This window comes from Ranitomeya imitator, chromosome 4 (genome assembly GCF_032444005.1).
Source record: "Ranitomeya imitator isolate aRanImi1 chromosome 4, aRanImi1.pri, whole genome shotgun sequence".
NCBI classification, from domain to species: Eukaryota; Metazoa; Chordata; class Amphibia; order Anura; family Dendrobatidae; genus Ranitomeya; species Ranitomeya imitator.
In genome coordinates, this window is record NC_091285.1 from 680,848,315 (window position 1) to 680,992,493 (window position 144,179).

General features: G+C 44.6%; 1 protein-coding gene and 1 long non-coding RNA gene across 2 annotated transcripts; both read right to left on the reverse strand.

The window, feature by feature from the left end:
* Positions 1-3,367: 3,367 nt before the first annotated feature.
* Positions 3,368-53,642, reverse strand: LOC138674688 (NXPE family member 3-like). Its single transcript, XM_069762504.1, has 5 exons — positions 53,148-53,642; positions 39,461-39,681; positions 38,932-39,002; positions 21,510-21,725; positions 3,368-4,177 (listed from the first exon to the last, which is right to left on the reverse strand). The coding sequence occupies exons 1-5, from the start codon at positions 53,640-53,642 to the stop codon at positions 3,645-3,647; spliced, it is 1,536 nt and encodes a 511-aa protein (XP_069618605.1). The 3' UTR covers positions 3,368-3,644.
* A 37,827-nt stretch (positions 53,643-91,469) lies between these two features.
* LOC138674354 (uncharacterized) lies at positions 91,470-92,285 on the reverse strand. Its single transcript, XR_011320603.1, has 3 exons — positions 92,096-92,285; positions 91,781-91,973; positions 91,470-91,620 (listed from the first exon to the last, which is right to left on the reverse strand). It is a non-coding gene; the product is annotated as an uncharacterized lncRNA (long non-coding RNA).
* Positions 92,286-144,179: the final 51,894 nt, after the last annotated feature.

Sequence of the window (144,179 nt, forward strand, 5' to 3'; positions counted from 1 at the left end):
AAATCTGCATTAGGAACAGCCTTTTTTTTTTATGAACGTGTGCAAAACTCACTGTCTCCTGACTCATCAGTTCTATGCAGGCTAATACTGACATCAATTACCCCTTTTCTGAATCCTGAGGCAGAAAGGGTGGCTGGATTCAGAACATTACATCTTTTGAGAGTGACATATTCACAAATTAGTATTAGAGCACATTCAAGTCTGAGCTGTCTGGCCATAGACAGGTGTTTTGGTTGAACTTGTACGAGTATGGCATGGATGTCATGTGGGGGGTAAATTGTCACCAAAGTTGTAGAACAGCATGTCACCCCCACTGATCATCTGATCACCTCCACCAACAGACAACCAACCACATCAGAACCAAGGAGGGTGAGTAGAGTAAGACAGATACAGGAGTATTATCCCTGGAGACCCTCTGACCAGCTAGCTACCCTAAAACAGTTGCCTGACCTTGAGAACCAAGCTTTCTCATTTTACAGACAAATAAAGACAACGGGCATATAAGTGCAACTGGGCAGACCTAGAGAGGTTGGTGAGAGAGCAAAGGCAGGTGACATATTAGGACGCATAATTAAGACTTTTACAGATGTCGCAAAAGGACACTAAGTAGACTGATTTTGATTGACACTGGGGCAGCCGGCACTGTGATACATGAAGACTTGATAATGCCAGACCTGATTACCAATGAGATTGTGGAAAGGTTGGTTCTCAGGGTCAGGCAACTGTTTTAGCATAGGTAGCTGGTCAGAGGGGCTCCAGGGATAATATTCCTGTTTCTGTCTTACCCTACTCACCCTTCTTGGTCCTGATGTGATTGGTTGTCTGGTGGTGGAGTTGACCGGATGATCAGTGGGGGTGACATACTGTTCTACAACTTCCTCCCTCTCTGGATTGCTGTCAGTTTCCTCCCCAAAAGTCAGTGTCTCCAGTACCCACACTACAGTGTCAGCTTATGTCACTACATGTGATCTTGTCCGGACAGGATTTAGCGTAATTGGGTTAGGTCGGGTTGGAGCACAGGTCATGCAAGTATCTCTACAGTCTGGGTTTGTCTGACCACAGTGTTTACAAGTCAAGACAAGAGGTGGGGCGCCAGCAGTCATAGTCACAGATTTTTGTGCATCAAAACAGTCATAATACACCTTATGTCCTACTGTAGTTTCTTTACTTCCATACTGTTGTGTTTCCTCTGCCACACGACACCATGTATTCACGTGTTGCTCTCTTCCCTTGTCTTTTATCCAGCCTCTATTATCTTCTCTGAAACTGTGCCACTTCTGTACATCCAAACATCCACACTCCGGCATGTTCGCCTTTTTAAATATTGGTCAAACAATTTTCACTGCTTCCTTTCCTTCTCTGTCCTTTACAATCTGTATAGCTGTTTTGGATCCCATTGGGGGCCCTGACTGCAAACAGAGCAAGTTGCTCATGGCTTCAACTTTTTCTCCAGACAGCTCACCCTTCTGCCAATGCCTTTTCAGTGTGCCTGGACCTTGTCCACGGGCCACACGTAGCAAGTCAGTATGAGCCTGTAAAGGTGTAGCGGGAAGGCTCCTTTCCTCTCACCCAGTAGACCTACAAGATGTAATGAGAAGGCTCTTTGCCTATCACCCATTAGATCAGCTGACTAAGGTAGGAAGGTCCAGGTGTGATAGGCCTCTAACCTACTAGACCAGCTCCATGGATCGTGGGAAGGCTCAGTGCCTCTGACCACAAAAAAACCTCGCTGACTAAAGTAGAAAGGCCCAGGTGTGATAAGCCTCTAACCTACTAGATCAGCCGTGCAGTTGGCTACCTCCTTTTGCTGATCCTCAATTAGCTAGGCATAAATCACACAACTAGAAGAAGGTGACAACACACACTGATGACCAAACAATCTCTCACAAATTTCTTCTAAAACAGGCACAGTTCTTTTTCTTTCTTTTAGTATAGTACTGTTACTTTAAACACAAATCTCCCAGCGCATACTACACCAAGGACAGAATATATAGAGAACTTTCACAGCGTTTTTCATCCACCCCTCCCATCAGGCACTCAGCAGAGATAAGAACTTACTGAATCCCTCCACACAGAAAGGAGAACCTCACAAGCAATTGTGCAGCGGCTTCATTCACCCCTGCCATCAGAATTTTAGAAATTAAGTGTTTTTCGCACAGAAACAGGATGCAGCAGTTCTTAGACTTAATCAATTTCTACAAAACCTTCATCCTCCACTAGACCCCAAGGGACTTCACTATAAGGGCAAAAAACTGTATAATTTGAGTAACTGCTGAACCCTGACTGCGACTGGCCAAATGCATCCAGGAAACTATCCAATGTCAAACCATATATAACACGGATTTCATTGAATCTCAGATGTAGATTAAAAATATCCACAACTGATTCATCCTGGACCCCCAGCAACCATTGGATAAGTAATGATACTTATGTGATGATTCATTCATACATGCTCATTCAGGGATTTTTATTATTTTTTTTCTTGCAATCAGTTGATTTTTACAAAAAGAAGAGAACAAAATCCCTTATCTCAATCACTCCGCCTGATTCAGCTCAAAGTGAGTTGACTAATGTCCTCTGTCATATACAGAGGACCACACCTAATGGAACCCCTCATCAATCAGGGATTTATTTACTTATCCCTTATACTCAGTTACTCATCACTCATATCACTCATGTCATTCAGAGGTTCTCATACACATGTGTACAAGGATTTGCACAGCCTGCCTACTGTACCTTGGAATTAACGCAACTTATGAAAACTACAGCAGTGTTCACTAACACTGCAAAAACGCCAAAGCCAACTACATAAACATAATCCACAGAAATTCAACCCTATACAAGTACTGACAATCCAAGATGACCAAAAGACCAAAACAACAAAACTGCACAGAGTCTGTCCCAGGGCTGCACTATACAACCAGTTAATATCATAATATAGATAACCATGATCGTCTTATTACTCTATTATTCAACTCTCATACGGACATAAACAGACAAACCACAAAATTCACTGGTGATGTAGGTTCTTTGAACCGTATTTGCAGCCTTTACCCAGAGATATGGAGAGATCCAGAGAGATTGCAAGAGCAAAATAAAGCGTAAGAATCAAATTTCTCACCTTGTGACAGCTGGATTTGCATGTCCAATCTCCCAGGAAGCTCCCACATACGGATTCCAAATAGGCTGGTTACCACGGTCCCGTGTTCGGGAGCCAAAAACTGTTGTAGCTGTTTTCATTCTGACCCAATGTCAGATATGCCAGATCACCAGTGAGGCCAAGTCAGGAGGTTACGCCCTTCATTGACAAGCACACTTGGAGAAAAAGGAAACTGCACACAGGTTGTGAGCAAGTCACTTTATTTGATATAATGAAACACGAGGCAGTATTTTTTACCATTTACAACAAATGTAACTCAATGTAACTCGTGTAGCCCCCCTGTTACCCCGGGTCATGCTAACCTTTATTTGTCATATACCCAGAACATGTTGTTTGCTGACTAGTGAAAATATATAAGATAAGAAGTATAAAATCCGTGGATCGGAGACTACAAGACTACTGCATCATAAGAACAAATTCTAGGAATTAAAGGCTAAAGGCAAATTAAAGGCAAAACAATAACCCTTGTATATCAGGCATCTCATCATTTTGGACATATGTGAGACAACATGAGGTCCACCTCATTCTTGATTACTGGGGGTCCTGGGTGGATGTTGATGGGAAGATAGTGGCAGGATGTCATGTCCCAGACATCCAGGATTATCACACCCATTCCCTTGAAGACCGCCCTCATTATAATGTCCAGCTGAAGAGACAACCAATCACTGGTACATAACTTCTCAAAACCAGTATTAGCGGATTTAATTATCACAGTAGTTTCAGGGCTCCGAAAAAGCAAAGATGCAACTGCCTGTTGGACCTTTTCCAATCTTTCTAAGTAAACCCTCAGTGGAAAAGATGCAAAATGGGGGCAAAAAGTCATCACTACAACAGTGTTAGGGCCACCATCGATCCCGGCCAGTTGAGCGGATTCATATTGAAGGTTAGAAACTAATGTCTTCGTGGTCTTTAAGGGCAGTCCATGGGACCTATATCTGATGACCAGACCAGCGTCAGCATCTACTGCTAAGAGAGGTCCCGAAAGGTAATGAACGTGTAGGTCTATCTTCTTAAGACCTAAAATAGGAAATGACTTGTATTACTTCACACATATGTCTACTACAATTGTCCTTTCATACATGATCTCTACCATTCAGATTATGGAAATCCATGTGGAAATTTACAAAGTAGTTTACAATATACAATATTTAGAAAATGTAAGGAGATTGTCACATGAACAAATTACATGTTAATCAATAGATCTTTGGATAAAAATAAGTTCCACATTTGGATGTGTTAAAAAAATGTCCCTGTGCTGACATAATGTTATAAATGTGCCCCTGCTAATTACTGTGTAATGACTGTGTCTCAGTGTGTAGGGATTTGGTCTGCACATACCACATCTCCTGGCTGGTGAAGGAAACAAGAGATTGGCATAACTCCACCACTCACAGTGTCCTAAGGACGCTCTGAGTGACCACTCAACCACCTTATAGGATCAAGTGTATGCTGAATGGTCAGGATTGTGAGTGACATCTCAGTCACCCAATCTGAGGCAGTGGAGTGCCGAGCTGTCAGTACAATGAATGACAGCTGTCCACTCTGGCTGCCCCTGTAGGGTTTCCTCCAGGTGCCATCCTTTCTAGATGATTACCTGGCTATTTAGCTGTCTGGCAATTATTAGAATATTGCCAGTTGTAGCTTAGCTTAAGTGGTGTGTGTTTGTTCTATGCTCTAAGTTCTTATATTTTGATCTTGGATTTGCCTTTGACCATTCGTTTGCCTAGCCACTTTGTCTTGATCCCAAACCTTGGAATTCTGATCTAAGACTATACCTGACTATGTCTTTGTTTCACCCCTCTGTTTATGATGTTCCCTCCTGGCTAATAACCTTGAACTCCTTGACTTTCTCGACTCGCAGCTTGTCCGTGAAGAGTTAGTCAGTGTCACATTACAACTGGCATACAGTTATGGCCGAAAGTGTTGGCACCTTTGAAATAGTTCCTGAAAATGAAGTATTTTATTATTATTATTTATTTATTTATTTATTTATATATCACCATTGGTTCAATGGTGCTGTACATGAGAAGGGGTTACATACAAATTACAGATTTCACTTACAGTAAGCAAACTAACAATTACAGACTGATACAGAGGGGCGAGGACCCTGCCCGGGCTTACATTCTACAGGTTGGTGGGGAAGGAGACAATAGGTTGAGGGTTCTCCGGTGTTGGTGAGGCGGTAGCTTCGGTAGTGGTGAGGAGGCAGCAGGATCAGTGCAGGCTGTAGGCTTTCCTGAAGAGGTGGGTTTTCAGGTTCCGTCTGAAGGATCCGAATGTGGTTGATAGTCGGATGTGTGAATTCCAGAGGATGGGGGATATTCTGGAGAAGTCTTGGAGGCAGTTGGGTGAGGAGCGGATAAGAGTGGAGGAGAGAAGGAGGTCTTGGGAGGACTGGAGATTACGTGAGGGAAGATATCAGGAGATTAGTTCAGAGATATATGGAGGAGACAGGTTATGGATGGCTTTGTAGGACAGTATTAGTAATTTGAACTGGATAAGCTGAGGGAATGGTCGCCAGTGAAGAGATTTGCAGAGAGGGGAAGCAGAGGAGTAGCGAGGAGAGAGATGAATTAGTTGGGCAGCAGAGTTAAGGATGGACTGGAGAGGTGCAAGGGTGTTAGCAGAGAGGCCACAGAAAAGGATGTTGCAATAGTCAAGGCGGGAGATGATGAGGGCATGCACAAGCATTTTAGTAGATTGACGGTTGAGGAAAGGATGGATTCTGGAGATATTTTTGAGCTGGAGGAGACAGGAGGTGGAAAGAGCTTGGATATGCGGTTTGAAGGACAGAGCAGAGTCAAGGGTTATTCCGAGGCAGCGGACTTCTGGTACGGGGAAAGCGTGATGTCGTTAATTACGATAGATAGGTCAGGTATGGAAGATCTATAAGATGGAGAAAAGGTGATGAGTTCAGATTTGTCCACTTTGAGTTTGAGGAAGCGAGAGGAGAAGGAGGATATGGCTGATAGACACTGAAGGATTCTGGACAGCAGAGAGGCAGAGAGGTAACGTCTGGGCCGGAAAGTTAGATCTGAGTGTCATCAGAATAAATGTAGTACTGGAATCCATGGGACTTTATGAGTTGTCCCAGGCCAAGTGTATAGATTGAGAAGAGTAGGGGTCCTAGAACAGAGCCTTGGGGGACTCCAACAGAGAGAGGGTGGGATGAGGAGGTAGTGTGGGAGTGGGAGACACTGAATGTGCGGTTGGAAAGGTATGAGGAGATCCAGGATAGGGTGAGGTCTTTGATGCCAAAGGAGGAGAGGATCTGTAGTAAGAGGCAGTGGTCAACTGTGTCAAAAGCAGAGGACAGGTCTATAAGGAGGAATACAGAGTATTGTCCGTTAGCTTTGGCGGTAAGTAGGTCGTTAGTGATTTTGGTCAGGGCGGTCTCAGTTGAGTGATAGGGGTGGAAACCAGATTGTAGATTGTCAAAGAGCAAGTTAGATGAGAGGTGGGAGGAAAGTTCAGCGTGGACATGCTGCTCCAGGAGTTTGTAAGCGAATGGGAGCAGTGATATTGGGCGATAGCTGGACATAGCTGTTGGGTCGAGGGTTGGCTTTTTAAGGTTAGGCGTGATTGTGCCATGTTTAAAAGCAGAAGGGTAGGTGCCAGAAGTTAGTGATAAGTTGAAGAGGTAGGTTAGGAATGGGATAGGTGTGGTGGTGAGGTTGGGGAGGAGGTGGGATGGGATGGGGTCAAGCACACAGGTGGTGAGGTGCAATTTGGAGAGGAGACAATTAAGCCCCCCTTCAGTGATCTTGGAGAGGGAGGTTATGGGGTTTAGTCATTGGTCTGGTATACAAAGGGGTTGTGATGGTTGAACAATGACGATTTGCCTCGTTTGGTCGATCTTATTTTTAAAGTGTGTGGCAAAGTCCTCAGCAGAGATGAGGGAGGTTGGAGGGGGCAGTGGGGGGCGGAGGAGGGAGTTAAAGGTTTTGAATAACTGTTTGGGGTTGTAGGATAGTGAAGATACGAGGGTTGTGAAATAGGCCTCTTTAGCAGAGGTGAGGGCAGATTTAAAAGGGAGTGTTGCCTGTTTGAATGCAGGGAAGTCGTCTTGCGAATGTGTTTTATTCCAATGCCGCTCTGCAACCCTGGACAGTTGCCGGAGCTTTTTAGTGATGTTATTGTGAACACCTGTGGAGAGATCTTAAAATTGCTGCTGGGAGAAGGCACCTGTCACGGCTCGGATGTTGGGTGACCCAGGAACTAGGGCTCCTTTCCTGTCCCTAACACTAGGGGGAACCCTAGCTCAGTTTGTTCCCCTGGTTAATTTTGAAGGTGAAGATCTTACGTACCTTGCCTTATCTCCTGCATCCACCGTCCGTCTGTACCCTTCCCCCACCCAGGGAACAGTAGTTGTGCACCATAATACACAAACCAGATGAACAGGGACAACGGAAAATACCAGGCATACAAATATTCACTCACATGTAACAGAGGAATGCAGCGGGAAGTGGAGCATGGGGAAAAACTAAAGTAGGAGAAGGAAAGGGAATTATCACACTTACAAACCCAAGCAACAGTCACTGATAAACCCATCAAATGCCATCTCATATAACCACCAAACAACTATCCCAGCCATGCAGCATAAGCTACTCTGACTTTGTGTTTTAGTCAGGACCCAGATTATACTGTATAAAGAATAGGAGTGGCTAACCGTGCTCAGAGTTCTCAACATGATCGATTAACCCCTGTTCTGCCAAAAGAAATTTACACTGTTTAAAAAGAAGGTGAAATGCTTCTTTTCGGCACAGTAGTAGCAATCAGACTCTGCGGTCTTCTTCTCTGGCACGGTAACCCTGTAACAACACCCTTCAAGTATGAGAGACAGGTTTCAAAAGAAGAGTGGTCCAAAATTCCAGTTTTAAGGTGAAAGAAGCTTGTTGATGGTTATAGTAAGTGATTGATTGTGTCACGCTCACGCCCTGACTGGTGGGCATGAGCTCGGGGGGTTTGTGGCCCCACTGTGCCACAAACCAGACAACCCTGGAAGGGGCGTGACTATGACAGCTGCCTGGGTTTTCACTGGAGCCTCTGATGGTGATGGGTGTAGCTGCACTAAATACTGGAGGCCTCTTGGTAATTGGTCAGGAACAGATTAGACAGGTGCACCTGATTCCTATAAGAACCAGAGAGTTCAGGCGCCGCCCCCTATACACACAGCCAGGAAGCATGCAGAGGGCAGAGGCACAGAATATGGAGCTGGCAAGAAATAGAAACCGCATCATGACCTGGAGCAGTGGGTAAGATACTTTGACAGATGAGAGGCCATGCCTTGATGCCAGCAGAGTTGTTAAAGTACCCCCCTTTACGGCCCCTTTTCTTCAAGCCCACCAGAATAACTTATAGAAGAAGGATAGGAGCACACATAGTCAGAGCCATCACAACATTCCTCTGGTAGAATGAGGTAGATGAGACATTAGAGGTCTCAGGATGCCCAGTCTCTTTGAGTCCAGCAAGATCAGCTTCCCACACTGAAGATACAAGGGCCAGGACTTCTTTCACCTGGTTGACTGAAAGCAGGGACTTGGAAGCTTCTGATTTGACCTCAACATAATCCGATTCTTTGGAAACTGAAGACACCTTCACTGGATCCAACTTAAGCCCATAATCACAAGAAATGTGAACCTCCCCGTTTAGACTGGTGGGAAGCAGAGATGAGAACACTTCTGTCTCGGGATCTTCACCCAATAGCCAGATGGAAGCTGGAGGCATACATACAGTAAACATCTTCAGCCTGGTACCCTGAAAAAGCTGAACCTCCTCTTTCAGATTAGAGGATGAATAAGTCTCTGTCTTAGTATCAAGTAGCCACTTGGAAGCAGAAGACATACATTCAGGAAGCCCCATCAGCCTGTTACTCTGAGAAAACTGGACCATCTCTTCCTCTGGATTGGTGAAGAACAGAGATACAAGAGCTTCTGCTTCAACTTCTTCATCCACCTGCCACATGGAGTCTGAAGGCGTCTTTACAGGAAGCATCTTCTGCCCATAGTTCAGAGAAAAAATTTTAAGCGACAGGGATGTTCCTGGGAACTGGTCACTGGTATTGTCACTGGAGGTGTGCAGAGAGGGCGCCACTGCTTCCTTTTTTTCAGTGGCGTCAGCACACCATGACTTAACCAGCAGATAAGGTGAAGTTGACAACACTGTAGACTTACCTTGCATTATAGGAACTAGAGACCTCAGGAGACTAGGTAGTTCAAAATGCAGCAGCATGCTGGGTCCTCGGACCGGACTGGGCAGTAGAGTACCCGGCTCAGAAGGACCAATGGGCAAACTGGTGAGCAAGTGAAAAACAAATTTCTTTGAATATAATGCTCCGATTTGGAGCTGTAGTAGTCCCTTCGACACTGGACTGTTCATAAGTGGGACTCAGCATTCACCAAACACCTTCACAGGATTCTGGAGCTGTGGAACAGGAACCACACTTAGACTCCGTCTGGATTGCAGCTTGAATACATCTGCAGGACCGAAGCTCCCACAAGGCACCGGAACAGACACAGACTTTAGCGGAAGGGAGTTATTCTCACCAAGGGCAGTCTCTCCTACTGGCCCGAGGTTTTGGAGCTTTAGATCCCCTGGACAGAGGCCATCCAGGTGTTCCTCAAAACAGCAGCAACATTGTATGCCCTTCTTATGGCTGATTTCACGCTGTTGCTTTGCCAGCCCACTCTCATCAACCTCCTTAGGCTTCACATGGGTAGCTGCTTTAACGAGTAGAGGAACTGGAGGATCACAGACGATCATGGCTTGGCGTGGAGGTTTCTTCACGGGTTTCACCCATCTGGAGCACCTCTCAGATCTAGATGGGGAAGACTTCACAAGAGCAGCAGGACGTGGTATGTCAAAGACTCTACGGAAGGCCACCAGGAAGGCCCCTAGGTTCATGACGATAGGATCCCCTGCTTCCCAGAGGCGAGTTATTCATATTAGAGCATCTTTGGCCAGGTAGGACATGATGTAACCCACCTTGACCCGGTCAGAGGGGAAACAAGCTGCATTCTGCAGGATGTAGCGCAAGCACTATTTCAGGAACCCCTGGCATTCTTCAGGATTCCCATAGAACATAGGTGGGTCAGCTGGGTCGTGCTCCTCCTCATAGGTCTGAAGTTGCATGAATAGTGCATTAGAGACTATAATTGGGTCAGAAGTCTCTTCAATCTGAACCACCCTTGGTGGAGCAAATTTTTCAGGTTGCTCATACGGGCAGAGAGAAAGTTCATCATGCTCTGCGACCGGTAGGACATGGGATACAGTGTTGGCCATGGCCTGTGCAAACTGTCACGCTCATGCCCTGACTGGTGGGTGTGAGCTCAGGGGTTTGTGACCCCTCTGTGCCACAAACCAGACTACCCTGGAAGGGGTGTGACTATGACAGCTGCCTGGGCTTTCACTGGAGCCTCTGATGGTGAGGTCAGGCTTGTGCAGCAGGCAGCTGCCAGGTGCTACTCCAGGGTGGTGTCCGGCTGTCGCTGCTGATCCCACTTGGAGAACAGGAACACTAGGACAGGTGCGGGCATCAGGCAGGAAAGGCCGAAGAGCACGGCTGAAACTCAGACGAGTAGGCTGGCACGGCTGAGACACAGGGCTGGCAGAGACACAGCAGAGAACACAGGGCTGGCAGGCACGGCAGAGAACACAGGGCTGTCAGGCACAGCAGAGAACACAGGGCTGGCAGGCACGGCAGAGAACACAGGGCTGGCAGAGAACACAGGGCTGGCAGAAACACAGCACTGGCAGGGATGGCAGGAACACAGGACTGGTTAATGTGGTGTATGAAGGAACAGGTAGGGACCTGTTCACACAGGAGGTGCAGGTATGGATATGTAGTATGAAGAAACAGGTAGGGACCTGTTCACACTGGAGGTACAGGTAAGAAAACAAGCAGAAAGAAATGAAGTATGAAGGAACAGATTGGGACCTGTTCACACAGGAGATGCAGGTACAGAAACAAGCCAGAAGGAAAGGAGAATGAAGGAACAGGTTGGGACCTGTTCACACAGGAGATGAGGGTACGGAAACAAGCCAGAAGGAAAGGAGAATGAAGGAACAGGTTAGGACCTGTTCACACAGAAGAGAAGTGCAAGGCTGCAGATAGGAGCGGAAGAGCAGCAAGAGATAGTGTAGCAACAAAAGCTAAGCAGAGCAGAACCGCAAGGAATGCAGAGAGGAGCTGCAGCAAGAGATTTCTGCAGAAGCTAAGCAGAGCGGAGCCACAAGGAATGTGGAGAGGAGCTGCAGCAAGAGATTACTGCAGCAATGGGAGCAGAGCAGAGTAGAATGGAGCAGAACCGCAGGAGTGCAGAGCAGAGGTAAAGCCACAAAGGTACAGAGCAGGAAGAGCCGCAAGAGTGCGGAGTGTAAGCAGACTGAGAACACAAGGAAAGACACAGCAGGGAAGGAAGCCACAGACAAGGAGACAGAGGTAGGACAAAGTACAGACAAGGCAATGGAACAAGACACAAGGACAAAGACACAGGGACCAGGATATTCTGCCTCCTGGAGGGCGGACAACAAGATCAAGGCAAAAACACAGAGAAAAACCTCTAGAGTGGGAGTAACACAGTGCAAGGCCTGGCAAACTCAGAAGCAAGACACAAACTGAGCTAACACATTGCACAGGCCCAGTCCTCTGGGTGGAGCTGCACTAAATACTGGAGGCCTCTTGGTAATTGGTTAGGAACAGATTAGACAGGTGCACCTGATTCCTATAAGAACCAGAGAGTTCTGGCGCCACCCACTATACACACAGCGAGGGAGCATGCAGAGGGCAGAGGCACAGAATATGGAGCTGGCAAGAAATAGAAACCGCATCATGACCTGGAGCAGTGGGTAAGATACTGTGAGAGGTGAGAGGCCATGCCGTGATGCCAGCAGAGTTGTTACAGATTGCATTTGATTATTTCGAAAGGTGTGAAACCAAATATTAAGTTGAGGGTGCGAAGAATTTTGCCCTGCCGATTTATCAAATTTTTTCTCAGCTCTTTTTGTGTTGTTATAATAGAAAAAAAAAATAAACATGTGTAATTGTAATATTTTTCTGGGACAAATACTTCAAAGGTGCCAACACTTTAGGCACATTTTTTAACCTGCAGTCTCGGTCCTCAGAGAATGAGTTTCAGAGGGTGGGAATAATCGTGTCCCTTATGCGAGTGGGCCCTCAAACCTTGGCATTTTCTTTGTGCCCACAAACCCCACAACGGGCTTCAGTTGATACCTTTTTTGATGCATTAGGTTTAATCTATGATGAACCAGACAGGAATAGGGGTGCCCCAGGGGTGGATTAAGGGTAGCCAGGGCCCCGGGCTGTTCAGACACTGTGGGCCCCCCGGATCATGTGACGGGGGTCATGTGACGGGGGTCATGTGACGGGGCCCGGGGGTCATGTGACGGGGGTCATGTGACATACCCGAGCCAGATTATTCCAGAAAAATGGCCGGGTCCTACTCTACTGTAACCTATTAAATATTTGTTAAAATCTGCAATACAATTTAGGTATATTTTGACCAATAATATCACATACAAGGAACAAATAGCACCGCACCATGACCAGACCACAAATTACAACCCCAGTGATCGAATAATATCACATACAAGGAACAAATAGCACCGCACCATGACCAGACACCATATTACCACCACAGTGATCAAATTATATCACACACAAGGAACAAATGCCAGACCACATATTACCACCAGTGACCGAATAATATCACATACAAGGAACAAATACCGCTACACCATGTCAAGAGCACATATTACCACCACTTGGTGACCAAATAGCACACACAAGGGACAAATACCACAACACCATTTCCAGACCACATATTACCACCACATAGTGACTGAATACTACAATCCTGACAGTAATAAATAAATAAAAAAACAAAATACTGTCACCATAACTGCCAGTATTCACAGGAGATCTGTAATTGGTATGCAGTGTCTGTGTAGAGGTTATACAGCGATCACTGGCGACATTATACACAGGAGCTCTGTATATGGTTTACAGCAGGGGTGTCAAACTGCATTCCTCGAGGGCCGCAAACAGGTCATGTTTTCAGGATTTCCTTGTATTGCACAGGTGATAATTTAATCACCTGCACAGAATGATCCCAGCGCCTTGTGTAACGCAAAGGAAATCTTGAAAACACGCACGGTCTGAGCTGAGGCCCTCGACGAATGCAGTTTGACACCCCTGGTTTACAGTGTATAGTGTCAGTGTATAGATAACACTGACTCACCAGTGACGTCTCTAGCGGTGAAGTCCTTCATCTGTCATGAAGCACAGACTGCCATCATTTATTCCAGCCAGGGCTTGTTTGTTGTTTCTGCAGGAAATAACACAGTTATCTCGAGCTCCGCTTGCAGAACACATTACTTAAATTTTCACAATTTCAACATTACACCACATGAAGAAAAAAAGGCAATATAGTGTCACTCTGCACAGTAACAGGACCGCCCCCCCATTTAAAAAAAGTATACGCAAAAAATAAAATAAATACATCACTGCAGTAATAATATCCCTTAATTAGCCCCTACGGAAATAATATTTCCCACCCTGGCCCCGTTTATCTCATTCCTGGCTCCTGCAATATATTCTCGCATCCTGCACTCATGAGTATCCATCCTGCCCCATATGATTTACCCATCCTGCCCCATCTGTCTCCATCCTGTCCCATGACAGTATGTTCAACAATCTGCCCCAGTGTGGCCAGCATATTACCCCCAGTGTGTCCAGCATATTACCTCCACACAGTGTATCCAGCAATCTGCCCCAGTATGTCCAGCATTGCCCCCAGTGTGTCCTGTCCAGCAATATGCCCCAGTATGTCCAGCAATCATCTGCCCCAGCCAGACTGTGTCCTCAGGCTCCAGCATTGCCCCAGTCAGTGTCTCCAGCAATCATCTGCCCCAGACTGTGTCCTCCTCCAGCATTGCCCCAGTATGTCCAGCAATCATCTGCCCAGCCAGTCCCCAGACTGTGTCCTCCAGCATTTCCCCCCCAGTGTCTCCTGCATTGCCCCCCCCCCAGTGTCCAGCAATAGCAATGCAATCATTTGAGGCCCCCAGTCCCGACTGTGTCCTCCTCCTCCAGCATCATTGCACCAGTATGTCCAGCAATCATCTGCCCAGCCAGTCCCCAGACTGTGTCCTTCAGCATTTCCCCCCCAGTGTCTCCTGCATTGCCCCCCCCAGTGTGTCCAGCAATAGCAATGCAATCATTTGAGGCCCCAGGCCCCAGTCCCGACTGTGTCCTCCTCCTCCAGCATCATTGCACCGTGACCAGTATGTCCAGCAATCATCTGCCCACAGCTCAGCCAGTCCCCAGACTGTGTCCTCCAGCATTCCCCCCCCCCAGTGTCTCCTGCATTGCCCCCCACCAGGCCCCAGTGTCCAGAAATAGCAATCATTTGAGGCCCCCCCAGTCCCGACTGTGTCCTCCTCCTCCAGCATCATTGCACCGTGACCAGTATGTCCAGCAATCATCTGCCCACAGCTCAGCCAGTCCCCAGACTGTGTCCTCCAGCATTCCCCCCCCCCAGTGTCTCCTGCATTGCCCCCCACCAGGCCCCAGTGTCCAGAAATAGCAATCATTTGAGGCCCCCCCAGTCCCGACTGTGTCCCCTCCTCCTCCAGCATCATTGCCCCCCCAGACCCAGTGTGTCCAGATATCAGACTGCCCCAGTCCCAGACTGTGTCCTCCTGCTCCCAGCATTCTGCACCTGCCACCCCCCCCCCCAATCACACACCCCCAATCACACACCCCCATCACCCCCACTCCCGACTTCTCCACCGTTATATTTATTATATCTCCACTCAGATTATTAAAAAAAAAAAAATTCTCCAGTCCTCACCTTACCAACGATCCAGGCGGTGAGCTCCCTCCCCTCCAGCAGCGCGCACTCGCCGGCGACTGACAATGACGTCAGACGCCGGCGACGTGTGCGCTGCGCCTGCGGCCGACGTTAACTATTGCCGTGCGGGCGCGCCCGCACGGCAATAGGAAACTAACCGACGCAGGCAGCGCCGCTAGGGGCCCGGTGAGCAGATGAGACGGGGCCCGATGCGGGCCCCCTCTCTCTGCCCACCGGGTCCGGGGGGGCTCCCGGCACGGCATGGGCAGTGTCCTCAGTGATCGAGAGTGACGGCACGGCAGGGGCACGGCGGCCGGCCGCACGGGCCCGGCACTCGCGCCGGCGGCGGCGGCAACACATACAAACAAACCAGTCTTCTGACAGGGGCAGCAGGCGGGCGGCTGGGTGGGTGGGTCACGGCCGGGGGTGCCACTGCACTGTGTCAGTGAGACAGTGACTCACTGTGTGCACTGTGCTGAGTCACTGTCATATGATGATGAGACTTGCTGCGAGTGCCCTGATGATGGCGGCGGCCAGCGGGCAATCTGTGTGCGGTAGCCCAGGGCCCCCCCACACCACTGGGCCCTGGGCTACCGCCCAGATTGACCCTCTTATAATCCGCCCCTGGGTGCCGCACCATTGAGGACTACTGCACCGAGTACCCCCAATGGCCCACTGCAATTCCGTGGAATGACACAGCTCTCAGGAGCTAGACTTGCTACTGCTAGATCTTACGAGACTCTGAAGGATGCTCTGGTTCTTCATTATTCGCCTTGTTCGTTGGTGGACAATCCATGAGAGATGTGGTGAACAGCATGGTGCTCATTATACTCTCCCGGAGCATGTCCTGTTACCAACAGTGAAGCCATTGGAGGTTGGAGTTGCCAGTTTTTGTGTTGTGGAGAATAAGATTTAGACAAGATCTTGGACTCCATCTATGCTGTAGTCTTGCAGGACATTTTTTAAAGGACTGTAGAACTCACTGTCAATTTGAAAAGCCACCTAGGAAACGCCAAAACCTGAGTGACTGTCGAGGGGGGTCACCCAGACTTCCAGGTACCGTTTTTCTGCAAATATAAAGTACAGTTTAATATGGTTGTGTCCTTCAAGAACCAGGTGTTGCCAGCATTGGCTTTCATTGACTGGTTCTGAAATTAGGATTAGGGAAAGTTAGTCTGGAAAAAAATTACAATTTTTGTTATTGACAAAACACCTCTACTTCAGTGCTTTGTTAACCAATAACGATGGAATTCACGCTTCAAGTGGGAACACTTCACTCTGAATCCATTTTCTGTTTAGTCTTAGATAATTTACCTGCTGGGGTGGTACTGGGACTTCCATGACTGCATTTTCACAATCCTGTTATTGATTGCTGTCAGAAGGACTTTCATTCATAGGGTTCATTTTATCTGCTGATGGGTCCTGGGAAGGTGCAGGCCATATTAGATTGAGTACAACCAGGTCATTCAAAGCATTACAATGTTTTGTAGGATTCACCAACTAATAAAGGAAATTCATTTTTCTCAGATTGCTAAATCTCTTATTGACCTCACATTTACGGGGGGTGGATCTCAAGGTTTGGCCACTGAATGCTATTAGGGCTTTTGAAAAATGGAAAGAGTTTTATGTCTGTTCGTGTTCTAATCCAACCCGATCTCCAAGAAATATTCATTGTGCAGGTGGATGCTTTGGAGGTCGGGGTAGAGGTTGTTATATCTTAGCATTCCAAAACGCTGACCAATTTGCGGCCATGTGGTTTTTTCTATAAAAAATTTTGGTCGGCTGAAAGAAATCATGATGTTAGAAGTTGTGAGTCACTGACTTTTAAACTGTCATTGACCATCAGAAGTTAACGCATATTGAATTAGCTAAATGACTAACTCCTAGACAGGCCAGACGGTCTTTATTTTTTTCTAGATTCATTTTCTCTATCATATTGAGGCCAGAGTCCAAGAATGGGAAGTCTAACACACTATCATACAGTCTTAGTTCTGTTTCTCCTCCAGTTGTGGTTTTTGTGGTATCTTCGGAGTGGGAAACTGAGATCAATAAAGTCCCGTCGTTGGCTCTTTCCACCACTTCTGAGTGCAAATTATTTGTGCCTGTGTACCAAGGATTGTGTCTGTTGCAGAAGTTTTATGATTTTGTCTTGAGTGGTCATCCTGGGATGCGGAAAGCTATTACTAGGCTTTTTGGTGCCTGTCTATGAATAATGATATAAAAGATTTTACATCTGCTTGTGAGGTCTGGGCACTCTCTAAAGTCAGTCATAACTGGCCGGCCAAGCAATTGGCTTAATTACCAATTCCATAAAGACCGTGGACTCATTGGTCCATGGATTTCATTAAAGATTTGCCTTCGGTGGTAAAACTGTTATTTGGCTGGTGGTTGACCAATTCAGCAGTCTCACTTTGTTCCTTTGTCAGGGTTATCTAATGCAGAGACTCACCCTTTCATTTATTACGTACCCTACTGGTTTATGACCTTAAATTCTCCCACTCACGACTTGTCCATGAAATGTGACTCAGCGTCACAGAGAGTGTAGTAGTCTTTCTGTGAGGTAACACATTTCCTTTCCTGATTTATCACAGGAGTATTTCTGCCTCGTCTTCAGTCCTCATCACAAATAAAGTCAGTGACATATGATTTTAGTGGCAGCTGCAGCCGGAGCTCTTACATCACTGACTTGATTTATGATGAGTTCAGGGAACTGGGGATACAATAGAAACACTCTCTTTTGTGATAAAACAGGGGAAGGAAGTGTTTACCTCACAGAAAGCAGGAGCTACAAGCCACTGTTATATCTTCTGCATAATTACTTATTCTTCCTCACCCATCAGAGAGTTGTGTTATGTGCCAAATCAAGAACTGGAGCAGCTCTGCATGGTCAGACACAGCCATTACACAGTACATAGCAGGGGCATTTTTATAAAATTATCTAAGCACAGGAACATTATTTTAACACACCCAATTGTTTTTATTCTAAAAATCTATTGATGAAAATGTACTTTGTTAGCCGGACAACTCTTTTAAAGTGTTTTGTCACCACACACAAGGCTATCTGGTATAGCATAAAGTGTACAAGTGAGCATGCAGCGTACGAAATAACTGGAAACTGTAAATGTTCTGAACGGGACTAACCTTGCCCACCCATCAGAGTTTTTGGGGTGTATAAACTCTGCAACTGCATCTTGAACCTTGAATCTGATCCTGTATCTGTTTACCGTTGAGGTAATAATAATTAATAATAATTTTATTTATATAGCGCCAACATATTCCGTAAGGCTGCAAAAGCTTTTGTTTTACCCAAAGTTAAAAATATGAGATTACACACTCAGCGTTTTTGTCCTTCCCATATGTCCAGAACCCTTAATTCTGACTGTGTAATCTGTTCCCTGTAGCTTATGGTTTTACCTGAAGTTCCAAACATGAGCCAGTTGAGACCCTGCTACTAAACAAAAGCCCTAGATATCCCTTTTAACCATATAGGATGATGAAAAATACCATTAAAGACCCAATATATACTGTATATATATGTACAGAGGATACGGAAAGTATTCAGATCCCTTTAAATTTTTCACTCTTTCTTTCATTGCAGTCATTTGGTAAAATTCAAAAAAGTTCATTTTTCCCATTAATGTACACTCTGCACCCCATCTTGACTGAAAAAAACAGAAATGTAGAAAGTTTTGATATTTAATAAAAAAGAAAAACTGAAATATCACATGGTCATAAGTATTCAGACCCTTTGCTCAGACACTCATATTTATATCACATGCTGTCCATTTCCTTGTGATCCTCCTTGAGATGGCTCTACTTCTTCATTGGAGTCCGGCTGTGTTAAATTAAACTGTTAGGACTTGATTTGGAAAGGCGCACACCTGTCTATATAAGACCTCACAGCTCACAGTGCATGTGAGACCAAATGAGGATCATGAGGTCAAAGGAACTAGCCAAGGAGCTCAGAGACAGAATTGTGGCAAGGCACAGATCTGGCCAAGGTTACAACAGAATTTCTGCAGTACTCAATAGGGTTGAGCGAAACGGGTCGGCAATTTTCAGAAGTCGCTGACTTTTGGCAAAGTCGGGTTTCATGAAACCCGACCCGACCCCTGTGTGGGGTCGGCCATGAAGTCGGCGATCTTCTGAATCTGGAATCGGAATTCCAATACCGATTCCCGATATGTTTAAGATATCGAGAATTGGTATCGGAATTCAGATTTAAGTGTAAAATAAAGAATTAAAATAAAAAATATCGTCATACTTACCCTCTGACGCACCCTGGTACTAACCGGGAACCTTCCTTCCTTCGAATCAGCCTTCCAGGACCTTGCGGTGATGTCGCGGTGATGTCGCGGCTTGTGATTGGTCACGCGGCCACCCATGTGACCGCTCGCGCGACCAATCACAAGCCGCGACGTCACAGCGACGTCACCGAAGGTCCTGGAAGAGTATATTCCTATTAGGTATATACTCACCCTCGGATGCGCCCTGCTTCTTTCCGGCAGCCTTCCTTCCTAAGAATCAGCCCTTCCAGGACCTTCGGTGACGTCGCGGTGACGTCGCGGCTTGTGATTGGTCGCGCGAGTGGTCACATGGGCGGCCGCGTGACCAATCACAAGCCGCGACATCACCGCGACGTCACCGCAAGGTCCTGGAAGGCTGATTCGAAGGAAGGAAGGTTCCCGGTTAGTACCAGGCCGCGTCAGAGGGTAAGTATGGCGATATTTTTTATTTTAATTCTTTATTTTACACTTAAATATGGATCCCAGAGCCTGAAGGAGAGTTTCCGCTCCTTCAGACCCTGGGAACCATTGGAAACCCAATGCACTGCATTGGGTTTCGAGTTTCGGCCGACCCCGACTTTTTTATAGGATCGGCCGATTTCACTCGACCCGACTTTTGAAAAAGTCAGGTTTCGTGAAACCCGACCCGATCCTATAAAAGTAAAGGTTGCTCATCCCTAGTACTCAAGGTTCCTAAGAACACAGTGGCCTCCATAATCCTTAAATGGAAGAAATTTTGGGCCACCAGAAGTCTTCCTAGACCTGGCTGTCCAGCCAACCTGAGCAACCGTGGGAGAAGAGCCTTGGTGAGAGAGGTAAAGAAGAACCCCAAGATCACTGTGGCTGAGCTCCAGAGATGCAGTAGGGAGATGGGAGAAAGTTCCACAAAGTCCAACTATCAATGCAGCGCTCCACCAGTTGGGCCTTTATGGCAGAGTGGCTCAATGGAAGCCTCTCCACAGTGCAATACGTATGAAAGCCCGCATGGAGTTAGCTAAAAAAAGCACATAAACTTCTCCCAGACTATGAGAAATAAGATTCTCTGGTCTGATTACACGAATGTAGACCTTTTTGGTGATAATTCTACGCAGTATGTGTGGAGAAAACCAGGCACTGCTCATCACCTGCCCAATACAATCCCAACAGTCAAGCATGGTGGTGGCAGCATCATGCTATGGGGGTGTTTTTCAGCTGCAGGGACAAGACGACTGGTTGTCATTGAAGGAAACATGAATGTAGTCAAGTACAGAGATATCCTGGATGAAAACCCCTTCCAGAGTGCTTTGGACCTCAGATTTGGCCGAAGGTTCACCTTCCAACAAGACAATGACCTTAAGAGCACAGCTAAAATAACAAAGGAGTGGCTTCAGAACAACTCTGTGACCATTCTTGACTGGCCCAGCCAGAGCACTGACCTAAACCCAATTGAGCATTTCTGGAGAGACCTGAAAATGGCTGTCCATCAACGTTCACCATCCAACCTGATGGAACTGGAGAGGATCTGCAAGGAAGAATGGCCGAGGATCCCCAAATCCAGGGGTGAAAAACATGTTGCATCATCCCCAAGAAGACTCATGTCTGTACTAGCTCAAAAGGGGCTTCTACTCAATACTGAGCATAGGTGCTGAATACTTATGACCATGTGATATTTCAATTTTTCTTTTTTAATAAATTTGCAAAAATTTCTACATTTCTGTTTTTTTTTTCAGTCAAGATGGGGTGCAGAGTGCACTTTAATGAGAAAAATAATGAACTTGTTTTTGCAGAAACAAGTTTTTGCAGAAACTTGTTTTTGCAGAACAATATTGTATCATACAATTATTAGGTTCTGTAGAAGGACGTAGATCTGGGGATTTATTATGATGGAATATAGGCTGAACTGGATGGACAAATGTCTTTTTTCGGCCTTACTAACTATGTTACTATGTTACTATGTTTGAATTTACCAAATGGCTGCAATGAAAAAGAGAGTGAAAAATTTCAAGGGGTCTGAATACTTTCCGTACCCACTGTATATTGCTATTCTGTCTATAGTGGCGGCCCGTGAAATCCTCTGGGTTTTCTGAAAAAAAAAACTCTTGGGGTATAAATCTGAATTATGTGCCTATAGCTTATACCTTATATTTGAAATATGGACTCAGTAGATCAGAAAACTAATTTAAGCCTGAAGGAGACAGAAAGTGATCTTACTTGGAATGAATCCCTCAAGATATTCAAACCACTGACGTAGAGTTGAGTCTCCCACCATGTAGATGTCTTTTCCTTTCAAGCAGGTGAGAGCATCTGAGGGCTGAGGAAAATGATGGTTCAAGCAAGATAGTGATGTCCATCTATCAGCGTAATAGAACCCAGAGGGCTGCGGAGAGTCTTGACCACGTCGGCATACAGGGAGGTTGGAGGTGAGTCCTACAAGACAATTGGATGGTATGATGGATGGACTCTGAAATCATCTCTAAAAGACAGATTTCTACTACATTTTAGGCAATATATATATATATATATATATATATTTTTGTAATCTTTTACATTTTAAAAATAACAAAAAGGAAAATTGTTATGACCTGGTGGTCAGGACAACAATGGACCTGGAGGTTAAGAGCACACGGAATGACCTGATAGTTACTGATAATAAGGATGAGCTCTGGGACGTGGGAACTCTGCTGACCGCAATCCCTAATCCTAGCACACACACTAGAAATAGCTGTGGATTGCGCCTAACGCTCCCTATGCAACTCGGCACAGCCTAAGGAACTAGCTAGCCCTAAAGATAGAAAAATAAAGCCTACCTTGCCTCAGAGAAATTCCCCAAAGGAATAGGCAGCCCCCCACATAATGACTGTGAGTAAAGATGAAAATACAAACACAGAGATTAAATAGATTTAGCAAAGTGAGGCCCGACTAACTGAACAGACCGAGGATAGGAAAGGTTGCTGTGCGGTCAGCACAAAAACCTACAAAAAGACCACGCAGAGGGCGCAAAAAGCCCCTCCGCACCGACTCACGGTGCGGAGGCGCTCCCTCTGCGTCCCAGAACTTCCAGCAAGCAAGACAGCAATAAAAATAGCAAGCTGGACAGAAAAATAGCAAACCAAAGAAAAACAAACAGGAACTTAGCTTCTGTTGGGAAGACAGGTCACAAGAACGATCCAGGAGTGAACTAGACCAATACTGGAACATTGACAGGTGGCATGGAGCAAAGATCTAAGTGGAGTTAAATAGAGCAGCCAGCTAACGAATTAACCTCGTCACCTGAGGAAGGAAACTCAGAAACACCCACCAGAGGAAGTCCATGGAACCAGCCGAAGTACCATTCATGACCACAGGAGGGAGCCTGACAACAGAATTCACAACAGAAAATAGGCTGATGCAAAAGTTTGGGCACCCTGCATGTTTAGTACCTTGTAGCACCGTCTTTTGAAAGTATCACAGTTTGTAAAAGCGTTTTGAAGCCAGACAAGAGTCTTTCAATTCTTGTTTGAGGGATTTTCATCCATTCTTCCTTGGAAAGTTCTTCCAGTTCTGTGAGATTCCTGGCTCGTCTTGCTTCCTCTGCTATTTTGAGGTCTAGCCACGAATATTCAATGATGTTCAGATCAGGGGACTGTGAGGGTCACTGTAAATCTTTCAGCTTGCGCCTTTTGTGGTAGTCTATTGTGGACTTTGACGTGTGTTTAGGTTCATTATCCATTTGTAGGAGCCATCCTGTTTAGCTTTTTTTTACAGATAGTGTTTTGTTTGCTTCATGAATTTGTTAAAATTTTATTGAATCTGTTCTTCCCTCTCCCCGTGAAATGTGCTATTGGCCACAGCACAACCCCAAAGCATGAATGATCCACCCCCATGCTTAATGGTTGTTGATAAGTTCTTTTCCTGAAATTCTGTGCTCTTTTTTCCCCACACATACCTTTGATCATTGTGGCCAAAGAGTTCTATTTTAACCCCATCGGTCCACAGGATTTGTTTTCAAGTTACTTGTTCAGATGTTCTTTTGCATATTTCTGATGCTGAATTTTATGGTGAGGATGCCGGAGAGGTTTTCTTCTGATGACTCTTCCATGAAGGCCATATTTGTGAAGGTGTCTCTGAACAGTAGAACAACGTATCACAACTCCAGTGTCTAATAAATCTTTCTGAAGATCTTTTGCAGTCAAGCAGTGGTTCTGACTTGCCTCTATAGTAATCCTATGAGCAGCACTAACTGAAGTTTTGCTTGGTCTCCAAGACCTTATCTTGACCTCCACTGTTCCTGGTGACTACCATTTCTTAATTACATTTCTAAATGAGGAAAGAGCAACTTGAAAACGCTTTGCTATGTTCTTATTGCCTTCTCCTGCTTTGTGGAACTCCACTATTTTCATTTTCAAACTACAGTAGGCAGCTGCTTAGAAGAACCCATGGCTGCTATTTTTGGCACAAGGTTAGAGGAGGCTGGGTTTTTATAAAGCTGGGAAATTTGCATCACCTGGCCTTTCCTAATGATGATAGTGAACAAGCCATAACCCTAACAGGCTAAATAAGGTCTGAAACCTTGGTCCAAGTTGTCTGAACACACAAATCTCCAGGGTGCTAAAACTTTTTCAGCAGTTCATTTTTCTATTTGTAATTTTTAAAATGTAAAAAAATGACATTTTTTCCCCCTAAAATACAAAGGAAATGCGTCATCTTTAACTGTAGGCCTTTTAGAGATCATTGCATCTTCAACTTGCTTAACTGTTCACAATAACAGTAATTTTAACCAGCGGTGCCCAAACGTTTGCGTAGTGAAGAGAGAAGATTCTCCAGCGTAGATTTTCATTAAAACACCAATTTATTGGAGACATACAGTGCTTTGCGAAAGTATTCGGCCCCCTGTTACTTTTCAACCTTTTCCCACATATCAGGCTTCAAACATAAAGATACCAAATGTAAATTTTTGGTGAAGAATCAACAACAAGTGGAACACAATTGTGAAGCTGAACGAAATTGATTGGTTTATTTTACATTTTTGTGGGAATTTCAAAAACTGAAAAGTGAGTCAGTTTCTTTGTAGCGGTTGATGGTTTTTGCCACTGCACTTGGGGACACTTTCAAAGTTTTCCCAATTTTTCGGACTGACTGACCTTCATTTCTTAAAGTAATGATGGCCACTCGTTTTTCTTTACTTAGCTGCTTTTTTTCTTGCCATAATACAAATTCTAACAGTCTATTCAGTAGGACTATCAGCTGTGTATCCACCAGACTTCTGCTCAACACAACTGAGGGTCCCAACCCCATTTATAAGGCAAGAAATCCCACATATTAAACCAGACAGGGCACACCTGTGAAGTGAAAACCATTCCCGGTGACTGCCTCTTGAAACTCATCAAGAGAATGCCAAGAGTGTGCAAAGCAGTCATCAAAGCAAAAGGTGGCGACTTTGAAGAACCTAGAATATAAGATATATTTTTCAGTTGTTTCACACTTTTTTGTTAAGTCTATAATTCCACATGTGTTAATTCATAGTTTTGATGCCTTCAGTGTGAATTTACAATTTTCATAGTCATGAAAATACAGAAAAATCTTTAAATGAGAAGGTGTGTACCATTTTTTGATCTGTACTTTATAACATGCATACAGTACAGACAACACATACATATAGACATACAGTACATATAACACAGAGTACATACTCATCATCACCTTGTCACCTTGATCCCCGAAGCCGTTGTCACCTGTAAAAAATATTAAAATAATAAACAAACACTATACTCCCTGATCCACAGATATCCAATTAAAACGAGTGTCCCACGACGATCTTCTGTGGAGAGCAGCAGCATTGTCTGATGTGACCGCTCTCCAGGGGCTCCAGGAATACAATGACGGAAGGTATCCTCCCGCACTGTATTCCTCCGCCCCTGTGAGAAATAGTCCCTAGTCTCACTTCTGGCACTGCTGTGTGGGAAAATTCCCACGCAGCTTTGCCATAAAGTGAGACCCTGAACTGAGGTAACCTCTTCAGTTATACACTGCAGGAGCCATTGTCTCCTGTCAGTGTGTCACTGAAGGCCCTATTGAGCAGTGACATCACCTGATGTCACTGTTCTATAGGGGAGATCGTCGTGGGAGACTCGTAATTAATTGGACTATGGCGGACAGGTAGTATACGGTTGGGTTTTTTTTTTTTTGCAGGCGATCGAGTATGGTAAGTATGGTTAAATTAAGAATATTAAAATACATTTTTCTGGCTGTGTCTTTTTCTTTTTTAACCCTTTCACTACTATAGGATTAGTAATGGATAGGCGTATTAATGACGCCTTTCCATTATTATCCAGCCTTAATGTTAACTTACAAATAGCAAGGTGACATTAACCCCTTATTACCCCATATCCCACTGCTACAGGGGACTGGGAAGAGAGGGGCTAAGTGCCGGAATTGGCGCATCTTAATGATGCGCCATTTAATGGGGCGGTTGCGGGCTGGGATTTGTAGCCGGGGGGGCAAATGTCCATGGCCCCTCTCTAGGCTATGAATATCAGCCCGCAGTTGTCTGCATAGCCTTTCTGGCTATAAAATATAGGGGGACCCCATGTCATTTTTTGGGGGGTCCCCCTATTTTAATAGCCAGTAAAGGCTAAATATACAGCTGCGGGCTGATATTCATAGCCTGGGAAGATCCATGAGTATTAACCCCTTCCCAGGCTACAAATATTGGCCCCCAGCTGTCAGCTTTCCCTCTCTGGTGCAGAAAATTGCGCGGGAGCCCACGCCATTTTTTTCCATTTTTTTATGTTCATTAATCAACATTGGCCTTGCTATTATATATCTATGGATAAATCTATATATCTATACATGGATATCCATGGATCTATATATAGATATATCTATAGATATAACTATGGATATATCTATAGATATATCTATGGCTATAACTATGGCTATATCTAACTATAGATATATTTATAGATAGATATATCTATAGATAGATATATCTATAGACACGTAGATATATCTATCCATAGATCTATCTGGCTACTTTCACACATCAGGTTTTTGCCGTCAGGCACAATCTGGCGAGTATTGAAAAAAACGGATCCGGTTTTTTTTTTGCCAGATCTGTTTTTTCTCATTTATATTGATTGATGTTTCATCCGGTTTTTGCAGAGGAACGTTTTTTTCTGTCCGGCGAAAAAAACGCACAGCGACGGATCCGGCGAAAAACGTATGAAACTGAGATGCAAAATGATGAATCCGGCCTCCGAATCCGGTTTTTCATGCATGTTTCATCCAAATCATGCACATTTTACATTTGCTCTATCTTTTTTAAAAAACGGATCAGTTGCATCAGTTTTTCACTATTTGCAAAGGATCCGTTTTTTCAAAAGTTCGCCGGATCCTGCCTGACGGAAACAAACGGATGTGTGACAGTCGCCTAACTATCCATATATCTATCTACATCTATCCATCTCATTCCTTCTATCTATCATCTAACTATCTCAGGCTGGCGTCACACTTGGCATAGGAAAATACGGTCCGTTTTTTACTGGCGCAAAATGCAGAAATGTTCCCAAAACAGTGCTCCGTATGTAATCCGTTGGCAAGGTTGACAAGACTTTTATTGGTGGATTTTTTGCGCAATACGCTGACAAACGCAGCATGCTGCGATTTTTTACGCCTGTAAAATACGGCTGCGAAATATACGGCAGATAGGAGCCGCTCCATAGACAAACATTGGTCCGTGTGCAATGCGTTGTTTTTGAGCCTCTCATACGTCCGTAAAACTCTCTAGTGTGACGTCGGCCTCATTCCTTCTATCTATCTATCTATCTATCTATCTATCTATCTATCTATCTATCTATCTATCTATCTATCTACCTATCTATCTCATTCCTTCTATCTATCATCTATCTATCTATCTATCATTCATCTATCTATCTATCTATCTATCTATCTATCTATCTATCTATCTATCATCTATCTCTCTCATTCCTTCTATCTATCTATCTATCTATTATCTATCTATCTATCTATCTACAGTATCTATCTATCTATCTATCTATCTACCTATCTATCTCTCTCATTCCTTCTATCTATCTACAGTATCTATCATCTATCTATTATCTATCTATCTGTTATCTATCTATTATCTATCTATCATCTATCTATCTATCTATCTATCTATCTATCTATCTATCTATCTATCTATTATCTATCTATCTATTATCTATCTATCTATCTATCTATCTATCTATTATCTATCTATCTATCTATCTATCTATCTATATATTATCTATCTATCTATCTATCTATCTATCTATCATCTATCTATCTATTATCTATATATCTATTATCTATCTATCTATCTATCTATCTATTATCTATCTATCTATCTACATATATTATATATCTATCTATCTATCTATCAAATTCAAATTCAAATTCAAATGAGCTTTATTGGCAGGACTAAGTACATGTTAGCATTGCCAAAGCATATGGTAAAAATACGGGGGTGGGGGAGGGGAGGCATATAGAGGTCCAGGGAATATCAGATTCCTTTTAGAGGATAGGGGATGTTTCCAGGGTGGGGTATAGGAGTCCATGACATATCAGGCTCTTTAGTGGGGGGATAGGGACATGTCCAGGGTGGGGTATAGGAGTCCATGACATATCAGGCTCTATAGTCGGGGGATAGGGATATGTCCAGTGTTGGGGTACAGGAGTCCATGACACATCAGGCTCTTTAGTCGGGGGATGGGGACGTTTCCAGGGTGGGGTATAGGAGTCCATGACATATCAGGCTCTTTAGTCGGGGGATAGGGACATGTCCAGGGTGGGGTATAGGAGTCCATGACATATCGGGCTCTTTAGTCGGGGGATAGGGATATGTCCAGTGTTGGGGTACGGGAGTCCATGACATATCAGGCTCCTCTTAATCTGTGGCAGGCACTGACATATTCCGCTGCTACGGCCGCTGCACTTTCCTCTTCCTCAGTATTATCGGCAGTTTCTCTTCCTCCTCCTTGGAGGTGAAGTCTGGGAGGAGATCAGTCTCTTGAAGTGAGTGTCCCTCACTGCGGAGTATTTGGGGCACCTCAGCAGGAAGTGGGCCTCTTCCTCCACGGCCTCCTGGTCTCACTGCTGGCAGAGTCTGCTCTCTCGGGGCTTGTAGTTCTGTCGGTGCCACCCGGATTCGATGAGTAGGCTGTGGGCGCTTAGTCTGTACCGGCTCAGGATCTGTCGATCTTTGGGGTTTTCTAGTTTCTCTAGATATGGGGCCAGTTTGTACTCCCTCTGTAGATTCCGGTATATTGTCAGTTTCTGGGATTTGTTTATGTCGTTCCTCCAGATGCTGAGATATTCCTCTTTGACTTTGTGTACCATCTTCTGGATTTCACCTTTTGTCAGGCCATGGAGGTTGATGGCTTGGTCAGACTGGCTTTGGGTACTTTTCCTTGGGAGGCTTCCTGAGGCTTCCTGGTGTAGGAAGGCTTTGTGATGGTAGGAGCTGGGACTGCTACTTTGTAGATGAGCCTTGAATGACAGCGCCTTCTTCTTTATTGCGATGTGTAGTGGGAATCTGCCCAGCTCTGCTCGGCAGGCGTTATTTGATGTGCTCCGATGGACTTGGAGAAGATGCTTGCAGAACTCTAGGTGGAATATTTCTGTCGGCCCAGCGTCCCACTTTGACCAGTTTGGGTATGAGACTGATATCTATCTATCTATCTATCTATCTATCTATCTATCTATCTATCTATCTATCGATCTATCTATCTATCTATCTATCTATCTATCTATCTATCTATCTATCTATCTATCTATCATCTATCTATTATCTATCTATCTATCTATCTATCTATCTATCTATCATCTATCTATTATCTATCTATCTATATATCTATCTATCTATCTATCTATCATCTATCTATTTATTATCTATCTATCTATCTATCTATCTATCTATCTATCTATCTATTTCCTTCTATCTATCTATTATCTATCTATCTACCTATCTATCTATCTATCTATCTATCTATCTATCTATCTATCTATTATCTATCTATCTATCTATCTATCTATATATCTATCTATCATCTATCTATCTATTATCTATCTATCTATCTATCTATCTATCTATATATCTATCTATCATCTATCTATCTATTATCTATCTATCTATCTATCTATCTATCATCTATCTATCTATCTATCATCTATCTATCTATTTCCTTCTATCTATCTATTATCTATCTATCTATCTATCTATCTATCATCTATCTATCTATTATCTATCTATATATCTATCTATTATCTATCTATTATCTATCTATCTATCATCTATCTATTATCTATCTATTATCTATTATCTATCTATTATCTATCTATCTATCTATTATCTATCTATCATCTATCTATCTATTATCTATCTATCATCTATCTATTATCTATCTATCTATCTATCTATCTATTTATCATCTATCTATCTATCTATCTATCTATCATCTATCTATTTCCTTCTATCTATCTATTATCTATCTATCTATCTATCTATCATCTATCTATCTATTATCTATCTATCTATATATCTATCTATCATCTATCTATTATCTATCTATCTATCATCTGTCTATCTATCTATCTATCTATCTATTATCTATCTATCATCTATCTATTATCTATCTATCATCTATCTATTATCTATCTATCATCTATCTATTATCTATCTATCATCTGTCTATCTATCTATCTATCTATCTATCTATCTATCTATCTATCTATCTATCTATTATCTATCTATCTATCATCTATCTATTATCTATCTATCTATCTATCTATCTATCTATCTATCTATCTATCTATCTATCTATCTATCTATCTATTATCTATCTATCATCTATCTATTATCTATCTATTATCTATCTATTATCTATCTATATCTATGCATCTATCTATATCTATCTATCTATCTATCTATCTATCTATCATCTATCTATTATCTATCATCTATGTATGTGTAATGGAGTGTGGGTTGGACAAGAAGTGACATCACAAACCTTTTTTTTATTCAATAATAGATCTTTATTTAGCTTTCAAAAACGCATACAAACCCCGCATGGAAAAAATGGATCAAAAACGCACCAAATCCGCACCTGCGTTTCTGGCAAGAGAGGGAAGAATCTGCACAGGAAATTCCACAGAAAAATCTGCAATGTGTGCACGTACCCTAAACCTTCTTTTTGGATCTATGGAGCATCCCACATACTGAAGTCTGCAGGTAACACATTCCACCAGATAAACGACTCCCTCGGAATCACAATTCATATATGTTTGAATGGGATATGTAATGCCCGTCACCCTGGAAGTAAAACTATTCGTTTTTTTTAACACATTTTGCAAGGATGATGTCCACATCCTTTACATCCTTTATACGTTAACCACATTTTATTTTTTGTTGCTGTCAAGTTACTGCTAAAAAAAAAGACTTGCAGATAAAACGTCTCGTAAAGAAGGAGCTCTTTTAGCTAAATAACGAACGCGGCATTATTTAGAATATGTGCAAGTTGAGGATCATTCTGCAAGAGAGGAACATATTTCTTAATAATTTTAATCATTTCATCATATTGGGAACTAAAATTAGAAGACAAATGTATCATAAATGAGGCACATATAGTATCCTGGGAATTAGAACTGCTGAATTGACTCTTCTTATTTTTATTACTATTTTTACTTTTTTTATTATTATTATTCTTAACAACTTTTTTTAGAGGAAAAATCTGGATCAATATCATTATTAGACAAGAGTGTATCTCTATCAATTTTATTAACGGCTTTTTTTTGCTTTAGATAAGATCCAGTCCGCATATCCTCTTTCTTTATGCCTATATGTTGCTAGGTCAGCTTCTCTGAGCTGCAATTTCTTTTCAGCCTAATCAATTCACCCAATGGTATGTTTTTAATGACGTGTTTAGGGTGAGCCTCCAAAATGGAGTTTGCTATCAGTGGATATTACTAAAAGTGGAAATTACTACCTTATTCGGAGTATTGTCCACCGAAAGAGAAATGTCTAAATAATTAATAGAAATTTTTGATGAAGTAAAAGTGAAAGACAGGTTAAATTTATTATTATTTATGTAGCTGATGAAATCGGTGACCACTGAAATGTCACCTTTCCAAATCAGTACCAGATCGTCAATATATTGGCCAAAGCAAACTATATTATCAATGAAAGGATTATTATCATTGAAGATGTATCTTTCCTCCCACACCGCTACCGTGATATTTGCTAATGAAGGGGAACGCTTGCCTCCCATACTGACACCCTGTTTTTGAATAAAAAAATGAACCATCAAAAGAAAAATAGTTATGAGTAAGTAAAAAAGAAACCACATCCAAAAGGAATGATTGGATCTCCTCCTTAGGCTTGTCCCACACGTCCAGATAATTCCGGTACCGGAAAAATCGGTACCGGAGTTATCTGTGTCCGTGTGGTCACGTGGCACATCAGTGTGGCACACGTGCGGCAGCCGTGTGCCGTCCGTGTGCCGACTGGGTACCACATGGACCATGTAGGAGACAGAGCTAGAGTTAAGCGCTGTCCCCTGCTTTGGGTGCTGAATCCAGAATTCATTCCTTCTTCCGTTCGCTGGAGAGAAAGAATGAAAAATCAGGGTTTTTTTTTGTGTGTGTGTGTTTAAAATAAAGTTCCCGGTCATCTCCCGCCTCCCTTCCCCTGTGCGCCCGCCCGCTGGCATTAAAATACTTACCCAGCTCCCTCGATGCTTCCTATCAGCGTCGCTGCTTGTCCTGTATGCGCGGTCACGTGGTGCCGCACATTACAGTGATGAATATGCGGCTCCACCTCTATGGGCCGGCCTTATAGGAACTATATTTATTCTGAAAATATGACAAGCTGGATAAAATAGTGTTATGCGGGATGGAGGGGTAGAGACCCACCACGTCACAAGTTACCCAAGAATATCGGGAAAACCACTGAAAACCGTCTAATGTAGAAATGATCATTTTTGTATCTCTGATATATCCAGGAAGATTAATAACTTGTTCTTGTAAATAATGATCGACCCATTCCCCCAGATTTTCAGTAAGTGAACCTATACCAGAAATGATAGCCCTGAAAGGAGGAAAAATGTTTTTTTTATGAATCTTGGGAAATGCATGATAAATGGGAGTAACTGGGTTAGGGTTACTGCCATCCCATGATTCAATAATTTGCCAAGATGATCATGAAATTCCACTGTAGGGTCGCAGGGGAGTTGGGTGTAAGTTATAGAATCATTAAGAAGGCAAAGATTTTCGGAATAATAAAGTCCTGCGTTAAGGATGACCACTGCTCCACCCTTGTCAGCCTGTCTCGCCAATAAATCGTTATTAGCACATAAATCATTCACAGCTTGTCTTTCTAAAGCAGTTAAATTGTCCTAAATATTGTCAGAATTATTGTCCAATTTCATTAAATCTCTTTCTACCAGTTCCTGAAAAGTATCTAAGACTGATGGTCTACATCGTATAGGGTACAACAATGTATTCGACATATGAAAATTGCTATTCATAATACAGTCTTTTCCCAAAGAATATGATTGAAGATCACGTAGTGTAGAATAATTCATTAGTTCCTGAAAAGAAAAATTTCCTTGTGGAAAAATGTTCTGAGTGGATTTTTCCAAATAATTAGAACACTGCGCTATTTCAGTAGAGGCAAAATTATTATCAAAATGGGATTTCAAAGTCAAATTCCTCGCGAATCTAAGTGTTCTAAAAATATTTTTTTTACCGGACAAAAACAGAGTCCTTTCCCCAATAAAGTCAATTGAGCTTCGGAGAGACTGTAACTTGAAAGGTTCCAGACAGGATATTTTAAAATTTCCTCCTGTTCCTGAGAGGATATCCTCTTGGGTTTATGCTTCCTCCCCGCTCTCCTCCATCGTTTTTTGGCTTATAAGTAGCACTAGACGCTGGCCTATCTTTGTGTGTCTCACTGTGCCTATTGGAGCCAAAAGACCAGTGGCGTAGGTAGGGGGGTGCGGGGGGGGCGGTCCGCCCCGGGCGGCACAATGCGGGGGGCGGCCGGCGCTGCAGGAGCAAAGAAAAAAAAAAAAAAGACGACCCTTTAAATCTTCGGGCGGCGCCGTCCGCCGCCACGACCAGGCTCCCCCCGCCCCCCGCTCTATACTCACCTCTCCTGGTTCCTGCGGCGCCGGCAGCTACAGTGTCCTCTGACTCTGCGACGTCTCAGAGCAGAGGGCGCGATGACGTCACTACTGTGCGCGCCGCTCTGCCTCTCTGTCCTGAGCGTCGCAGAGCCGGAGAGACGCTGACTGCACCGGACCTGCGCTAGGAACGGGAGAGGTGAGGATTTTACTTTTTTTTTTTTCTTTATGTCTGACTCTGGGGGCAATGCTGGAGACCATTGGGCAGATTGCTGGACACACCGGGGCAATACTGGAGACCATGGGGCAGATTGCTGGACACACTGGGGCAATACTGGAGACCATGGGGCAGATTGCTGGACACACTGGGGCAATACTGGAGACCATGGGGCAGATTGCTGGACACACTGGGGCAATACTGGAGACCATGGGGCAGATTGCTGGACACACTGGGGCAATACTGGAGACCATGGGGCAGATTGCTGGACACACTGGGGCAATACTGGAGACCATGGGGCAGATTGCTGGACACACTGGGGCAATACTGGAGACCATGGGGCAGATTGCTGGACACACTGGGGCAATACTGGAGACCATGGGGCAGATTGCTGGACACACTGGGGCAATACTGGAGACCATGGGGCAGATTGCTGGACACACTGGGGCAATACTGGAGACCATGGGGCAGAATGCTGGACACATTGGGGCAATACTGGAGACCATGGGGCAGAATGCTGGACACACCGGGGCAATACTGGAGACCATGGGGCAGATTGCTGGACACACTGGGGCAATACTGGAGACCATGGGGCAGAATGCTGGACACACCGGGGCAATACTGGAGACCATGGGGCAGATTGCTGGACACACTGGGGCAATACTGAAGACCATGGGGCAGAATGCTGGACACACTGGGGCAATACTGGAGACCATGGGGCAGAATGCTGGACACACTGGGGCAGATTGCTGGACACACTGGGGGTAATATGCTGGACACACTGGGGGTAATATGCTGGACACAATGGGGGTAATATGCTGGACACACTGGGGCAGATTGCTGGACAACATGGGGGTAATATGCTGGACACACTGGGGCAGATTGCTGGACACACTGGGGGCAGGACTTGGGGCATGATTGGAGACATGGGGCATGATTGGAGACACGGGGCAGAATTGGATCATGGGGCAGGACGGATACGATCGAGGCTGGTGGGGCAGGATGGGGAGATCATATGGGGCAGGATGGGGAGATCATATGGTGTAGAATGGATAGTCATGAGGGCAGGATACGAGAACATATGGCTGGAGCCAGGAATGAGATAAATGGGGCCAGGGTGGGGAATAGTGTTACCATAGGGGCTAATTAAGGGATATTATTACTGCAGTGATGTATTTATTTTATTTTTTGAGTATACTGTTTTAAATGGGGGGGCGGTACTGTTATTGTGCAGAGTGACACTATATCGCCTTTTTGTCTTCATGTGGTGTAATGTAGAAGTTGTGAAAAATTAAGTAATGTGTTCTGCAAGCGGAGCTCGAGATAACTGTGTTATTTCCTGCAGAAACGAGTCCTGGCTGGAAGGAATGATGGCTGTCTGTGCTGGATGAAAGATGAAGGACTTCACCTAGAGACGTCACTGGTGAGTGAGTGTTACCTATACACTGACACTATACACTGTATACTATATACAGAGGTCCTGTGTACAATGTCACCAGTGATCTCTGTATTACCTCTACACAGACACTGCATACTAAGTACAGATCTCCTGTGAATACTGGCACTTATGGTGATAGTATTGTGTTGTTTTTTTTTTATTACTGATCAGTATTGTACTATTCAGTCACTATGTGGTGGTAATATGTGGTCTGGAAATGGTGTTGTGGTATTTGTCCCTTGTATGTAGTATTATTCGGTCACTATGTGGTCTGGTCACTGTGTGGTGGTATTAAGTCACAGGTTTGGCATGTGGGGGTGACACCATTAGGCCCAGTTTAAGTTCTACAAAACAGGAAAACCATTTTTGGTAACCTTTGTGTGTATTGAGCCGGGGGAGGGGGGGGGGGGGGGCGCCAAACTCGGGAACAGCCCCGGGCGGCAAAAGCTCTAGCTACGCCTCTGCAAAAGACGTATCCGAAAAATCTTCTGAGGTATTAAAATTAGAGCTTGAGGAGCCCATAGACTCATGAGACTTGGTGAAGCTGACTCTCCGACCTTTATGATGGAAATTGGAGAAGCCATGCTGAGTGCGTTTATTGCCTCCTCTCCATGAACGGAATGTCTATACCTGGTTAAGTTCATAGCCCCGTTTATCTCTTTCAAACTTGTCACGTTTGATGTCAGCAACATATTCCTCTAATTTGAGTAAATTCTTTTCCATTTTCTGATTAAATGTATTAAAGTCCTCCAAGTTATTATATTTATTCAGTGAACTATGGATTTTAGTGATATTATCCTTAACTAGATTAGTCATTAGTTCCATTAACTTAAGTGAACATTGTGATAATATTTGTTCCCATTCTAGTGTAAACTTATCAGTGTAAGAAAATGTAGGTTTCTTATTGATCCTCAACCCTCTGGGTATAAGGCTCTTAGCCAAGAAAGATTTAAGGGAGGTCATGTCCCATCAAAACCTGGTCTCTTTACTCTTGCGGTTTTCCAAATTTGTAAAAAGGTCCTCTACGGACTCAACTGAGGAAACGCCATTGCTTCGAAGATTGTCAGCTCACCAGTCTCAAACGAAGTCCAGTGTGTGTCCACTCACGGAGCCGCCCAGATCAGAGACATAGTCCAAAGCCAATAGTGAAGAGAGAAGATTCTCCAGCTCAGATTTTCATTAAAACATCAATTTATTGGAGACATATTTAAAACCAAAATTAGATTATATGCAACATAGAAATGGGGTCCCTGGTGGTCCAAACAGACGCGTTTCGACCATTCAGGTCTTATTCATGGTTTAAAGACAGACCCATATCGCTGGTATTAAATACAAAAAGGACATACAAAAGCAGGTGCATTAATTAAAAATATCAGGGGAGCAATCAAAGACTCTCCAAACAATTAACCATAATGAAACCACATGAGTAAAGATTCAAACTTTTGAAATAGTGAAACGGTAACTGAGCAAAAACCGCAATAATAAAACCTGTGGGCATCATAACAATGGTGGTAAATTAATTAGTAAGAAAACCTTCTGGGAATACTGGAATTAATTAGGACTAACGAAAAAAATCACAAAAAATTAATTCTTGCAGAATACATATCTTTAGAAAAATTAGTTCATCAAGCTGCAATATAAGATCCAGCCGTTTATTTAAACCTAGCGGCACTCTTGACTGTAGTCTAAATATCCAGAAGGATCCACGGTTTAACAGGGTCAGTGGAGGGCTTCATCTCTGCTTCTTCGGTAGTCTACGGTAGTGGAGGGCTTCATCTCTGCTTCTTCGGTAGTCTATGGTAGTGGAGGGCTTCATCTCTGCTTCTTCGGTAGTTTATGGTAGTGGAAGGCTTCACGTCTGCTTCTTCGGTAGTTTATGGTAGTGGAGGGCTTCATGTCTGCTTCTTCGGTAGTCTATGGTAGTGGAGGGCTTCACGTCTGCTTCTTCGGTAGTCTATGGTAGTGGAGGGCTTCATGTCTGCTTCTTCGGTAGTCTATGGTAGTGGAGGGCTTCACGTCTGCTTCTTCGGTAGTCTACGGTAGTGGAGGGCTTCATCTCTGCTTCTTCGGTAGTCTATGGTAGTGGAGGGCTTCACGTCTGCTTCTTCGGTAGTCTATGGTAGTGAAGGGCTTCATGTCTGCATCTTCGGTAGTCTATGGTAGTGGAGGGCTTCATGTCTGCTTCTTCGGAAGTTTATGGTAGTGGAGGGCTTCATGTCTGCTTCTTTGGTAGTCTATGGTAGTGGAGGGCTTCATGTCTGCTTCTTCGGTAGTCTATGGTAGTGGAGGGCTTCACGTCTGCTTCTTCGGTAGTCTATGGTAGTGAAGGGCTTCATGTCCACTTCTTCGGTAGTCTATGGTCGTGGAGGGCTTTATGCAAGCTTTCTTAGCAGACTATGATAGTGGGACTTCATGCATGCTACCTTAGTGGACTGTAGTAGTGGAGGACTTCATGCAAGTTTCCTGTGGACTGTGGTAATGGAGGGCTTTATCTAAGTTTCCTTGGTGGACAGTGGTAGTGGAGTGCTTCATGCATGCTTCCTTAGTGGACTGTGGTAGTGGAGGGCTTCATGCATGAATCTATGGTGGTCTTTAATAGAGAAAGGCTTTATGCATGCTACCATGCTGGTCTAGGATATTAGAAAGGTTAACACTTGCATAACTGGTGCTCTATGATTATATAGAGCAGAGGTCCCCAACTCCAGTCCTCAAGGCCCACCAACATGTCATGTTTTCAGGATTTCCTTAGTCTTGCCCAGGTAATAATTGCATCACCTGTGCAATGCAAAGGAAATCCTGAAAACATGACCTGTTGGTGGGCCTTGAGGACTGGAGTTGGGGACCTCTGATATAGAGGATAGTGTCAGCTTCTTTATGGTCAAAGGTGTAAAGGGGTTAATGCCTACTTTCCCAAGAATCTAGGTTAATGAATTGTTGAATTACTGCTTTACTAATGGCCTTATTACGGATCAATCCCTTCTCCCACACTTTAAGGGAACCTGTCACCCCCCTCAGGCGTTTCTAACTAAAAGAGCCACCTTGTGCAGCACTAATGCTGCATTCTGACAAGGTGGCTTTTAGTTACAAACGCCTGCACACGCTGAAATAAACACTTATAAAATGTGCCCCCACATACCCTGAAATCGTCCCAGGGGTGGGATTTTCCTTCCTAATTAGACGCAGCACAGCCGTCACTCCGGAGCTGTGCGCGCCGGGCGCCGCCTCCTCTTGCTGCATTATCGTCCCGGCGCCTGCGCTGTAAGTACGAAGGGCAGCACAACTGTGCATGCCCAGAAAAAACTTTACAGCGCAGGTGCCGGGGACGATAATGCAGCAAGAGGAGGCGGCGCCCGGCGTGCACAGCTCCGGAGTGACGGCTGTGCTGAGTCTAATTGGGAAGGAAAGTCCCGCCACGGGACGATTTCAGGGTATGTGGGGGCACATTTTATAAGTGTTTATTTCTGCGTGTGTGGGCATAATAACTAAAAGAGCCACCTTGTCAGAATGCAGCATTAGTGCTGCACAAGGTGGCTCTTTTAGTTACAAACGCCTGAGGGGGGTGACAGGTTCCCTTTAATGGGACTGTGCCTTAAACAATGGCCTCCTGCACCCCTAGATATGGCTCTGAGTTTCAGGATGAATTAAATTCAGCAAGGAAAAAGGGAAAGGCCTCAAAGCAGGAAATATTGCATAGCTTTATTTGATAGAGTGGAAACATTGCTTAGCAAATGTAGACTGACAATGTGGGGAAAACCAGAAAATAGAGGGAGGAGGGGGATGCAGCTGCAACTTTTCCCTTAGCTTGTATTCTGTATCTACATAAACCTGCATGGATCTTACCCACTGAGCTGTTTCCAGTCGTGACATTAATCAGAGACACTGAGCCAGGGATAATTTTGTCAGTGACTGAGCTGGAAGGAGGCAATAGGGACAATAAGGTGAATTGACTTAATTACAATCTAAATCTCTAATTGCGTATTCATAAATCATGGAAATCAATTGTGGATTTCATGAAAACTTGGAAACACCTTTATTCCCCCCAATTGGTGAAATATTGGTCAATCAAGTAATTTTGTTTTAGTGTGATTACATCACGATTGCGATGACATAACTCACCTATGATGTCACAGATTGCTTTGTTTTACATAGGTGATAAATATTAGATCTCTAAAGCAGGAACATCCGAGTTCAAGTTTAATGATCTTGAATGTTCATCTCCTTAAAGGCCATTCATTTGCTACCACATCATAGATTTGATGCCTTAACATCATAAATGTGCTGATGTCACTTAATCTGTGAATTAAAATCTGCTCTCTTGACATCACAGATGTGATGAAGCTGCTACAGGTTTGTAGATGACCTCACTCACCCACTCAGTATAGAGTCCTCCAGCTGGTTTGTCACTTTGTGGAATCCACCCGTGGAGTGATAGACCCAGGAGTCACACGGCAGCTTCCGTGGTCGCACACACTGCCAGATGTTGCCTGTGGCGGGGTCCTTATAGGTGCACACTTGTTTTCCTGACACCTCCAGGTTGCACTCCATTACCTCGCTGGTGTCATTTAGTTTAAAATAGCCATAAAAAAAGATCTGAGAAAAAGAATTGTGGTCACACGACGACATTATATCTTATCCAAAAGGAGAACATTCTTTGCCCCCATGTAGTGTGCTAAACAGAGCTGCTTGGTGGTCTGGTACATATGGCCATAGCAGGAGCTGTGAACAACTGATAGGTGGTGGAGGTGTTGGATATCAGACCACCACCCATCCTTGGGAGAGGTTATCAATATCTAAGTCCAACGAATCTATTTAAGAATAATATTCTGGCTAAAAAAGTCTCCAAGTAAGAAGGGGGTAGGGTGCATGGTCTACGGACCATGGAATAGGCAAAATGTTATGATCTGGTGGTTTAGGAGCAACATGGGACGAGCTCTGAAGGAAGTGGTAACAAGTAATGACTGTGAGTGGAGAGGGAAAAGACATACACAGCTGCTGACTGCTAAATCCAAGGAGCAGCCATTCCACTTAAAACCACCGGAGGGAGCCCAAGAGCAGAACTCACAAAAGTGCCACTTACAACCACCGGAGGGAGCCTAAGAGCGGAATTCACAACAGCAAAACTCTCCAGAATCATGTAATGTTTAAGGTTCTTCTAAAACCAGAAGGTTTCAAACCCAGCGGCCTCATTTATCAAAACTATCCAAAAGGAAAAAACTTATACAAAAAAAGGTTGCACTCTATCGTGCCAAAACACGTCAAATATGAAATACATGAAATATGAATAGCAAAACTGCTTTTTGAACATAAGGAAAACATTTTTTGAGACGCTTAGCACAGAATTTGGCCAAAAGTGTGAGCCCATCAACCATCGTCAAGGTGGTCTCATTAAAAAACTGATGGGTACCTGACCTCCCTGTCCAAATGTGAACACTTACCGAAGGCTAATGTCTGCATGCTTGGGTGAATATGGACACCTCTCTCAGCAAAGCCTACATATGGGTTGGCCGGAACCAAGTGTGAATGGATATAATTAAAAACCAGATGGTGAAGGAAGGAGTGCGCAGTCAATAAGCTAACATAGAAATGACAAAGAAAAGACTGGCACATCCAAACTAGTGTGAATAGGTGCATACCAGGAGCAGCTACCTCCATATATAATATACAAAAAAGGAGGTAGCTGCTCCTGGTATGCACCTATTCACACTAGTTTGGATGTGCCAGTCTTTTCTCTGTCATTTTTACAAAAGGAAAAAACTGTCATTATTGCCTCTAGTACCCTGTGGTAGATCGACTCACCTGGTTGATTAAAGAGGTAGTCACTGGAACACTTTCCGTTTAAGATTTTTGCTGGTTTATTAAAAATGTACTGCATAAACTAATAAAAAATTAGGTAAAAAGCATGTCCCTTCTGGCATCATGAGAAAAACAATTATAGCATACAGTAAAGTCTGTGTGGCTGCGGGGTTTGACCGATCAAGGAAACAAAAACAAGGTTCTGTGCTCTGTACCACAAGCAAAGCTCTGGAGACATTATCTCCAGACACACTGAACACTGAATGAGTCCAAATGGCTCCACATTTACCTTCTGGACCACATCCTGGGGTGGAGATATAGTGAACAGCCTCCCACTACATGCATGTTGATTACATGGTATACAAAAATGTGGAAGCCGATGGATATATTTACAGTTAAGTCCATATATATTTGGACAGAGACCACATTTTTCTAATTTTGGTTATAGACATTACCACAATGAATTTTAAACAAAACAATTCTGGTGCAGTTGAAGTTCAGATTTTCAGCTTTCATTTGAGGGTATCCACATTAAAATCGGATGAAGGGTTTAGGAGTTTCAGCTCCTTAACATGTGCCACCTTGTTTTTAAAGGGACCAAATGTAATTGGACAGATTCAATAGTTTTAAATAAAATGTTCATTTTTAGTACTTGGTTGAAAACCCTTTGTTGGCAATGACTGCCTGAAGTCTTGAACTCATGGACATCACTAGACTCTGTGTTTCCTCCTTTTTGATGCTCTGCCAGGCCTTTACTGCGGTGGTTTGCAGTTGCTGTTTGTTTGTGGGCCTTTCTGTCTGAAGTTTAGTCTTTAACAAGTGAAATGCTGCTCAGTTGGGTTGAGATCAGGTGACTGACTTGGCCATTCAAGAATATTCCACTTCTTTGCTTTAATAAACTCCTGGGTTGCTTTGGCTTTATGTTTTGGGTCATTGTCCATCTGTAGCATAAAACGACGACCAATCAGTTTGGCTGCATTTGGCTGGATCTGAGCACACAGTATGGCTCTGAATACCTCAGAATTCATTCGGCTGCTTCTGTCCTGTGTCTCATCATCAATAAACACTAGTGACCCAGTGCCATTGGCAGCCATGCAGATGATGTGGTATGCATAGGATCATGAGCTGTACCACGCCTTCGCCATACCTTTCTCTTTCCATCATTCTGGTAGAGGATGACTCACCACTGTGCCTCCGACTTCTCTCCTCCAGCAGCGGCCGACTTCTGGTACCTGGAGCCTCCTGCTCCCGTGACCTGACTGTGACCACCACTTCCTTTAAGGGGGCCTCTGCCCTCTGGCTTTCTGTAGGGGCCGTGTGTCATCTGGCCGGACATAGTTCCTCCGCCGGGGCGTTGCTGCTCCTTTAAAATTCGGCGATCCCGCCGTTTCTTCTGTTCAATCACTCCCGCTACCCACTGGGCCTCTTCTGCCATGGGATCCCGGAGTTCATCCAGATAGATGCCGCTGGGAGATTCAGAGGCTGGGGAAGGTGACATGACAGGAGTCAGTGCGGGAGCTGAGGTGAGTGTAGATAATGCACTCACCATGACTGCAGCCAGCTGCGACGGTCCTCCTCTGCGGCCGAGCAAACTCAGGATCGTGGCCGCGACGGTCCCTTTTTCCACGACTTCTGGTTTCTTTATTACTTCTTCCAGCTCCAGTTTCTCTGCTGTGTCCTCGTTCTCGGCAATCTTCATCTGCACAGGTATCTCACTTAGCAATGGCGTCTCTCTTCCGGGCACGCCATCTTGCTCTTCTGGGCTCCACCCATTTGTAGTTGGAGTTACTTCCGGCTGCCTCACCCGTTCCTCAATACTCTGCTGTAGGGTTCGGGGCGTCTTCTTCTCCCGAGCCAATCTTGGGCGGGCTCCAGTTACAATGGGACGAGGCTCATCTCAGGCCAGTGCTTCTGCCCTTTTCTTCTTGGACGCCAACGGTGGACGACATCGCTCTCAGTTTTTGCACCACTGACCGCCATCTTCTTGTCAGTGTTCAGCACCATCTTTAAGTCACCAACGGCCACCATCTTTGCCATCTTGAATGCTCCTCCACTCTCAATATGCAAGGCATCACAATCCTGCCGACTACGCTTATTCTGTAAGGCAGCCAGGGTGGTAGTCGTGGCAACTGTCTGTTCTGTTCCCACACCCTGGCACCCTACAGATGATATACAGTGTCCCTTCTGCTGCATGTGCAGCTTACTTGAACAGTGTGAAAATGGATCCAGCTCACACACCAGGGTGTTGATAAAAACCTTTCCTTCGGCTTTATTTGGAAGAATTCTTTTTAATATGGTACACCATCAATTAGGATGTCTCAGACAACATTGCAAATATAAAATAGGGGGTGATGTATAAGAAGAACCATTCGTGTATCGAACAATAAAGTTCAACGCGTATGGTTCTTCTTATACATCACCCTCTACTTTATATTTGCAATGTTGTCTGAGATGTCTTAATTAATGTTGTACCATATTAAAAATAATTTTTCCAAATGAAGCCGAATGAAAGATTTTTATCAACACCCTGGTGTGTGAGCTGGATCCATTTTCACACTGTTGAAGTTACCAAGTGCTGTGCAGCAGCAGGATTCCTGTGCTCCTATCCTAGACTGGAATTACGCCTCAGGGGTGAGCTGATTTTTCACTTATTCACACAAGTGCAGCGTACACAGAAACACACTCACGGTTATGGTCAGAGGTTTCTCGACTGCTGTCATGTCGGCTCCGCATTCATGAGCTCTGCAAATCACTTCTGAGACGTGGTCTTTTTCCAACAGCTTAACTTTACAGTATATTCATCACATAGACAGCACAGTTCAAACACAGAGACATCTTATCTTCATTCATCACAGAGGTAGCACAAGTTAAACACAGAGACATCTTCTTGTCTTTCCCTGCCTTCCAGGCAGACTTGGTTTTTCCTGCCAACTTTGTCTATATCCTTGCAGCCTCTGTCTGTATCCTTGCAGCCTGTGTCTCACTCTTGGTCAATCTGTGACCCACTATTGGACATTTCCTGTCCTTCTTCTGGGCAATCTTTGTCCCACTCATGCTCCAGGCCCACCAGCTTCCTACCAGTCCCAGGTCCGGTTCCAATTGGGAAAGGTGCCAAGGTCACCGTCTCAGCTGATCCTGCCCTGGTCTTAGACCCTAGATCTTCTTTGGGCTGGCTATTCATGCTGGTGACCGCCTGCATGACTCCCAGCCTGGGGCCTCTTACTGCCTAGCAGCTTTATCCCCATGGCCTGCGAAGCTTCTGCTCTCACTGCTGCATGCATCTCACCCTGGGCAGGTTCCCTGGGCTTCTGCCTCTAATCAGGAAATGCCTGTCCTATACCTCCCTGCTCTGTGCTGCTCTGCTCTGTGACTCCTTCCATCTGCTTAACCCCTATGCTGCCTGCCTCTAACTAACACTCCTATCTATTCTCTAATGTGCCCCCCTTATTCTAACCCTGCTGTTTCTCTATGCTAACCTCTATCCCTAATCCTAAGCATATCCAGTACACCACATTACAATACATGACATACTGTTGACTCATGTACAGTCTGTGATCTATTAGTATACCCAAGTCTTTTTCACACGTGTTGTTGCTTAGTTCTTTTTTTCCCATTTTGGAGATGCTATTTTCATTTTTATTGCTCAGATGTAGAATCTTGCATTTCTCCCTGTTAAATACCATCCTATTAGTCGGTGCCCATTGTTCAAGCTTATATAGATTCTTCTGAATCCTTTCTCTGTCTTCTCTAGTCTTAGCTATCCCTCCTAGCTTTACATGAAAATGTTGAACAACACTGGGGCCTGGACAGAGCTTTGTGTTATCCCACCTGAAACACTATTGCAATTGGATGTACAACCATTTATTACCACTTTTATACTTTTGTCAACTTTTTATACTTTTTGTCAATCCCATAAGTGGTCAATTTTCCAATAGGGATAGTATGAGATACTTTATCAAATACTTTGCTGAAGTTAAGATATAATATATCTACCGCATTTCCCTGATCCACCCAGTCAGTGATTCCATCATAGACGTAAATTAGATTAGTCTGACATGACTTGTTTGCCACAAACCCGTGCTGGCTCTGGTTAATTACTGTATTCTTATCCAAATACTTCCATACATGATGTTTAAAAATTTCGTCAAAGATCTTTCCTGGTAAAGAAGTAAGGCTCAGGAGACCTGTAATTTCCTAGCTCCTTCTTCTTTCCTTTTTTGATGGAGACAACATTTGACCTTCTCCCATCTTCTGGGACTTCTCCTGATCTCCAGGATTTTTCAAAGATTCTAGCTATTGGTTCTGCAATTTCCTCTGCTATCTCTTTCAGTACCCTAGGATGTACCCTAGGTACCCTAGGATCATCTGTACCAGGAGATTTAAATGCATTTATATTAGCTAAGTGTTCTCTCACCATCTCTCTGTTTATAAATTGTGTGAATTATTTTATTCCTATCATGGCTCGATAAAGACCAGTTGATGTTACAATTGCTTTCTTACACAATTCAGATGCAAAATAGGAATTTAAAAGTTCAGCCTTATCAACATCATTTTTGACCACTTCACTCTTTTATTCCTGTAAAAATCATATATCATCTTTTGACTTTTCTTTTGCTTTTGACGTACCCCAAAAATCCTTTTTTATTGCTTTTTGTCTCCCTTGAAAGCCTAACTTCATTATTGGCTTTAGCACTTTTAACGCTTGCCCTGCATTCTTTGCAAACAGTATTATATTCTTCTTTAGATATGTCCCCCTCTTTCCATTTAATATACATTTTTCTTCCTTTTTAACAAATGTTTTAGTTCTTTGTTCATCCATCCTGGTCTCTTTAAATGCATTTAATTATTTGTTCTTTTCTGGATTGTTACCGATTGGTCAGTGAGAATTTCAATTAGCAAAATCTCCCATCCTTCTTGGATATTTCTGTCCTTTAGCACATCCAGCCATTGGACCTTTCCTACAAACTTTCTGATTCCATTAAAATCTGCCTTTCTGAAGTCCAAACTTGTGCCCTAACAATTATTGTCATCCCCCAAGCGTGCCAAAATTTCAGTTTTCAATTTCACTTATTCTTTTATTCTTTGGCATCTTGTAAGGCTAAGTAATAGTAGACTTTCTGGGGCTTCCCAATTATGTATGGAGCCAGCACATCCACCCATTACTCTGGGGGGTGTTTTTCCCTTCGGCGACCTTTTAAAAAATTGTCAAAAAGGCCTTTATGTTGTTACCTGGGGTCATTTTCTGCAGGGCACCTCTTACCACCTTCCAAATGGAAAAATCATCAGCTGACCTTGCAGTCGGAGCCGCCATGCCACCAACTGCTTCTGTGAGTAGTTGCTGCTGCTTAGGTTTTCAGCTGTCCAAAATTGGATAAACAAACATGACCCTTCTGACATAACGCAAAAAAACAAAAATAGCATATAGTACAGTCTGTGTGGCTAGGAGGATTGCCTGCTCAGGGAAATAAAATTAAGGTTCAGTTCTCTTTAGTAAGAGCACAGCTCTGGATATCGTATATCCTGGCACACCAAACACTGAATGTGTCCAAAGGCTCCACATTTACCTTCTGGACCACACTCTGGGGTGGAGATATGGTGAACAGCCTCCCACCCATTCTTCAGCTGTTCTCAACAATCCAGCCCTGTATATGGCTGATTAGCACCTCTCATGTCTTAACTTGGGATGGTCCTATAGGACTTCAACAGAAGCATCAGTGATTTGGAGCTATCTAAATAAAAGGCATTTATGTCTTCTCCCCAGGGATCTGGACCTGTTCCTGTTAGTTTGCAGGAGCCTTAACTCTTCTCCTTAAATTTACAATAATAAGAATTTTAGGCTCAGGACCAAGCCCGGTAAATTTATGGCACTTGGTCCTGATGAGATTAAGCAGCTCTGGTAAAATAAAAGCTGTACTGTGATTGGCTGCTATGGGCAGTAAAGATAGTTTTGAAATAAGAGGCCTAGGGGGTCAATAACATGTTTGACTCAAGACCAACAGAGATGAAACCCCAGCAGATGGCAGGGTCTCAGGCATCAAGGAGATAACATATCCCCGAGATCACAGGAGCATGAAAGAAAAAAAGGCCATAAGACATTCCATCATCATAGAATAACCAGAAACTCTCTTTGCAGACTTTACTAAGAAAGCGAATAGAAAGACAAATTACCTTTTCTATAGTGAGCAGCCCAAGGCATGGCACACAGCCTTGTGCAAATACTATAAAAACATTCTAAAAGTGGCATCAGCAGGGGCCGACAAATCAGAGTAAAAGACCCACAAAATAAGGATGTCTCACCACTAATCTATACCACTCTGGCATAATAGTCATACAGGGCAATGAGGACAACCTTGAGGCGTTTGAAAAAATCTTCCCTCATATCAAAGTCAAGGCTCAAAAATATAAAGTAGTAAAGTCAACACGTAGAAAGAGTGATGGGCCCACATGTACAAAAAAGACCACCAGGGACCCCCCTGCAGCCCAAAGCCCTAATAATGCACTCCCCTCATTGGACACCCTTAGAGAATGCCTGTCTCAGCTGGAGAGGGACTTCATACTGCTTAAGGAACAGATCCAAAGACAGACAAATGACCAAACAGATGCAGAGATAACCAGACTGAAGTGTGTATTGGACTCAGCGGTGCAGGAAATGAAGCATGAACTATATGAACTACGGCAAGAAAATGCTAAATTAAAAGGAGAAATATCAAACCTAAAAAGCCAGACACCACCCCTAACACAGGAGGGGGACCCAGGGAAGGAGATAGATGAAGGCACAATGAAAGCTAACAGCCACATCACCACTAACGTAAACAACTGCCTAAATATTGAGAGCAAAGCTGAAAATAATCAAGAAACACATGATGGGCTAGAGCCAAGCACCAAACATACCCCAAGTCTAGAACAACAGCAAACCACAACAACAGTACAGAGCAACAAGAAGAACGCAAAGAGAAGCTCCCATAGGAGCAGCCAACCACTATCTCCTGATACAGTCCTGATTATAGACTCCAACAGAAAATACCTAAATACAAGGCGACTCTTTCCAGGAAAAAGGGTCTCCAAAATCCGCTGCTCAACTATAGAACAAACTACGGCCGTAATTGATAATCCATATTTCACCAACCCAAACCACATCATCATACATACAGGCACCAACAATCTCCAAGACAAATACCAGCAGGTAGCAGGACAATTGTGTCAGCTAGCAGAGACCACGCAACAGAAGTTCCCCGGCAGCAAGATCATCCTGAAATCTCTGCTGCCAAGAAAAGATTCCTTCAAATACATCACAGAAGACGTCAACAGAGAACTAGTAGCCAAGATCACTACGATGCTAGATATCACCCTAGCACGACATCCTGTCATAAACCTCCACCACCTGTATGATGACAAACATCTCAACAACCAAGGAGTCAACCTTCTTGCCAAAGAACTTAAAGACATTGTACTCAACAGAGTCCCTGAACCAAGAACCCATACAAACCACAAACCTGTAGAAAGAGCACCAACTAACAGACCTAAAATGGAATATGCTCAACAAACTGGAAACTGCAACCTGTATGCAAAACTAGCCCATGAGAGACACAAACCATGGAAGACACCAACCACTCCACACAGAGTGAAGCAGGGCAGTGAGCTGGCAGAAATAAAGACCATGATCAGCTCCATGTGCAAGCAACTCACGCGACTGGACCAATTGCCTACAACAAGATCACCAGTTAGCAATCCAAGATGTGCTATGCAGGACAGCCCATTACAAGGTATACAGCTACACAATGGCAACCCTAATCATCAGTAGCTGGAACATCCAGGGCCTGAACTCTTCAGCCTTCGGATGCAAGACAAACGACCCAGACTTTAACCAAAGACTGAAAGACATTGATATACAGATCCTCCTTGAAACATGGACACCGGATACAGGGAATTATCTGACTCTGCCCTGAAAAACAAAAACATCAAACTGGGCCAGAGCTCAGGAGGAATATTAGTCTGGTACAAAGAGGTGCTCCATGAACATATCAGAGCAGTGAAGAGAGGAGACAGCCACATCTGGAAAAGAATAAGCCGCTCCATCCTTACATCCCAGGCCAACATCTACCTCTGCGCAGCTTATGTAGCTCCTCCAGAGTCTCCATACTTCAACCCAGACAGCTTTGAGACCCTAAAGACTGAAGCTGCCCATTTCCAGACTCTGGGCAACGTTCTCATCTATGGAGACCTCAACCCAAGAACGGGAAGGGAAAGAGAGAAGCCTACCACACTGTACAACGAAATTACAAAGCCATCCTCAGAAAGAAAAAGCAAAACCACATCTCCACCAAACTCCTCCAACTCCAAGATGCCCTTGAAGACAACAAATTTTGGGAACTGTGGAATCACCTTGGATCCAACCAGAAAAGCAACAGCCTCCACATCCAGAGTGGCAACATCTGACTCCAGTACTTCAAGGACCTTTACAATGACATCCCAAGTGAAGACCTGAACCCGGCACAAAAAGAGCTTGTGAAAAAACTGAAAGATATGTAGGAAAAGTTCAAAGATTTCCAAAATTCTCTGGATACACCAATCACACTGTCAGAAATAACAGAAAGGATCACACAAATAAAAGGTAAAAAAAAGCCAGCGGTCCAGATGGGATCCTCCCAGAAATGCTGAAATACAGCCCTCCAGACATCCAGGTTGCGATAACAAAACTATATAATATTGTACTGCATGCCGGCTGCTTCCTCAAAAACTGCAACCAAGGCCTCATAACCCTTATACACAAAAATGGGGACAAGTACGACCCAGCAAACTACCGAGGGATATGTGTCAGCAGCAACCTGGGTAATCTCTTCAACTGCATCCTGAACAAGAGGATCCTCACCTTCCTCACTAAGCACAACGTCCTCATCAAGAGCCAAGCAGGGTTCATGCCAAACCACCGCACCACTGACCACATCTACACTCTGCACAGCCTCATCAATAGCCATGTCCACAATACAAAAAATGGGAAGATATACGCTTGTTTTGTGGACTTCAAGAAGGCCTTCGACTCAGTGTGGCACCCAGGAAAATTCCTAAAACTGGGGAGTGGAATAGGAGGCAAAACATACAACGTCATCTGAAGCTTCTACACTGAGATCAGTTGCAGTGTGAAGGTCAACGGAAGGAGGACGGCCTATTTCCAACAGAACCGAGGAGTGAGACAGGGCTGCAGCCTCCGTCCAACGCTCTTTAATATCTATATCAATGAGCTGGTGGTGGCCCTAGAGTCCTCCTCAGCACGAGGACTCACCCCCCATGACACCCAGGTGAAATTTCTGCTGTATGCGGATGACCTCGTGCTGTTATCACCAACTGAGAAAGGCCTCCAAGATCATCTGAAAATCCTAGAGACCTTCAGCAGCACATGGGCACTGCCAATCAACCAGAAGAAAACTAATATTATGGTGTTCCAGAAAAGAAAGCAGAAACCTACTGGCAATCCTACCTTTATGATAGACAACCGTCGACTTACTGAAACCAACAGGTACACCTACCTGGGCCTAGAACTCAGCCAGTCAGGGAGCTTCAAGCAAGCATAGAGTTACAAAGAGACAAGGCATCCAAAGCCTACTATGCCATCAGAAGATGTCTGTACCATCTCAAGGCACCAGTAACCGTCTGGCTAAAAATCATTGACTCCATCATTGCCCCAATACTTCTGTACGGCAGTGAGGTCTGGGGCCCAGCCTCATACCCAAACTGGTCAAAGTGGGATGCAGGACCAACTGAAATATTCCACCTAGAGTTCTGCAAGCATCTTCTCCAAGTCCATCGGAGCACATTAAACAGTGCCTGCTGAGCAGAGCTGGGAAGGTTCCCACTACACATCGCAATAAAGAAGAAGGCACTGTCATTCAAGGCTTATCTACAAAGTAGCAGTCCCAGCTCCTACCATCACAAAGCCCTCCTACACCAGGAAGCCCCAGGAAGACTCCAAACAAAAAGTACCCAGAGCCAGTCTGACCAAGCCATCAACCTACATGGCCTGACAAAAGGTGAAATCCGGAAGATGGTACACAAAGTCAAAGAGGAATATCTCAGCATCTGGAGGAACGACATAAACAAATCCAAGAAACTGACAATATACCAGACTCTACAGAGGGAGTACAAACTGTCCCCATATCTAGAGAAACTAGAAAACCCCAAAGAGCGACAGATCCTGAGTCGGTACAGACTGAGCGCCCACAGCCTACTCATCGAATCCGGGTGGCCCGACAGAACTACAAGTCCTGAGAGAGCAGACTCTACCAGCAGTGCCCCCAGGAGGCCGTGGAGGAAGAGGCTCACTTCCTGCTGAGGTGCCCCAAATACTCTTCAGCGAGGGACACTCACTTCAAGAGACTGATCTCCTCCCAGACTTCACCTCCAAGGAGGAGGAAGAGAAACTGCCGATAATACTGGGGGAAGAGGAAAGTGCAGCGGCCATAGCAGCGGAATTTGTCAGCGCTTGCCACAGACTAAGAAGAGATTGATATGTCATAGACTCCTGTACCCCACACTGGAAAAGTCCCTATCCCCCTACTAAACAGCCTGATATGCCATGGACTCCTATACCCCACCATAGACATGTCACCTATCCTCTAATAGGAGCCTGATATATCCTGGACCTCTATATGCCTCCCTACCCCACCCCCTATCCCCCTATTTTTACCATATACTTTGGCAATGCTAACATGTACTTAGTCCTGCCAATAAAGCTCATTTGAATTTCAATTTGAATTTGAAACAGACAGAACACCATTTATCTACTCCACCTCATCCATTTAGCCAACATATTGGGTTTGGACTTTTTAGATCCAGCAACTCTTGATCCATTTCTTCTTCAATCCATTGTCTGATCCTGCTCATACTCCTAATAATGGATGCCGAGAGGGGAGAGAGATCCAACATAGGGTGTCAACAACACAATACAGGTTGTTTCATGGGTGTGAGGTTTCCCACTGATTGTTTTCATATCTAAAGGGACCAGTAGGCAAAAAAAAACACTCTTAAATGGGCTGTCTCATAAAGAGTATCCTTGTAAATTTACCATCTTAAGTTATACAAGCACTTTATAGGTCAGAATAGGGTTGAGCGAAACGGATCGTTTATTTTCAAAAGTCGCCGACCACCCGACCCGATCCCTGTGTGGGGTCGGCCATGCGGTACACGACTTTCGCGCCAAAGTCGCGTTTCGTATGACGCGCTTGGCACCATTTTTTCAGCCAATGAAGGAGCGTGGGCAGAGTGATGACATAGGTCTTAGGGGCGTGGACGCCTATCGTTATCTTGTCGCTTGTGTGCAGTAGCGATTTGAAATGTGTAACACCAGCCTTTCTGGGGAGAGAGAGAGAAAAAGAAAAAAAAAAAAAAATTTCGCCATAATCGGCCGATTTCACTCGACTCGACTTTAGAGATAGTCGGGTTTCGCGAAACCTGACTCGACCCTAAAAAAGTAAAAGTCGCTCAACCCTAGGTCAGAAGCAGACATTGAAGAGTACCCTTGTGTAAGAGCACTATGAGGACTCATAGCCTTCTAACTGTCCTTTTACAGGGACTCATAACATGGGCCGATCAGCGATATAGCAAATCAGCGCTCGTTAACTTCCATTTATTTAGGTAATCATGATGGTTTTAATATGAATGATCATTTGTGCAATCTTTTTAACTTGTGATCTCACAAACACCTGCAAACTAACAATTAAGATTTTATTATCACACCACAAAATTAATAGAGACCAAAAAAATCAAAACAATCACAGCCCACGCCCTAAAACAAGTACAGACCGTAAAAAAAAAATTCAAGCCCCCTCAGCCCAAAAAACAAAGACTTTAAAATATCAAACTCCAGACCAAGTTTAAGAATAAATCAGACCTCAGATCTCCAAAAGAAAACCAGACTTCCTGATAAAACACAGAATCCAGACACTAAAAATATTCACAGACCCCAAACCAGACTTCTAGATACACGCTTCAAACCAGATCCCAGACTAATTACAGATCCAAGACCAACCACTTAAAATCAAAACTCAAAAATAACCAAAGATCCAAGATTAGACCCTTCAGATAACTATAGACCCCAGATCAGAACCACTAAATAAATATGGACTCCATAGCAGATCTTAGAATTAACATAAACACCAAACTCCCTGAAAATTCCACCCCTCACCTAATATCTGTTCTGAGGTGTAGCCCTAAGAAGCCATCTACCTCTAGTACAAGCCCCATCTTGGATTGCTGAATGCTACGCTTACCTTCTCTGGATGACTTTCCCGCATTCTCTTCAGAACATCAACAGCTTCACTGGAATGAATGAGCCTGATCTGCACTTGAGCTTCCCCCGGCCACGGAAGAAGCAAAGTGGCCAAGTAACTTCCATTATTATAGTCCTTGACTTGTCCGGTCACTCCAGCTTTAAGCGCTGGTGAGTGGAGCTTGGCCCGGAAGAAGTCTCCACCATATTGCTTTTGTTGACCATTGCGATCCCGAGCTGTGATGATCACTTCCAATTTCTCCCCAACTCTATATACTTCCCGTGGACTCAGTAGTTCATAATTACATTTTATAGGACTGGTGGAGAAGTTAAAATGTGTGACAGGAGATGGTGGTCCAGGCCAATCAATCAGTCTTATAAACTTTATGAATTTGGGGTTAATAGTTCGCGAAGAGACAGTTGTGGATTGCTTGGTGATCAAAGGAGGAGTCTGCTTCTTAGGGGATGGTGGTTTATATTTTTCTACATTATTCATTAGAAAGAACCTAAAATTAAACTAAAAGTATTGTAAATGTAAAAAAAAAATTCAAATATTTTACAGACATACCATTACGACTCTCTTAGACTCTCTTACATAAAGAGATACTATGATATATAACACAACATTCTTATTGGCTTGTAAGAAAATTCTTGCACTTTTATGTACTACAGCAGCACCTTCTGCCCCCAGTAAAATGAAAGATTACAGGGCGTGAAAGTAATTATCGTCAACTAGTTTTGCAATTCTGACTACTGTCACTTTATGAGTTAATAATTCTGGAATGTTTGAATGAATCTCAATGATTTTGAGTTTGTTTTTTTCGGGACACAATATACCCTAGGTTGTCTGCAAATTTGGATCGATTTTTTTTTTCTTCGTTTATTTGTGAAAATATCAGAATTTTGGGCAAAATATTGAAACATTTGTTATTTTTATACTTTCAATATTTATATCTGTAAACCTGCTAGTCATGCTGTAAAAATAATTAACAAAAATCATTTCCCACATGTCTATTTTACATCGGCATCATTTTTGAAACGTTACTTTTTTTTGTTAGGAAGTTAGGATGGTGAAAATTCGACCAGCCACTTCTCATTTTGCCAACAAAATTTACAAAACCATTTTTTAGGGGCCACATCATATTTGAAATATTGTAACTTTCAGGGGCATATGTGACAGAAAATACCAAAAAGTGACGCCATTCTAAAAACTGCACCTCAATTGTGTTCAAAACCACATTCAAGAAGTTTATTAACCCTTTAGGTACTTCACAGAAATTAAAGCAATGTGATAGGAAAAAAAATGAATGTTTTCATTTTTCCCAAAAAAATGTTCATTTAGCCCCAAATTTTACATTTTTATAACGGTAACAGAAGAAAATGCACAAAACAATTTGTTATCCAATTTCTCCTGAGTAGGCTGATACCCCATATGTGGTGGAAAACTACTGTTTCGATACACGGCAAGGCTCGGAAGGGAAGGAGTGTCATTTGATTTTTGTATTGCAAAATTGGCTGGAATAAAGAGCTGAGCCATGTCGCGCTTGCAGAGCTGATGATGTGTTTAAACAGTGGATACTTCCCATAAATGACACAATTTTGGAAACTACACCCCTCAAGGAACTTATCTAGACGTATGGTGAGCAGCTTAAACCCACTGGTGCTGCACAGAATTTTTTAACGTTAAGCCGTGAAGATAAAAAATTATATTTTTCCAAAAAGTATCAACCACTGAGGACTCTCAATTCTAAATATTTTTCTATCCACTGGCTAACACAGTACCAAGATATATATTTCCTGTATTTTTCCCACAAACATGATCCTTTTACCCCAAATTTTTCATTTTCTCAAGGGTAAGAAGAAAAAATGAACTATACAATTTGTTGTGAAATTTCTCCTGACTACATGTGCTAGGGCATGTTAGGTTAGGCTATGGGTTGAACTAGATGAACTTAAAGACTTCCTTCAACAGTAATAACTAACTATGTACACAGACACCCCAGATGTGGTGAAAAACTACTGTTTAGGTGCACAGCAGGGCTTGTGGGCAGCACAGTGGCTCAGTGGATAGCCTTGCAGCGCTGGAGTCCTGGGTTCTAATCCCACCTTGGACACCTTCTGCAAGGAGTTTGTATGTTCTCCCCGTGTTTGCGTGGGTTTCCTCCGGGCACTCCGGTTTCCTCCCACATTCCAAAGACATACTGATAGGGAATTTAGATTGTGAGCCCCATCGGGGGACAGTGATAATATGTGCAAAACTGTAAAGCGCTGCAGAATATGTTAGCGCTATATAAAAATAAAGATTATTATTATTATTTGAAGGGAAAGAGCGCCAACAGAATTCCAGAATGCAATTTTGGCTGGAAAAGATTGTGGATGCACAGAATTGTATAAAAATGGGCTGAGTTAATTGAAAATTATAATTTTTTCCACTAAAGTGTTACTTTGGCCTCAAGTTTTCAATTTTAAAAATGGACAATAGGAGTGTATAATCTGCTTTTAATAACAATCTTTTATTTATATTATTTTGTTAAGCAAATAATGCTCTTTTTTATAATACTCTTTATTTATATAGCGCCAACATATTCCGCAGCGCTTTACATTTTTTTTTGCACACATTATCATCGCTATCCCCAATGGGGCTCACAATCTAAATTCCCTATCAGTATGTCTTTGGAATGTGGGAGGAAACTGGAGTACCCGGAGGAAACCCACGCAAACACAGGGAGAACATTCAAACTCCTTGCATATGATGTCCATGGTGGGATTTGAACCCAGGACTCATAAATAAAATAACTCCAGTGAACACCTACCCCTTAGAGTCACATGAGGTGTAACCATTATGAAACAATCTTATTCACTTTCTAAATACATGTACTGCATGGAAAAATACTTAGAAACAAACTAAAATGAAAGGAAGACTTTGATTCTAGAAGGATTTTAGGGGCGTTTGAGGATATTCATGGTATAAAGTATTGAAGAATTTTGAAAGCAGGGTCCTGTGTGTATTCAGAGGAAAGAAGAGTTGAGCACCATGTAGGTGAGGTTCTCTCCATTCAGTTCTAAAAGGAATTGCCAAGACAGAGGGTGAAGGCTCTCCCTATGGCGCCCATCAACCTCAATGGGTTGCCATGGTAACCAGAAGCCCAACAAAGGCCTCCAGTTCTGTCATTATCATCAATGTAAAATCCCAGAAAACCCCATGTAGGGGTATTTTGAGAACATGGCCATCAGCTAATTTTACATAGGTAGAATGGTAGCCCCCATGTACTTACCCCTGCCAGACATACAAGACACAAGATCAGGAGCCAGAGTTGCTTCATGTTCCGGAAGAAGAGTCTTCTGTAATACAGAGATCTCTGCTATAAACATTCCACTGCCTCTATAATTTACAGGCTTTTATCTGTTACGTATATTGCAGTTGTAAGAAGAAATAGATCTTGTCACACAGTTGTAACTCACCTGGTTGTATCCTATTAATGTCTACCTGTTCCTTCAAGTGGACTCGGTACATTGCTGGAGAGGCTGCTTAGTAATTATTAGTCTGTATAGAAGGTGAAGTGTAGGGTTAGGGTGAATTTTTTCGCAGGATCCCGACCAGAGGCCATTTCCATAATATGTAGCTGTTGGGTTGATGGTAACCATGAGAATCGTTCCCTATCTCCTGGAATACGTGGCCTTTCTTCTGATTAGCCGGCCTGGTACAATTTTATAGGTCATTGTGGTGTGTTGTACTTGTGACGTCACAACAAGCTGAGTAATCCAAAGAAGGTGTGTTTTTCTCGTTAATCGAGTGATCGACATCAAGATTTTATCCTGAGACTGCTTGGCGACTCCCCAGGGGAGAGGGAGTCTTTTAACCTTCGTCAGGCTGCATAATTTTACAACGTTAACAGGCTTCAGAGGTACAATTGTACCTTCATATCTATTTTATTGAAATTTGGCCAATATATTCTGGACCAAAACTGCAGAGATGTCAAGAAATTTCAGCCCTCTACGGCTTTTCGAAAAAAAAAGTTATTGCAATTTTAAACAAGATGTCTCCTAGCTATTGGTTGGGAGCCATCTTGCAGGTGCACTATAACTAAATTCTTCTCGGCTACAAGCTGGGGGCATTTACTATATGCGTGCACTGCCTCTTTAAGAGCAGAGGAGCGCACGCACTAGTCGTGCCGCTGTGAACCGTAGCTCACACACAGAACAGGAAGTGGGAGGAAGCAGGAGCATGCCGGGGACTGCTCCGAGGGCCCATGCAGTGAGTAAGCCGGCGTCCCTGCATGGAGGGAGAAGTGGTCACCATGCAGGGATGTCGGCAGTAGCATTACAGTATCCTCTCTTGTGTATAGCGCTGTCCCTTATTATAAAGTTGGTAAAAAGAAAGAAAATCTTCCAGTGTTGATATCTTGTATAAAGCTGCACATTTATTTGTATTTTGCCATAAAAGCTGTTACACCGGCATACCACTGTCTGCCTTGTGAAACAACCTGACGCGTTTCGACAGTTATGTCTTAATCATGACATAACTAAGACCATGATTAAAACATAACTAGAGATGAGCGAATATGTTCGGAAAACGTTCGCCAATCTCAAATTCGGCACCAACGTAGCACATTCGAATTCACGTTCACTTTCACGAGTGCTTTTACTCAAAGTTGGCAAATTTCGGTCACAGTTCGGGAAATCATTGAGTTTCCACTGATGCTTTTGTTATGACTTTGGCCAGTATGGTGGTGCTGTATGATGAGCAGGGGCTGACGGTGGGATGTGATTGATGAGGGAAGGGGATGTGGAAAGGTTAGAAGAGCGGCGTGCTCTTTTTTTCTCCTTAAGCTTATGTGTGCTGATTCTGGCAGCCAATCAGGGTGCAGAAACCATCCACAATGTCATGACACAAGATTTTCTGCAATTAGCTGCTGAAGTCACATGTCCCTAGTAGTGATGAGCGAATGTGGTCGCCACTACTCGTTACTCGCCCGAGAATCACTATGCTCAGTCTACTCGGCGAGCACCGAGTATTTCCGGGATTATTCGGCGGTAACTGGTGTCTCCACCCAGCCTTTTTGGCAGACTTTAGAGACCCAATCACGCTGCAGGGATTGTCTGCCAGGCCATGAAACGCCGCAGCCATCTTTGTTGTGGTCGTGCAGTGATTGACTGGGCCGCACAGCATCATCCCGAGTATAAGAGACCTGACGCCGCCCTGCTCACCGCATTCAGCTCCGGATTCAGTGAGAGTAGAAAGAACTGGTGCCGAAATAGGGTCAGAATCGTGGTTTTAGGCCGGCTTCACACTTGCGAGTTTTACGGACGTAAGAGCGCAGAAACTACGTCAAAAAATACGGCACAATTATTCTCTATGCCCCTGCTCCTATCTGCCGTATTTTACTGATCAGTATTATACGGCTTTCTACGGCCGTAGAAAATCGCAGCATGCTGCGTTTGTCACTGTATTGCGCAAATAAAACGTCAATGAAAGTCTATGGAAGCCCCAAAAATACGGATTACACACGGACCAGCAGTGTGACTTGCGAGAAATACGCCAAAGGAAGATGAACAGCGCTCCAGCCGGGTGTCGTGGTATCAAAAAAGGAAACTTTATTGGTCCATGTAAAAGCAACGTTTCGACCAGTATCCTGGTCTTTTTCAAGCGAGAAATACGCAGCGCTGTTAGAGAGAAAAGCCGGTAATTCAGTGCGGTGTACAGTAAAATCACACTGACAGCTTACAATAGAATAGGTAGAATAAATGTGTACACATAGAATAGGTACATATATATATATATGTCATTGAGACACATATATGTATATATATTAATATTTCTTTCAGCGCTAGATAGCAGAAAGCCGGTAATTCAATTGCCGGCTTTTGCTTTCTCCTTCCTAAAACCCAACATGATATGAGATATGGTTACATACAGTAAACCATCTCATATCACCATTTTTTTTGCATATTCCACACTACTAATGTCAGTAGTGTGTATGTGCAAAATTTGGCCGTTCTAGCTAGTAATTTAAGGGGTTAAATGGCGGAAAAAATTGGCGTGGGCTCCCGCACAATTTTCTCCGCCAGAGTAGTAAAGCCAGTGACTGAGGGCAGATATTAATAGCCTGGAGAGGGTCCACGGTTATTGGCCCCCCCTGGCTAAAAACATCTGCCCCCAGCCACCCCAGAAAAGGCACATCTGGAAGATGCGCCTATTCTGGCACTTGGCCACTCTCTTCCCATTCCCGTGTAGCGGTGGGATATGGGGTAATGAAGGGTTAATGCCACCATGCTATTGTAAGGTGACATTAAGCCAAATTAATAATGGAGAGGCTAGCCTTGTGCCACTGTTTTGTTTTTTTAATTCATCCAAAAGCCCCCCAAAAATTAATACAGGCCACATATTTGGCAGTGTGGTATTTCTGCGATAGGCCTCATATACCTGCGTGCTCCAAGTTTGGGCATTTTAGGCCAGTTTTCCACTGTTTTTGCTGTCTGTGACTCTACTTATATACAGCACTATTTTTCATTTAAAAAATACAGGCCACATATTTGGCAGTGTTGCATTTCCGTGACAGGCCTCATATATCTGCGTGCTCAAAGTTTGGGCTCTTTACACATACCGTCCCTGGCTTAGAAAGTGAAGCAGTTAACAGTCCATGCCCATTACAAGTTGAATCTGACATGGAGTGCACTGATGCACAGCCACAGCCAGACTACTATGCTGGTCCTTTGACTCAGACCACAACATTGCCCTCGCAGGGTGCTGATCAAGAATCAGACCCTGATGAGACTATGTTGCCCCATCACGAACGCTATACCACCGACCGACACAGTGACACAGACGAAGTTGCACACGAGCTACAAGAAGAGGTAATAGATGACCCAGTTCTTGACCCCGATTGGCAGCCATTGGGGGAACAGGGTGCAGGCGGCAGCAGTTCTGAAGCGGAGGAGGAGGGGCCGCAGCAGGGATCAACATCGCAACAGGTTCCATCTGCCGGGCACGTATCTTGGCCAAAACGCGTGGCAAAGTCAAAACCTGTTGGAGGACAGCGTGGCCATCCGGTTAAAGCTCAGTCTGCAATGCCTGAAAAGGTATCCGATGCTAGAAAGAGTGCAGTCTGGCATTTTTTTAAACAACATCCAATTGATCAGCACAAAGTAATCTGTCAAAAATGTTCAACTACCTTAAGCAGAGGGCAGAATCTGAAAAGTCTCAATACAAGTTGCATGCATAGACATTTAACCACCATGCATTTGCAAGCTTGGACTAACTACCAAACGTCCCTTAAGGTTGTAGCACCCTCGGCCAATGAAGCTACTCATCAACGCAACATCCCTTCCAGCAGTGTAGGGCCACCATTTTCTGCACCACCTGCAGTATCTGTGCAGGTTTCTTTGCCAGGCCAAAGCAGTCAGGGTCAGGGAATCTCCAGTTTCGTAGTAGGAAACACTGCATCTAGGGCACCGGCGGCAACAATACCATCTCCCACCGTCTCTCAGTCTGCCATGTCCACCGGCACCCCCGCTAGTTCCACGATCTCCAGCTCTCCAGTCCAGCTCACCCTACATGAGACTATGGTTAGAAAAAGGAAGTACTTAGCCTCGCATCCGCGTACACAGGGTTTGAACGCCCACATAGCTAGACTAATCTCGTTAGAGATGATGCCCTACCGGTTAGTTGAAAGCGAAGCTTTCAAAGACCTGATGGACTACGCTGTACCACGCTACGAGCTACCCAGTCGACACTTTTTTTCCAGAAAAGCCATCCCAGCCCTCCACCAGCATGTTAAAGAGCGCATCGTCCATGCACTCAGGCAATCTGTGAGCACAAAGGTGCACCTGACAACAGATGCATGGACCAGTAGGCATGGCCAGGGACGTTACGTGTCCATCACGGCACACTGGGTAAATGTGGTGGATTCAGGGTCCACAGGGGACAGCAAGTTTGGGACAGTTCTGCCTAGCCCACGGTCTAGGAAACAGTTGGCTGTAGCCGTTCGCACCCCCTCCTCCTCCTCCTCCTCCTCGTCCTCCTGCAGAAGCGAGAGCTCGTCCACAGACCGCAGTCGCACAACCACTCCATCCGCAGCTGCCACTGTTGCACACCAGGTCTCCCATTATGGGGCAGCTACTGGCAAACGTCAGCAGGCTGTATTGGCTATGAAGTGTTTGGGCGACAACAGACACACCGCGGAAGTTCTGTCCGAGTTCTTGCAGCAAGAAACGCAGTCGTGGCTGGGCACTGTAGATCTTGAGGCAGGCAAGGTAGTGAGTGATAACGGAAGGAATTTCATGGCTGCCATCTCCCTTTCCCAACTGAAACACATTCCTTGCCTGGCTCACACCTTAAACCTGGTGGTGCAGTGCTTCCTGAAAAGTTATCCGGGGTTATCCGACCTGCTCCTCAAAGTGCGTGGACTTTGCTCACATATCCGCCGTTCGCCCGTACACTCCAGCCGTATGCAGACCTATCAGCGTTCTTTGAACCTTCCCCAGCATCGCCTAATCATAGACGTTGTTTCAAGGTGGAACTCAACACTGCACATGCTTCAGAGACTGTGCGAACAGAGGCGGGCTGTTATATTTTTGTGGGAGGATACACATACACGGGCAGGCAGTAGGATGGCAGACATGGAGTTGTCAGGTGTGCAGTGGTCGAAGATTCAAGACATGTGTCAAGTCCTTCAGTGTTTTGAGGAATGCACACGGCTGGTTAGTGCAGACAACGCCATAATAAGCATGAGCATCCCCCTAATGTGTCTGCTGATGCAAAGTTTGACGCACATAAAGGATCAGGCGTCTGCACCAGAGGAAGAGGAAAGCCTTGATGACAGTCAGCCATTGTCTGGTCAGGGCAGTGTACAGGACGAGGTAGCGGGCGAAGAGGAGGTGGAGGATGAGGAGGATGATGGGGATGAGTATATTTTTAATGAGGAAGCTTTCCCGGGGTCATTGGAAATTGGTGGCGTGGCAAGGGCGGGTTCTGGTTTTTTGAGGGACACAAGTGACGTAGATTTGCCTGCAACTGCCCCTCAACCAAGCACAACCGCAGATTTGACAACTGGAACTTTGGCCCACATGGCGGATTATGCCTTGCGTATCCTCAAAAGGGACAAAAGCATTACAAAAATGATGAACAATGACGATTACTGGTTGGCCTGCCTCCTTGATCCTCGCTATAAAGGCAAATTGCAAAATATTATGCCACATGAGAACTTGGAACTAATATTAGCAACCAAACAATCAACTCTTGTTGACCGTTTGCTTCTGGCATTCCCTGCACACAGCGAATATAATCACCCTGTTCTCACACGAGCTCCAGGGACCAGCAGACCAGAGGTGTTAGAGGGGCAGAAATCAGAAGTGGCGTTGGCCAGAGGGGTTTTCTGACCAGGTTGTGGAGTGATTTTGCTATGACCGCAGACAGGACAGGTACTGCAGCATCAATTCAAAGTGACAGGAGACAACATTTGTCCAGTATGGTTACAAACTATTTTTCATCCCTTATCGACGTTCTCCCTCAACCGTCATTCCCATTTGATTACTGGGCATCCAAATTAGACACCTGGCCAGAATTGGCAGAATATGCATTGCAGGAGCTTGCTTGCCCGGCAGCTAGTGTCCTATCAGAAAGAGTATTCAGTGCTGCAGGTTCAATACTAACTGAAAAAAGGACTCGTCTGGCTACCCAAAATGTAGATGATCTAACCTTCATTAAAATGAACCACAACTGGATTTCGAAATCTTTTGCCCCACCTTGCCCGGCTGACACCTAACTTTCCTATGAAAAGGTCTTGCCTGTGGACTCTTCTGAATGACTTTTCCAATCTCGTAATTTTCTGCACCTGATTGTCCAGCATACGACATGTTTACTCCTAACAAAATGGCCAAACTCCCCACACGGGGCCGTGGTATCGCCACTTTGCGCCAGCACCCGTGAGAGTGCTGTTTGTCTGAAGAGGTGGGTGTGCCCGCTTTTGGTCGACGGCACTGCCACTGGGTCCCTCATAGTACAATAAAGTGTCTCTGGTGGTGGTGGTGCGCACCCAACGTCAGACACACCATTGTAATATGAGGGGGCCTGGGCCTGTACCGCCGGCCACAAGACAGTTCCCCCCCCCAGCTCAAACAGTGCTCTACCACTAGCAAAATTATCTCTCACAGCTTCACCAATGTTTAGTCTATGCGCTGACATCCTTCAATGCCTGGCACTGAGAATACCATTGTTTTGACATTTTTGTTATGTTAGGCCTTCGAAGCCTGTCTGCGGTCCGTTCTTTCTACAACTACTACACTGACCAGGCCACTGCTGGCCGTGTTCCCCTGGAACCAATTTAAACTTGCCTACAGCCAGCCCAATTTTGTTATGTTAGGCCTTCTTAGCCTGTCTGCCGTCACTCCTTCCACTAGACTTCCACTGACCAGACCACTGTTGCCCGTGTACCCCTGGAACCAATTTTAAATTGCCAACAGCCAAATGTTATTATGTTAGGCCTTTGATGCCTGTCTGCCGTCACTCCTTCCACTAGACTTCCACTGACCAGACCACTGTTGCCCGTGTACCCCTGGAACCAATTTTAAATTGCCAACAGCCCAATGTTATGATGTTAGGCCTTTGATGCCTGTCTGCCGTCACTCCTTCCACTAGGCCTCCACTGACCTGTCTACTGCTGCCCGTGTTCCCATGGAACCAATTGTAAATTGCCTACAGCCAGCCCATTTTATTACGTTAGGCCTTCGAAGCCTGTCTGCGGTCCCTCCTTCCACTAGGCCTCAACTTACCTGTCTACTGCTGCCCGTGTTCCCCTGGAACCAATTTTAAATTGCCTACAGGCAGCCCAATTTATTATGTTAGGCCTTCGAAGCCTGTCTGCGGTCCCTCCTTCCACTAGGCCTCCACTTACCTGTCTACTGCTGCCCGTGTTCCCCTGGAACCAATTTTAAATTGCCTACAGCCAGCCCATTTTATTATGTTAGGCCTTCGAAGCCTGTCTGCGGTCCCTCCTTCCACTAGGCCTCCACTGACCTGTCTACTGCTGCCCGTGTTCCCCTGGAACCAATTTTAAATTGCCTACAGCCAGCCCATTTTATTATGTTAGGCCTTCGAAGCCTGTCTGCGGTCCCTCCTTCCACTAGGCCTCCACTTACCTGTCTACTGCTGCCCGTGTTCCCCTGGAACCAATTTTAAATTGCCTACAGGCAGCCCAATTTATTATGTTAGGGCTTCGAAGCCTGTCTGCGGTCCCTCCTTCCACTAGGCCTCCACTGACCTGTCTACTGCTACCCGTGTTCCCCTGGAACCAATTTTAAACTGCCTACAGGCAGCCCAATTTATTATGTTAGGGCTTCGAAGCCTGTCTGCGGTCCCTCCTTCCACTAGGCCTCCACTGACCTGTCTACTGCTGCCCGTGTACCCCTTGAACCAACATCATAAAATAAAAAAAAAAGTATTTTGCTTATAAAAAAGAAAATACTGGTGAGATATCAAATGCAGACATTTTAACATTAAAAACAAACACACAACTAAAATCTGGTACAGTACTAAAAATGGCCACCAGCTACAATTACTTTATCCTGCAAGTATTTAACTGAAAGGTTTTTTAAATTGAAAACACAGATATGGCATCCACCGAGTGTTGTCCTGTCGCATCTTCTTTATATTATTGCCGAGAAGATGCAAAACAATGAAAATAATAAAATCATTAATTACCAAAATAATAGAGAAAGTCAACACCACATTGCAAATAAACATTCATTCCAAATAAAGAAGCAGGGCGCGTCCGAGGGTGAGTATATACCTAATAAGAATATAATCACCCTCGGACGCGCAATGCTTATTTCCAACAGCCTTCCTTCCTAAGAATCAGCCCTTCCGTGGTGTAGAGAGACGTTGTGTTACACTCCAAGGTGTTCCCCAGGTTGCCTTTCCTGAGCTTCGATCTTCCGGCTCTCGTTTAGTAGTTGTTGGAAACTACGCTGCATTAGGCCTTCAAATTGGGTATGGGGTGTAGAGAGATGGTGTGTTCCACTCCAAGGTGTTCCCCAGGTTGCCTTTCCTGAGCTTCGATCTTCCGGCTCTCGTTTAGTAGTTCTTGGAAACTACACTGCATTAGGCCTTCAAATTGGGTATGGGGTGTAGAGAGAGGGTGTGTTACACTCCAAGGTGTTCCCCAGGTTGCCTTTCCTGAGCTTCGATCTTCATGCTCTCGTTTAGTAGTTGTCGGAAACTACGCTGCATTAGGCCTACAAATTGGGTATGGGGTGTAGAGAGAGGGTTTGTTACACTCCAAGGTGTTCCCCAGGTTGCCTTTCCTGAGCTTCGATCTTCCGGCTCTCGTTTAGTAGTTGTTGGAAACTATGCTGCATTAGGCCTTCAAATTGGGTATGGGGTGTAGAGAGAGGGTGTGTTACACTCCAAGGTGTTCCCCAGGTTGCCTTTCCTGAGCTTCGATCTTCCGGCTCTCGTTTAGTAGTTCTTGGAAACTACACTGCATTAGGCCTTCAAATTGGGTATGGGGTGTAGAGAGAGGGTGTGTTACACTCCAAGGTGTTCCCCAGGTTGCCTTTCCTGAGCTTCGATCTTCCGGCTCTCGTTTAGTAGTTCTTGGAAACTACACTGCATTAGGCCTACAAATTGGGTATGGGGTGGAGAGAGATGGTGTGTTACACTCCAAGGTGCTTCCATTGCTTCGGTCTTCCGACTCTCGTTTAGTAGTTGTAGAAAAGTACACTGCATTAGGCCTACAAAATGGGTATGGGGTGGAGAGAGACGGTGTGTTACACTCCAAGGTGTTCCCCAGGTTGCCTTTCCTGAGCTTCTATCTTCAGGCTCTCATTAAATTGTGGTTAAATGGAACAACTGCATTTGGCGTACTAGTTGGTTTGGGGCCTACTATCGGTGTCTGCCACTCCTTGCTGTTCTCCTGGTTTCCTGTCCTGAAATTCCATTTTCAGGCTCTCGTTAAGTAGTTGTTAATGTTAGACTGCATTTGGCCTACTAGTTGGGTTGGGGCCTACTATCGGTGTCTGCCACTCCTTGCTGTTTTCCTCCACTGAACAAAGCTGTGCCGCCTGTTTACTACGGTTGCCAATTTTGAACTGCATTTCGACTACTTACTGATTTGGCCCTACTCTCTGTGTCAGCCTCTCATTCCAGTTGTCCTCCACTTCAATGCCCCCTAGTTATTCCTGTGTTACCAATTTTGAACTGCATTTAGCCCACTTTATTCTTTGGGCCTATATCTGTGTTTCCACTTCATCGTACCCATTGCCCAGCCAGTGATAGATGAGTCTGCTGGTACATTGACCCATAACGCAACATTCCCCGTGCATGCTACACAACAACATTGTGACCCTGCTGAAAGTCAGGTTGCTCTTCCCTCATACCATACCACCTTACACGGGGACAAAGAGGAAGGTGCAGATGAAAGTGCAGGTTCCTTCATCAGGTGGGGGGAGGAATACTAGTTGGCGACGTCACTGGCACAGGGCCTCTCATAGTACGCAAAAGTGTTGCTGCCGGTGGGAGGCGCCCCCGCCGTGCAAACACACCGCTGTACTTTGAGGGGCCCTGTGCCAGTGCCAATGCCAACGAGTGGGCCCCCCCTGCTTGCTCAGGATCACAGCACTTGCAAAGTTGAAATACTTACCTCTCCCTGCTCCACTGCCGTGACGTGGTCCAGATTTCCTGGGCCCACTAATTACTTGAACCAGCCCTACCCCACACAACTTTAGCCAAATGACCCCCAATTTCAAATGCCTTCCAATTATTATAAGGTAAATTACGCTTGACAAGCTTCATTAAGAAGAATGGATGGTTTTGACATTAAAATGGGCACTCTAGGTGTTTTCCTGGCCCCCACTCACTGCCGACTATGCTGCCCCATTGACTTGCATTGGGTTTCGTGTTTCGGTCGATCCCGACTTTTCGCCATAATCGGCCGATTTCACTCGACCCGACTTTTGAGATAGTCGGGTTTCGCGAAACCCGGCTCGACTCTAAAAAGGTCAAGGTCGCTCAACTCTAGTTCTGTGTGCTAGCCTTGTGCCACTCTTTTTTGGGGGTGTTTAAATTCACCAAAAAGGCAAAAAAAATTAATAAAGTCTGTTATGTCAGGCTGAGTCCTGTTGTATCTGTTTTTGAAAAACTGTATTTCCACAGGCATACGTAGCATAGTTCTGTGTGCTAGCCTTGGTCAAATTTTTTTTGTTTATATTCACCAAAAAGCAAAAAAAATATTAATACAGTCTGTTAAATTAAGTCAGACTGAGTCCTGGTGTATCTGTTTTTGAAAAATCAAATTTCCGCAGTAGCATAGTTCTGTGTGGTAGCCTTGTGCCACTCTCTTTTTTGGTTTTAAATTCACCAAAAAATAAAAAAGGCCTCATATACCTGCGTGCTCCAAGTTTGGGCATTGTAGGCTGGTTTTCCACTGTTTTTGCTGTCTGTGACTCTACTTATATACAGCACTGTTTTGCATTTAAAAAAATACAGGCCAGATATTTGGCAGTGTGGTATTTCTGTGACAGGCCTCAAAGTTTGCGCATTTTAGGCTGGTTTTCCACTGTTTTAGCTGTCTGTGACTCTACTTATATACAGCCCTATTTTGCATAAAAATACAGGCCACATATGGAACAGTGTGGTATGTTTTGAAACATATTTCTCTTTCAAGTTGTTATGGCTGCTTCATGACTGTCTTAAATGCTCCAACTACTACTACCACCATCATCATCTTCTGCCTAGAGGCAGTCACTGAGCACATAGAAAATCTGAGGAGCAGAGTGTGAATGCTTGGGCGATGTTGTACTCTGTCTCTGTATCATGAAAGTACTGCACACGAGTGCAGTATCTCTTTGAACTACTGACTATTGGGATTATCAGTCCCTTCTTACTAGGACCGTCCAACTCCCTCAGTTGAGTGCTAGCTTTCTACTTCCATATCTGAATTATGAAGGCATTTTTCCCTGCCAATAAAAGCGGTACTGCCATAAAGCGAGGAGCCATGTGGCCAATGACCGCCAGAGAGCGAGGAACCGTGCGCTCCATGAACGTGAGTACAGCGCACGTGCGCAGTAGAGAGACAGTTCATGCCCATGTTCAGCTTTGCTAAACAATAATTAAAGGGCACAGAGGACATTGGTACGGTCAGCAAGGTGCTCTCTCTGCATTTTCCCAAACTTTGCACTCCATGTGAGAGTCCACCATGCCTCAGGGCCAGGGTGATGGGAGTGTTTGAGAAAACTCTCCCCAAACTTTGCCAGTGTTCCACTGCCTCTGATGGATTGGAGTTGTGTCTCTCTCACCTGTACTCCTTACTTTGCCAACAAACTGTGACCTCTGCTGCCAGCGTTTTCAGATGAGAATTTTTATAATATTTGAGCAAGAAGGGCCCTATAGTCCTCCAACATTGTAGTACACCTGTCTGCCTCTGGAATAAGAGATATAAAGTTCTCTTTGTAGTGTGGGTCTAGAAGTGTCTAGAAGTGTCAACAACAATCATTATTGCCTGTCACCAAAAATTTTGAGAACGCGAGGGTGATGGGAAAGGCATCGTAACATAAACTCAGCCAAGCGTGCAAGACTGCAGACAGTCAATACTTCCGTGTCCTCACCAAGAGGACAACTGACCATGGTCTCCCCCTCCTCCTTGTCCTTAGGCCTCCACGACTTTATCCAAACCTCAGTAATTACATTGTAAATAGATAATTGTAAATACACTGTAGTTTTTATCTCCTCCATCTCATTGTAAATTGTAAGTTGTCACGAGAAGGATGTTTTTTTTCCGGTTTAATTATTGTTATCATTATTGTTATACACTGTAGATCAGTGGTCCCCAACTCCAGGCCTCGAGGGCCATCAACAGTGCAGGTTTTCAGGATTTCCTTAGTATTGCACAGGGGTTGGAATCATCACCTGTGCAGATGATCACATTACCATCGATGCAATACTAAAGAAATCCTGAAAACCTGCACTGTTGGCGGCCCTCGAGGCCTGGAGTTGGGGACCCCTGGTGTAGATTGTAAGCTGTCACAAGCAGGGTAGTTTTATTTCTGTTTAATTATTGTATTATTGTTATCATTATTACTTAGGACTATTGTGTTTGAAACTGTAAATATGTTGACGCTATATAAATAACTATAAATATTAATATTAGAACACAGAGAAGCAGGATGGAGATGTTAATTATGGCGTCATTGCCGATCACCATCTTGGTGAATTCCTCAATGTTTTGGAGTATGGTACATATGTGTGACATCCATGTCCACTCCTGAGATCTTATGTGTGAAGTCAGAACTGAATACTGAAGGCCTTGTCGATGCTGGTAGTCAACAACTGCCCTCTTCTGCTCACAAATGCTTTCCAAAATATGCAGTGTAGAGTTCCAATGCATGAGGAGGACATCACACCCCAGTTGGTGAGACAGAAGCTGCAAGTGCTGCAGAAGCACATCAACGGCGGATGAAGCTCTAGCTGTGTTAGGTGTCAAGTTCCCGCCTCTGCACAGAGGGAATCTCGAACCAGTTCTGCTGTGGTCTCCCATTCTTCTCCAGCCACAATGGACCCTGCTCAGCGGAGACATTGGTCCCAGCATCTAGCTCAGGTTGATACTGGACGACTGGCTACTACTGTTCTTCCAGGCTCTGCCTTTGTAGCCAGCACTGATCAGCAGCGAGCAGATCTTTCTGGGACTATGTCCTGCTTTTCCCATACTGAGCATGCCCACGGGATGACCTCCCATTGGAGGTCGAGGGTCACATGCTCAGGTCCTGTTGCAGCTCCTATTGGACCATCTGGAAGGTCTTGTAGCACTGCCGCTATGAAAGGTTCGCATGGCCACTCGGCTATGCGCTAGTGTACACTTGTAAACGTGTGTGTGTTGACATGTGAAAGTTGCTTATTAATTATCCGCTCCCTTGTGTATGACTGATCGCATAAGGTGGATGATTGCTATCTAGCGCCCGACTTAGCTTTCAGCACGTGACACACAAAACAGCGTCTAATTGCTGTGACCGCCAGTGCAGTGCCGTGCGCTTTCACAGCGCTTTCCTTACCCAAGCCTGGGTGGTTAGTGGCGTCCGCCAGAGCGGCACCGCACGCACTTTCATGCATCTAAATAATTATTATTATTTCTTTCACTCTGACACCCCAGTTGCGGTGTCGAGCGCAAGAGGTCTAGATGAACTCTAATCCAGAGTATTGGGATAGAGTTCTGTGACTCCTTGCTTGCGCTCTTTTGGGCGGTACAGTGGCCCTGTGACGCAACAGGTTTTCCTTTCTTCATACAGGGTGAAGTTAACCCATTAGTGAATCCATTTTGGTGCCGCCATATAGTCCGTTATTACTCAGCAACAGGTTCCATCTCTGCACAGTGGACCCTGGGCTGTGAACGCACTTTAATCTATCTATCTAATTATTTGGTGCGTTCCGCTAGCCCTAACAAGCTGACTTTCTAAAATAAAACAACCAGGCTACATAGTTACATAGTTACATACAGTCATGGCCAAAAGTATTGACACCCCTGCAATTCTGTCAGATAATACTCAGTTTCTTCCTGAAAATGATTGCAAACACAAAGTGTATATACCCTGTAACATTATACTTTTCCAGAAATGTATCCAGTCCCCTCTTAAATTTAAGTAATGAATCACTCATTACAACATCATACGGCAGAGAGTTCCATAGTCTCACTGCTCTTACAATAAAGAATCTGTGCCTGTTATTATGCTTAAACCTTTTTTCCTCCAAACGCTGTTACGGGAACATTCAGTGTCTCCCTCTCCCACACCACCTCCTCAACTCAACCCCAGTCTTTCAGTGTTCCCCAAGGCTCAGTTCTAGGACCCCTACTCTTCTCCATCTACACCTTTGGCCTGGGCCAGCTGATGTAATGGCAGGGTTTGCAATATCTTCAGTACAGCGATGACACGCAGATCTACCTATCTGTACCTGACATCACCTCCTTACTGACCAAAATCACACATCTTCCTGGTAATTCATCCTTCTTTTCTGCTCGCTTTCAAAAAGTGGACATGGACAAAACAGAATACATTATCTTTCAACCATCTCAGGCTAAATAGACATGAGAGCTGTGTGTGCATCATTCGGTACCACTTTAGTAAGAGGTAAAGTTTGCCCAAGAGAAAATGATTTTCCAGACATTCACGGCCCTTTTTTGCACAGCTGTGATCTTCGTCTCCTTGGTGTGGATGGGGTAAATTTCAAAGCGGTCATCAATACCATCATCATCCATATCTCATAAAGAGGAAATCTGGTGTTTCCCAGGGTCGTGGTTATCTACATTTTGTGGCATTCCTTTAACAGTGTTCATTACACTGGAAGAAATAATTGCTGACTGTGACATTTGGATATTATTGGTAATATGTATGGGTGAAGATGAAGAAGCTTGTGCCACGGGTGTGTTTATAGTTATGGACGGTGCACTGCTCTTTAACCCCTCTGTGACCTTAGACGTACTATCCCGTCGAGGTGCCCTGGGCTTATCTGACCCTGGACGGGATAGTACGTCATAGCCGATCGGCCGCGCTCACGGGGGGAGCGCGGCCGATCGCGGCCGGGTGTCAGCTGCTTATCGCAGCTGACATCCGGCACTATGTGCCAGGAGCGGTCACGGACCGCCCCCGGCACATTAACCCCTGGCACACCGCGATCAAAGATGATCGCGATGTGCCGGCGGTGCAGGGAAGCACCGCGCAGGGAGGGGGCTCCCTGCGGGCTTCCCTGAGACCCCCGGAGCAACGCGATGCGATCGCGTTGCTGCGAGGGTCTCACCTCCCTCCCTGCTCCCTCCAGCCCCGGATCCAAGATGGCCGCGGATCCGGGTCCTTCAGGGAGGGAGGTGGCTTCACAGAGCCTGCTCAGAGCAGGCACTGTGAAGGCTGCAGCGCTGCATGTCAGATCAGTGATCTGACAGAGTGCTGTGCAAACTGTCAGATCACTGATCTGTGATGTCCCCCCTGGGACAAAGTAAAAAAGTAAAAAAAAAAAATTCCAAATGTGTAAAAAAAATAAAAAAAAATATTCCAAAATAATGAAAAAAAAAAAAAATATTATTCCCATAAATACATTTCTTCATCTAAATAAAAAAAAACCCAATAAAAGTACACATATTTAGTATCACCGCGTCCGTAACGACCCGACCTATAAAACTGTCCCACTAGTTAACCCCTTCAGTAAACACCGTAAGAAAAAAAAAAAAAAAAACGAGGCAAAAAAACAACGCTTTATTATCATACCGCCGAACAAAAAGTGGAATAACATGCGATCAAAAGGACAGATATAAATAACCATGGTACCGCTGAAAGCGTCATCTTGTCCCGCAAAAAACGAGCCACCATACAGCATCATCAGCAAAAAAATAAAAAAGTTATAGTCCTGAGAATAAAGCGATGCAAAAATAATTATTTTTTCTGTAAAATAGTTTTTATCGTATAAAAGCGCCAAACCATAAAAAATTGATATAAATGAGGTATCGCTGTAATCGTACTGACCCGAAGAATAAAACTGATTTATCAATTTTACCAAACGCGGAACGGTATAAACGCCTCCCCCAATAGAAATTCATGAATAGCTGGTTTTTGGTCATTTTTCCTCACAAAAATCGGAATAAAAAGCGATCAAAAAATGTCACGTGCCCGAAAATGTTTTCAATAAAAACGTCAACTCATCCCGCAAAAAACAAGACCTCACATGACTCTGTGGACCAAAATATGGAAAAATTATAGCTCTCAAAATGTGGTATTGCAAAAAATATTTTTTGCAATAAAAAGGGTCTTTCAGTGTGTGACGGCTGCCAATCATAAAAATCCGCTAAAAAACTCGCTATAAAAGTAAATCAAACCCCCCTTCATCACCCCCTTAGTTAGGGAAAAATAAAAAAAAATGTATTTATTTCCATTTTCCCATTAGGGCTAGGGTTAGGGCTAGGGTTAGGGCTAGGGCTAGGGTTAGGGCTAGGGTTAGGGCTAGGGCTAGGGTTAGGGCTAGGGTTAGGGCTAGGGTTAGGGCTAGGGTTAGGGCTAGGGCTAGGGTTAGGGCTAAAGTTAGGGTTAGGGCTAGGGTTAGGGTTAGGGTTAGGGCTAGGGTTAGGGCTAGGGCTAGGGTTAGGGCTAGGGTTAGGGCTAGGGTTAGGGTTAGGGCTAGGGTTAGGGCTAGGGTTAGGGCTAGGGCTAGGGTTAGGGTTAGGGCTAGGGTTAGGGTTGGGGCTACAGTTAGGGTTGGGGCTAAAGTTAGGGTTAGGGTTTAGATTACATTTACAGTTGGGAATAGGGTTGGGATTAGGGTTAGGGGTGTGTCAGGGTTAGAGGTGTGGTTAGGGTTACCGTTGGAATTAGGGTTAGGGGTGTGTTTAGATTAGGGTTTCAGTTATAATTGGGGGGTTTCCACTGTTTGGCACATCAGGGGCTCTCCAAACACGACATGGTGTCCGATCTCAATTCCAGCCAATTCTGCGTTGAAAAAGTAAAACAGTGCTCCTTCCCTTCCGAGCTCTCCTGTGTGCCCAAACAGGGGTTTACCCTCACATATGGGGTATCAGCGTACTCAGGACAAATTGGACTACAACTTTTGGGGTCCAATTTCTCCTGTTACCCTAGGGAAAATACAAAACTGGGGGCTAAAATATAATTTTTGTGGGAAAAAAATTTTGTTTTATTTTTATGGCTCTGCATTATAAACTTCTGTGAAGCCCTTGGTGGGTCAAAGTGCTCACCACACATCCAGATAAGTTCCTTAGGGGGTCTACTTTCCAAAATGGTGTCACTTGTGGGGGGTTTCAATGTTTAGGCACATCAGTGGCTCTCCAAACGCAACATGGCATCCCATCTCAATTCCTGTCAATTTTGCATTGAAAAGTCAAACGGCGCTCCTTCCCTTCCGAGCTCTCCCATGCGCCCAAACAGTGGTTTACTGCCACATATGGGGTATCAGCGTACTCAGGACAAATTGGACAACAACTTTTGAAGTCCAATTTCTTCTCTTACCCTTGGAAAAATAAAAAATTGGGGGCAAAAATATAATTTTTGTGAAAAAATATGATTTTTTATTTTTACGGTTCTGCATTATAAACTTCTGTGAAGCACTTGGTGGGTCAAAGTGCTCACCACACCTCTAGATAAGTTCCTTAGGGGGTCTATTTTCCAAAATGGTGTCACTTGTGGGGGGTTTCAATGTTTAGGCACATCAGTGGCTCTCCAAACGCAACATGGCGTCCCATCTCAATTTCTGTCAATTTTGCATTGAAAAGTCAAACGGCGCTCCTTCCCTTCCGAGCTCTCCCATGCGCCCAAACAGTGGTTTACTGCCACATATGGGGTATCAGCGTACTCAGGACAAATTGGACAACAACTTTTGAGGTCCAATTTCTTCTCTTACCCTTGGAAAAATAAAAAATTGGGGGCAAAAATATAATTTTTGTGAAAAAATATGATTTTTTATTTTTACGGTTCTGCATTATAAACTTCTGTGAAGCACTTGGTGGGTCAAAGTGCTCACCACACCTCTAGATAAGTTCCTTAGGGGGTCTACTTTCCAAAATGGTGTCACATGTGGGGGGTTTCAATGTTTAGGCACATCAGTGCCAAATTTCCGTTTTTTTCACAAATAAACGCAGGTACTATCAAAGAAATTTTACCACTATCATGAAGTACAATATGTCACGAGAAAACAGTGTCAGAATCACCAGGATCCGTTGAAGCGTTTCGGAGTTATAACCTCATAAAGGGACAGTGGTCAGAATTGTAAAAATTGGCCTGGTCATTGACGTGCAAACCACCCTTGGGGGTAAAGGGGTTAAACTTAGTTTTTCACAAGCATAAATCATTTTTTTTGGTTTTCCTACAACAATGATCTGCTTTCTCTAATTCAGCATCTCTCAATCATGTTGCACTTTGCCCTTTAGACAGACACGTGCGTCTTTGGCAACATATTTTTGACAGGCATTTTTTAGGTGGAGTCCAACACGCGCATCTGTTACACCGATCTTCTGACAGGCATGAAACACATTCTGGTAATTGGTGGTGGCTAAACGACTAATCATTGTAGGCTGTATCCTGGATCTCATACCTCCCGTAGCCACCGCTGTTATTAATCATGTATGTTCCCATTCCTGTCATCACCATGCCCCTTTTCCTGATCACTTCATCCAACGATTCATCTGCCATATTTTTAGTAAAAACCTGCACCTTCCCTGCAGCAACTGTGTAGGAAACCACTTTACAGTTTTGTAAGGTGTTTATGATGCCTGTTAACATTTTTTTTTAAAATTAACCCCCCATGGGGAAATGTTTGACAGCCCATGTGTAACACCCCAGGTAACCGGTTGTTACGGTGATGTTGCCTTCCTTTCGGGGAGGGTAATATCATGCTTGGAGGCAATGGAATTCTCTTTACCAGGTAAGGCACCCGCACACAACACATTCCAAATCCAGGCTCAGGACCCGGATTCAGGGGAACTTCCCTAAGCTATATGTATCCTGACCTGGAGGAGGAGTTAGAGAGTTGGTCCAGGGAGACTAAGGAGAGCAGATGTCTTGGAGAGACGCAGAGCAGACAGCAGAGGCTGAGCAGCCACGAGGGAGCTGCAGCCTCTGGAAGGAGTGAGAGAACCCAAGGGGCTGTTGTATACAGAGATTGCCAGAGAGGAGCTGTCAAGGAACCTCAGCTAGGCGGAGCTGGTAGTAGAGAGGTGCAGCTGACCAGACGTGTGAGTCTTCAGCTCCTGGCAGAAAGAGGAAAAGAGCAGTCAGAGCGTACCTTGCCAGCAAGCTTAAGGCCGCAGGGACCTCATACAACAGCGCAAGGAGGAAAGGCTCACAGACCTCAACTGGGAAAGGGTTCTCCCATTGCCTCCATGCCGGCCGGACCACAGGACACCTGTACCTGGTACCCTGGACTGTGGACTGCTACTAATAGTAAACCAGGTAAAGACTTAACAACACTGTGTCCTCCACTCATTTGCCGGCATACACCAAACTTGCCCATACACCTGGGAGCCCTGGGAACCCCCCTTCCCCTGTGGGAAGCATTACCATCTAGCTACCATATCATCACCCCAGAGGACCCCTTTAAGCAGCGTCGGACTCCACTGACCAAACACCACAGGTGGTATCACGAACACAAACTTTATAAAATCCTTAAAAAGACTTTCCTTTTTACATGGGCGCCCAGAGTCACTGACCGGGTCGCCACCACCGTGACATCCCCCTTTAAGCTGACCTGGCCCAGTATCGAGTACCCTATGACCCTGGCAGACGTTCCACATGCACTTAGTGTATGGGCATTACAAGTGTGGGAATATGTTTTAATGAGGCCTTCCTCCACCTCTCATCATTCTCCACCGCTAGATCACCAGGGTTCACGTGTTCCGTGCTGATAAAGATAGTCAATTTTTGGGCAAGGTTGTCTATGATCCCCATAGTTAAAATTAACTCCCCATGAACAAATGCTTGTCAGGCCATGCACTCCATTACAAGTCTCAGAGACCCACACCCCTACTGTGGTGAAATATGTGTATATATATATATATATATATATATATATACATACAGTGGGGCAAAAAAGTATTTAGTCAGTCAGCAATAGTGCAAGTTCCACCACTTAAAAAGATGAGAGGCGTCTGTAATTTACATCATAGGTAGACCTCAACTATGGGAGACAAACTGAGAAAAAAAAATCCAGAAAATCACGTTGTCTGTTTTTTTATCATTTTTTTTTTCATTTTATGGTGGAAAATAAGTATTTGGTCAGAAACAAACAATCAAGATTTCTGGCTCTCACAGACCTGTAACTTCTTCTTTAAGAGTCTCCTCTTTCCTCCACTCATTACCTGTAGTAATGGCACCTGTTTAAACTTGTTATCAGTATAAAAAGACACCTGTGCACACCCTCAAACAGTCTGACTCCAAACTCCACTATGGTGAAGACCAAAGAGCTGTCAAAGGACACCAGAAACAAAATTGTAGCCCTGCACCAGGCTGGGAAGACTGAATCTGCAATAGCCAACCAGCTTGGAGTGAAGAAATCAACAGTGGGAGCAATAATTAGAAAATGGAAGACATACAAGACCACTGATAATCTCCCTCGATCTGGGGCTCCATGCAAAATCCCACCCCGTGGGGTCAGAATGATCACAAGAACGGTGAGCAAAAATCCCAGAACCACGCGGGGGGACCTAGTGAATGAACTGCAGAGAGCTGGGACCAATGTAACAAGGCCTACCATAAGTAACACACTACGCCACCATGGACTCAGATCCTGCAGTGCCAGACGTGTCCCACTGCTTAAGCCAGTACATGTCCGGGCCCGTCTGAAGTTTGTTAGAGAGCATTTGGATGATCCAGAGGAGTTTTGGGAGAATGTCCTATGGTCTGATGAAACCAAACTGGAACTGTTTGGTAGAAACACAACTTGTCGTGTTTGGAGGGAAAAGAATACTGAGTTGCATCCATCAAACACCATACCTACTGTAAAGCATGGTGGTGGAAACATCATGCTTTGGGGCTGTTTCTCTGCAAAGGGGCCAGGACGACTGATCCGGGTACATGAAAGAATAAATGGGGCCATGTATCGTGAGATTTTGAGTGCAAACCTCCTTCCATCAGCAAGGGCATTGAAGATGAAACGTGGCTGGGTCTTTCAACATGACAATGATCCAAAGCACACCGCCAGGGCAACGAAGGAGTGGCTTCGTAAGAAGCATTTCAAGGTCCTGGAGTGGCCTAGCCAGTCCCCAGATCTCAACCCTATAGAAAACCTTTGGAGGGAGTTGAAAGTCCGTGTTGCCAAGCGAAAAGCCAAAAACATCACTGCTCTAGAGGAGATCTGCATAGAGGAATGGGCCAACATACCAACAACAGTGTGTGGCACCCTTGTGAAGACTTACAGAAAACGTTTGACCTCTGTCATTGCCAACAAAGGATATATTACAAAGTATTGAGATGAAATTTTGTTTCTGACCAAATACTTATTTTCCACCATAATATGCAAATAAAATGTTAAAAAAACAGACAATGTGATTTTCTGGATTTTTTTTTCTCAGTTTGTCTCCCATAGTTGAGGTCTACCTATGATGTAAATTACAGATGCCTCTCATCTTTTTAAGTGGTGGAACTTGCACTATTGCTGACTGACTAAATACTTTTTTGCCCCACTGTATATATATGTGTGTGTGTGTGTGTGTGTGTGTGCAGTGGACTATGTGTAGATTTATTGTATCACTGGCAATAATGTACCATCTGTCTTGAAAGCTGCAGGTTCTCACCCAGGTGTTAACATGTATTTTCCTGAGACAAGCAGACTTCTGTCTCCAAATCTCACCAGGGGGTCTAGCTAGGACCAAAGAAGAAAGGTAACATTTGACACCTCCTAGCTCTTCGAAGAGAGATGTTAATTACGGCCTGATAGTATCTCTGTGAGAACTCTTAGGGTACCGTCACACAGTGCAATTTTCATCGCTACAACGGTACGATCCGTGACGCTCCAGCATCGTAACAATACCGCTCCAGCGTCGTAGACTGCTGTCACACTTTGCAATCTACGACGCTGGAGCGATAATTTCATGACGTATGTGCGATGTAGAAGCCGTTGGTTACTATGCGCACATCGTATACGATATATGTTACACCATGCGATCATGCCGCCACAGCGGGACACTAGACGACGAAAGAAAGTTTCAAACGATCTGCTACGACGTACGATTCTCAGCGGGGTCCCTGATCGCAGGAGCGTGTCAGACACTGCGATATCGTAGCTATATCGCTCGAACGTCACGAATCGTGCCGTCGTAGCGATGAAAATTGCACTGTGTGACGGTACCCTTAGTGTACCTTCACACTCAGCGACGCTGCAGCGATACCGACAACGATGTCGATCGCTGCAGCGTCGCTGTTTGGTCGCTGGAGAGCTGTCACACAGACAGCTCTCCAGCGACCAACGATGCCAGTAACCAGGGTAAACATCGGGTTACTAAGCGCAGGGCCGCTCTTTGTAACCCGATGTTTAGCCTGGTTACCACCGTAAAAGTTAAAAAAACAAACACTACATACTTACCTTTCGCTGTCTGTCCCCGGCGCTGTGCTTTCCTGCACTGACTGTGAGCACAGCGGCCGGAGAGCAGAGCGGTGACATCACCGCTGTACTTTCCGGCTAGCCGGCGCTCACAGCCAGTGCAGAGAAGCACAGCGCCAGGGACAGACACCGGAATGTAAGTATGTAGTGTTTTTTTTTTTTTTACTTTTACGCTGGTAACCAGGGTAAACATCGGGTCACTAATCGCGGCCCTGCGCTTAGTAACCCGATGTTTACCCTGGTTACCAGTGAGAACATCGCTGAATCGGCGTCACACACTCCAATTCAGCGATGTCTGCAGGGAGTCCAGCGACGAAATAAAGTGCTGGACTTTCTGCAGCGACCAACGACATCACAGCAGGATCCTGATCGCTGCTGCGTGTCAAACTGAACGATATCGCTAGCTAGGACGCTGCAACGTCACGGATCGCTAGCGATATCGTTCAGTGTGACGGTACCTTTACTCAAAGGATCTCAAGAGAAATAATATATTTATTGGGGGCGCGACCATGGTCCAATCAAAAAACAAGCAATTATGATATTAACCTGAGGGGCTGGTCTAGAAACCTGACCTCCAGACCAAAGCTATAAATTAGGGCTGTATACAGAGAATCATGTTCACATGTGAGGGCAGCCTGAGACGTTGATGTGTTGCACCAACACATCCATTTATTATGATGGAACATAGGCTGAACTGGATGGACAAATGTCTTTTTTCGGCCTTACTAACTATGTTACTATATATGTATGTTACATTCACCCCCCTCAGTGAGCAGAAAGCAAACTACCAGTTAAATGATTTCTGTAAGTTTTCTCCTGTTTATTTCATACTGTTTTGCATAAGTTGTATGTCTTTTTTATTATCATATTTTTATACCTTTTTCTTACTGTAAGCACTGAACCTTTTTGTATTAAAGTATAAAACTTTAACAAGTTGAACTCTGAATGTTCTAAAAGAATCCATAGCCTAAGGTGTGTGAGCCTTATGAGTGGTAGACATTATTAGTAATAATTTCCGGGACTCATCACCCGTGTGTTCGATGATTGGTGGCAGCGTGTATGAGCGGGTGTGTGGCCTGCGTCGGTGTGTGATTTATGCTCCCATTACAGCATAGGACAGAGCTTGAATGCTGGACTGAGAGTGGGGAGATAGATTAATTCTTGCAGGCGCAACCCCAAGTCATGTGCTGAGAGCGGATACATGACAAATTAGTGACACCACGGAGTAAGGGATCCGTGACACCTACATTGGCCTACTTCTTAACTCTGTCTCCTGCAATATCTCTTCTTTAACTGCCACTAGATGACCTGGGTGAACGTGCTTTGTACTGTAATAGGCCGGTGAATTTTGGGCAAGGGGGCTGTGATGGCACTATTTCATTTATTAAAAAAAGGACCCCCCATTGGGGAATTGTTTTTCAGCTCATGCCCTCCATTACAAGTCTCAGAGACCCACACCCCTACATTGGGCCTTCTTAACTCTGTTTTCTGCAATGTCTCTTCCTTATCTCCGACGACATGACCTGGGTGAACGTGTTCTGTACTATTATAGGCCACAGAATTTTGTGCAAGGGGGGCTGTGATGGCAATAGTATATTTTTAAAAAAGGTACCCCCAATTGGTGAAACCACATCCTCGTTGACAAAGATTTCATATCACTTGTGTACCGTAAAGAGCTCACTTGAAAAGCTCCTTTTTGTGTTGCCTGGTTGCTCACATTGGACACAATACACTTCATATAAATTTGATAAAGCAATGCTGTTAGTTTGGCTCAGTAGTTCATTACAAATATTTCTTTGTCCACTATATTAGTTTCTCTCCTTGAGAGCCATAACTTTGGCTGCATCAAATGTACAAATGGTGAATATACAAATGGCGATTTGGAATCCAGATTAAAATACTGTATACCAAATGCATTCAGACAATCACATAGCTGCATTTTTTGTAAAACATTTACAGATGTGACAGACAATGCTCATAGTGACACAATCTTGAGAAATGTTTGCTTATTCACTTCACAAACAGTTCTGAGCCGCTATAAGTTTGCTGTTTGTCATTGTAAAACATTAAGGTTTACTGAAACTATGGCGGTGGTGATTTGATCTAAATCCTTGTGGCTTTTATATTCTAGGGGTTTATGACCCCTCGTTTGATGACTCCATGATATCTCAGAAAAAGTAAAAATTAACTTTTTTTTCACAAAAAAATTATTTCAGCTCCAATTTGTTTATTTTACCAAGGGTTAACAGGAGAAATTGGACCCAAAAAGCTGTTGTACAATTTGTCCTGAGTATGCTGATACCCCATATGTGGGGGTAAACCACTGTTTGAGCACATGACAGAGCTCGGAAGGGAAGGAGCGCCATTTGACTTTTCAATGCAAAATTGACTGGAATTGAGATGGGACACCATGTTGCATTTGGAAAGCCCCTGATGTGCCTAAACATTGAAACCCCCACAAGTGACACCATTTTGGAAAGTAGACCCCCTAAGGAACTTATCTAGATCTATGGTGAGCACTTTGACCTACCAAGTGCTTCACAGAAGTTTATAATGCAGAGCCGTAAAAATAAAAAATCATATTGTTTTACAAAAATGATCTTTTCACCCCCAATTCTTTATTTTCCCAAGGGTAAGAGAAGAAATTGGACCCCAAAAGTTGTTGTGCAATTTGTCTTGAGTACGCTGATACCCCATATGTGGGGGTATACCACTGTTAGGGCACATAGCAGAGCTCGGAAGGGAAGGAGCACCCTTTGACTTTTCAATGCAAAATTGACTGAAATTGAGATGGGACACCATGTTGCGTTTGGAGAGCCCCTGATGTGACTAAACAGTGGAAAGCCCCAATTCTAAATGAAACCCTAACCCAAACATACCCCTAACCCTAATCCCAAACACACACCTAACCCAAACCACACCCCTAATCCCAACACACCCCTAACCCTAATCCCAACCCTAACCATACCCCTAACCCTAATCCCAACCATAACCCTAACCACACCCCTAACCCTGACACACCCCTAACCCTAATCCCAACCGTAAATGTAATCCAAACCCTAGCCCCAACCCTAACCCTATCCCTAACCCTAACCTTAGCCCTAACCCTAACCCTAGCCCTAACCCTAACCCTAACCTTAGCCCTAATGGGAAAATGGAAATAAATACATTTTTAAAATTTTTTTATTTTTCCCTAACTAAGGGGGTGATGAAGGGGGTTTGATTTACTATTCTAGCGGACTTTTATGATTGGCAGCCGTCACACACTGAAAGACGCTTTTTATTGCAAAAAATATTTTTTGCGTTACCACATTTTGAGAGCTATAATTTTTCCATATTTTGGTCCACAGAGTCATGTGAGGTCTTGTTTTTTGCGGGACGAGTTGACGTTTTTATTGGTAACATTATCCGGCATGTGACTTTTTTTTATCGCGTTTTATTCCGATTTTTGTGAGGCAGAATGACCAAAAACCAGCTATTCATGAATTTCTTTTGAGGGGGGCGTTTATACCGTTCCGCGTTTGGTAAAATGGATAAAGCAGTTTTATTCTTCCGGTCAGTATGATTACAGCGATACCTTATTTATATCATTTTTTTATGTTTTGGCGCTTTTATACGATAAAAACTATTTTATAGAAAAAATAATTATTTTTGCATTGCTTTATTCTGAGGACTATAACTTTTTTTTTCACTGATGATGCTGTATTATGGCTCGTTTTCAGCGGTACCATGGTTATTTATATCCGTCTTTTTGATCGCGTGTTATTCCACTTTTTATTCTGCGGTATGATAATAAAGCGTTGTTTTTTGCCTCGTTTTTTTTTTTACGGTATTCACTGAAGGGGTTAACTAGTGGGACAGTTTTATAGGTGGGGTCGTTACGGACGCGGCGATACTAAATATGTGTACTTTTATTGTTTTTTTTTATTTCGATAAAGAAATGTATTCATGGGAACAATATATATATATATATTATTATTTTCGGAATTTTTTTACATTTTTTTTTACACATCTGAATATTTTTGTTTTACACTATAACATTGCCCCGGGGAGGGGGGGGGCAAGGCATCATGTTATAGTGTAAGATCGCTGATCTGACACTTTGCTGTGCATTGTGTCAGATCAACGATCTGACATGCACTCTGGAGGCTTCCTGTCGTCTGCTTTGAGCAGGCGCTGTGAAGCCACCTCCCTGCAGGACCCGGATGCAACCTGCGGCCATTTTGGATCTGGGGCCTGCAGGGTGAAGAAGGTAGGAGAACCTCGGAGCAACGCAATCACATCGCGTTGCTCCGAGGGTCTCAGGGAAGCCTGCAAGGATCCCCCTCCCTGCGTGATGCTTCCCTATACTGCCGGAACACTGCAATCATGTTTGATCACAGTGTGCCGGGGGCTAATGTGCCGGGGCGGTCCGTGACACCTGGCCGCGATCGGCCGCGCTCCCCCCGTGAGCGCGGCCGATCACTATGACGTACTATCCCATCGGTGGGCATATGGGCCCACCCCACCTCGACGGGATAGTACGTCTAATGTTGTGAATTCTGTGGCTGAGTTCACTTCTGTGGTCACAAGTGGTATTGCAGTCTCTGGGCTTCCTCCCTCAGGTGTTTTGGTGAGCTCGTTGGCTGCCTTGCTATTTAGCTCCACCTGAGTCTGTCTTCCTTGCTCCTTGTCAATGTTCCAGTGTTGGATCTGAGCTACTGCATCTTTCCTTGGGCCTGCTGCTCTGCTAGATAAGTGCTTCTAGTTTGTTTTCTGTTTTTTCTGTCCAGCTTGCTATTAACTTTTGCTGGAAGCTCTGAGAAGCAAAGGGGTGCACCGCCGTGCTGTTAGTTCGGCACGGTGGGTCTTTTTACCCCTTTGCGTGGTTTTCGTTTTAGGGTTTTTTGTAGACTGCATAGTTCTCTTTGCTATCCTCGCTCTGTCTAGAATATCGGGCCTCACTTTGCTGAATCTATTTCATTCCTACGTTTGTCTTTTCATCTTGCTAACAGTCATTATATGTGGGGGGCTGCCTATTCCTTTGGGGTATTTCTCTGAGGTAAGTCAGGCTTGTATTTCTATCTTCAGGCTAGTCAGCTCCTCAGGCAGTGCCGAGTTGCATAGGTAGTGATAGGCGCAATCCACTGCTGCTTATAGTTGTGTGAGGATAGATCAGGTACTGCAGTCTACAGAGATTCCACGTCTCAGAGCTCGTCCTATTGTTTTTGGTAATTGCCAGATCTCTGTATGTGCGCTGATTACTGCACGCTGTGTTGCCTGATTGCCAGCCATAACAGTACAAGGAGCCATTGTGTCTGCCATCTCCCCTGATTTGCGGAGAGTGTTGCGGAAATTTCAGGCTAATAAACCTGATCGTTGTCCGGCCGAGAAACTGTTCGTCCCTGATAGGTGGACTAGTAAAGTTATCTCTGAACTTCATTGTTCGGTGCTGGCCGGTCATCCAGGAATCTTTGGTACCAGGGAGTTGGTTGCTAGATCCTTCTGGTGGCCATCTCTGTCACGGGATGTGCGTGCTTTTGTGCAGTCCTGTGGAATTTGTGCTAGGGCTAAGCCCTGCTGTTCTCGTGCCAGTGGGTTGCTTTTGCCCTTGCCGGTCCCGAAGAGGCCTTGGACACATATTTCGATGGATTTCATTTCTGACCTTCCCGTTTCTCAAAAAATGTCGGTCATTTGGGTGGTCTGTGATCGCTTTTCTAAAATGGTCCATCTGGTGCCCTTGGTTAAATTGCCTTCCTCCTCTGATTTGGTGCCTTTGTTCTTCCAGCATGTGGTTCGTTTACATGGCATTCCTGAGAATATTGTTTCTGACAGAGGTTCCCAGTTTGTCTCGAGGTTCTGGCGAGCCTTTTGTGGTAGGATGGGCATTGACCTATCTTTCTCCTCGGCCTTCCATCCTCAGACTAATGGCCAGACCGAACGAACCAATCAGACCTTGGAAACATATCTGAGATGTTTTGTTTCCGCTGACCAGGATGATTGGGTGTCATTTTTGCCGTTGGCTGAGTTCGCCCTTAACAATCGGGCCAGCTCGGCTACCTTGGTCTCTCCATTTTTCTGCAATTCTGGGTTCCATCCTCGTTTCTCTTCAGGACAGGTTGAGTCTTCGGACTGTCCTGGTGTGGATTTTGTGGTGGACAGGTTGCAGCAGATCTGGACTCAGGTAGTGGACAATTTGACCTTGTCCCAGGAGAAGGCTCAGCTTTTCGCTAATCGCAGACGCCGTGTGGGACCCCGACTTCGTGTTGGGGATCTGGTTTGGTTATCTTCTCGTCATATTCCTATGAAGGTTTCCTCTCCTAAATTTAAACCTCGTTTTATTGGTCCGTATAGGATTTCTGAGATTCTCAATCTGGTGTCTTTTCGTCTGACCCTCCCAGACTCCTTTTCCATACATAATGTATTCCATAGGTCGTTGTTGAGGAGATACGTGGCACCTATGGTTCCATCTGTGGAGCCTCCTGCCCCTGTTTTGGTGGAGGGGGAATTGGAGTATATTGTGGAGAAGATTTTGGATTCTCGTGTCTCTAGACGGAAACTCCAGTATCTGGTCAAATGGAAGGGTTATGCTCAGGAAGATAATTCCTGGGTTTTTGCCTCTGATGTCCATGCCCCAGATCTTGTTCGTGCCTTTCATGTGGCTCATCCTGGTCGGCCTGGGGGTTCTGGTGAGGGTTCGGTGACCCCTCCTCAAGGGGGGGTACTGTTGTGAATTCTGTGGCTGAGTTCACTTCTGTGGTCACAAGTGGTATTGCAGTCTCTGGGCTTCCTCCCTCAGGTGTTTTGGTGAGCTCGTTGGCTGCCTTGCTATTTAGCTCCACCTGAGTCTGTCTTCCTTGCTCCTTGTCAATGTTCCAGTGTTGGATCTGAGCTACTGCATCTTTCCTTGGGCCTGCTGCTCTGCTAGATAAGTGCTTCTAGTTTGTTTTCTGTTTTTTTCTGTCCAGCTTGCTATTAACTTTTGCTGGAAGCTCTGAGAAGCAAAGGGGTGCACCGCCGTGCTGTTAGTTCGGCACGGTGGGTCTTTTTACCCCTTTGCGTGGTTTTCGTTTTAGGGTTTTTTGTAGACTGCATAGTTCTCTTTGCTATCCTCGCTCTGTCTAGAATATCGGGCCTCACTTTGCTGAATCTATTTCATTCCTACGTTTGTCTTTTCATCTTGCTAACAGTCATTATATGTGGGGGGCTGCCTATTCCTTTGGGGTATTTCTCTGAGGTAAGTCAGGCTTGTATTTCTATCTTCAGGCTAGTCAGCTCCTCAGGCAGTGCCGAGTTGCATAGGTACTGATAGGCGCAATCCACTGCTGCTTATAGTTGTGTGAGGATAGATCAGGTACTGCAGTCTACAGAGATTCCACGTCTCAGAGCTCGTCCTATTGTTTTTGGTAATTGCCAGATCTCTGTATGTGCGCTGATTACTGCACGCTGTGTTGCCTGATTGCCAGCCATAACAGTCTAATGTCAGAAAGGGGGTAAAGATGTGAACTAGGAGTCAGGAATGCTTCCAGGGGCGATCCCCATGAGGTCCCTGTGTCATTTGATCTCTTGACTAATAATCAGTCCACTGTCTGATTAACTGTTAGTTAACGTACATGTTTGTCTATACATGTTGTGTCTCACCGGTTTCACATTTTTTTAATCAAAAAACATGTTAACTCAATACCGTATATTATTTTCATTCACTATGCTATTTATTCATTTACTGCAGGGTATTTGATCATTGTATTTCTGTCTTTGTTTTTTTTTTCCGTTTCGTCGCTTGTGTGAATATGCGCTTACATGCTGCATGCACACCAGTTTATATCCCAATTCATTCCTTTTGGTTTTTTTTCTGTCTGCTTGCATCATGTGCATATAAGGCTGGTTTCACACTAGCGTTTTTGAACGCATGTGTTTTTTTAAAAAAACGCATGGTACAAAAACGCATGTAAACGCGTGTAAACGCTGCGTTTTTTTGACGCACGCGTTAAACGCGTGCGTCAAAAAAACGCAGCGTTTACATGCGTTTTTGCATGCGTTTGCGTTTTTTGTGCATTTTTGGTAAAAAAAAAAAAAAAAAAAAAAGGTTACAATAACCAACCAATGAGAATAGAGTGGGCTAGAGAGGGCGTACATGATTGGGACTCAATATATAGACCCTAGGGGTACATAAAGTTTCAGAGCTTGCTACTGTTTCCGGTGTCACGATGGATCTTTCAATAGCGAACTTTAATTTCCAACTGGAGTTCAGCTTCAAGATTTTCCTTGCCTGTGTTTTTGCTTGGGAGCAAGACCGAAACCGCCAAAGATGGAGAAGGAGACAGCGTCGGCGTTTTTGGAGGCACCCCATCATTGAAGTGCGTGAGACCCGCGGAGCATATCACACCCTGTATGCGGAGCTGAATGCCAACCCCGAGAAATTCCAGGATTACACCAGAATGTCGCAAGATTCTTTCCGTGAATTACTGTCTCGTGTCGAAGGTTCCATACGGCGACAGGACACACGGCTCCGTAGAGCAATTCCACCCGAGGAACGTCTATTGGTGACATTACGGTACGTTCCAAAAATAAACCAATGATAGTCAAATTTTGGGGTTATGACATGTATTTTGGGTTGTTTTTTTAAAATTTTTCTTATTGAAAAACAACATAAAATAAGAGCCGTTTTATAATGTTTTTTTTGGTTTCTTTTCCTTCTAGATTTCTGGCCACAGGAGAGAGTTTATCTTCCCTGCACTTCCAATACCGCCTTGGAATCTCAACCCTGTCCGGAATTGTTGTGGACACCTGTCGTGCGTTATGGAATGTACTCCGTGAGGAGTTTATACCCGTACCCACCGTGGACATGTGGCGGGAAATATCCAAAACATTTTTGAACGTGTGTGATTTTCCAAACTGTTTAGGGGCGGTGGATGGGAAGCACATCCGCATTGTTAAACCTGCAAGAACCGGATCTGAGTTTTTTAATTATAAAAAATATTTTTCGATAGTGCTCATGGCAATAGCGGATGCGGAGTGTCGCTTCATCGCCGTGGACGTTGGAGCTTTTGGCCGTGGCAATGATTCCCAGACCTTCAAGAGCTCTGATATGGGCCGCCGTGTGTATGGCAACAATTTTAATTTCCCACCTCCACAGCCTCTCCCCAACACTCAAGGGTCACCGCTGCCATTTGTTATGGTTGGGGATGAGGCCTTCCAGATGTGTGAAAATCTCCTGAAGCCATATTCTAGTAGGGACTTGGACCATACTCGCAGAATATTCAACTACAGACTGACAAGGGCAAGAAGAACCGTAGAGTGCAGCTTTGGCATTCTGGTTGCAAAATGGCGCATTCTCGCAACAGCCATCAATCTAAAAGTGGAAACAGTGGACGAGGTGGTCAAAGCCTGTGTGGTTCTACACAATTATATAATGGCTAAGGAGCGACCCCACATTGAACTTGATGAACCAATTTCACACCCATTGCCCGATTTTCATCATCACCCGATGAGGTCAACTGCAGCCGTTGGTCTTATGCGTGACCAATTTGCGGCCTATTTTGTGTCCGATATTGGACGGGTTTCATGGCAGGACAATGTTGTTTAAATGTCCTGTTGTATGTTAATGTTTACCAAATATTAAATACTGATACCAATTTTTCAAATTAATAAACTTTTTTGTGTTCACCAGGTCTCCTGTCTTTTTCCTCTCTAAAGGTTGAACAAAGATGGGCAGTAGTAGTATATCATAATTTGTAATCCAAAACAAGGAGTGGGTGATAGTTGATGAGGTAATAATTTGATTTTTTTAATCATAATTGACCTCTGTTGCACTCCCTATTTTGGTTTACAAACAATGATATAAACACGCATACTTATAATGTAACCAGATTTAAATTTCTTTATTGGTAATCTTCTTGACGTCATTGCGTCACGACTGGCACGCTCTCTATTCCCGTCAAGTCAAGTGTAAGAAATAATGAATTCATGATGAACATAAACATGATCATGAATTCAAAATTTCTTACACCTGCCAAGGTGAGGATAGATAGTTAGCGTGTGCCAACCATTGTCCCATCAGTTTGACAAACATTGTCACATAATGTGCTATATAGAATATGGTGAATATACAAGTCAGTAATCAACTAAACAGGTCAGGTGTCTATTTTGACATCTGACCGGTTCAGTTGAGTTCTGAACTTGATTTACACCATTTTCTCTTTGTACAGTGACACTACACCAGTTAAAAATTAAAAATAAGAGTATGGAAATAACTACTATTTTTTTGGCCAACTCATATCTGTATACTAAAGAAACACATATAGATGTTGTCTGGTATTTTATACTACTGGAGATATGTGTAGGCCAAAAGAATAAAAGTGTGTAAACGCAGTTTATTGGTGTGTATTTAGAGCGGTGAAAGACACAATAAACCAAACATTATTGTTGAAAATAAACTTTTTTTTATTGGGGAAAAACACAAATTTATTTTTTTTTACCGCGCCGGGTTGAACCACGCCGGCTTGGGGTTGAGTGCCGTAACTGGGGGGTATTTAGAACTGAAGCCTGGCTCACCGTGGAGGAGGCAGAGGTTGCAGGAGAATGGGCAACAAAACTTGAAGGGTCTGGAAGTTCGGGGATGGGGCTTAAAACATGAGGGGCTTGAGACAAACTGCACGGTTGAGACACATCGGAAGGTGATGGGGGAGGAATAAACAAAGTTTTCTGTTTCTTATGGGTTTTGCCAGTTTTCTGTGTTTTCCGGGTTGGGGGAAGTCTTTTGGGGCTAGGGTGTAAACTTTGGGTGGGAGACACGTCAGGACCCGGCTCCACAATTTCACAGTCAGTCTCCATTGTGGAGCGCTCGGCAATCTCTGAGTCCAATGGGGGGAAAGATAAAGTCCCGCCTGGGTCCTGGTGCCTCGTTGGGGGGGGGAAACAAAAACCCTCCCAGGATCCTGGTGCCTCGTTGGGGGGGGGGGGGAAATTAACACCCTCCCAGGGTCCTGGGGCATCGTTGGGGTGGGGGAAACAAATCCCATACCAGCGTCCTGCTGCATTGCTGGTGGGGGGGAACATAAAGCCATGGATGGTTCTTGGTGCATCGGGGTGGGTCCTGCCCGGAAACGTATGGCTTGGTCATGCATCATGGGGTGCCCGGTGCGATACGCCATGGATGTGTCCTGCTGCATCGGGGGGTTTCCTGCCCGGAAAGCAACGCCTCGGTCCTGCTGCATCGGGGTTGGTCCGGTCCGATATGCCAGGCCTCGGTCCTCCTGCATCGGGGTGGGTCCGGTCAGATATGCCAGGCCTCTGTCCTGCTGCATCGGGGGTGGGCCGGTCCGATATTGCATGGATGGGTCCTGCTGCATCGGGGGTGGGCCGGTCCGATATTGCATGGATTGGTCCTGCTGCATCGGGAGGTTGCCGGGCCGATAAGCCACGCCAGGGTCCTGCGTCATAGAGGTGTCAGCGGAGGAGGTCCAAGCCGGAGCAGCGGTCGTCACGGTGGTGGCGGTGGGATGTCCAACAGCACTCGTCATCGTGTTGGCGCTGTACTGGAGAACACCTGTTGAGGGAATAGAGGTGGCCGTGCAGTGGTATGCAGCAGAGGTAGGAATGGTGTTTACTTCGGACAGTGACGGCACAGTTGGATATGCCGCCACATTACGACTCTGACTCTGCTGCATAGCCTGCCCCAAAGCAACATTGCAGGCCTGCATCACACTCAGCTGGAGATCAGGGCTAAGGTGTTCCGACATGCTCTGGTGGATTTTATTAAAAAAATGATGAGCTGGCTTCTGGAGGTCGGCTTTAACTTGATCAAGGCTTTTAGCGACATCCTGGATGCGGCACTCTAACAGGTTATGGGACACATCCATTTTGTCACTTAAAGCCTTGATAGCTTCGTGTAAAACCGAGCTCAAGTGCAAAAACTCGGGCATGAGGGACCTATCCGAAGCCCTCTGTCGCTGCCGGGATGAGCCCGCAAAAATGGGTGCAGCGAAAGAGGACTGCGAAAGGGGAAGACCTGATGGGCCAGCTCCCTGGTCTCCAGTGACTGTGGAAGACCCACCTGGTGCTGCGCTGCTGGATGGCTGGGACGGGTCCGTGGCTGTCGGCTGAAGGACCGCTCCAGAACCTGTGGCGACAGTCGTGCAGTGTGTGCTGTGAAAAAATAAAACAGAAAATTAATACCAAACGATAACAAGACGGTACATCCTATGGAATTAAAAATGACAGATTATGTCAATGCAATACAACCGGAGGCATGTGACAAATACTCACGTTCTCAAGAGAAGGACCGGTCTCAGGAAGGCCAGCACACGGTGGTACTTGTACAGCCGGTGCCTTGCTCCGGAAGCACTAGCTGCACTCTTCTCTGCACGCAGGTCCTTGTTGAAGCGGTCCTTCATGGAACGCCAACGTGTTCTTACTTTGTCCACTGTGAAATAACAATAAAATATAATGGTCAGAATCAGGACTTTTGGCCATGCTCTCGTGACTGTGTGTGATGACAGAAACTACGAAAAGTTTCTGTCATCACACACAGTCAAGAGAGCATGGCCAAGGTCTGTTTCTTCACACTATCGTGCAATACTTACCAAATGCATTACGGACCCGTGGCGTTGAATTCTCCCAGCCATCCCACAACGCTTGGGCCACCTCACTCCACAAACGACGGATAACACTATTGACGGAGTGCTGTTGATCCCGGCTGTCCCACAACGGGACTCGCTCCTGTACCAGAGTGATTAGCAGGTCATTATCGATGTGGTCATCGTCCCGTTGTGAAACCTAAAATTTAATTAAAAAAAATTAAGTTTGCTCAACCACATTTAAAAAAAAAAAAAAAAAATGAGAAAGGGCAGAAATATGAAAGACAACTTAAATAAGGACAGTCTGCCTGGTATACATACCCGCTGCCGTCTTCCACCTGGACCTTGACTCCGCTGCTCCGTACCTCTCTGTCCCTCAGTTGAAGTGCTCTATAGAATAAAAAAAATATAATTGCCTCATGTGTCGATGTGACAGTCAATACTTACCAAGCTGACGGAACAAAAAATTACCTCGCTCACGTGATCCACTTCTGATTGCCGTGGCTGGAATTCATCATCAGACGAAGAAACCGGAGAAGACATTCTGATGCGTGTTGAAAGAAAAACATTGAAAAAATTAGGACATGTAGATCCAAAAAATTGAAGAATAATGCATTGGCAAGGATATACTCACATTGCTCTGTGTCTTGTCCAACAATGCGTCCGGGCAGGGTGCTGTCTTCCTTGGAGTCTGATGAGAAGTGACCAGAAACTTCCCCCAGCCTTCCTTTTATAACCCTTCAGCTATGGGGGAGCCTTATCAGTGTCTAGACAACCTTATCTTAACTATGGTGCCAAAAAAAACGCATGCTTTAAAAAAACGCATGTCCAAAAAAACGCATGCGTCTCCATTGACTCCAATGCAATTTTTTTCCAAAAAAAAACGCATGTGAACGCATGCGTTTTTTTGGAAAAAAAAAACGCTTTGCAAAATACTACATGTTGCATTTTAGAAAGTGAACGCATGCAGTTAAAAAACGCATGCGTTCAAAAACGCGGACAAACGCGGACATCAAAAAACGCACGCGTTTTTAATGTTAAATATAGGGAAAAAAACGCATGCGTTTTTTTTCAGAAAAACGCATGCGTTCAAAAACGCTAGTGTGAAACCAGCCTAAAAGGTGTGGCCTTCCTTTGTATTGAGTTGGGCGGCCGTGCGTCCACTAGTTGGTCCCTGTCTCTCAGCCCTTATCTACACGCACATCACTTGACAAATGGTAAAGTTTTTAATATTAGGGTATGTTTCCACGGTCAGTAAATGCTGCGGGTTTGATGCTGCGTTCATCTGCAGCGTCAAACCCGCAGCGGCCATATGTTACAGCATAGTGAATGGGATTTCAAGAAATCCCATCTCCACTTTGCGTCCAGAGACGCCCCCAGCATCCCTGCGTAAACGGACATGCGGCGCGTCTGATCGTGAAAACTGCAGTGCAGGTGACCGCCGGAGACTGAGTTATCTCCGGTGGTCATCTACAAGCTCGGCTGTGTCTGGATGTCAGGCTGGATGTGGCATAATGCCACCATTCGGCCTTATATCCAGATGTAGCAGAGCTGGACTCGTCGTGGGACATTACAGATTATCTTCACCGCGGACAGGTATGGTATACTGTTGCTTTTTTATTTTATTTCTCTAACAGGAGATCGAGGGCTTATATATAGGATTAGTAATGGATAAGTGTCTTACAGACGCCTCTCCATTACTAAGCCGTGGGCTTGATGTCACCGGACAACACAAAGGTGACATCAACCCCACGAATATTACCTCACTTGCCACTGCTACAGGGTAAGTGGGAAGAGCCAGATAAAGTGCCACAATTGGCACATCTTTGAATGCGCCAATTGTGGGGCGGCTGCTATTTTTAGGCTGGTGAGGGCCAAAGTCCATGGGCCTCACCAGCCTGAGAATACCAGGCCGCAGCTGTCTGCTTTTTTTCCTTGACTGGTTAAAAAAAATAGGGGGACCCCACGCTGTTTTTTTTTGCAGGGGATCCCACTATTTTTGCTAACTATCCAAGGTAATCACACTGCTGCGGCCTGGTGATGTCAGGCTGGTAAGGTTCATGGATATTGGATCATTATAACCTGAAATACCATTCCTGTTGTCTGCTTTACTCTGGCTGGTTAACAAATATAGGGGGACCCCTCAATATTTTTTGTATTATTTATTTATTTAAAATTAGGGGAACTCTCTCTGTGATTTCCTTCACTTCCTGTGTCATGTACTTCCTGCTGTGTCACAAGATTCACCTTTATTTAAATTAGTATACGTGCATAGTAAGCTGCATTCCTGCACGTAATACGAATGTGATTAGGAAGATAATGCGGTTCTACCGCATCTAATAAAAGTGTATGGGTAATTTACGCAGCAGAGACGAAGCGTCTCCAGTACATAAATTGACGTGCTGTGGTCTGGAAAGACGTACCACATGTCCGTCTCTGCGGGTGAGCCGGGGGCATTGGTGCACGCATAGTGGGCATGGGATTTCTTGAAATCCCATCCACTATGCTGTAACATCTGGCTGCTGCGGGTTGGACGCTGCAGATGTACACAGCGTCCAACCCGCAGTGTTTACTGACCGTGGAAACATACCCCCAATATATCTGCAAACAGGAAATCACTTTTTTCTTTATTTTCCCATCTCAGAAGCCAACTTTCAATTAGATTTATTTCAAGTGACAAAAAAATGCATGCAATGAAAAAACGCATCAAAAACGCATGTAAAAAACGCATAAAAAATGCAGGTGACCTGCCAGTGACCTCAGATGCAGATTTGGTTCAGATTTCACCTGCATCAAATACTGAGCAAATACTGAGCCATTCTTGACCGTGGAAACATACCCTTAGAGTTAGGACTTTCCCAATTACAGTTGCCATGATGAGGCGTGATGACTTTCGTTTTTTTTCATCAAAAACATATTAACTAAATACCATATTTTTTTCATGCACTTTGCTATTTATTTACTGCAGGGTATTTGATCATTGTGTTTCTGGTTTTTTTGGGCTTCTAGGAAAGTAGTATATAGGTAGTTTGGCCCCTATACCACCGAGAAAGGAATTTATAATTGGTGTCATGATGGCGAGATCAGATGGATGATATATGTGATAAGGTGAAGATACGCCACCACCGTTTCTTTGACAAATAGAGTCTCAAATCGCCCTCCTGTTGATTTGGAAAATAGGTGTTGGGTTGGTCTGGAGGCTCAATCAGCAAGGAACATGAGAAAAATAGTGTGCCCCAAAGATTCTGTGTGCAAGCATGCAAATTAAAAAGATGTCTTATTTTTACTACATAAAGGTCTAGGGTGGAGTGAATGACTGACCGACTCTCCAGATTCCCAGTGGAGAAGGAGTAGAGAGGCCGGGGAGATGATCCTTTGAAGGCCAAATATGTCCAACTCCAAAACGAAACACTGTAAAATTACAATTATTTAGCCAGGTAGAAAAATTCAATCCTCCAATCCCAGGGGTAAAAAATGGATTACCCAAAATGGGAATCAAACAGGAAGATTGCGGTATAATGTGAGAACGGACAGTGGAATGAGTACAACAGACAAGGGTATCTCCAATCAAACACAAGTCCTGACAAGGAGTAGCAATAGGAGGAACATTTATGAATCTTTGCTCTATCCCAACCCAAGCTTTCCCTTTTCCTGAGTCTGACCCAAGCTGTCCATAATCCCGACCAAAGCTTTCCCTGACCCCAATCCAAGCTGTCCCTAATCCTGACCCAGCTTTCCCTGATCCCAACCCAAAGTGTCCGCAATCCCATTCCAAACTTTCCATGATCTCAACCAAAGCTGTCCATAATCCTGACACAAGCTTTCACTGATCCCAACCCACTCTATCCCTAATCCCGATCCAAACTTTCTCTGATCCCAACCTAAACTGTCCGTAATTTCAACCCAAGCTTTCCCTGATCCCAACCCAAGCTTTCCCTGATCCCAACCCAAGCTTTCTCTGATCCCAACCTTAGCTGTCCCTAATCTCGACCCAAGCTTTCTCTAATCTAAACCCAAGCTGTCCATAATACCAACCCAAGCTTTCCCTGATCCTAACCCAAGCTGTCCCTAATCCCAACCCAAGCTTTCTCTGATCCCAACCTTAGCTGTCCCTAATCTCGACCCAAGCTTTCCCTGATCCTAACCCAAGCTGTCCCTAATCCCAACCCAAGCTTTCTCTGATCCCAACCCAAGCTAACCATAATTATAATTCAAACAGGAGGCAGACCACTGAAAAATCAGTGACCTCTCATTGAAACATAAGACATTAAGGAGAGGGATTATTGTAAGTGGTTTCCACGCTGCTAAATGAACTGAGACGTATATCCCGGTAGATGAGTTGAAAAAGTAGTGGTTTATTCGACGCTTTTCAAAGTACAAAATTACGTCTTCTTCGGGATTGACCACATGTATCTACTATATAATTATCTAAGGGTCACTTCTGTCTTTCTGTCCTTCTGTCACGGTTATTCATTCGCTGCCTGTCATGGCTGCCGCAACCAATCAGCGACGGGCACAGTCCGGAAGAAAATGGCCGCTCCTTACTCCCCGCAGTCAGTGCCTGTCGCCCGCATACTCCCCTCCGGTCACCGCTAACACAGGGTTAATGCTGGCGGTAACGGACCGCGTTATGCCGCGGGTAACGCACTCCGTTACCGCTGCTATTAACCCTGTGTGTCCCCAACTTTTTACTATTGATGCTGCCTATGCGGCATCAATAGTAAAAAATGTAATGTTAAAAATAATTAAAAAAAACAAACCTGCTATACTCACCCTCCGTAGTCTGCCGAGCCGCTCCCGCCAGCCGCATCTTCCGCTGCAGTTTCCGGTGGCAAAGATGGTATGGCAGAAGGACCTGCCATAACGTCATGGTCATGTGACCGCGACGTCATCACAGGCCCTGCGCGCCTGCGCAACAAGGACCTGCCATGACGTCACTGTCATGTGACCGCGACATCATCATAGGCCCTTAGTTAGAAAGACCTGCCATGACGTCACGGTCATGTGACCGCAACGTCATTAAAGGTCATGCGCTCTGATACCAACCCTGGGACCGCAAGCTGCCGTGGACTACAAGGGGCCTTCGGAAAGGTGAGTATATGTTTATTTTTTATTTTTTCACCTGTGACAAACCTGGCTGGGCAATATACTATGTAGCTGGGCAATATACTACGTGACTGGGCAATATACTACGTGACTGGCCAATATACTATGTGGCTGGGCAATATACTACGTGACTGTGCAATATACTATGTAACGCAACTGGGCAATATACTACGTGGCTGGGCAATGTACTACGTGGCTGGGCAATATATTACGTGGCTGGGCAATATACTACGTGGCTGGGCAATATACTATGTGGCTGGGAAATATACTACGTAACTGGGCAATATACTACGTGGCTGGGCAATATACTACGTGGCTGGGCAATATACTACGTCACTGTGCGATATACTATGTCACTGGGCAATATACTACGTAACTGGGCAATATACTACGTGGCTGGGCAGAATACTACGTAACTGGGCAATATACTACGTGGCTGCGCAATATACTACGTGGCTCTGTGCTGTATACTACGTCACTGGGCAATATACTACGTAACTGGGCAATTTACTACGTGGCTGGGCAATATACTAGGTGACTGTGCAATATACTACGTAACGTAACTGGGCAATATACTACGTGGCTGCGCAATATACTACGTGGCTCTGTGCTGTATACTACGTCACTGGGCAATATACTACGTAACTGGGCAATATACTACGTGGCTGGGCAATATACTAGGTGACTGGGCAATATACTACGTAACGTAACTGGGCAATATACTACGTGGCTGGGCAATATACTACGTGGCTGGGCAATATACTACATGGCTGGGCAATAGACTACGTGGCTGGGCAATATACTACATGGCTGGGCAATATACTATGTCACTGGGCAATATACTACGTGACTGGCCGATATACTACGTGGCTGGGCAATATACTACGTGACTGTGCAATATACTACATAACGTAACTGGGCAATATACTACGTGGCTGGGCAATATACCACGTGGCTGGGCAATATACTACATGGCTGGGCGATATACTATGTGGCTGGGAAATATAGTACGTAACTGGGCAATATACTATGTGGCTGGGCAATATACTATGTGGCTGGGCAATATACTACGTCACTGTGCGATATACTACGTCACTGGGCAATATACTACGTAACTGGGCAATATACTACGTGGCTGGGCAGAATACTACATAACTGGGCAATATACTACTTGGCTGTGCAATATACTACGTGGCTCTGTGCTGTATACTACGTCACTGGGCAATATACTACGTAACTGGGCAATATACTACGTGGCTGGGCAATATACTACGTGACTGTGCAATATACTACGTAACGTAACTGGGCAATATACTACGTGGCTGGGCAATATACTACATGGCTGGGCAATATACTATGTGGCTGGGCAATATACTACGTGGCTGGGCAATATACTACGTGGCTGGGAAATATACTACGTAACTGGGCAATATACTACGTGGCTGGGCAATATACTACGTGGCTGGGCAATATACTACGTCGCTGTGCGATATACTACGTCACTGGGCAATATACTACGTAACTGGGCAATATACTACGTGGCTGGGCAGAATACTACGTTACTGGGCAATATACTAGGTGGCTGGGCAATATACTACGTCGCTGTGTGATATACTACGTCACTGGGCAATATACTACGTAACTGGGCAATATACTACGTGGCTGGGCAGAATACTATGTAACTGGGCAATATACTACGTGGCTGCACAATATACTACGTGGCTGGGCAATATACTACGTGGCTCTGTGCTGTATACTACATCACTGGGCAATATACTATGTAACTGGGCAATATACTACGTGGCTGGGCAGTATACTACGTGACTGGGCAATATACTACGTAACTGGGCAATATACTACGTGGCTGCGCAATATACTACGTGACTGGGCAATATACTACATCACTGGGCGATATACTACGTCGCTGTGCGATATACTACGTGACTGGGCAATATACTGCGTGACTGGGCAATATACTATGTGACTGGGCAATATACTACGTAACTGGCCAATATACTACGTGACTGGGCAATATACTACGTGGCTGGCCAATATACTACCTGGCTGGGCAATATACTACGTAACTGGCCAATATACTACGTGGCTGGGCAATATACTACGTGACTGGGCAATATACTACGTGACTGGGCAATATACTACGTGTCTGGGCAAAATACGTGGCTGGACAATACACTACATAACTGGGCAATATACTACGTGGCTGGGCAATATACTACGTGGCTGTGCAATATACTACGTGACTGGGCAATATACTACGTAACTGGGCAATATACTACGTGGCTGGGCAATATACTACGTGTCTGGTCAATATACGTGGCTGGACAATATACTACGTGACTGGGCAATATACTATGTGGCTGGGCAATATACTACGTGGTTGGGCAATATACTATGTGGCTGTGCAATATACTATGTGGCTGGGCAATATACTACGTGACTGGGCAATATACTATGTGGCTGGGCAATATACGACGTGGCTGGGCAATATACTATGTGGTTGGGCAATATACTACGTGGCTGGGCAATATACTACGTGGTTGGGCAATATACTACGTGGCTGGGCAATATACTACGTGGCTGGGCAATATACTACGTGGGCTGTGCAATATACTACGTGGAAATGCATATTCTAGAATACCCGATGCGCTAGAATCGGGCCACCATCTAGAATTGTATATTCATCCAGCAGTGTGGAAACCATCCACAAAAATCCCTGTCCTTGACATCTAAACGGTCACTGGCTGACCTGTGGATCTGCTGAAGCTGATTAACCGCATTCCATGCCTTTTCAATGGGCATGTCAGGTTAGTTTAATCAGAGTACAACCCTATAACAGTTAGGAAAAAAAGTATTTAGCCACCAATTGTGCAAGTTCTCCCACTTAAAAAGATGAGAGAGGCTTGTAATTGACATCATAGGTAGACCACAACTATGAGAGTCAAAATTGAGAAAACAAATCCAGAAAATAACCTTGTCGGATTTGGCAAGATTTATTTTTAAAATTATGGTGGAAAATAAGTATTCGGTCACCTAAAAACATGCGAGATTTCTGGCTCTCACAGACCTGTAACTTCTTCTTTAAGAGGCTCCTCTGTCCTCCACTCATTACCTGTAGTAATGGCGCCTGTTTGAACTTGTTATCAGTATAAAAGACACCTGCCCACAACCTCAAACAGTCACACTTCAAACTCCCTTATGGTGTAGACCAAAGAACTGTCAAAGGACACCAGAAACAAAATTGTAGCCCTGCACCATGCTGGGAAGACTGAATCTGCAATAGGCAAGCATCAACTATGGGAGCAACAATAAGAAAATGGAAGACATATAAGACCACTGATAATCTCCCTCGATCTGGGGCTCCACACAAGACGTCACCCTGTGGAGTCAAGATGATCACAATAATGGTGAGCAAAAATCCCCAAACCACACGGGGAGACCTAGTGAATGACTTGAGTTGGGACCACCATAACAAAGGCTACCATCTGTAACACACTACACCGCCAGGGACTCAGATCTTGCAGTGCCAGATGTGTCCCCCTGCTTAAGCCAGTACATGTCCGGGCCCGTCTGAAGTTTGCTAGAGAGCATTTGGATTATTCAGAAGAGTATTGGGAGAATGTCATATGGTCTCATGAAAACTCATCGTGTTTGGAGGAGATAGAATGCTGAGTTGCATCCAAAGAACATCATACCTACTGTGAAGCATGGGGTGGCAACATCATGCTTTGGGGCTGTTTAAAGGGACCAGGACAACTGATCCGTGTATATTAAAGAATGAATGGGGCCATGTATCGTGAGATTTTGAGTGCAAACCTCCTTCCATCAGCACGGGCATTGAAGATGAAATGTGGATGGGTCTTTCAGCCTGATAATGATCCCAAGCACACCACCAGGGCAGTGAATGAGTGACTTTGCAGGAAGCATATGAAGGTCCTGGAGTGGCCTAGCCAGTCTCCAGATCTCAACCCCATAGAAAACCTTTGGAGGGAGTTGAAAGTCCGTGTTGCCCAGCGACAGACCCAAAACATCACTGCTCTAGAGGAGATCTGCATGGAGGAATGGGTCAACATACCAACAACAGTGTGTGCCAACCTTGTGAAGACTTACAGAAAACGTCTGACCTCTGTTATTGCCAACAAAGGATATATAACAAAATATTGACATGAACTTTTGTTAATGACCAAATACTTATTTTCCACCATAATTTGCTAAATAAATCTTACCAAATCAGACAAGGTGATTTTCTGGATTTGTTTTCTCATTTTGACTCTCATAGTTGTGGTCTACCTATGATGTCAATTACAGGCCTCTCTCATCTTTTTAAGTGGGAGAACTTGCACAGTTGGTGGCTGACTTAATACTTTTGTTCCCCACTGTATGTCTACTGAATAACACCCTATTTTGCACTGAGGCAAGCAGAGAGGCCAGGGCAAGGGGAGAAGAACCAGTGCACAGTCGCGCCCTCGTGCACCGAAATCTCATTAGCAGAAAACTTCAACTGCTGATTAAAGAAGAACAACAAAGCGGATTTCTTCACCAAAAGTATCAATTTAATCTGTATACACTGCCTTGCGAAAGTATTCAGCTCCCTGGAACTTTTCAACCTTTTCCCACATATCATGCTTCAAACATAAAGATACCAAATGTAAATTTTTGGTGAAGAATCGACAACAATTGTGAAGTTGAACGAAATTTATTGCTTATTTTAAATTTTTGTGGAAATTCAAAAACTTAAAAGTGGGGCCTGCAATATTATTCGGCCCCTTTACTTTCACTCCAGAAGTTCATTGTGGATCTCTGAATGATCCAATGTTGTCCTAAATGCCTAATGATGATAAATATAATCCACCTGTGTGTAATCAAGTCTCCTGCTCTGTGATAGTCTCAGGGTTCTGTTTGAAGCACAGACAGCATCATGAAGACCAAGGAACACAACAGGCAGGTCCGTGATACTGTTGTGGAGAAGTTTAAAGCCAGATTTGGATACAAAATGATTTCCAAAACTTTAAACATCCCAAGGAGCACTGTGCAAGCGATCATATTGAAATGGAAGGAGTATCATACCACTGCAAATCTACCAAGACAAAGGCTTCCCGCTAAACTTTCATCTCAAACATGGAGAAGACTGATCAGAGATGCAGCCAAGAGGCCCATGATCACTCTGGATGAACTGCAGAGATCTACAGCTGAGGTGGGACAGTCTGTCCATAGGACAACTGCACAAATCTGGCCTTTGTGGAAGAGTGGCAAGAAGAAAGTAATTTCTCAAAGATATCCATAAAAAGTGTCATTTAAAGTTTGCAACAAGCCACCTGGGAGACACCAAACATGTGGAAGAAGTGTTAGGGATCGAGTTCCTGCCTCTGCACAGGGGGAATCTCGGGCCATCTCCGCTGCGGTCTCCCATTCTTCTCCTGCCGCAGTGGAGCCTGGTCAGCGGAGACGTCGATCCCAGCGTCTCGCTCAATCTGACTCTGTGCTAAGAGTTACTGCTGCATTTCCTGCTTCTGCCATTGAAGTCAGTGCTGGACGCTTCTGGGGCTAAGTCCTGCTTTTCACATTCTGAGCATGCCCAGAGTAAGATCTCTCAGTGGAGATCGAGAGTCACATGATCAGATACTGCAGCTAAGGTCCTTGTAGGTGCTAGGACAAAATCATGCTTTGCACTCTGAGCATGCCCAGGGCAAGATCTCTCAGTGGAGATCTAGGGTCACATGCTCAGGTACTGCAGCAACTCCATTGGTCCTTCTTTAAAAGGTCCTAAACGTGCTGCAACTATTTAAGGCTCGCATGGCCGCACGGCCATGCGCTAGTATCAACTCTAATATGTGCTTTGCGCCAGTGTGGTTATGCATGTATGTGTTCAGGGACCCGGCTGAAATAAGCCCCTAGAATGCTGGCACCTCCGGCGAGGAGATTGTGTGAACGTGTTTCAGGGACCCGGCTGAAATAAGCCCCTAGAATACCGGCACCTCCGGTGAGGAGATTGCGTGTGTGAATAACCACTGACTGCTATCAGTTCGGCAGTAAGCTTGTGCTCCTGTGAGGCTAACAGGGCGCAGTGCTTTCCTCTCGCGGCTACTCTGTGAGGTAACAGAGCTAGTCTATACCACCAAACAGTGCCACCATTCACTAGCAGCAGGTTCCTCCTGCACGATGGACCCCGGGCTGCGAACGCACCATTTATAATAAACATCTATTTTTACTTGGTGCGTTCCGCTAGCCCTAACAAGAAGGTGCTCTGGTCAGATGAAACCAAAATTGAACTTTTTGGCAACAATGCCAAATGATATGTTTGGCGTAAAAGCAACACAGCTCATCACCCTGAACACACCATCCCTACTGTCAAACATGGTGGTGGCAGCATCATGGTTTGGGCCTGCTTTTCTTTAGCATGGACAGGGAAGATGCTTAAAATTGATGGGAAGATGGATGGAGCCAAATACAGGACCATTCTTGAAGAAAACCTGTTGGAATCTGTAAAAGACCTGAGACTGGGACGGAGATTTGTCTTCCAACAAGACAATGATCCCAAACATAAAGCAAAATCTACAATGGAATGGTTCACAAATAAACATATCCAGGTGTTAGAATGGCCAAGTCATAGTCCAGACCTCAATCCAATCGAGAATCTGTGGAAAGAGCTGAAAACTGCTGTTCACAAACGATCTCCATCCAACCTCAATGAGCTCCAGCTGTTTGCCAAGGAAGAATGGGCAGGAATGTCAGTCTCTCGATGTACAAAACTGATAGAGACATTCCCCAAGCGACTTGCAGCTGTAATCGCAGCAAAAGGTGGCGCAACAAAGTATTAAGTTAAAGGGGTGGAAAAATATTGCACACCCCACTTTTCAGTTTTTGAATTTCCACAAAATTTTAGAATAACCAATAAATTTCGTTCAACTTCACAATTGTGTTCCACTTGTTGATTCTTCACCAAAAATTTACATTTGGTATCTTTATGTTTGAAGCATGATTTTTGGGAAAAGGCTGAAAAGTTCCAGGGGGCCGAATACTTTCGCAAGGCAATGTAACAGCTCCACTACACTCATGTCTTCACTTTACATTACAGGCAGCTTTATTATTATCTTACACAGTAAAACAAGCGCACGAGTGTTCAAATTAAAATAGAAACTCTTAGACCGTTAACTAAACAGTTTACCCTCCTGTGTATTATGGGATTATACTGTATATACTTTTATATGGTACAATAAAATATTTGACTTCTTATGAATTGTATGAATGATGGTTTTGCTTTATTTTGCTTCTCTGGGTACATTCTTTTTTTCTTGTTTTTTTTTGGGGGTGTTTTGCAGTTTTTTGTGGTCTTTGGGGTTGGTTTGATCTTCAAAACCGATATGTTAATTTCATACTGCATAAGTTTCCTTACCTAAGCAGAAATAAACAAAAATATTCCACTCAGAAGGTCGGACGTCTCCAGGAAGCCCACATTGCTTCCCTAACTCTCTGAACCCGGCTGTAAGAAATATCAACTTTTTACAGTTGTTAACTTCTAATACATTTTTTAAGAATGTTCCCAGGATGACACTAAAATAAAACATGTCTAATGGACCCCCGTTGCTCCTATGTTCTGCTGCGAGACCCCATGCCACCCTACTGGTTTCCTCTTCCAGTATTGGGTGACGGGTGACTATTTCTTCTGGACTGTTGACTCCTTCTGGCTCAGATAAAACATCACTCATCTGAAGCCCCCCAACAGAAGAGAAAGCCAGGAAACCATTGAAGAACATTGACAGCAGTATGAGGGGTGTCAGGGGTCCCAAAGGTGAGAAGGATTTTTAATTTTTTTATTTCGGTACCCCCAGAAGCTCTTTTTTTAGGGTTATTAGTAGTGGACCTACCCCGTTTGTGAGCCTATGAGCAGTACCTGAATACAATGGGACCCTACACAAGATCTACACTGAAGAGAGAGTCCCGCGACCACCTTCCTGCCACCTCATAGAAATCCATTCCCAAAAATGCACACACATATCATGTATATACTGTACATATATAGTGTGTGTACATGTTGTGGTTGATTATATTCTGTATATGAGCAGGCGGCTATTTTTGGTCGTGTTTTTCTACTTGCATTGATGAACAAGCTCACCGGAAGGGGTCTTTTCCTTCCTATTTATCACATCTTCAGATCTCCTCGGCCCACAGATAAATAACAGCTGTCAGCTTACATGTAAAACCACAATATGCATCACTTTATTCGGCGCTCCTGCAGTCAACGAGATGTCACCGTGCCTCTTCTAAGAGAATAACAAAATATAGTATGTCGATGGGTGTAGGTTTGACTGCAGGGCAGGACTGCGACCCCCAGACATTTTTATCAAAATACAACACCTAAGGGTATAGTAGAGACACATACCAAATAATATGCACAAACTATTATTGCACATAAAATAACTAAAAAAAAACAGTGCCATCGATAATTAGAATAACACCCCCTATACGAACAAACAGTCTATGTTCAGCACAAAGCAACCAAGTAAGCAAGAAGAAACTTTTCCACATGTTTCGCCACCATTATCAACTTCCTCAGGGGTGCTAGAGCATGTGTCTCCATGTCCTTAAATAGGATGCAAATATGGAAATACATTTTTCCAAATTAACCACCTGCCATGCTTTGAGGGACTGGATGTTCTCAGCTGGATGACAGGAAATAGATACTGTATAATCCATTATATTTGTGACAACTATGCTTTGTGGCTACTGTAGCATCCAATCGTTTCACAATATAAGTCTACACATGATGCTAGTGCCCAAAAAAATACATCATGCAAGCTTGATAGTACAAGTAAAAACAGTGTATACAGGCGTATGTCAATAATCAAGGGCAAAATAAATAATAAAACGCTCCTCATGTTTCGCCATTGTTGTCAGCTTCCTCAAGGGTACTGGAGAAAATGTCTCAATTTTCTTAAATAGAATGTAAACATAGGGAATCAATTTACCAAATAAGCTACATGACAGACAATGAGGAACTAGATGTGCTCACCCAGATGACAGAAAATAAACTTTTTAATTTAATTTTATTACTTTATGTTCATTGTCTAAGTGAATGGCCGCTGCTACAGACTGGTAATAAACAAGGGCCAGAGGACAAAAGAAGCGATCAAAACAGAGGCCAAAGATAGTAGAAAAAATAGAAAAAACTTTATTAAATATACAAATAGCAGGAAATAACAGTGGGTATTCCACAAGACTAATGTGCAATCCAACAAAGAAAGAAAACGCGGGACATGGACTGGTGACGGCGAGACAAATCCTAATAGATATACCGTAACAAACTGGTATTATAATAGTTACCCCATGTCATAGTAATTATGGTAATTGTAACATAATTCGCCATGGGCATCCAGTCATAATATTACACTGGTAGCCCTTAAAGACAGCCCTGACCATGTGAGGAACAAGCGAACTACATGGTAAAAATGTCACATAGGTGCTCAACGAGTAAAAAACACACACATAATAAATGCGGTCACCTACCAATGTAGCTATACCAGAGGCTACCAGGATGACAGGTGGGGAAGCCGTACACACAGTCCACATCACCCCGACGCGCGTTTCGGCGGAGCCTTTGTCAGGGGTGACTCTGACGAAACCTAACAATAGACGAAACGCGCGTCGGGGTGATGTGGACTGTGTGTACGGCTTCACGAAATGAAACCCTTCCCAACGTGTCGTACATGTTTTTTTGAGAACTTGAGTACTGTACTCTACCTCAGATTAGCTAAAAAAGGGACAAGTGCCACAAAAAAGTGCACTAGGATGCATCTCTACCAAACAAAAGGAGAAGATCCCCAATAAACCACCCCTGACTCTCCGGACTAGAAGGCCTCAGTGAGTGACCTGCCATAGCCAAAGCTTAGCGAGACCCAATCTTGCTGCCAGTATCTACCCGGGCTGCCATCCCAAGAGGAATTGGGAACCAGTCTAGGTTGGCTCTCCTCCCAGAGGAGGAGCACCCTTGGTTTGTAGGGGGAGCATAACTTAATGGCCAAACGAAAACCCTAGACAGATAAGAAGGGAACCAGACCCTGAAAGAGTCCAAGTGATGGGACACACGTAAAAGCAAGCGACACAAGATTAAACACACAAAATGACGAGTGAAGGCTTTAGGCTGGGGTCACACTATGGTAGATCATGGACGACTGCTATGTGAGAAAACATCGCACAGCACTCGGACCAGTGTTAATCTATGGGGCAGCTCACATCACCGTTTTTTTTCTCAGGCGTATTCGACGTGCGTGTAAAATCGTAGCATGCTGCGATTTTACTTGCATATTGTCCGAGACTCACCAATACAAGCTTATGGGTGCAAGAACAAATCGGACACCACACAGACCATCTGTATAACTTGCAAAAAATACGCACACATTTTCCTCATTTCAGCCCATTGAGCCATTAAGTTCAATGGGGAAAAGCAGATGCATTACACACGGATGACCATACGGAGAACACTTGTGCAACTCTCAGCAGGGAGACTCGGACCGATTTTCCATACGTTTAGTGAGATGCCAGTGTGGCACCCCAGGAGTTCAGGTACCATGGTGGTATTGCCTTCCTCTCGGGGAGCGTGATGCCATGCCTAGAGACGAGGAGGATACCCTTTGTCATGTAATCTGTACATGCAACACATTCTGACTCCAGTTCAGAAGGGGGTGCTCTGAACCCGGTTTTAGGGGAACTTCCCTGTATATACATTCTAGTCTGGAGGTGGAGTTAGTTAGTTTGTATCAGACAAAAGACAGTGAAGGAGAAGAGGAGAGATCAGGAGCTGGAGTAGAGCTGCGAGTGGGCCTTCTCTAAGCTAGAGCGCAGAAATCAGGCACCGGGAGCCCGAGGTCGTGAGGAACTACAAGTCCCACGACAGAACCGGAGGGCAGGAAACTGCAAGAGACTTGTCCACGTTACACCTGAGGTACAGCAACGTCCAGAGCCCGGAGTCACCATGAATAGAGGCCCGAAGGAACGGCTCAAGTTGCCTACCGTGCAGGTACTCTCCCAGGACAAGGAGAAAAGAGGAACTTGTAAGGAAGCCACAGGCAGCAAGGGACTATCAGTCAGCGCATAGTGGAAGGCTCCCAATCTGACCTGACCAAGGGGGTTCAATCTGTTTTCAGGCTGCCTGGACTCCACCGTCACCTGTTGCCAGTACCCTGCCAGAAGTCTTCAGTAAATTAGGTAAAGAGACTGCAAACCTGTTTCCTTTACTGCACCATCCTCATCTGTACACCGGGAGCCCTGGGGATCTACTTCACCTGTGGGAAGTTATACCATATTAGCTGCCATAACATCAACTCAGAGGACCCCTTTAAGCAGCGTCGGTCCACTCTGACCGAATACCACAGGTGGCATCACAAACAAACTTTATTCACATAACCCCTTTAAAGATCGTTCCTTTAATTTTGGCATCCAGGGCCACGGACCAGGTAGCCGCCACTATGACACATCCCTTTAAGTACCAGACCCAGTACCGAGTACCCCACGGCCCTGGCAGGCGTTCCACCAGCCTTACAGAGTAATATTTATCAGACCTTCCATTTGTACATTGATCTCAAAGGTGCACAGAATGGGCGCAATTTTTCAATATTTATGGTGTGAGGCAGTGACCGGTGTTATATGTGGGGGTCGCTATGTGTCCGCCAGGATGTGTAAAGAAGCATATGAAGGCCGTGAGGTGCATTGCAGTCACAGGCATAGCTGTGGTTGCAATGCAGAACAAAAGTGAGTGTTGGTTTTGGGGAAGCTATTTGTTCAAGACAGATTTAGGAAAACCTGTCAGGGGCTTTTATTTTTTAAACAGACTATAGGAAGGTAGTGGGCTTGGACCGTTTCCTCCCCCGGGTCGGGTTATTGTAAAAAAAACCCTTGCAGCAGAGGGTTGGGTGTGCCAGCTTTCGTCTTGCAAGCAGGCAGAGCAGTTGGCTCTGCAGAGCACTACCTGTGTGAAGCAATATGGGGCCAAGCGAAGCCAAAAAGCCTGGCACTCTCAGCGTACACGGCAGCACAGTCGCCCATGCCAACCGGTCACGGACTATCTTTGTTTTCTCAGCTGCGATCCGGAGGATCCGAGTTATTTTCTGTTTGTGTGAACGCTGAATATTAAAAGAGAATTTACGTTGAACTTTTCCTGGGTCACTACCTCCTCACTGCGCATTGTGAATACCGCTGCCCTACAGTGGCTAAATGTACCGATGGAGAGCGCAGATCTTATTAATAAGATCATAACTATCAATGCTCCATGGGGAAAAAGTATGCAAATGAGCTCTCCTCCTAAAGGAATAAACTATCTCTCTGGTGCCACCCAGTGGAAATATCTACCCTGTATGTCAATGTTTAACCCTTTAACGAGCCTTGCATCATGACTAATGTTTTCTTCCTTGTGGTTCTTCCTTGTGGAAGAGAGCTTATTAGCACAGTTACATGTCTGGTGGTCAATCAGACGGGAAGTCATGTGTCTTCTACACTAGGTAGCCTGGACTAAAAAATACCAAGATCCAGGGCAGGAAAGCAGAAGCATTTAGGTAGTCAGTGGCTAAACTTACAAACATGCATTGCATAAGTTATTACCAGGCTCTGCACCACAGTTACATTATTATTGGAAACGCTTTGCATTTATTATAAAATGGAAATCCCCTCGAAGAGACATAACTGATGTGTTTTTTGAGGTTAACCATCAAAGTCATTATGTGCATTGCATAAACGAGCGTGGGACATCTCTGGATGAGCGTTCAACGAAAAAAGGAAATATATATATATATACTCGGGTGGAGGACTAAACCACAGCGACTGTACCTACCAGAAGACAAAACATATCTGCCAGTATCATTAGCTTCCTGCTAAATGAAGCCGTGATACTGGGCTGTGTTTCAGTCAGGACCAATGTTATGTAACGAACATATGTATATTATAATTCGGCTTTCCAGTATTGGATACGGAGTTATATAAAAACTGTGTTAGATGATAATAGTAGATATCGTATTCTTATCTCAGGTCCAACTGCGGCATTTAAAGAGGTATTCCATCTCCAAGATCCAATCCAATATTTATTAAGTGTAATAATAATGATATTAGCAAATACCTCCAATAATAAATGTAGTGTAGTTCTTCTGATTATCTATGTCTGTTACCCCATGTGCAGGGCATTAATTACAGTAGTTTATGTGTCCATGGCTACAAACAGTAACAGCTAACTAAATGTTACTATAACCATGGATACATAAGCTACTGCAATGCGCTGCACATGGGGTGATAAACAAAGAGAATCAGAAGAACTATACATTTCTAATTGGAGGTATTTTCTATTATTATTATTATTATTATTATTGCCCCTACTGTATATTGGGATAGGATCTCGGAGATAGGAATACTCTTTTAAATTGGTATTAGAAAAATTACTCAATGAAAGTTTAGGCCTAGGTGTTATTTCTATCAAACAATTCAATTTTTTATTAACCAAACATCCTATCAAAGTCACTTTTTATGGCTTACCTAAAATACCGAAGCATATTTTTCCCCCTCCTTTAAGGCCCATTATCTCTGGTATCTGCTCATTGTGTGAAGGCCTCAATTGTTATGACCTGGTGGTCAGGACAATAATGGACCTGGTGGTTAAGAGCGCACGGAATGACCTGATAGTCACTGATAATAAGGACGAGCTTTGGGATGTGGGAACTCTGCTGACCGCAATCCCTAAACCTATCAACCACACTAGAAATAGCCGTGGATTGCGCCTAACGCTCCCTAGGCAACTCGGCACAGCCTAAGAAACTAGCTAGCCCTGAAGACAGAAAAATAAAGCCTACCTTGCCTCAGAGAAATTCCCCAAAGGAAAAGGCAGCCCCGCACATATAATGACTGTGAGTAAAGATGAAAATACAAACACAGAGATGAAATAGATTAAGCAAAGTGAGGCCCGACTTACTGAACAGACCGAGGATAGGAAAGGTTACTTTGCGGTCAGCACAAAAACCTACAAAAAGACCACGCAGAGGGCGCAAAAAGACCCTCCGCACCGACTCACGGTGCGGAGGCGCTCCTTCTGCGTCCCGGAGCTTCCAGCAAGCAAGAAAACAAATTAAATAGCAAGCTGGACAGAAAAATAGCAAACCAAAGAAATACAAGCTGGAACTTAGCTTCTGATGGGAAGACAGGTCACAAGGTCACAAGAACGATCCAGGAGTGAACTAGACCAATACTGGAACATTGACAGGTGGCCTGGAGCAAAGATCTAAGTGGAGTTAAATAGAGCAGCAGCTAACGAATTAACCTCGTCACCTGTGAAAGGAAACTCAGAAACACCCACCAGAGGAAGTCCATGGACAGAACCAGCCGAAGTACCATTCATGACCACAGGAGGGAGCCCGACAACAGAATTCACAACAGTACCCCCCCCTTGAGGAGGGGTCACCGAACCCTAACCAGAGCCCCCAGGCCGACCAGGATGAGCCAAATGAAAGGCACAAACCAGATCGGCAGCATGAACATCAGAGGCAAAAACCCAGGAATTATCTTCCTGACCATAACCCTTCCACTTGACCAGGTACTGGAGTTTCCGTCTCGAAACACGAGAATCCAAAATCTTCTCCACCACATACCCTAACTCCCCCTCAACTAGGAGGATCAACGGATGGAACCACAGGCGCCACGTATCTCCGCAATAACGACCTATGGAACACATTATGGATGGCAAAAGAAGCAGGAAGGGCCAAACGAAATGACACAGGATTGATAACCTCAGAAATCTTATACGGACCAATGAAACGAGGCTTAAACTTAGGAGAGGAAACCTTCATAGGAACATAACGAGACGACAACCAAACCAAATCCCCAACACGAAGTCGGGGACCCACACAGCGCCGGCGGTTAGCGAAACGTTGAGCCTTCTCCTGGGACAATGTCAAATTGTCCACCACATGAGTCCAAATCTGCTGCAACCTATCCACCACAGTATCTACACCAGGACAGTCTGAAGACTCAACCTACCCTGAAGAGAAACGAGGATGGAAACCAGAATTGCAGAAAAACGGCGAAACCAAAGTAGCCGAGCTGGCCCGATTATTAAGGGCGAACTCAGCCAACGGCAAAAAGGACACCCAATCATCCTGATCAGCAGAAACAAAGCATCTCAGATATGTTTCCAAAGTTTGATTAGTTCGTTCGGTTTGGCCATTTGTCTGAGGATGGAAAGCCGAGGAAAAAGACAAATCAATGCCCATCCTAGCACAAAAGGATCGCCAAAACCTTGAAACAAACTGGGAACCTCTGTCAGAAACGATGTTCTCCGGGATACCATGTAAACGAACCACATGCTGGAAAAATAATGGCACCAAATCAGAGGAGGAAGGCAATTTAGACAAAGGTACCAAATGGACCATCTTAGAAAAGCGATCACAAACCACCCAAATGACCGACATCTTTTGAGAGACGGGGAGATCCGAAATAAAATCCATAGAAATATGCGTCCAGGGCCTCTTCGGGACCGGCAAGGGCAAAAGCAACCCACTGGCACGAGAACAGCAGGGCTTAGCCCGAGCACAAGTCCCACAGGACTGCACAAAAGAACGCACATCCCGCGACAAAGACGGCCACCAGAAGGATCTAGCCACCAAATCTCTGGTACCAAAGATTCCAGGATGCCCAGCCAACACTGAACAATGAATCTCAGAGATAACTCTACTAGTCCATCTATCAGGGACAAACAGTTTCTCCGCTGGGCAACGATCAGGTCTATAAGCCTGAAATTTTTGCAGCACCCGCCGCAAATCAGGGGAGATGGCAGACAAAATTACCCCCTCTTTGAGAATACCCGCCGGCTCAGGAACACCCGGAGAGTCAGGCACAAAACTCCTTGACAGGGCATCAGCCTTCACATTCTTAGAAGGTACAAAACCACAAAATCAAAACAGGAGAAAAATAACGACCATCGAGCCTGTCTCGGATTCAACCATTTGGCAGACTCAAGATAAGTCAAATTCTTGTGATCTGTCAAGACCACCACGCGATGCTTGGCTCCTTCCAGCCATTGACGCCACTCCTCGAATGCCCACTTCATGGCCAACAATTCACGATTACCAACATCATAGTTACGCTCAGCAGGCGAAAACTTTCTAGAAAAGAAAGCACATGGCTTCATCACCGAGCCATCAGAACTTCTTTGCGACAAAACAGCCCCTGCTCCAATCTCAGAAGCATCAACCTCAACCTGAAACAGAAGCGAAACATCTGGCTGGCACAACACAGGGGCAGAAGAAAAACGATGCTTCAACTCCTGAAAAGCCTCTACAGCCGCAGAAGACCAATTGACCACATCAGCACCCTTCTTGGTCAAATCAGTCAACGGTTTAGCAACAGTAGAAAAATTAGCGATGAAGCGCCGATAAAAATTAGCAAAGCCCAGGAACTTTTGCAGGCTCCTCACAGATGTCGGCTGAGTCCAATCGTAAATGGCCTGGACTTTAACAGGGTCCATCTCGATAGTAGAAGGGGAAAAAATGAACCCCAAAAATGAAACCTACTGAACTCCAAAGAGACACTTTGACCCCTTCACAAACAAGGAATTCGTACGAAGGACCTGGAACACCATTCTGACCTGCTTCACATGAGACTCCCAATCATCCGAAAAGACCAAAATATCATCCAAATACACAATCAGGAATTTATCCAGGTACTCTCGGAAGATGTCATGCATAAAGGACTGAAATACTGATGGAGCATTGGAAAGCCCAAATGGCATAACCAGGTACTCAAAATGGCCCTCGGGCGTATTAATTGCTGTTTTCCATTCATCGCCTTGTTTAATACGCACAAGATTATACGCCCCTCGAAGATCTATCTTGGTGAACCAACTAGCCCCTTTAATACGAGCAAACAAATCAGACAGCAACGGCAAAGGATACTGAAATTTGACTGTAATTTTATTAAGAAGGCGGTAATCAATACAAGGTCTCAAAGAACCATCCTTCTTGGCCACAAAAAAGAACCCTGCTCCTAACGGTGATGACGACGGGCGAATATGGTCTTTCTCCAAGGATTCCTTTATATAACTCCGCATAGCGGCGTGTTCTGGCACAGATAAATTGAACAATCGGCCCTTAGGAAACTTACTACCAGGAATCAAATTAATTGCACAATCGCAATCCCTATGAGGAGGTAGGGCACTGGCTTTGGGCTCATCAAATACATCCCGATAATCCGACAAAAACTCTGGAACTTCAGAAGGAGTGGAAGACGAAATAGACAAAAATGGAACATCCCCATGTACCCCCTGGCAACCCCAGCTGGACACAGACATAGATTTCCAGTCCAATACTGGATTATGAACCTGTAGCCATGGCAACCCCAAAACGACCACATCATGCAGATTATGCAACACCAGAAAGCGGATATCCTCCTGATGTGCAGGAGCCATGCACATGGTCAATTGGGTCCAATACTGAGGCTTATTCTTGGCCAAAGGCGTAGCATCAATTCCTCTCAATGGAATAGGATGCTGCAAGGGCTCCAAGAAAAAACCACAGCGCCTAGCATACTCCAAGTCCATCAAATTCAGGGCAGCGCCTGAATCCACAAATGCCATAACAGAATAGGATGACAAAGAGCAAATCAGAGTAACAGACAATAGAAATTTAGACTGTACCGTACCAATGGTGGCAGACCTAGCGAACCGCTTAGTGCGCTTATGACAATCGGAGATAGCATGAGTGGATTCACCACAGTAAAAACACAGCCCATTCCGACGTCTGTGTTCTTGCCGTTCAGCTCTGGTCAAAGTCCTATCACATTGCATAGGCTCAGGCCCATGCTCAGATAGTACCGCCAAATGGTGCACAGCTTTACGCTCACGCAAGTTTCGATCGATCTGAATGGCCAAGGACATAGACCCATTCAGACCAGCAGGCATGGGAAACCCCACCATGACATCCTTAAGGGCTTCAGAGAGACCCTTTCTGAAGATTGCTGCCAGGGCACATTCATTCCACTGAGTGAGCACAGACCACTTTCTAAACTTCTGACAATATATCTCTGCTTCATCCTGACCCTGACACAAAGCCAGCAAGATTTTCTCTGCCTGATCCACTGAATTAGGTTCGTCATAAAGCAATCCAAGCGCCAGAAAAAAAGCATCAACATCACGCAATGCCGGATCTCCTGGCGCAAGGGAAAATGCCCAGTCTTGAGGGTCACCACGTAACAAAGAAATAATGATCTTTACTTGTTGAACAGGGTCACCTGAGGAGCGAGGTTTCAAGGCAAGAAACAATTTACAATTATTTTTGAAATTCAAGAACTTAGATCTATCACCAAAAAACAAATCAGGAATAGAAATCCTAGGCTCTGACATCGGATTCTGAACCACAAAATCTTGAATGTTTTGTATCCTTGTAGTGAGATTATCCATCCAAGAGGACAGACCTTGAATGTCCATGTTTACACCAGTGTCCTGAACCACCCAGAGGTAAAGGGGAAAATTGAGACAAAACACACTGCAAAGAAAAAAAAATGGTCTCAGAACTTCTCTTATCCCTCTATTGAGATGCATTAGTACTTTGGGCCACCTGTACTGTTATGACCTGGTGGTCAGGACAATAATGGACCTGGTGGTTAAGAGCACACGGAATGACCTGATAGTCACTGATAATAAGGACGAGCTCTGGGACGTGGAAACTCTGCTGACCGCAATCCCTAAACCTATCAACCACATTAGAAATAGCCGTGGATTGCACCTAACGCTCCCTAGGCAACTCGACACAGCCTAAGAAACTAGCTAGCCCTGAAGACAGAAAAATAAAGCCTACCTTGCCTCAGAGAAATTCCCCAAAGGAAAAGGCAGCCCCCCACATATAATGACTGTGAGTAAAGATGAAAATACAAACACAGAGATGAAATAGATTAAGCAAAGTGAGGCCCGACTTACTGAACAGACCGAGGATAGGAAAGGTTAATTTGCGGTCAGCACAAAAACCTACAAAAAGACCACGCAGAGGGCGCAAAAAGACCCTCCGCCCCGACTCACGGTGCGGAGGCGCTCCCTCTGCGTCCCAGAGCTTCCAGCAAGCAAGAAAACAAATTAAATAGCAAGCTGGACAGAAAAATAGCAAACCAAAGAAATACAAGCTGGAACTTAGCTTCCGATGGGAAGACAGGTCACAAGAACGATCCAGGAGTGAACTAGACCAATACTGGAACATTGACAGGTGGCCTGGAGCAAAGATCTAAGTGGAGTTAAATAGAGCAGCAGCTAACGAATTAACCTCGTCACCTGTGAAAGGAAACTCAGAAACACCCACCAGAGGAAGTCCATGGACAGAACCAGCCGAAGTACCATTCATGACCACAGGAGGGAGCCCGACAACAGAATTTACAACACTCAATGCTTTGATAGATAACCAGGGATAAGCGCATGTGCTCGGTTATCCCTCCAGTACCATGGTGCTCGCTACTTGGCGAGTAATGGATGGCACTCGATGAAAACCTTGAATCCCCGCCCTGCATCTATGGCGCCTGTTACGCAGGCAATAAGCATGCAGGGATTGCCTGTGAGTCACTGTTATGCCGTAGCCATCTTGGTTGTGGCATGATTGTGATTGGCTGGCCATGTGACATCATCAGGGAATATAAAAGGACAAGCACCGCCCGGCTCGGCACACTGACACCATTGCACAGCGCTGTGACAATTCGTATTGTGCGGACAGAGTGCTCGTCTAGGTCTGTGTGTGCACAGTATAACGAGTCAGAGGCCTGTAGTGTACATACTGGAGCTGAGGCTGAGCCATCATACTAACAGTCCTTCTAAGGTGTCAGGAAATAGGAAGAAGTTCTGATTACTTCAATTACACATACAGAGCTCTCAGCTGCAGTTTCCTCTGCCCGCCAGCACAGGCTGGAATTATAAGCCACTCTTCCTGCCTCCCCCCTGCTATATGGCTGAAATGTAAGACCAGCATGCTAGCAACATTCACTGAGGAATTTTTATGGCTTTGTGCTGGGAAAGCCAGTATTGTGTCTAAACCCCTCATCCCCCTTCCCGCCTGATACCAGTTAGAACTGGCACAGCCACTTTCAAACCGCATGGGACTCTTTTGTTCTTGAAAAGTTATGTATAATGGATATAAAGTTTCCATATTCCGAATATCCACCGAGAAATCTATATCTCACTGAAATCGCTAGGATCTAAACCCAACAAGATGCAAGGAACGGGTTTCTCCATAAGCGGGTCATATGTCTACGTTGTGTTTATACTTAAACGAACCCCCCTGATGTGGTGAGCATCATGATCATTGTGTCGCTCTTCGGCGAGGTTCATACGGCGAGTTATGTATAGAAGTGGCTTGTCATAACTCTAAGAAAAGGGAGTATTCAGCCTCTGAGTGAGGTCACCACAGTAGAAGTACCTTGGTTCTGGGCACGGAGATAAGTGAGTGAGCCATCATGCAGTGGGATATATATGCCCATCCCCCACAGCACATGGTTTGCCATGAGATGAAATGACCTAAGGAACTGTTAGTGTATTTTCAAAATTAATCCCATTTTATTTGTAATTGTACTGTACATATAATATTTGTCTTCTTTTATAATATCCTTTTACCATTTTGTAAAAACTGCCTTCCTTTTTGGAGCAAAATATACAAAATTACTAGCTTCATTTCTCCTTGCTCTATAACGTACTGTCACGTCCTCTGAAGTGAATTACGCTAATTTGGGTTGGCTCCAGACCCTTTATTGGACCCTTTATTAATTAAGAAATCGGAGCTGGTAGCAGTGGATTTGTCCTGTGCGTTTGCGAGACTTTGTAGCGACGGACGGCGTTGATAGTTATTATTCGTGCCTGAGTGAGTAGTTATATCACCCTCACTGCAGTGTGCCAGTACAAAGTAAGACAGCCTTTCTGGCGACTAATTATCCTAGGTGCAGTACCCTGTCTGACCTGAGGGTAAGGGGGGCGCCGGAGAGCTGCAAGTTCCAAACCGGAACTGGGAAGTGGGATGTAGATAAATCCCCTTCAAAAAGAACTGGGCAACCAAACCACCGCGGTTCATGACATGTTAGTCTGAGTGGTGGGGATGATAAAGATATCCTCCCTGGGAGCCGGGACATAAGGGCTAATTGTTTGTATTACATTCAATCTGCATTTATCCTAGGGAGGGAGAGAGAGTCACAGGAACAGGGAGAGTGATAGAATCCAGTCTGTAGATGGGGAATAGGGCTGTGCAGTTCCTTGCAAAATATATAGCTGCAGCATTTTTTTGTGAAAAAATTGAATATATTGTATGATACATCGAGTATTGTGTACTTTGTGGTATTTTTTGGTGTTATATAACATTCCAAAAAAGTGTTGATTTTTTTTTCTGGATTAAATTACTCACTCATAGAGTATTCTGTGGTCTGGGGTACATTTTTGTGATACATAACACTCCAAAAACGTGTTAAAGAATTTTGCTGGATTAAATTTCTCACCCATACAGTATTCCGTGGTCTCGGGTACATTTCTGTGTTACGTAACACTCCAAAAAAGTGTTAAAATTTTTTGGCTGTATTCAATTAGTCATCCATACAGTTTAACGTGCTTAGTGGGCTACAAAGATGGCAGAACCGTCCGAGACTCCTGAGGGAGTGACCATAGGAATATTGGAGCGAGTGGAAGCTGGCGCATCAGCAGAGGTGGCAGGAGCATGTGGTCAGGATCCTGTGGATTTCTTGGAAAGACCAAAATGAGAACCCATGCCGGATTCTTTACCGCTGGAATTCTTGTGGACTGTGGACGGGAGAGTCAGGATATTAATAAACTGGTGAGCAGACTGCGGAGCCTAGGCTAGTCGAAGAGACCAGGAGGCGAGCCAGGACCAGGTCTGGAGAAATATTATCGGGCCCGCTAGCCGCAAGGTACCGAGAGTTGGGATCCCAGGAGGTAGTCATTATTTACAACCATCAGCGGAGAAAGGGGTCCATTAAAGGGTTACGCACCCATCATCACATCTCGTTCAATGGATAGTAGAGACGTAATACATGCCAAGAAGGCTGAAAGATATGATGACTAGAACCAGGGTCACATTCAGGGTCTGACTGGCCCACCGGGACACCGGAAAATTCTCTGGTGTGCCCCAGGGCCTTGGCAGGCCCCAGAGCAGGACGTAGAGGGTCGCTGGTTTCAACTGAATGTGCATCCTTGAACGCACATTCAGTTGAAATGTATTGCCCCGCCACAATAATTAACAAAGCCGCCATCCAAGTAGAAAATGGTGGCTGAAGTGTGTGCGCCCTTCGCAGGCTGAGCATGACATCGCCAGCGTATAACATCACTGTCGTGCAGCGCCTGAAACAGGCGCACTGACGTCAGCTGCCAGCATCTGCTAGGTCAGGCCATTTTAACATGAGCGTATCGAGGTCTGTAAGAAGTGACGCTGCCAAAATGTGCGGCGCACATGCGCGAGATATGCAGGGCCTGCCGATGACAACAGCTCCTGCAAATTATGTTATTACACCCACAGGCCTCTCTCATCTTTTTAAGTGGGAGAACTTGCACAATTAGTCACTGACTAAATACTTTTTTTCCCCACTGTAACTTCTTTTAATCAAAGAAGCCCTTTAATGCAAACTACTGGAATTGCACATCCCAATTATGGTGGCGCACAGTAGATGTGCAGGGGCAGCCTGTGTTTTACAGTCGATGCTCCTCTATAATGGGATAATGCCCAACAGATATATGCATATAGCTGTAGGGTGGGTTCCTAGAGTCAATATCCTCTTTGGTCTCCAGACATCTCAGTTTGATCCTGGTCGCATTTCTCAAAATGGAAGGGCAACATCAATGGTATGCAATGGGTGTGATCACAGAAGGACGGGAGCATAATGAACCCTTCTTTTGGAATGAACGGGCCTGGGAGGGGATCCTTGAGGCGGCTTGAGACAGGGCTAATACCAGCCCTGAGAGAGCATACTTTCCATTGGGGTTCCTCACCTCCTAGGCGGGAGCTGTCGATGGTGCAAGTGACACAGGGGGCTGTTGCCCATTTCTATGTCGGGGGCTCCTGTAATACATGAAGTCGGGTCACTTACAGCCTAGGAATCTGGGAATTGGGCTCCAAGAAGCAGGTGGAGGCGCTCCCTCCAGCCTCACGAGGAAGGAGAAGAGAAACAGACACGTGAAGACCGTAAAGGGAGTTAGAGGGCAATATTCCACGCAGCCAACACAATGGAGACGTATATCCCAGTATGGTACAGTAAGGTGGTGGTTTATTTCAACGGGTTTCGAAGTATAAAACTTCTTCTTCAGGAAAAACCACATGGATGACGAGACAACAGGAGTATCATTTAAATAGGTTAACACTTTGAATGTGGGCACCCAAAAAAGTGAAGCACATGACAACATGTCAGGGCTCAGTCCAGTACCACATGGTAGGAAACATGATATACAAAAACGTTAGAAGGTTTTAATGCAATACAACAGTGCCATTTTTAAAAATAACCTCTATAGAAATAACCTCTATAGTGGAAACTTGAGAGAAGATACCAAAAAAAAAAAAAAAAAAAATTGATATGATGCATTCACCTAGAAAATAAAATTCAAGAAATGTCCCTGTGTGACGACCCATGAGGACAACTATAAAAATAAAGGAGCGTCCCTGATCAATGAGCCTCCTTGTCCATAGGAAAGGGACTATGTATTCAGTATCAATTGTTTAGCTGTTCTCATTGAAAATAAAACCTTACTTTTTGCTTCAATAAACTAAAATAAATTGTAAAATGTTTATGTTGGGTTCGTCATCTTTATCCATTTATTTAGAATACAGTGTAAATGAAATAAAAACAAGAATTGGTGGTGCCATGGATTATTCACCTGTGGTATTTAAAAAGAAAGAATTGTTATAAAATTATATATGAATTTTGCTTATTTGAGCTTATTTAAATTTTATGTTTGATCAATTGGGAGTCAAATTATGTCCCCAATAATCATTTCCTAAGAATCTGAAAAAATTGTATCTGGGTGGAAGATTTTAGAACCACAGCTTCTGTTTTAGGTGAAAGATTTGTGACCCAGGAATACCCAAAGGAATTAATCGAGCATATACTAATTCACTAAAAATTAATCAAAACACTTTACTTACACAGGGCCGCCATCAAGGCATTACTGCCCTTACTGCCGTATGGGGTCCGGTGAACAGCAGTACACAGAGGGGCCCGCAGGTCCGGTGCCCCGCTTATGTGCTTCTGTCCAACGGGCCCCATTGCTGCGCCACACACGTCAGCGCTGGGGCCCGGGAGCTGTCTCAGAGCTGTGCATGGCCATCTTACCTTGACGGCTGCGCAGCTCCCGCTCCCTCCGTCTTCTGTGCCCTTCCTATCTGTTGACGGCGTCTATGCACCTCCCGACATGTACCGGACACTGGAGGCAGAGAAGCGCTGCTGGGAACCGATGATGAAGAGAGGAAGGAGTAAGGGGGACTGCACATGATGATGTGGGGAGGGGGTTTAAAGGGAACTGCACATGATGAAGTGGGGGATGTTAAAAGGAACCCCAAATGATGACATGGGGTAAAGGGGACTGCACATGATGAAGTGGGGGGTTCAAGGGGACTGCACATGATGAAGTGGGTGGGTTCAAGGGGACTGCACATGATGAAGTGGGAGAGGGGACAGGAGACTGCAAATGATGAATTGAGAGTGAGGGACAGGGACAGGGACAGCAATTGAATTGAAGGTGGGGAGTGGGGAGAGCAAATAATGATCTGTTGAGACTGCAAATAATAATGAATTTTGAGGGTAGGGGAGTAAATGATGTATTGAATGTGGGGGGAGAGCTGTTGATAATGAAAAGAGGATGGGAGAGAGAAGACATGACAATGAATTGGGGTGGAAGGGGCATGTAAATATAATGAGTTGGTGGAGCAGGAGGTACAGGTCCTTCTCAAAAAATTAGCATATAGTGTTAAATTTCATTATTTACCATAATGTAATGATTACAATTAAACTTTCATATATTATAGATTAATTATCCACCAACTGAAATTTGTCAGGTCTTTTATTGTTTTAATACTGATGATTTTGGCATACAACTCCTGATAACCCAAAAAATCTGTCTCAATAAATTAGCATATTTCACCCATCCAATCAAATAAAAGTGTTTTTTAATAACAAACAAAAAAACCATCAAATAATAATGTTCAGTTATGCACTCAATACTTGGTCGGGAATCCTTTGGCAGAAATGACTGCTTCAATGCGGCGTGGCATGGAGGCAATCAGCCTGTGACACTGCTGAGATGTTATGGAGGCCCAGGATGCTTCAATAGCGGCCTTAAGCTCATCCAGAGTGTTGGGTCTTGCGTCTCTCAACTTTCTCTTCACAATATCCCACAGATTCTCTATGGGGTTCAGGTCAGGAGAGTTGGCAGGCCAATTGAGCACAGTAATACCATGGTCAGTAAACCATTTACCAGTGGTTTTGGCACTGTGAGCAGGTGCCAGGTCGTGCTGAAAAATGAAATCTTCATCTCCATAAAGCATTTCAGCCGATGGAAGCATGAAGTGCTCCAAAATCTCCTGATAGCTAGCTGCATTGACCCTGCCCTTGATGAAACACAGTGGACCAACACCAGCAGCTGACATGGCACCCCACACCATCACTGACTGTGGGTACTTGACACTGGACTTCAGGCATTTTGGCATTTCCTTCTCCCCAGTCTTCCTCCAGACTCTGGCACCTTGATTTCCGAATGACATGCAAAATTTGCTTTCATCAGAAAAAAGTACTTGGGACCACTTAGCAACAGTCCAGTGCTGCTTCTCTGTAGCCCAGGTCAGGCGCCTCTGCCGCTGTTTATGGTTCAAAAGTGGCTTTACCTGGGGAATGCGGCACCTGTAGCCCACTTCCTGCACACGCCTGTGCACGGTGGCTCTGGATGTTTCCACACCAGACTCAGTCCACTGCTTCCTCAGGTTCCCCAAGGTCTGGAATCGGTCCTTCTCCACAATCTTCCTCAGGGTCCGGTCTCCTCTTCTCGTTGTACAGCGTTTTCTGCCACATTGTTTCCTTCCAACAGACTTACCATTGAGGTGCCTTGATACAGCACTCTGGGAACAGCCTATTTGTTGAGAAATTTCTTTCTGGGTCTTACCCTCTTGCTTGAGGGTGTCAATGATGGCCTTCTTGACATCTGTCAGGTCGCTAGTCTTACCCATGATGGGGGTTTTGAGTAATGAACCAGGCAGGGAGTTTAAAAAAGCCTCAGGTATCTTTTGCATGTGTTTAGAGTTAATTAGTTGATTCAGAAGATTAGGGTAATAGGTCGTTTAGAGAACCTTTTCTTGATATGCTAATTTATTGAGACAGGTTTTTTGGGTTATCAGGAGTTGTATGCCAAAATCATCAGTATTAAAACAATAAAAGACCTGACAAATTTCAGTTGGTGGATAATGAATCTATAATATATGAAAGTTTAATTGTAATCATTACATTATGGTAAATAATGAAATTTAACACTATATGCTAATTTTTTGAGAAGGACCTGCACATAGTGGGGACATTGAGTATGCAGTGACTGGTAATGAATTGGGGGAAAGAGTACAGGGGCTAATTAATTTATATATTTATTAGGTGGGCAAAGTGGCTATGTATAGCTAGAAGGGGCTCAGTGGTGTATTATAATTTATATTTGGAATGGTGGGTTGCATATTAATCAATTATATATTAATGGTGGGTGAATATCTGTATTCAGATGTGTAGTGTAGAAGAAAGGGAAAAAGTGGGGATTGTGCTCTGGAATCGGTGCTTGAGATAACTGTGTATTATTTTATGCTGAGATGAGTCCTGGCTGGAAGTGATGGAGGTCTGCGCTACATGAAAAAGAAAAGCAAAGATGAAGGACTTCAGCTAGAGAAGTCACTGGTGAGTCAGTGTGATACCTGTACACTGACACTATACACTGTATATTCTGTACAGAGCTCCTGTGTATAATGTCATCAGTGATCACTATATAATCTGCACACTGACAGTGTATACAAAGGTCCTGTGTATAATGTGACTGGTGATCACTGTATTACAGTTGTGGGCAAAAGTATTGACACCCCTGCAATTCTGTCAGATAATACTCAGTTTCTTCCTGAAAATTATTGCAATCACAAATTCTTTGGTATTATCTTCATTTAATTTGTCTTCAATGAAAAAACACAAAAAGAATTGTCCTAAAGCCAAATTGGATATAATTCCACACCAAACATAAAAAAGGGGTGGCCAAAAGTATTGGCACTGTTGTGTAATTAACAGCACCTGTAACTTACCTATGGCACCTAACAGGTGTTGGCAATAACTAAATCACACTTGCAGCCAGTTGACATGGATTAAAGTTGACTCAACCTCTGTCCTGTGTCCTTGTGTGTACTAAATTGAGCATGGAGAAAAGAAAGAAGACCAAAGAACTGTCTGAGGACTTGAGAAACCAAATTGTGAGGAAGCATGAGCATTCTCAAGCCTACAAGTCCATCTCCAAAGACCTGAATGTTCCTTTGTCTATCGTGCGCAGTGTCATCAAGAAGTTTAAGGCCCATGGAACTGTTGCTACCCTCCCTAGATGTGGACGGAAAAGAAAAATTGACAAGAGATTTCAACGCAAGATTGTGCGGATGGTGGATAAAGAACCTCGACTAACATCCAAACAAGTTCAAGCTGCCCTGCAGTCCGAGGGTACAACAGTGTCAACCCGTACTATCCGTCGGCGTCTGAATAAAAAGGGACTGTATGGAAGGAGACCCAGGAACCCACTTCTTACCCCGATACATAAAAAAGCCAGGCTGGAGTTTGCCAAAACTTACCTGAGAAAGCCTAAAACATTTTGGAAGAATGTTCTCTGGTCAGATGAGACAAAAGTAGAGCTTTTGGGCAAAGGTATCAACATAGAGTTTACAGGAGAAAAAAAGAGGCATTCAAAGAAAAGAACACGGTCCCTACAGTCAAACATGGCGGAGGTTCCCTGATGTTTTGGGGTTGCTTTGCTGCCTCTGGCACTGGACTGCTTGACCGTGTGCATGGCATTATGAACAAACTTTGCATCATAATGAAGGGCCCAGTGTGAGAAAGCTGGGTCTCCCTCAGAGGTCATGGGTCTTCCAGCAGGACAATGACCCAAAACACACTTCAAAAAGCACTAGAAAATGGATTGAGAGAAAGCACTGAGACTTGTAAGATGGCCAGCAATGAGTCCAGACCTGAATCCCATAGATCACCTGTGGAGAGATCTAAAAATGGCAGTTTGGAGAAGGCACCCTTCAAATTTCAGGGACCTGGAGCAGTTTGCCAAAGAAGAATGGTCTAAAATTCCAGCAGAGCATTGTAAGAAACTCATTGATGGTTACCGGAAGCGGTTGATCGCAGCTATTTTGGCTAAAGGTTGTGCAACCAAGTATTAGGCTGAGGGTGCCAATACTTTTGTCTGGCTCATTTTTGGAGTTTTGTGTGAAATGATCAATGTTTTGCTTTATTCTCTTTCATGTTTTTTTCATTTAAGACAAATTAAATGAAGATAATGTTACCAAAGAATTTGTGATTGCAATCATTTTCAGAAGGAAACTGAGTATTATCTGACAGAATTGCAGTGATGTCAATTCTTTTGGCCACAGCTGTACCTGTTCACTATATACAGAGCTCCTGTGTGTAATGTCATTAGTGATCACTGTATCACCTTACACTGACACTATATACAGAGCTCCTGTGTACAATGTCACTGGTGATCACTGTATTACCTGTACACTGACACTGTATACAGAGATCCTGTGTATAATGTCTCTGATGACCACTATATTACCTTCCATTGACAATATATACAGAGCTCCTGTGTTCAATGTCACTGGTGATCACTGTATTATCTGTACACGAGCACTACATACAGAGCTCCTGTGTATGATGTCACTGTTGATCCCTGTATTACCTGTATACTGACACTATATACAGATCTTCTGTTAATAATGTATTATAATAATGTACACTGACAGTAATTACAGAGTTCCTGTGTATAATGTCACTTAATATTGTGTTTTGTTGTTGTTTTATTAATGATCAGTATTGTAGTGTTCAGTTACTATGTAGTGGTAATATGTCATCCGGCCATGGTGTGGGTGTATTTGTTCCTTGTATGTGGTATTATTTGGTGACCATCTGTATGTTGTATTAATGGTTATTTTAAAAAAATGTATGTGACTCATTCACTTAAAGAAAAATGCATAACAATATATTTATATTTAATAGGCTAGAGTAGGGTAGGGCCTGGCCAAAAGAGTCTACTGCGTCGTGGTGGCAACTTAAAAATTCTTTTAGCCAGAACAAAAGCTGCTGGTTATCAATGTGATCTGGTGTTTGCTTGGAACAATTAATATCTTTTTGATGAGGACATGCTGGAGAAGTTGAGTTTTTCCAAGCGTGGATGATGAGACTGTGGAAGGTTAAAAGGGTGGAGGCGGAGCTGGGGTGTAGGTTGAGTCTCAAGGGGGACCAAAAATTTTGCCAGAAAGAGGCCGTGAAATTCTTAGTGGGAGCCCTGTACTAACACATAAAACTAAGGAAAAAACTGATAAATGTATATTCAATTTCATTCAACCGTGTTCACAAACAAATACGTGACATATTAAGAAAAAACTGGCATATACTACTTAGTGATCCTGTCTTGGGCAACAGAAACCCTGGTATTACGTTTTGGAGGGTCCCCACAATTAAAAATATTGTAGCTCCCAGTCATCTAAAATCAATCCTGGGAACTTATGACCATGGACCCTCTAACAAGCGTAATGCTATTTTTATATGCGGTGTTAGGAATTGCCTATGCTGTCAAACCATAAATCATGGTTGGGATCATGTGAGATCCACGGTCACCAATGAAGAATTTAACATCAGACAGTGTCTGAACTGCACTACAGAATCTGTGATTTATGTAATGGAATGTAAATGTAAAAAACAATATGCTGGCAGAACTACACAACCATTACACTCCAGGTTAAATTCTCACAGGCACAATATTTGTAAGGGTTTTCTTCTGCACGGTCTCTCGAAGCACGGCACATTAATCCATAACAAAGATGTTGACAATCTAAAAATCAGCCCCATTGAACATATCCCGGCAAACACACCCAACCGGACCCAGAAATTACACAGAAAGGAGATTTACTGGATTCACAGACTTAACACTCTTAGACCGCACGGCCTCAGTGGGGTCACAGAAGTCCTTTTTATCATTTTACAAATATACAGTTTTATTTGTTCTTAATAACCAAGCGTTCTTTATCACTAGTTTTTATTCTCCATCTCTGTTCAGCATGTAACCCTGCAAGTCTCTAAATAGTCATCACTTCATAGTAACATAGTTATTAAGGTTGAAGGAAGACTATAAGTCCATCTAGTTCACCCCATAGCCTAACCTAACATGCCCTAACATGTTAATCAAGAGGAAGGCAAAAAAAAATCCCATGTGGCAAAGAGTAAGCTCCACATTGGGGAAAAAAATTCATTCCCAACTCCAGATACGGCAATCAGACTAGTTCCCTGGATCAACGCCCTATCAAGGAATCTAGTGTATATACCCTGTAACATTATACTTTTCCAGAAAGGTATCCAGTCCCCTCTTAAATTTAAGTAATGAATCACTCATTACAACATCATACGGCAGAGAGTTCCATAGTCTCACTGCTCTTACAGTAAAGAATCCACGTCTGTTATTGTGCCTGAACCTTCTTTCCTCCAGACGTAGAGGATGCCCCCTTGTCCCTGTCTCAGGTCTATGATTAAAAAGATCATCAGAAAGGTCTTTGTACGGTCCCCTCATATATTTATACATTAACATAAGATCACCCCTTAGTCTTCGTTTTTCCAAACTAAATAGCCCCAAGTGTAATAACCTATCTTGGTATTGCAGACCCCCCAGTCCTCTAATAACCTTGGTCGCTCTTCTCTGCACCCGCTCCAGTTCAGCTATGTCTTTCTTATACACCGGAGACCAGAACTGTGCACAGTATTCTAAGTGTGGTCGAACAAGTGACTTGTATAGAGGTAAAACTATGTTCTCCTCATGAGCATCTATGCCTCTTTTAATGCATCCCATTATTTTATTTGCCTTTGTAGCAGCTGCCTGACAATGGCCACTAAAAGTGAGTTTGTCATCCACCCATACCTCCCATAGGGGTGGAGCCACATATTCATTACTGTAATGAGCTCAAGACAGGAAGATGTCAGCGCCCGGAGAACCAGGGACGTGCAAGGACCACGCCAGGAGCAGGTGAGTATGACGGGGGCAGTGCGCTATATTCACCTGTCCGCGTTCCACCGTTGGGCGCCGCTCAGTCTTCCGCATCCTCTGTCGTGACTCTCAGTTCAGTGCAGAGGACTGAACAGTCAGTGCAGAGGATGCGGAAGACACAGCGGCGCCCAGCGGTGGAACGCAGACAGGTGACTATAGAAAGTGCCGGGGGCCTGAGCGACGAGAGGTGACTGTCATTTTTTTTTTAATCGCAGCAACAGCATATGGGGCATAATAGTCTACGGAGCATCTTATGGGGCCATAATCAGCATTTGTGCAGCTTTATATTGGGCAAATGTGTATATGGAGCATCTTATGGGGCCATCATTTCCCTTTATGCAGCATTATATGGGGCATATTTTAATATGGAGCATCTTATGGGGCCCATCATGAACTGTATGGAGCATTATATGGGGCTCCTGATTCAATATGGATATTCAAAAACACTTAACCTACTGATGTCTCAATTAATTTTACATTTATTGGTATCTATTTTTATTTTTGACATTTACCGGTAGCTGCTACATTTTCCACCCTAGGCTTATACTCAAGTCATTAAGTTTTCCCAGTTTTTTGTGGCAAAATTAGGGGGTCGGCTTATACTTGGGTCGGCTTATACTCGAGTATATACAGTAATTATACATCTTATTACTTCTACCCAAGCGCATGACCTTACATTTATCCCCATTAAAGCTCATTTGCCATTTATCAGCCCAAGCTTCTAGTTTACATAAATCCTCCTGTAATATAAAATTGTCCTACTCTGTATTGATTACCTTGCAGAGTATTAAGTATCGTATCAAGTATATCAATCTTGCCTGAACTAATTATGTCCTCATACATCTTTACACTCTCCTTCCACCCCTTTTTTCTTTTTCTTTGTACTCACTTTGCTCTTCTCACGTCCGATGGCTTCGGCTCCTCCTGCAGTTCCCCTCCAGCGATGCTGTTCACGATATCTAAGTTATACACAGTAACTCCCCTGACTCCGACCTCACAGTCCTACTCTCTCTGCGCTGACTGTCCTGGGAATGGCTCAGAGAGGCAGCGCAGCAGAATGTCTTCTGACTCTCTCACTTCATGTGACTTACCATTGTTCTCAACAATGGTGTACTTTTCTTGCACAGTTTCATGTAAGCTCACAGAGCATTTGATATTCATTTCATTTTTATTTATTTATTTTTAATTCTCAAAAAGGCAAAATTCATAAATAATTTTTTGACAATTCTTTATTTGTAAATACCACAGGTGATTAATCCATTGCACCACCAATTCTTGTTTTTAATTCATTTACACTGTATTCTAAATAAATTAATACGAGTTACAGCCACCCCCTTTCAGGGCTGATATACAGCACTCTAATCTGTCCTGAATGCTGCAATCAGGATCATATTCCTCACCAACCGTTACACCGATGCCTCTACCCTGTGCCATTCATTACACTGGTTACCCATCCACTCAAGAATCCAGTACAAAACTACTACCCTCATCCACAAAGCACTCCATGGCTCAGCACCACCCTACATCTCCTCTCTGGTCTCAGTCTACCACCCTACCCGTGCCCTCCGCTCCGCTAATGACCTCAGGTTAGCATCCTCAATAATCAGAACCTCCCACTCCCGTCTCCAAGACTTTACACGTGCTGCGCCAATTCTTTGGAATGCACTACCTAGGTTAATACGATTAATCCCCAATCCCCACAGTTTTAAGCGTGCCCTAAAAACTCATTTGTTCAGATTGGCCTACCGCCTCAACGCATTAACCTAACGATCCTTGTGTGGCCCATTAAAAAAAAAAAACATAATTGGGTTCCTCACATCATGTTCTCATACACTTTATGCAGTTAATAGCCCTCTGTGTCTGTACTGCTACATACTTAGGCAGTTAACTGGTTCATGCAGCTTTACATGAACACCTGAGCCTTACACCATGGCTGGTCCGAATAACTATAGCAATTGTTACCATCCACCTCTCGTGTCTCCCCTTTTCCTCATATGTAAGCTTGCGAGCAGGGCCCTCACTCCTCTTGGTATCTATTTTGAACTGTGATTTCTGTTATGTTGTAATGTCTATTGTCTGTACAAGTCCCCTCTATAATTTGTATAGCGCTGCGGAATATGTTGGCGCTATATAAATAAAATTATTATTCTTATTCTATAATGCTGAATATCTGCCCCCGAATCCGACATGTAAGAAAAGAAAAATAACTTTTACTATACTCACCAGGGGGGCAGTCTAGTCCGATGGACATCGACGGTCTTCATCTGGCTCCTCCCATCTTCTTAAGATCCCAGCCCTCCTGCTTGCTTCATGTGGATGATGTGTCCCTGCATCATCCACAGTCTCCCCAGAATCGCAACCTGTGCAGGCATAGTTAATTACCCTGTTGAGGACAGAGCAAAGTCCTGCAGTGCACAGGCGCTAGGCATCTCTGACCTTTCCTGGCGTCTGCGCACTGCAGTACTTTGCTCTGCCCGCAACAGGGCAGATAAGTATGCCTGAGCAGGAGTGCAATTCTGGGGAGACTGTGGATGATGCAGGGACTCGTCATCCACATGAAGCAAGCAGGAGGGCAGAGATCTTAAGAAGATGGGAGGAGCCAGATGAAGAAATAGCACTATTGTATTGCATTGAAACCTGTTTACGTTTTTGTATATCATGTGTGGTACCGGACTGAACCCTGACATGTTGTCAAGTGGTTCACTTTTTTGGTGATCACATACAAAGCGTTAACCTATTTAAATGATACTTCTGCTGTCTCGCCATACATGTGGTTTTTCCTGAAGAAGTTACATACTTCAAAATGCGTTGAAATAAACCACCATCTTACTGTACTATACTGGGGTATACGTCTCCATTCTGTCGGCAGCGCGGAATTATAGTCCACAAACTCCCTTTACAGTCTTCATGTCTGATGGTCACTTGCTGACCCATGGATCCGCTGTGGCTGATTTTCTACATTATATGCGTTTTTAACAGATTGAACATTTGAGTTTAATCTTAGGGTTAAACTAACTATATTTTGTGGATAAGACCCTATCTGCACTGATTTCTCCTACAGTTTCTTGGTTATAGTTTTTTACTGGCTTTGCACTTTATGCAAAGTCTTTATGAATGTAGGAGTACAGCAACTTCTCTGCAAAAATACTTGAATGAGGCCCGCCAGTTGTATCTTTTCAAGAGTCTATGGATGACCCTCCTTATAATTTTTTCCTGGCTTTGCACTTTCTTTAAAGCTTTTATGAGTGTAGAAGTACACAAACAACACTTTCAAAATATTTGTTACAAATTTATTTCTGGATGCAATTAGTCATCCATACAGTTTAATGTTTTTATAGGTACAGTATATTAGAGTAGCGTGTAAGACTCATAAAAGCATTGCAAAATTTGGCTGGGTTATATTTCTCACCCATACACCATTCTGTGGTCTTGGAGTACATTTCTGTGAAACATAACACTCCCAAAAAGTGTAAAAAAAATTATTGGGTTAAATTTCTCAGCCACGCACTATACCGTATATATATTTATAGAGTAGTCAGTGCGTTCGCAACCCGGGTCCACCGTGCAGGAGTAAAACCCGCTGCTAGTAACTGACGGTACTATATGGCGGTATAAGTGAACACTCTGTTACTTCACAGAGTCACTTAAGACAAGAGAATGCTGTGCCCTGTAAACCTCATAGAGGAACACAGCTACCAAATAGAGCGAACAGTGGTCATGCAGTCAGAATAGCACACGCAAAACTCCTCACCGGAGGTACCGTGGTCTAGGGGCTTATTTCAGCCGGGCCCTGAATCCACTCACACAAAACTCCTCACCGGAGGTGCCGGTATTCTAGGGGCTTATTTCAGCCGAACCCTGAAACCACATACATATGACCACAGTGGCGCAGAACACATAACTTAGTTGATACTAGCGCATGGCCGTGCGGCCATGCAAACCTTTTATAGCTGCAGCAACTTCAGGACCTTCCTAGAAGACCAATGGGAGCAGCTGCAGTACCTGAGCATGTGACCCCTGACCTCCAATGAGAGGTCTTACCCTGGGCATGCTCAGAAGGGGAAAAGCAGGACTTAGTCCCAGAGACATCTGCTCACCGCTGACAATACTGGTTACAATTGCTGAGCCTGGAAATACAGCAGTAATCATCCACACCGTATCAGGCTGAGCCAGACGCTGGGACCGACATCTCTACTGAGCAGGCTCCACTGCGGCTGGAGAAGAATGGGAGACTGCAGCGGAGATGGCTTGAGATTCCCCCTGTGCAGAGGTGGGAACTCGACCCCTAACACACTATTCTTGGGTTTGGGGAAAATTTTTGTGATATCTAAACCTCAAAAAACCTGCAAAAATGTATCTGCATTCAATTACTCATCCATAGAGTATTACGTTTTCTGGGGTACATTTCGATAGTATACAATACTCAACAAAGAGCTAAAAAATGTATCTGGATTAAATTAGTCATCCATAGAGTATAACGTGTTCATAGGTACATTTGTTGGTTTATAACCCTCCCAAATATTGTTCAAAAATGTATCAGTATTATATTGCTCATCCATAGAGTATTGAGTCTTCTTCTGTACATTTTGATGGTCTCTAACCCTCCAAAATATTGTTAAAATATGTATTGGTACTATATTGCTCATCCATAGAGTATTACATCTTCTTGGGTACATTTCAGTGGTAGCTAACCCTTCAATAATTGTTAAAAAAAGCATCAGCATTATATTGCTCATCCATAGAGTAGTACATGTTCTTGGGAAGATTTCGGTGGTATCTAACCCTCAAAACAAGTTGTCTAATTTTGGTATTATATTGCTAATCCATAAAGTATTTCATCTCCTAGGGTACATTTTGGCAGTATCTAACCCTCCAAAAAAGGTTAAAAAATGTATCAGTCTTATATTGCTCATCCATAGAGTTGTACATGTTCTTAGGTAGTTTTCAGTGGTATAAAACCCTCTAAAAAATTGTTCAAAAATGTATCGGTATTATATTGCTCATCCATAGAGTATTACAATTTCTTAGATGCATTTCAGTGGTATCTAACCCTCCAAAAAATTGTTCAAAAATGTATCTGTATTATAAGAGTATTACACCTTCTGGGTAAATTTTGGTGGTATATAACCCTCAAAAAAAATGTTCAAAATGTATAAGAATTATATTGCACATCCCCACTGTATTATGTGTTCTTGGGTACATTTTGGTGGTATATAAACTTCAATAAACATGTTAAAAATGTATCAGTATTATATTGTTCATCCAAAGAGTTTTTCATCTTCTTTGGTACATTTATGTGGTATCTAATCCTTTAAAAATTGTTCAAAAATATCATCATTATATTTTTCATCCATAGAGTATTACATCTACTTGGGTACATTTTGATGGTATCTAACCCTCCAAAAAAGGTTTAAAAATCTATCAGTATTACGTCGCTCATCCATAGAGTTTAGGTAGATTTCGATGGTATAAAACCGTCCCAAAAATTTTTCAAAAAATGTATCGGTACTATATTGCTTGTCCATAAAGTAATACATCTACTTAGATGTATTTCGGTGGTATCTAGCTCTCCAATAAATTGTTCAAACATGTATCGGTATTACATTGCTCTTCCATACAGTATTACGTCTTCTTGGGTACATTTTGGTGATATATAACCCTCAAAAAATTGTTCAAAATGTACCAGAATTATATTGCTCATCTACACTGTATTATGGGTTCTTGGGTACATTTAGGTGGTATATAACCTTCAAGAAACATGTTTACACTATTACATCTTCTTGGGTACTTTTTGGTGGAATATAACCCTCCAAAAATTGTTCCAAAATGTTTTGTTATTATATTGCTCATCCATAGAGTTTTATATGTTCTTGGGTAGATTTTGGATGTTTACAACTCTCCAAAAAATTGTTCAAAAATGTATCGGTATTATATTGCTCATCCATAGAGTATTATGTGTCCTGTGGTGCATTTTGGTGGTATATAACACTACAAAAAAAGCATTGAGAGATTTATCTGGATTTAATTACTCATCCATACAGTTTTATGTGCTGTGAGGCAGTGACCTATATTACAGGTAGGGGTCGCTGTTTTGTTCTCCCCAGGTTGTGCACGAAAGCGTATGAAGTCCATAGGAGTGCATAGGCGTAGCTGTGACTGCAATGCAGACTTATAATAAATAGAAGTGTAGTCTTGGACATGCTAGTGTCCAAGACAGATGTAGGGAAAATCTGCTCTGGAATGTGTGTTTTGAAACTGACTGCAGTTTGTTAGTGGTGCAGTCCGTATCATTTCCGGTCTGGGTTTTCCATGTGGCTTGAGGCCACAGGATTCTTTGTTAAAAGCCCTGCAGGAAAGGGTATGGGTGTGTCAGGTCAAGCCTGTGTCAGGGTCAGAGTCAGTGTCCGGCTGGTGTTTGGAGGAGAGCAAGAGGCTCTGTGGAACTTTGTCTGTGTGCAGTGACACAGGATAGAGCGGAGCCAAACAGCCAGAGGAGCTGACACACCTGGCACCCACAGCGTACACAGTGGTGCTGCCATACACTTTAACTGGTCTCAGATATGGATGTCCTGTACCCGGAGGTGGACTGGCGTGTTTAACGGCCGCAAAATGGATATGGTTCCCGGCTGCGGTCCGGAGAATATCATGGACTGTGTATGGCTGTGTGAGTAAAAAGACATTAACACAGTGGTGCAGAGGAGGACTGGCATGTGTAGTGATTGCAAACTAAAGGAGTGAAGCTGTGTGTAAGAGACTTTGATATGGCGTGCGGTTGCCCATGGAAACTGGACAAAGGAAGTCCAGCGTGTTTAGGGACTGTGATTTAAAGCCATGTACTGTGCAAACTAATGAAGTGAAGTGGGGTGTAAGAGACTTTATAAATGAAAAGAGAATGGTTCCAGCTGTTAGGGCTAGCGGAACGCACCGAGTAAATAGAGATGTTTATTGATATTGGTGCGTTCGCAGCCCGGGGTCCACCGTGCAGGAGTACCTGCTGCTAGCAAACGGCGGAGTTATATGGCGGTATAGACTAACTCAGTTAATTCACTGAGTAGCCGTGAAAGGAAAGCACTGTGCCCTGTTAGACTCCACAGAGGCACAGGCTAACTGCCCAAACAGAGAGCAGTCAGTGGTCACACAAACACACAAAACTCCTCGCCGGAGGAGCCAGCATTCTAGGGGCTTATTTCAGCCGGGTCCCTGAATACACTCAGACTCAATCTCCTCGCCGGAGGAGCCAGCATTCTAGGGGCTTATTTCAGCCGGGTCCCTGAACACACATACATGTGACCACACTGGCGCAAAGCACATAACATAAGACAATACTAGCGCATGGCCGTGTGGTCATGCGCAGTTTATATAGTTGCAGCACAGGAAGCTGCTACTGAAGTTTTTGCCCTTTCAGGACCTTCCAGAAGGACCAATGGAATGTACTGCAGCACCTGAGCATGTGACCGAACATGTGGCCCTCGAACTCCAATGGGAGACCCTGCCCTGGGCATGCTCAGTGTGAGTAAACAAGGACTTAGTCCCAGAGAGGCTTGCTCGCCGCAGATCAGTGCAGGGTACCATAGGAAAGCCAGAAAAGGCAGTAGTGACCCTATGCACCGAATCAGCCCCAGCGAGACGCTGGGAGCGACGTCTCCGCTGAGCAGAGCCCACTGCGGCCGATACCGAATGGGAGACCGCAGCAGACACGGATCGAGATTCCCCCTGTGCAGCAGAGGAAACTCGACTCCTAACACCAGCTTCAGTAAAATCATGAAAATGTATTCCAACTTTTAAAATGGAGAAACAACTCCTGGGACAGCACCATGTTAGGACTGGCGGAACGCACCAAGAAAGATGTAACAGATGCGTTCGCAGTCCGGGGTCCACCATGCAGGTAAAAACCTGCTGCTAGTAAATGGCAGCGTAATATGGCGGTGGAAGCGAACCCGGTAAAACCACAGGTCCGCAATACCGCACTAAAGAGTGCAAGCAAGGAGTCAGTGAACACAACCCCAAGACACAGGATTGAAGTCCGATTAGACCACTTGCTGACACAACACCGCAACAGGGTGTGTTAGGCAACTCTTATAATTAGAGCACCGAAGTGCGAACTGTGCCGTGCTGGCAGGCACCACTAAGCACCCAGACGTGGGTCAGGAAGCGCACTACTGGCGCGTGGCGCCGCACTGGCGGTCACAGCAATAGACGCTGATACGTGTGTGACACGTTGAGTGATTAGTCGGGCGCTAGATAGCAGCCATACTCCATACGCGAACAGTCATACAATAGGGTAGGGGTATTTAATGAACGACTTGCACTCACAACAAACACACGTATTCAATTGTAAGAAAATACTAGCGCATGGCCGTGCGGTCATGCGCAGTTTATATAGCAGCAGCACAGGAAGTGGCTACAGTACCTTTGCCCTTCCAAGACCTGCCAAAAGGACCAATGGAATGTGCTGCAGAGCCTGAGCACATGACCCTCGATCTCCAACGGGAGATCTTACCCTGGACATGCTCAGTACGTGCAGACAAGGACTTAGTCCCAGAGAAGTCCGCCCGCTGCTGACCAGCACTGACTTTAATGGCAGAGACTGGAGAAGCAGCAGTAACTCTCAGAACAGAGTGAGAATGAGCAAGACGCTGGGACCGACGTCTTTGCTGAGCAGACTCCACTGCGGCTGGACAAGAATGGGAGACTGCAGCGGAGGTGGCTCGAGATTCCCCCTGTGCAGAAGTGGGAACTCGACCCCTAACATTACCCCCCCTCCTAGGGCCCCCCCCCCCCCCCTTGGGCCTCGCTACGTTCGAAGGCAGCAATGAGCTGCGGAGCCTGAATGTGCTCAGCAGGCTCCCAGGATCTATCCTCAGGACCGTAACCCCTCCAATCCACCAAATAAAATTTTTTGCCACGAACCACCTTGTACCCCAAGATAGCGTTCACCTCGTAATCATCCGTAGACGAACCCGACGTCCCAGTAGATGACTCAGAAAACCGGGACATGTAGACGGGCTTAAGGAGGGACACGTGAAAGGTGTCGGTGATACCTAGGCGTGGAGGAAGGGCCAGACGGTAAACCACAGGATTAACCTGTTCGAGGACCTTAAAAGGACCTAAGTAGCGAGGTGCAAACTTGGTAGACTCAACTCGGAGCCTGATGTTACGGGCGGAGAGCCACACTAAGTCGCCAGGAGCAAAGGTTGGAGCGGGACGCCGATGTGCGTCGGCGGAGGACCTCATTCTCTCCTTGGAAGCCTGAATGGCATCCTGAGTGCAATCCCAAATGTCCCGTGCCTCCACAGCCCAGTCTGCCACCCTGGAATCGGCGGAAGACACGGGCATGGGCACAGGTACCCGCGGATGCTGACCATAGTTAAGGAGGAATGGAGTCTGTCCAGTGGAATCAGCAACGGCATTGTTAAGAGCAAACTCCGCCCACGGTAGCAAAGATGCCCAGTCATCCTGCTTAGCCGAAACAAAATGTCGCAGATATGTGACCAAGGTCTGGTTGGCTCTCTCTACCAACCCATTCGTCTCGGGATGATAAGCCGAAGAGAGATTCAACTCGATACTGAGAAGACGACAAAGCTCTCTCCAGAACCGAGACGCAAACTGGGGACCTCGGTCACTGACAATTTTGTCTGGCATACCGTGAAGACGAAAGATGTGTTTTGACAAACAACGCTGCCAAGGCCCGTGCAGAAGGTAACCGGGGAAGCGGCACCAAATGCACCATTTTAGAAAAATGGTCGGTGATTACCCAAATAATGGTACAGCCACGAGACTTGGGCAGACCCACAACAAAATCCATCCCGACCATCTCCCAGGGCCTGTCTGCCACCGGCAGAGGGTATAACAAACCAGCTGGCCGTTGTTGGGAAGACTTATTCTTGGCACAAGAGACACATGCCTGAACGTAGTCTCCGACGTCACGAACCATATGTGGCCACCAGTACGTCCTCGCCAGTAGCTCAGATGTTCTTTTTGCCCCAAAGTGTCCACCCACTCTGGATGAATGAGCCCAAGCGAGAACCTCCAGACGCAAATTGATAGGAACAAAAGTCTTGCCCGGGGGCACAGACTCCAGCGAAACCGGAGCTACAGTTCTCAAACTCTCCGAAGGGACAATGAGCCGAGGCTCGTCCTCCTCCTCCTCAGCTGACACGAAGGAGCGAGAGAGAGCGTCAGCACGAATGTTCTTCTCCCCGGCGAGATAATGTAGGGTAAAGTGGAACCGGGAGAAAAACAAGGACCATCTGGCCTGACGAGAATTCAGCCGCTGGGCTGTTTGTAAATAGACCAAATTCTTGTGATCCGTGAAAACTTGGAATGGGAACCGAGCACCCTCCAAGAGATGTCTCCACTCCGAAAAGGCCAACTTCATTGCCAGCAACTCTCTATCCCCAATGGAGTAATTTCTCTCCGCTGGTGTGAAGGTCTTTGAGAAAAAGAAGCATGGGTGCTTCCGACCCTGAGCATCCTTTTGATAGAGAACTGCTCCAGCACCAACGGATGAGGCATCCACTTCCAAAAGGAATGGCTTACCCACATCGGGACGATGTAAGATAGGAGCACTGGCAAAATGGGACTTTATAGAAGAGAAGGCCTTGGAGACCCCTTCGGACCACGATTTGGGATTCGCTCCCTTCTTGGTGAGGGATACCAAGGGAGCTACCAAAGTTGAGAAGTGGGGAATGAACTGGCGATAGTAATTTATGAACCCCATTAAGCGCTGCACCGCTTTAAGAGAATGGGGTTCCTGCCAGTCCATCACTGCTTGTAGTTTGGCAGGATCCATAGCCAATCCCTGGGCCGAGATGATATAGCCCAGGAAAGGCAAGGACTCCTGTTCAAACACACACTTCTCCAACTTTGCATATAAGGAATTCGCCCGTAAGAGTTCGAAGACTCTGCCAACATCTCTCCGGTGGGAGTCAATATCTGGAGAGAAGATGAGAATATCATCCAGATAGACTACAACCGAGGTGGAAAGCATATCCCGGAAGATATCGTTGACAAAGTCCTGAAAAACGGCTGGGGCATTACAGAGCCCGAAGGGCATCACCAGGTACTCATAGTGCCCATCCCTGGTATTGAAAGCCGTTTTCCATTCGTCCCCCTCACGGATGCGAATTAAATTGTAGGCACCCCGCAGATCTAGTTTGGTGAATATCTTTGCTCCCCTTAGCCTGTCAAAGAGCTCCGATATCAGGGGCAACGGGTACTTATTTTTAATGGTGATAGCATTGAGACCCCTGTAATCAATGCAAGGACGTAATTCCCCGTTCTTCTTCTGTACGAAGAAGAATCCCGCCCCTGCAGGAGACACTGACTTCCTAATGAATCCTCTTGCCAAATTCTCCTGGATGTATTGAGACATAGCCTCCGTCTCAGGGAGAGAGAGGGGATATACCCTTCCCCGAGGAGGTTCAGCTCCAGGCAAGAGGTCAATAGGACAGTCATAGGGGCGATGAGGCGGTAGAGTCTCTGCTGCCTTTTTAGAGAATACATCTGCATAGCACCAATAGTACCTTGGAAGAGATGAAAGGTCTGCGGGTACCTTGGTAGTAGAGACCTGTACACACTCACTCACACACCTGCCCATACAAGACTTACTCCAACCCAATATTCTCCCAGAGGACCACTCAATATGTGGGGAGTGGTAACGGAGCCAGGGTATTCCCAGTAAAATCTCATCCATTCCCTCGGGTAGGACTAGAAGGGAAATAATCTCCTGGTGGTGGAAGGGGACATGGACAACGAGAATGGAACAGTCTGGTGTGTGATTTGTTGTGGAAGTGCCGACCCATTCACAACTCTAACAGTTACAGGTTTGGCGAGCATAACAAGTGGTACAGCGTGGCGCAGAGCAAAAGCAGAGGACATGAAATTTCCCTCTGCTCCTGAGTCCACACAAAGCTCGACTGGTAGAGTGGATGAGTCAAACAGGATTGTCCCTTTAAAGGACAGTTTGGAGGAAAAAGCCGCTGTGTCAAGTGAACCTCCCCCTAAGGTTACTAGATGCGATCGTTTTCCCGACCGCCGTGGACATTTATTAGTGTAATGTCCTCGTTGGTGACAATTTTTACAAACCATGGGTACTCGAGCGGCCTGAGACTTAGGTCCCGCTCGAGAAACCTCCATGGGCTCATGGGAGTCGGACGCCAAAACGGAAGATTCAAGAGGTCTGGCGAAGGTGGGAGCCAGTTTAAACCTCTGCCTACACTGGGTCTGCTCTAACCTTCGTTCGTGAAAACGGAGGTCGATGCGGGTAGATAGAGAAATAAGCTCCTCCAGTGTGGCGGGTATCTCCCTGGTGGCTAAGGCGTCCTTCACGTGGTCTGCCAGTCCCCTCCAGAACACCAGAATTAGAACTTTATCCGACCACTCTAACTCCGAGGCTAGAGTCCGGAACTGGATGGCAAACTGACTGACCACGGACGAACCCTGAGTGATTGTCAATAACTGGAGCGCAGTATCGTGTGTAATACGGGGTCCCAAAAAGACCTGCTTCAGAGCGTCCAGAAAGAGCGGAGCACTCTGTACCACACGGTCATCACGCTCCCAAAGTGGCGTTGCCCACTCCAACGCCCTGCCCGACAAGAGAGATAAAATAAATCCCACTTTCGCCCGTTCCGTAGGGAAATGCGCCGCCAGGAGCTCAAGGTGAATGGAGCACTGGCTTACGAATCCGCGACATTGTTTACTGTCACCAGCAAACTTGTCAGGAAGCGGGAGACGGGATAAAGTCGGGGCAGAGGTGGCAGCGGACAAACTGGCTGCGGCTACACTTGCAGCCTGAACAGCGACAGCAGTGACATCCACAGCTGAGGTTGAACGCTCTAGAGCCGCCAACCTTCCCTCCAGCTGCTGGATGTACCGCTGTAAACGCTGATCGTCTGCCATTTACTAGCCAGACCCTGGCGCTAGTATTCTGTTAGGACTGGCGGAACGCACCAAGAAAGATGTAATAGATGCGTTCGCAGTCCGGGGTCCACCGTGCAGGTAAAAACCTGCTGCTAGTAAACGGCAGCGTAATATGGCGGTGGAAGCGAACCCGGTAAAACCACAGGTCCGCAATACCGCACTAAAGAGTGCAAGCAAGGAGTCAGCGAACACAACCCCAAGACACAGGATTGAAGTCCGATTAGACCACTTGCTGACACAACACCGCAACAGGGTGTGTTAGGCAACTCTTATAATTAGAGCACCGAAGTGCGAACTGTGCCGTGCTGGCAGGCACCACTAAGCACCCAGACGTGGGTCAGGAAGCGCACTACTGGCGCGTGGCGCCGCACTGGCGGTCACAGCAATAGACGCTGATACGTGTGTGACACGTTGAGTGATTAGTCGGGCGCTAGATAGCAGCCATACTCCATACGCGAACAGTCATACAATAGGGTAGGGGTATTTAATGAACGACTTGCACTCACAACAAAAACACGTATTCAATTGTAAGACAATACTAGCGCATGGCCGTGCGGTCATGCGCAGTTTATATAGCAGCAGCACAGGAAGTGGCTACAGTACCTTTGCCCTTCCAAGACCTGCCAAAAGGACCAATGGAATGTGCTGCAGAGCCTGAGCACATGACCCTCGATCTCCAACGGGAGATCTTACCCTGGACATGCTCAGTACGTGCAAACAAGGACTTAGTCCCAGAGAAGTCCGCTCGCTGCTGACCAGCACTGACTTTAATGGCAGAGACTGGAGAAGCAGCAGTAACTCTCAGAACAGAGTGAGAATGAGCAAGACGCTGGGACTGACGTCTTTGCTGAGCAGACTCCACTGCGGCTGGACAAGAATGGGAGACCGCAGCGGAGGTGGCTCGAGATTCCCCCTGTACAGAAGCGGGAACTCGACCCCTAACACACCATAGCACATGCGAGGTAGGCAATGCGTTTCGACCGACACAGCGGTCTTTATCACAGCTGTGATAAAGACCGCTGTGTCGGTCGAAACGCGTTGCCTACCTCGCATGTGCTATGGTGCTGTCCCAGGAGTTGTTTCTCCATTTTAAAAGTTGGAATAAATTTTCATGATTTTACTGAAGCTGGAACCATTCTCTTTTCGTTTATGGAATCCTACTGCGTCTTGTCAGGACGAAGTTCCAGGCTTCTTGCAATGATCGGTGAGCTGGCTTTTGCCGTATATTCTGTAAGAGACTTTGTCAAGGCATGCAGTTGCCCACGGAAACTGGACACAGGGAAGTCCGGTGTGTTTAGGGACTGTGATTTCAAGCCGTGTACTATGTAGTACTATTAACTGGTGTGAACTGAGCACTAATGATATGCACGTGTGTAAATTTGAACTTTGATGCTGGGAAGATAACACATTAAAGAGAACTTTTGTGTTTGAATTTTGTGGGTCACTACCTCATCACTGTGAAAGGTGCTACCGCTGTACTACAGTGCTTACTCTTACATTTCGGTGTTATATATAACTCCCCAAAAATACTGAAAACATTTTTATTGATTCAATTACTGATCCATACAGTATTACATGCTTTCTGTTTTTCTGTTACATTTTGGTGTTATATCAAAATTTAAAAAAAAACTTTAGTACATGTATATGGATTCAATGATTCATCGATACACTGTAACACGGTTCTTGCTAAATTTTGCAGGGATATAAAGCTCTGAAAAAAAATCCAAAACGTTTTATGGATTCAGTGATTCATCCATACATTATGACATGGTTCTTGATATATTTCGCTGGTATGTTAAATTACAAAAAAGTTTCCAAACATTTTTAAGAATTCAATGATTCATCCATACAGTTGAATGTGCTTTGTGTAAAATTATGGTGGGTTAAAAACTGTGAAAACCAAATGGTCTGGTAGCGTTCACAAAAAATTGACTATTGTCATATATACTGTTAAACCTGCTTTGTGTGAAATTTTGTTGGTTTGAAATAAAAGCCATTATTGGCCTGCTACAGGTGTACACTTTGTTAATATTTTAATAAGGCCACCCAGTGTGCCACAGCCCCCTGATGAAGTCCACGTGAAATGCGCGTTGGGGTTGCACGTGTGACTTGCAGGACAGCCATGGGTAAGAACATTTATCATTTGTGATCCTTATGCTGCCATGTCAGAACTGGCATGTTTACTTATCATGATATATACGTTATTATACTCTGCGCACTTGTGCTGACGTGGTTGCATTTGTCTCACTGTTTACTTTTTCTGGATAGGACTTGAAGCACTGTCACTTTAGTTATATTTACATGTCTTATTACTTGACTTCACTATGTTGTACCTGTGGGTCTGCACATGATTTTTCGCTGTACCTGATTCCTTGAATTCTTGAACTCTGTCAATGATATGTCTTTTTAAAACTGTCTAATTTGTTGTGTTCTATATATTTGGTTAAATAAAATTACTTTGCTTTTACCTCTTTTGGTGGACTATTTTTACTCCATTCATGCATGTTTACAAGTTGGTGGGAGTAATTTCCATGGCTATTGCCTTTGGTGTTCATGCTTCTAATTTTGGGCAGGATTTCCACTTAGCGTATAGCCTTTATGAGTCTAGGAGTACCACTACATGGCAATTTAAACAGAATGTGTATAAGGACCTCCTTTATGTCTAATACAGGGTGTATCTGAGTCCCTAATTTTTGGCATTTCTTGCTTCCTTCATTAATTACACTGAAATTTCCATTTTTTTCTACAAAAAAATTAAATTTTTGTTATCTTAAATTATATATTTTCCTGCATGTTTGAAAGGGGGCGAAAAGAACCACTTTTGTAAAGTGTGGTGCTGCAAAGGCAAGTACACGGTGGGTGTCACGAGCTAAAGAGGTTGCTCGTTGGGAAGAGGATGCTGACTTTGGGCGGGAGCATAGACATCAGCAACGACACCCACCACCTCCTGCACAGCTAATGCTTCAAGCATCAGAGTTGCCGAAACCACCAATCAAAGTCAGTGCTGGAACCCAGATCTCCAGAACAGAAACCCCTAATCGGGCCTAACCGGCTGAAAATCATTCA

Excerpts from the sequence above, each read along its gene's own strand:
- LOC138674688 (XM_069762504.1), bottom strand. The coding sequence starts at position 53,642 with ATGAATAATGTAGAAAAATATAAACCACCATCCCCTAAGAAGCAGACT. Across the intron at positions 39,682-53,147 it reads GGGAAAGTCATCCAGAGAAG|ATCTTTTTTTATGGCTATTT; the intron begins GTAAGCGTAGCA and ends TCTTTTTCTCAG. Across the intron at positions 39,003-39,460 it reads GAGGACTCTATACTGAGTGG|CTCAGTCACTGACAAAATTA; the intron begins GTGAGTGAGGTC and ends GCCTCCTTCCAG.